The 143,841-nt window shown below is 47.2% G+C and overlaps 1 protein-coding gene and 1 pseudogene across 2 annotated transcripts; one reads left to right on the top strand and one right to left on the bottom strand.

The window, feature by feature from the left end:
- The first annotated feature begins 75,573 nt into the window (after positions 1–75,573).
- LOC123453762 lies at positions 75,574–76,270 on the top strand (annotated as a pseudogene).
- A 1,646-nt stretch (positions 76,271–77,916) lies between these two features.
- On the bottom strand, positions 77,917–129,205 carry Fhdc1 (FH2 domain containing 1). Of its 2 annotated transcripts, none has more exons than XM_045131574.1 (12): positions 129,159–129,205; positions 120,784–121,424; positions 109,257–109,318; positions 108,353–108,455; positions 96,986–97,071; positions 96,791–96,891; positions 94,363–94,433; positions 94,162–94,269; positions 92,273–92,343; positions 89,665–89,782; positions 84,796–84,960; positions 77,917–82,171 (listed from the first exon to the last, which is right to left on the bottom strand). In XM_045131574.1, the coding sequence occupies exons 2-12, from the start codon at positions 121,285–121,287 to the stop codon at positions 80,126–80,128; spliced, it is 3,435 nt and encodes a 1,144-aa protein (XP_044987509.1). In that variant the 5' UTR covers positions 121,288–121,424; positions 129,159–129,205; the 3' UTR covers positions 77,917–80,125. The 2 variants fall into 2 exon arrangements, with proteins under 2 accessions (XP_044987509.1, XP_004655928.2); XM_004655871.2 differs by lacking the exon at positions 129,159–129,205 and adding an exon at positions 127,840–127,946.
- Between the last annotated feature and the right edge of the window lie 14,636 nt (positions 129,206–143,841).

Genomic DNA, 143,841 nt, shown 5'->3' with positions numbered 1-143,841 from the left:
TTGCTAAACGAGATCTCCCAATAGCCAATAGCATATAAAAGTTACTTAACATCACGATGCATCAGGAGATGCAAATTAAAATCACAATGAAATACTATTATACACCCACCTGAATGACTAAAATTAAAAGAGTAATAAGGCAGAGTGTTGACAGAGATATTGAGTAACAGTCCACTCCCACCTCACTGGTGGGAGTATAAATTAGCACAACCATTTGGAAAGCTGTTTGGCAATATCTACAATGGTTAAGCTATGTCTGCTCTGGGATCCATCAATCCTACTTCTGGATATCCAGCCAAGAGAGATAAGCTTGCCCCCAAAAATCATGTCCACGAATGTCCACAAAACTCAATTCCAAACAGCTAAAAAATTATAAGCAACCCAAATGTTACCAATAGTAAAAATGGGGGCTGGAGAAATGATTCAGCAGTAGAAGGTACTTACTTGCAAAGCCTGATGGCCTGAGTTCGAGTCCCCAGCACCCACGTAAAGTCAGATGCACAAAGTGGCACATGCATCTGGAGTTCATTTGCAGTGGCAGGAAGCCCTGGCACGTCCATTCTCTCTGTTTACCTCATTCTCTCTCTCTCAAATAAATTAATTAAAATGTCCAAAAAATAGTAGGGGGCTGGAGAGATGGCTTAGTGCCTGCAAAGCCTAAGGACCCAGGTTCAGAAAGTGGTGCATGCATCAGTAGCTAGAGGTCCTGGCGCACCCATTCTCTCTCTGCCTCTTTCTCTCCTCTTTCTCTGTCTCTCAAATAATTAAAAAATAATAAATAAAATGTTTAAAAATAGTAGGATGGAATGTTCACACAATAGAATTCACACAACAATAAAAACTAACAGAGAACCGTATAGACAAGTACTAAGCCGCATGTAGTGACTAATGAGTACATATTACACGTGTCCATTCTAAGGATTACAAAAAACAGACAAAGCGAACCCATGCCGATAGGGTCTAAGTTCTGTCTAAGGGGACAAAGATATTAACAGAGAAGAAGCATCAAGGAGCTTATGGGATATTGGAAATGTCTTATGTCTTAATCTGGGAGGTAACACATATGTATCTCGTGTGAGTGTGTTATGCAAAAATTCACTGAATTAGGACTGGAGAGATGGCTTAGCAGTTAAGCGCTTACCTGTGAAGCCTAAGGACCCTGGTTCGAGGCTCGATTCCCCAGGACTCACGTTAGCAAGATGCGCAAGGGGGCGCACATGTCTGGAGTTCGTTTGCAGTGGCTGGAGGCCTTGGCATGCCCATTCTTTCTCTGCCTCTCTCTCTGTTGCTCGCAAATAAATAAATTGAAAAAAAAATTTCACTGAATTATACACTTGAAAGCTTTGCTCCTTATTATATACATATGTATACAGAGAAATATATATGACCTCATTAAAACCTTAAAAACTTGACACATGAATCTGTCTCACTCCCATCCATACACAGAGAAAGTATAACTTCGGTCTAGCCAAATGGGAAGGCAATATGGGAAAATTTCCCAGGAAATTGTGATGGACTCAGACAGCACATAAAAGATTTTTTGATGTGTGTGCATTTGTATTGTAGGTACATGTATTGGGGGTACACTCATGTGCGTGTACATGTGGAGGTCAGAGGTCACCACCCAACATCTTCCTCGCTCATTTTCTGTCTTATGTTTTGAGTCCGGATCTCTTATCGAATCCCGAACTCACCAGTTTGGCTAGACCAGCTATCCAATGAGCCCTGGGCGGCTCCCCGCTCCTCCTCCCCAGGACTGAGATTACAATGCATACCACCATGTCCAGCATTTTACATGGGTACCAGCAATCTCAACTTAGGTCCTCCTATTTGTACAGGAAGCACTTATCCCACTAAGCTGTCTTTCCATTCCCAGTCCAGAAAGGTTTGTTTTTGGCTTTATTTGTATAACTTACCTGGGCACAGCTCCAGAACTTGCAGAAAACACCTGTAAGGTACCCCAGGGGTACAAACAGTGACGTTTCAATAGGAATGCTCCAGCTGGTGTGAGTAAATGAACGTGGATGAGTGTGTGAATTGGGGTGGGTTCACGCGGTGTCTCAGGAGAACGTCTACCAGGCTTCCTCCATCCTCTCTAAAATCTGAGATCCACTGCTTGAGCCCAGATGGTGGCTGGAGGCATTCCCAGGCAGAGCTATGCATTTTGTGGCAACTGATGCATTTAAGCAACAGAAATAAGGAAAATAAACATCATAAGAAAAATGCAAGGGCGGGGCTGGAGGGATGGTTTAGCAGTTAAGGTGCTTGCCTGCAAAGTTGGGGGACCCTGGTTCAATTCCCCAGGACACACATTAGCCAGATGGATGCACAAGGGGGCACACATGTCTGGAGTTCATTTGCAATGGATGGAAGCCCTGGCATGCCCATTCTCACTCTCTTTCCCTCTCTCTCTGACTCTAATAAATAAATTAAAAAATATTTTAAATTAAAAAAAGAAAATACAAGGGTGGATACAGTGGTGCACACGCTTTAATTCCAGCACTTGGGAGACAGAGGTAGGAGGATCACTGTGAGTTCGAGGCCAACCTGATCAGCCTGGGGTAGAGTGAGACTGTACCTTAAGAGAAAGAAAAAAGAAGAAGGAAGAGGAGGAGAAAAGAAAACACAAGCAAAGATGTTGAGTTTGCAAATCGCTTGGAGAAAGTGCCTGTCAGCAAGGTTGCCAGAATGTGCTGGAATAAGTGCCAGTATGGGCAGAGATCCCAAGAGCCAAGGCAGGGTTCTCTCCCGCCTTCCAGTTGCTGGCATCCTCAAAATGTCCTGGTGCAGTGTGGCTGTGAGACATCATTGTCCCCAACACCTCCACAGTCATCATTGTTAATAGATAACTGTACTAAATGTTAGATACACATTGCTCACTAAATGTGTAATATTCCTCCACGTGAGACGTTGTACCATTATTATCTCTATTTACATAGGAGGAAACTCAGCCTTAGAGAGGTGAGGCAATTTACTCAAGGTCAATGGATCTAGGCAACACCAGAATAGGTTACTAGTTAAGAGTGTCTGATTTGTCACTGTGACCCATTCACAAGAGTTGGTTCAACATGTTGGAGGTGTGGTTATTGGGTCTTACGCCAGGTCAGGATGCTGGGACTGAGGGAGGAAGATAACGTCTCGGTATCTTGCTATAAGCATTGAGCGAGTCAGCTTTCTGTGACTATAACAAAGTACCTGAGATAATCAACTTAAAAAAGCAAGGTTCACCGTGGCTCCCAGTTCAGAGATGGTCCATGGTCAGTTTGCCTCATTGCTTCAGCCCTAGACTGAGGCAGCAAAATTATAAGCAGAAACACGTGGCAGTATGAGCTGCTCACTTCTTGAAGGCAGAAAGCAGAGAGAAAGACAGGAAGGGTCTAGCATCCTAACACCCCTTGTACGCCCCTTCGATGACCAGCAAAGACTCCTTTCTCCTAACACTTCCACCGTATCCCAGTACTGCCAGAGCCTGGAAAGCAAACCCTTAACATGTGAGCTTTCTGGGGACACTCACCCAAACACTCAGGTGTCTATTGTCTGAACTATGCAAAGTCGCCCTGCTAGTTCGTGGCAGGGTTAGACTAGAACCCATTGCTGGGTCCTGGTCTTTGATAAAAGAGTGAGAACGAGTGGAGATCTAGCACTTAAGGATGGATTTCAAGTAAACTGACCCTTCAGTGACAGCCAGGGGAGGCCCGAGGCAAAGGGCAGGCGGGGACACAGGGGAAGAAAGTTTCAGGGATGGGAAAGTGATTCCATGAGGAGGGGAAGCTTGTCACCGGATGCTACCTCCGTTAGCTGATTACATTTAAAGCATCAAGCAGGCCTGCTCAGAAGGGTCTGCTCTCAGAAGAAAGGAGGAGATGGCTCAGATTCAAATACTGCAGTTCCTGAAGAAAATGCATTGTTGTTTGACAGACAGGTTGGGGAGGGAGGAAGGCCCAGACAGCTTCCTCCTAGGAAATGGACTATGCATTCTCAGACTCCTGAAATTGTTGCCTTTGGACTGGGAAACCGTGGAGCCCTGCTTTTATTTGGGGGGGGGGCACTCTGGAGTAGTGTCCACACACCAGAGAGGCCAGGGAAATGAGGCAAAGACAACCGAAAGTGGATTTACAGTGGCTACCAAGTCAACCCAAACTGTTTTCATAAACTTTACCAGTTACTCTATCAGTCATTCAGATGGCCCCAAGCAGACCTACCTATGCTCTCTGTGATGAGAATAGATTCCAGTGCATAAGTAATTCTTTAAATTAAAATAAATCTTTGTGGGGGAAGGGGAGGAAGGGAATTACCATGGGATATTTTTTATAATCATGGAAAATGCTAATAAAAATTTAAAAAAATCAGCCGGGCATGGTGGCGCACGCCTTTAATCCCAGCACTCGGGAGGCAGAGGTAGGAGGATCGCAGTGAGTTCAAGGCCACCCTGAGACTACAGAGTTAATTCCAGGTCATCTTGGACCAGAGTGAGACCCTACCTCGAAAAACCAAAAAAAAAAAAAAAAAAAAAAAAATTTAAAAAATCTATGGCTGGAGACATGACCTAGCAGTTAAGGCACTTGCTTGTGAAGCCTAAGGCAAAGGTTCGATTCCCCTGGACCTTCATAAGCCAGATGTGCAAGGTGGCACGTGTCTCTGGTGTTCATTTGTGGTGGCTAGAGGCCCTGGTGCTCCCATTCTCTCTCTCTCTCTCTCTCTCTCTCTGCCTCTTTCTCTCTCTCTTTAAAATAAATAAATAAACAAAGTATATTTTTCGAAAATCTATTTTAGTGCTTACAAGATGGATTAGCAGTTAAAGTGCTTGTCTGCAAAGCCTAAGGACCCAGACTCAATTTCCCGGTACCCAGTAAGGCAGATGCACAAGGTGGTGCGTGCCTCTGGAGTTCATTTGCAATGGCTAGAGGCCCTGTCATACCCATTCTCTCTCTCATATACATACATATATAATCTGCCTCTTTCTCTCTCTCAAATAAATAAGTTGCTTTTTTAAGAAGTGTATTTTAGAACAGTTTTAGGTTCACAGCAAAAGTGATCAGAGGGGCTGGAGAGATGGCTTAGCGGTTAAGTGTTTGCTTGTGAAGCCTATGGACCCTGGTTCCAGGCTTGATTCCCCAGGACCCACGTTAACCAGATGCAAAAGGAGGCGCATGCGTCTGTAGTTCGTTTGCAGTGGCCGGAAGCCCTGGTGCGCCCATTCTCTCTCTATTTCTGCCTCTTTCTCTCTCTGTCTGTCGCTCTCAAATACATTAATAAAAATAAACAAAATTCTTTTTTTAATCTGAGCAGAAAGTACAAAGGTTTTCCATTATTTTTCCTACTCCCAGACACAAGCCACCCTTGGGGATCACCATCCCCCTCCACAGAGGTGCCTGATCACAACTGCTGGGTGGATATTGATGTGGAATCACGGCTCGGAAGCCATAGCTCAGCGTGGGGCTCCCTTCTGGTGTTGAGCAGGCTGCGTCACCACTGCCGTGACACGCAGGGCAGGCCCACAGCTCCGTGTTCTCTGTGCTGGGCTGATCTAACCTTCCTTCCTCCCAACCCCTGGTGGCCATTCACCTTGTCACAGCCTGCATGGGTTTGTCTTTTCCAGAATATCTAGTCACTGGATACGTGTTTAAGGTCCTTTCATCTTTTTTTTTTTTTTTAATGGCATGTTAGCTCACATCTTTTTAAGTGCTTTTAAAATGTCTTTAATTTGCAAGCAGAGAGAAAAGAGAGGCAGATACAGAAAATGGGTGGGTCAGGGTTTCCAGCCGCTGCAAATGAACTCCAGATGCCACTTTGTACATCTAGCTTTACAGGGCAGTGGGGATTTGAACCCACATTATTTGGCTTCGCAGGCAAGCACATTAGCAACTGAGCCATCGCTCTGCCCGCCCCTATTTTTATTATTTTTATTTAGTTGACAGCAAGTGAACAGGCAAGAGAGAGAGAGAGAAAGAAAGAGAGAGGTATAGGTGTGCCAAGGTCTCCTTCCACTTCAGTGAACTCCAGGTGCAGATGACACTTGCATCTGGTTTTACAAGAGTACTGCGGGATCGAACCAGACCAGCAAGCTTCTCAACAAGTGCCTTTAACCGCTGCTAGCTCATGTCTTGGTAGCACTATGGGCTAGTCCATTCTCTGGAAGTAGCAGCACTTCTTTATCCATTCACCAGTTGAAGAACCTCCCGGCGGCTTTGGACAATTAGGAATAAAGCTGCTATAAACATCCATGCGCAGGTTTCTGCGTGGACATAACTGTTCATTTCCTCTAGGGTAAAAACCCAGGAATGTGGGCTGGAGAGATGGCTTAGCGGTTAAACGCTTGCCTGTGAAGCCTAAGGACCCCGGTTCGAGGCTCGGTTCCCCAGGTCCCACGTTAGCCAGATGCACAAGGGGGCGCACGCGTCTGGAGTTCGTTTGCAGTGGCTGGAAGCCCTGGTGCGCCCATTCTCTCTCTCCCTCTATCTGTCCTTCTCTCTGTGTCTGTCACTCTCAAATAAAAAAAAAACAGGAATGTGATCCACAGGTGCTATGATTACTTTTGTAGACTCGACCAAACTGTCTTTCAAAGTAGCTGGGCCACGTGGTATTTCTGCTTACCCTGCGGACCCTTTTGCCTCCTTGCTGAGGTCTGAGTACATGTGACAACAGTGTTTAGCCCAGCATGGTGCTACATGCCTGTAGTCACAGCACTTGGATGGTGAAGATGAGGGGACCAGAAGTTCCAGGACGGCTTCAGCCACAAAGCAAGCTTGAGGCCAGCCTGGACTACATGAGACTCTGACCCAGTTCCTCCCCCAACACACACACACACACACACACACACACACACACACACACACTCACACACACATTGCTCCAGGGTTGTTTTAATTTGCATTTCCCCGAGGACACGTGGTATGCATCACCTTCTCACAGGCCTCCTTGCCGTCTCTATATTTTCTTTGGTGACGTGTGGCTTCAAGTCCTCGACACATTTGTTTTTTAATTGGCTTGTTTGCTTTCTTACTGTTGACTTTTAAGTGTTCTTTGTATATTTTGGAGAGCAGTCCGTTGTTGTGTCTTTTACAAATGCTTTCTCTGAGGAACTTTCCGTCCTCTTGAAAATGAGCTTGTTAAGGTGTGAAGCTGACAGCAAGCTTAGTCTTCACCTTATTCTAAGAACATGTGACCATTAGTCATTAACTTGTGTCTTTTTTGTTTGTTTGTTTAAATTACATACAATACATTGGCCAAGGCACTTTATCAACCGTGAAAGCACTCTCATCCAAAGGCTCTACCCCTGGGTTTAGGAGAGTTTGAGACGGAAGTAGACATCCCAAAGGCCTCATTCCCTCCTGTCTCCATGTCTTCCTCCCTGCTGTGGAGTCCTGTCCTCTGCTGGGCACGTTCTACCCTCACCATGCGTGGGAATGAGATGGAGGAGAGGGGTGAACAGAAGGTACCTACTAGCTGTGGGGAGAGGCAGACCATGCTGCGTGGATGTTACTTCAGTTTTTCCAGTGCACTTGGTGACCCAGTGATCATAAAAACACGAAGAAGCAGTCACCACCACCCCACACCTGGGTGGCAATTGAGCTCCAAAACTATCAATATCCTCCTGGAATGTATGGACCCCTAGACATACGCTTACACACTTCTCTGGCCTACAATTCGAAAAGTACCTCTCTGAATCTCATTTCTTTTTCTTTTCTAAAAAATATATTTTATTTATTTATGAGAAAGAGAGAGGGAAAATGGGGCGCCAGGGCCTCCAGCCACTGCAGAGGAACTCTAGATGCATGCGCCCCCTTGTGCATCTGGTTTACGTGGGTCCTGGAGAGTTGAACCAGGGTCCTTTGGCTTTGCAGGCAAATGCCTTAACCACTAAGCCATCTCTCCATCCCTGAATCTCATTTCTTAACTCCCTTTAAGATTAGGGATGGCAGGCTGAAGAGATTTCTCAGTGGTTAGGGTACTTGCGTGCAAAGCCTAATGACCCAGGTTTGATTTTCCAGTACCCATGGGCATGAGTCTGGAGTTCATTTGCAGTGGCTAGAGTCCCTGCCTGGCATGTCTTTCTGTCTGTCTGTGTGTCTCATACCCTTTTTGCCTTTCTTTGCCTTCAAGTAGATAAATAAACTATTAAAGAAAAATTTACAGGAGCTGGAGAGATGGCTCAGCATTTAAGTCACTTGCCTGCAAAGCCTAAGGACCAACGTTTGATTCTCCAGATGTGCAAGGTAGTGCATATGCCTGGAGTTCATTAGCAATTGCTAGATGCCCTGGCATGCCCATTTTCTTGCTCACTCTAGCTGCCTCTTTCCCTCTCTAACTCTCTCATAAATAAATAAATACAAAATTATAAAAAATAAGGAATTGGGCTGGAGAGAAGCCTTAGTGTTTAAGATGCTTCCCTGAAAAGCCTAAGGACCCATATGTGACTCTCTAGATCCCACATCAGCCAGATGCACAAAGGTGAGACAAGAATAAGGTCACACATGCCCACTAGGTGGCACAAGTTTCTGGAGTTCAATTTCAGTGGCTGAGGCCCTGACACACCAGTTCTCTCTCTCTCTTCCTAAAAAAAAGAGGAATTGCAGTAGATGTAAACGGCGTCTCAGGGGACAGTATTTAGACAGAACAGGATGTGGCTGATGGCAAGAGCTGGTGGTGTGGTGTCTTTGGGTCACCCTGTGGTCCTGCTCTACTTGACATCTTGGTGGGCTCAAATGTCTTCCTGCAATGTCACCTCCCGCCACCAACCCTTCCCTTATTCCTGCTTTATGCAATTTGCACCATGCTTGGATTATAACAAAAGTCTTCCATCAAATTTCACATAGGAAGGCTGGAGAGATGGCTAGTGGTTAAGGCACTTGCCTGTGAAGCCTAAGGACCCAGGTTTGATTTCCCAGTACTCATGGGTATGAGTCTGGAGTTCATTTGCAGTGGCTGGATGCTCTGGCATGCCCATTCTAATTCCTTTTCTCTCGTCCTCCCTATCTTTCTGTCTCTTTCTCTCTTTGTCTAAATAAATAAATAAATCTCACACAAGAACTAAAATCAAGCCCAGATATACTTGTTAGAAGAGTCTGAATGGGGCTGGAGAGATGGCTTAGCGGTTAAGCACTTGCCTGTGAAGCCTAAGGACCCAGGTTCGAGGCTCGCTTCCCCAGGTCCCACGTTAGCCAGATGCACAAGGGGGGTGCATGTGTCTGGAGTTCATTTGCAGTGGCTGGAAGCCCTGGTGTGCCCATTCTCTCTCTATCTGCCTCTTTCTCTCTCTGTCACTTTCAAATAAATAAATAAAAATAAACCAAAAAAATTAAAAAAAAGAAAAAAGAGTCTGAGTGGAGCCCAGCCTGTCTCACCTTGAAGCTTGAGCATCTTACCTATGGTACTAAAAGTCGCTACTACACTTGACTGCTATCTGTGAGACCCTGGGTCCTACGCCCAGCACCACATGGTGGGGGTGAAGCCATCTTATGTCCTTCCATATATTGCATTTCTCAACAATGCTGTGCCACGCAAGAAAGAAAAGGAGCAGACATTTCTTCCAGTATTAATGCTGGGGGGTGTCTATGTCCCAGCGCCATATTTAGCATCCAGCTTTAACTGTCTTTTCAGTAGAGGGATCATGGACTCAGAGACCCAGGCTCACCTGCTACGGTAAACAGTGAGTACTTCACCGGCTGGCCTTCCACCGTGGGAGAAGGAAGAAAGTGCGGGAAGAGAGATGTGCGCTGCTCAAAATGCTGATGACCCCGCAAAGGCCTCGGAGCTCTAAAGCCACGGGGATCTGCTCCATCCATGACTATACGACCATTACCGCCCGTGTGTGTGGCCGTGCATGTGTGTACACACGCACTCATGTGGTCATACGTGTGTGGTGGTTGGATTCAGGTGTCCCGCATGAACTTAGGTGTTCTGAATGCTAGGTTCCCAGCTGATGGAGATTTGGGCATTAGCACCTCCTGGAGGCAGTGTATAGTTGAGGGTGGGCTTATGCGTGTTATAGCCAGTGAGTGTTCCCTTGCCAGTGTTTGGCACACTCTCCGGCTGTTGTCCATCTATTGTTGGCCAAGGGGTGATGTCCACCCTCCTTTCATGCCATCATTTTTCCTGCCATCATGGAGCTTCCCCTTGAGCCTGTAAGCCAAAATAAACCTCTTTTTTTTCCACAACAACAAGCTGCTCTTGGTTGGGTGATTTCTACCAGCAATGTGAACCTGACTGCAACAATGTGCACGCACACCCCCCCACCACACACACACACACACACACAAACACACACCCAGAAAAAAGAGAAGCCCTCAGCTTTCTTGTCGCCCTATCTCCTCACCCATCCTGTCTGTGCCCTGCAGAATCTCTGTCCTCAGTACAGTGATCAATCCCAGGGCCATAGAGTAAGGATGTGTCTAGTGGTCATTGCGGTGGGGGGTGCTTGTAGTTGTTATTGAACCTGAGCTTATAAAGACTTTTAGGGATCTATGGCCTATGAAACAGGTCCAGGCATGCCTCTCCCCACAACAAGATGGGTTCTAACAGTAGCAGGTTTCTTCTAGAAAGTCACTTCTCTCCTCTTTACTCATTCCCTCGCATCCTCCTGTCTTTCTCTTTTTTTAATGTATTTTATTTTTCTTTATTCATTTATTTGACAGAGAAAGAGAGAAGAGAATGGGCGTGCCAGGGCCTCCAGCCACTGCAAATGAACTCCTGATGCGTGCATCCCCTTGTACATCTGGCTTACGTGGGTCCTGGGGAATCGAACCTGGGTCCTTTTTGGCTTTGCAGGCAAGTGCCTTAACCACTAAGCCATCTCTCCAGCCCCTTCCTGTCTTTCTTTCATTCCTGTTTTTCATCATGTTTAGCTGTTCTGCCGGATGGGGAGCCCTCTCTCTCTCTTTCTCTCTCCCTCTCTCTCTCTCTCTTTCTCCCCCCCCCCCCCCGCCCCCGACTCCTTGGCCTCCTTGGTTAGAAGTCCTTCACACAAGAGGCTGGCTTGGGCAGAGAGGGTATGTGACCGGAACACAGGGAGGGGCGTCAGAAGCCTCAGAATTTAAATTTGAACTTTTGCTGTGAAAACCCGAGTTGTCTCTTCTCTGGGCCTTGGTTGCCCTACGTTACCCCACGCTGACTATGGTGACCAAACATGTCCAGAGCTTAGCACCTGTCTGACCTATAATGGACTTTGTCTGGTGCAGATGACAAGAGGTGGCCTCGTGACACCCTCGTCCTTGAGCCTGGTCAGTTTCTGGGCTTTGGCCTCATACTAGGTTCATCCAGGCCTTACTCCTGCTCTGGTACATAAGAATCCTTGCTGGGGGGACCAGTCTTCTTGAAGCTCTCCAGGGATCCCAGATTGAAGGCCAAGTGAGGAAGCACTGAAATTTAAGCTGAGGGATTTCACCAACAAGGGCACCTTCTCCATTCGTGAGAGGGGCTCTCCTCCTCCGTCAACCCCCAGGCCCCATCAGAGACTAAATACAGAAGCCATCAGAGGTGCTTCATGCAGCCCAGAGTCAAGATACCCAAACAGCAAGGGACTGGAAGCCAGCCCAATGGAGCATTTCTTTCTGAGGCCCATGTGGCCCATGCAAGGCTCACTGACTCTGGAGACAAACAGAAGTGCTTCTGAACTTGAAAGTTCTGGTCTGCTCTTTGTCAGAGCCACAGTGGTTTGTTTATAGCAGGTAGGGAGCCTGTGAGCCTGGCCTTGGAACAGGTCTCTGAGCTTTCTATTTAAAGATCACCCCGAGGCATCTACTAACACACCAGGGGAAATACTGAGTAGCCATTTGCTGTTTTGCTCAGGAAACAGACAGAAAGGTCAGCAGACCCAATATCCGCTGCTCCCCAAAAGCTAATTGTGCAGATGACATGTTTTAAAAAGGAAAATCAGATCACGCAACGCAGATCAAGGGGGAGTTTTCCAGCGGCTGCGGGTGCTGTCCCCTCCAGCTTCCCTGATCCCCGGCTCTCCCACGTTGGGGAACTTCTGGACTCGGAATTTGAGCGGCACTTTCTCAAGCACTTCAGCAGAAAAGTAACACGGGAAACAAAAGCAGAAAACCTCACGACTTTTTATTAAAAACTTTTCTTTTATTTGGTTTTTCAAGGCAGGGTCTCACTCTATCCCAGGCTGACCTGGAATTCACTATGGAGTCTCAGGCTGGCCTTGAACTCATGGGGATCCTCCTATCTCTGCCTCCCGAGTGCTGGGATTAAAGGTGTGCCCACCACACCTGGTTTAACAATTTCTATGAAATCATTCAACTGGGAAACTAACATACAGAAGATCACGGACAGGCATGAAGTGGCCATTACACTCATGAGTTCACAGACACTGTCAGTCACCTGCACAAGAACTGCGGAATAGGAGGCCCATCACCACTCTGTCGTAGATGATGGAGGTGGGCAAAAAATAAAAAATAAAAATAAAGAAGACATGTTAATAGAAGAAAGACTAGCTGGAGAAAAAAAAGGATTGCAGGGGATGTGAGAGAAGGGAGGTCAAAAGAAGATAATGCGAGGGGATTATGATCAACGTACATTATGTGTATGCACAGAAACTGTCAATAAAAACATTTTTTTTTTTTGAGGCAGGGTCTCACTCTAGCTGTGGCTGACCTATAATTCACTATGCTGTCTCAGGGTGGCTGAGACTCACAGTGATCCTTCAACCTCTGCTTCCCGAGTGCTGGGATTAAAGGCGTGCGCCACCACGCCCGGCAATAAAACATTTTTTAAAGAGGGCAGAAAAGGAGAATGGGGCCTAAAAGGTATATAGAAGTGCATTTGGTCCATTAGGATAAATCTGTGAAAGGCAAAGTGGAAAATTAACTAAAAGGGAGAAATGTGGTAGAATGACAAAGTCAAAATATGAATGAAGGAGACATGCTGAAATGGTAATTTGAAAAATATTTTATTTATTTATCTGAGAGAGACAAATAATGGGCACACCAGGGCCTGTAGCCACTGCAAACAAACTCCATATGCATGTGCCACCTTGTGCGTCTGGCTTTATGTGAGAACTGGGGCATCAAACCCAGGTCCTTAGGCTTTGCAGGCAAGTGCCTTAACCCCTGAACCATCTCTCCAGCCCCTAAACTGGTCTTTTTTTTATTGTAGGATATTAGAACGATAGATAACGATCTTCCAGTTGAACACTTAGTGAATATAGATTTCTTTAGTACAAAAGAAGTCACTTTTGGGCTGGAGAGATGGCTGGGTGGTTAAGCGCTTGCCTGTGAAGCCTAAGAACCCTGGTTCAAGGCTCAATTCTCCAGGACCCACGCTAGCCAGATGCACAAGGGGGAACACGCATCTGGAGTTTGTTTGCAGTGGCTGGAAGCCTTGGTGTGCCCATTCTCTCCCTCTCCCTCTCTCTCTCTCTCTCTCTCTGCCTCTTTCTCTCTCTGTCACTTTCAAATAAATAAATAAAAATGAACAAAAAATAAAATAAAAAAAGAAGTCACTTTTAATTTGCAAAATAATGATGACTTCAGGAAGAATTCTAAATTTTAGAGTTACCAGAAGAATAGTATGATGGAATTGGCAATTTCCATCACAGGTGCAGATAGGCATCCAACATATGGACGAGAATGTCCATGAAGACACTGGTCACTATTACCACTATCATCAGAACCTGGACATGCCTACACGTGACAACTGTGGTTCTCAGAGGACTGAAGCCCAGTGAAATGTGAATTACAGCTGCATGTTTCAATGGATCTGACAAACATAACGCTGCGTGACAACATCAAGCCAGGCTTGGTGGTGCAAGACTTTAGACCCGGCACTTGGGAGGCTGACGGCGGAGGATTCACCGTGAGTTCAAGGCCAGCCTGGGCTACAGAATGAGTTCCACTCATGTGACCCTGACTCGAAAAAAAACAAACAATAACAACTGAACATTTTTTTTTTTTTACAAAAGAAAAATAACACCAGAAGCAAAAAGCAGCATAAAAGGACACAGCCAGCTTCATATCATTTACACAAAGGCTCTGAAAAACACAGAAACAGAACAAAAATCTCCACATGCCAGATGATGGAGGAGGGCAAAAAAAAGGACATCAAAATAGGAGAAAGAAAAGTTAGAAAGAACAAGGGGTCCTGGGGACAAAGGAGGGTGTTGCGAGGGGATTAGGCAAATTTTAAAATTTTCTTAAATGTTTTATTTGTTTGTTTATTTATTTATTTGAGAAAGAGAGAGAATGAGCACTTCAGGGCCTCTAGCCACTATAAACGAACTCCAGACATATGTGCCACTTTGTGCATCTGGCTTATGTGGGTTCTGGAGAATTGAATGGGGGTCATTAGGCTTTGCAGGCAAGTACCTTAACCTCTAAGCCATCTCTCCAGCCCTAAAACAACTTTTTTTGTTGTTTTTTGTTTTGTTGGTTTTGGAGGTAGTGTCTCGCTCTAGCCCAGGCTAAGGTGGACTTGGAATTCACTAATGTAGCCTCAGGGTGGCTTTGAACTCTCAGTGATCCTCCTATCTCTGCCTCCCAAGTGCTGGGATTAAAGGCGTGTGCCACCACGACTGGCCAAAAATAATATTTTTAAAAATAAATATTATTTAGAATATTCTAGTTCTTAAACTGGGTGCAATATGTTTATTTCATTCTTCTTCTTGAAACTATACATATGTTGGTCTAGAGAGATGGGTTAATGGTTAAAGGGGCTTGCTTGCAAAGCCTGCTGACCAGGGGTTTAGTTCTCCAGTACCCATGTAAAGCCAGATGCACAAAGTGGTGCATGCATCTGGAGTTTATTTGCAGTGGCAAGAACCCTTGACATACCCATTCTCTTTCTCTGTCTCTCTCTTGCAAATAAGTAAATAAAAATAGTTTTAAAATAAGCATATGCATAAGTATATGTGATACATTTTGTGGTAAAATAAATTGTTTAAAATGTTTTTATTTATCTGAAAAGAGACAGAGAGAGAGAATGAGTGCTCTGGGGCCTCCAGCCACTGTAAACAAACTCCCGATGCGTGTACCACCCTGAGTCAGGCTGTACATGTGTTCTGAAAACTTGAACCTGGGCTGTTAGGCTTGGCAAGCGAGTGCCTTTAACCATTGAGCCATTTCTCCAGACCCTAATATAAAACTGTAAAAGGGGGCTGGAGAGATGGCTTAGCGGTTAAGCGCTCGCCTGTGAAGCCTATGGACCCCGGTTCGAGGCTCAGTTCCCCAGGTCCCACGTTATCCAGATGCACAAGGGGGCGCACGCGTCTGGAGTTCGTTTGCAGAGGCTGGAAGCCCTGGCGTGCCCATTCTCTCTCTCCCTCTATCTGTCTTTCTCTCTGTGTCTGTCGCTCTCAAATAAATAAATAAAAAATGAACAAAAAATATTTAAAAAAAACTGTAAAAGGGAAAGATGATAAAGTAGCACAGAAAAGCAGGATGAGAAGGAGGGGGATTAAAATGACAAAGGAAATGAAGAGAAGAAAGGATGCCGTGGTACTGGGAAAGCAAGCAGTGCGGTAGAGTGTGGGTTGACTCCAGTAGTGACAGTAGCGCGTGCTTGGATGCATCAGAAGCTGGTGCTCCCTGGGGTTCTGCCTTGGCTCAGTGCTCCTCCCCGGCTGGATGCTCTCTTTGGAAGACAAACCATCCTCATGGGCTAGGCAGCCACTATCCTCTTCATTAAGACCCGAGTTCCTCTGCCTCAGTGATGTTTGGGCATCTCTACTTGGCTCTCCTCCCAGATACCCAAATTCCACAGGCCTGGACGTAAGGACCATCTGCCTTCTACATTGCTTTCTTCTGTGATCCCCTCCCACCATCAGCAGGACAACTACCTACATAGTGACCAAGAATTACAGGTATAATGGGCTGGAGAGATGGTTTAGCAGTTAAGGTGTTTGCCTGCGAAGCCAAAGGACCCAGGTTCAACTCCTCAGGACCCACATAAGCCAGATACATAAGGGGCACATGTGTCTAGAGTTCATTTGCAGTAGCTAGAGGCATGCCCATTCTCTCTCTATCTGTCTCTCTTGTCTCTCTCTGCTTTCTAAAGAAAAAATTTAAAAAAAAAAAGAATCACAGGCCTAATCTTTGTCTCCTTGCTTTGCTCTACTCTCTCGATGCATGTGCTGATAACCCCTGAGCCTGATCAATACTCTTGAATATTTCTTCCCATGGCCACTCTGTCACTTCCTGAGCTCAAGCCTCTTCCTCAAATAATCACAAGAGATTCTCAACTACACTCCTAGCCTGCAGACTGGTGTTCTCAATGTCTCCCCCTCCCTGCCAGCAGAATGATCTGGCTGGAACAGAAATCTGGCCATGTCCAGCCAGGCCAAACGAGTCAACGGGTGCAACACTGGCACGTCTGTCATGGTGGAAACCAACTGCCCTCTAATTAGACTGGAGGCCCGCTCCATGGGAGGGAATGCATCCCTGATACTGAAAACCTACAACAGGGGTAGTCATGAGCCCTAGGGGTGTAACATCTGCTGCTGTCTGGCTAAATGTATATACTATGCTCACCAAACTGCCCAGTAAGCACTTGTCTTAATGTTCATACTCATAAATTGATGTTGATTTCTAAATAATTTCTTATTTATTTGTAAGGAAAGAGAGACAAACACACACAGACAGTGAGAGAGAGAGAGAGAGAATGAGTGCTTCAGGGTTTCTAGTCATTGCAAATGAACTCCAGATGCATGCACCTCTTTGTGCATCTGGCTTTTTTCAAAGATTTATTTATTCAGTTATTAGAGAGAGAGAGAGAAATAGGGAGAGGGAGAGAGAGAATGGGTGCATCAGGGCCTCTGGCCACTGCAAACAAACTCCAGATGCATGTACCACCTGGTGCATCTGGATTTACATAGGCACTGGAGAATCGAACTTGGATCCTTTGGCTTTGCTGGAAAGTGCCTTAACTGCTAAGCTATCTCTCCAGCCTATGCATCTGCCTTTATGTGGGTACTGGGGAATTGAACCTGGATTATTAGGCTTTGTAGGCAAGTACCTTAACCACTGAGCCATCTCTCCAGTCCTATGTTGATTTTTTGAGTCAGGGTCTCATTATGTAGCCCAGGCTGGCCTGAAACTCCCCATCTTCCTGTCTCAGCCTCCCAAGTACTGAGATTCAGGCATGTACCACCACACTTGTCTATACTTATCTTTTTAAGTATCTGTCTTCCTTAAAACACTGTAAACTCCTGGTAGAAACTCGTAAAATACTTACAATATGGAGTTGATAGGAGAGTAAATGATATGATATATGGAAAAGGCAATAAAATAGAGCCTATATAAGGACTATATAAGTGCATGTCTAAAAATTATTTTTCCCAGTGCCACAAAGTCAATAAATAAATAAAAATGGGGAAATGATGGTACCAACACATGATATAGCCATACCAAGTTTCTACTTAATTAAATAAAAGGAAAAAGAGGGATAGAGAGATTGCTTAGTGGTTAAGGCACTTGCTTGCAAAGCCAAGGTTCAATTCCCGGGTAGCCACGTAAAGTCAGATGCACAAGGTGGCACATGAGTCTAGAGATTTCTGCCGCAGCTAGAGGCCCTGGCATGCCCAGTCTCTCTCTAATAAATAAATAAAAGTAAAATATAAAAAGTAGTAAAAGTGATTTTTAGTAACCTAGTATAGTTTATATTTGATAGCAGCTATAATGAGTAACTGGGAAAAATATAAAGAATGACATAAACTTGGGCTAGAAGTCTAGTTATTGTGATTTATATGCCTCTTGGTAACAGCCACAGGCCATGGCCACAGTAAAATCCTCTATTCAGATACTGCTGAGGGATTCCCAGGCACAAATCAAATCTCATTACAGCCAAGCCAAGGACTGTATCATTGCTGTTGTTAAGTAGACCACCAGCTGGGGCTTGGAAATGATTTATTATGTAGAGTCTTTATTGTTGTTCATGCTGCATACTTAGAGCTGTTATAATCTGATTTAACCAAGAGCTTTCTAAAGCCTGTGTGAACTCACAAAACCTATGAGGATGAAGAGAAAACAGAACAACAATCTCATGCCCACATTTTACTGTTGATACAATGTATCAATGTACAATGTATGTGACAATTTCCAAGATATTTCAAGGCAACACCAAGAGATAACATCTGGATTTAAAAGTTGTTCTTAAAGGGGCTGGTGAGATGGCTAAGTGGTAGGTAAGGTGCTTGTCCGCAAAGCCTAACAATGGGGGTTTGATTTTTCAGCATCCATGTAAAGCCGGGTACACAAAGTAGCACAAGTTAATAATGAAGATTGGCCATCACAAGTCCCCAAGCAGTAGACTAGTGTGCCATCGAGTCAGAAATAATAAAGGGACAATTTTTTAAAGTATTTTATTTATTTGTTTGCCAGGAGAGAGAGAATATGGGCTGGCCAGAGCCTCTAGCCTCTACAAATGAACTCCAGACACTTGTGACACTTTGTGTACCTGGTTTATGTGGGTCCTGGGGAATCAAACCTGGGTCGTCTGGCTTTGCAGGCACGTCCCTTAACCACTAAGCCATCTCTCCAACCCTTCTTTCCTTTTTTTTTAATTCTTTTTTTTGGAAGGGGTCAGGAATTGTGTCATAGTGATGAAAAAAGGAACTAATACAGACCTGTTTGAAGTCAAGTTTCAAGGGTATTGTAACACCTGACTTGGGGCTAGAAAGATGGCTTGGTGGTTAAGGCACTTGCCTGTGAAGTCTAGGGACCCAGGTTCAATTCCTCAGTACCCACGTAAGCACATGGTAACACATGCATCTAGACTCTCTCTGTCTCTCTCATAAATAAATAAAAATAAAATAGAACCTGATTTTGATCTCAGAATCCTTTGGCTTGGCAAATTAAACTAACAATAATTTAGGAGTTCTAGAAAAAACAGCATTGTGGGCTACTCTCATGTTTCTCTGGAGAAGTTTCTCTTTTCATATGGCCAATGACTACTGGGAGAGACTCAAAATTCTCCAAAGTGTTGAGGAGAAACGACAAGGGAACATTCAGCTCTAAGTGAGACATATCCATCACACCCTCCAAGGCTCAAGAACCACTGTGGAAGAGGTGGCAGAAAGAATAGAAGAGCCAAAGGAAGGGAGGGATGTTTTGGACGACTGCCTTCCAGACCTTAAGTGGCCACTGCATTCATGACCCGACAGTGGTTGACACAACCTATACAAGACTTTCATAATATGAGGTGGGGGACGGGGGGGGGGGGGGGAGAATTCCATCAGAAATAGAAGAGGAACTAATTGGAAAGAAGAGATTCAGTGCAGGGAGTACAGAAAAGGGAGGGAAAGAGGACAGTGAGAGAGGATTATGTTAAGTGTAGATTGTACATATGAATGGACGTTGTCAATAAAAGGATTTTAAAAGAGCTGGGGAGAGGGCACAGCAGTTGAAGGTACTTACTTGCAAAATAACTCACAGACCCAGGGTCAATTCCCCAGAACCCACGTGAAGCCAGTTGCACAGTTTCACATACATCTGAAATTCATTTGCAGTGACAAGAAGCCCTATTCTCTCCCTCTTTCTCTCTCTCTCCCTCCCTCCCTCTCTCTCTCCCTCTCCCTCTCCCTCTCTCTCCTTGAAAATAAATAAATAAATAAATTTAAAAAGCTGAACTAGGGCTGGAGAGATGGCTTAGCGGTTAAGCACTTGCCTGTGAAGCCTAAGGACCCCGGTTCGAGGCTCGCTTCCCCAGGTCCCACGTTAGCCAGATGCACAAGGGGGCGCACGCGTCTGGAGTTCGTTTGCAGAGGCTGGAAGCCCTGGCGCGCCCATTCTCCCTCTCCCTCTATCTATCTTTCTCTCTGTGTCTGTTGCTCTCAAATAAATAAATAAAAATTTTTTAAAAAAGCTGAACTACATGAGACCCTCTCAAAAAAATTTTTTTAGGGATGGAGAGATGGCTTAGAGGTGAAGGCACTTGCCTGCAAAGCCAAAGGACCCAAGTTCTATTCCCCAGGACCCATGTAAGCCAGATGCACAAGGTGGTGCACATATCCAGAGTTCCTTTGCAGTGGCTAGAAGCCCTGGTGTGCCCATTCTCTCTCTCTCTGTGTCTCTCTCTCTCTCTCTCTCCTTCTTTCTCTCAAACAAAATAATATAATAAAAAATTTAAAGGGATTTTAAAGAAGAAGCATTATGTAGAATTGAATTTTCCCTCTATGGAATCTTATCCATTCTCCAAAGAATTCTAGAATAATCTGAATTGTCAGGCTCTTATCAAACTGCTAAACAATGACCCAACATCTGATTAGCTAAATGGCACTCAGCAAGCAGCCATGCTCTAGTAATTTCATGTAACTTGCTGTGCTAGCCCTGGGGACTCCACAGGGACCAAGGCAAAGTCCGTATCTTCAAGAGGCTCTTTGGGAGGCAAGTCCAGGGGTAAACATATTAACATATCCTGTATCAGCCTCCTTCACGCAAAGTCACACCAATCATCCATAATTGCAGAGAAGCCCATTGGGACCGCCATAGGACTTTTGCATGAATCTTTGCTCAGATTTATCCAGATTATTTCAGAATAAGAAGGAAACTTTTCCTTCAAAAGCGACACATGCTGGGCATGGTGGCTCTTGTGATCCCAGCATTCAGGGGACAAAACAAGAAGACGGTGAGTTTCAGGCCAACCCGAGCTGCACAGGGACATAAGATGTTAAAACAAAAACAACAACAAAAATATGTAATCGTCTCTAGCTGAGATGTCATTTCCGATTTGAGTTAGCGGCCGCTCAACTGCATCAAAGTGGAGGGATTTCCAAGTCCGCCATGGGTTCCCTACTTGAACAAGTGCCTGGTCTTTGGTTTTTCCTGTGGCTTAGTTACTATGATAATACCTTGTGGCAGTGAGCTCTCCTGGGATACTATTCACTGTGAAAGGGAACCCCAGTTTGACTGGTTTCATTGGTTGGATTCGTGAGAAACCATTGAGCCCCTGTCAAGAGAAAAGCTAAGTGGAGGCTAGTTAACAGCAGCTAAAAGGGCCATTCACTGCTCGGTGAGGGACACAGAGAGAGAAAGAAGGTGGGGAGTTCGGGCACCTGCTCCCTATTCTGCTTCCCTCTACAGACATCTCAACCATTCAACGTCTTTGCCTATGAAAAGAGAATAAAGCCTCTTTTCAAGTGCTTGAGCTGTTGCCTAGTGGGTTTCCTCCTTGAAGACACATTTCAGCATCAGAGAACAGAGGGTGATGGACGTGGCCCCCCCGGGGTAGGAGGAATGGGTGGGTACCGTAAACACTAAACATTTGTCACCCTACTTCTAAGGAGGACTTTCTCTATGGTCAGTCATCTCATTTGCCCAGACTCTGGATAATGCTTGAACAAAGAAGGAGTTTGACATGCCATCATCAAATCAAGGCACACTGGGGGAATCTATATCCAGGTCTGAGGCTGAGAATTTGGGGGAAATTCAAGGATTACTCAAAGAGAAAGCTAGAGGCTAGAAAGATGGCTTAGCAGTTAAGGCGCCTCTCTACAAATCCTAATGACCTGGATTCGATTCCTCAGTACTCACATAAGCCAGAGGCACCAAGTGGAGCTATGACTGGAGTTCTTTTGTAGTGGCTGGAGGCCGTGGCCTGCCAATTTTGTCTGCCTCTCTCATCTCCCTATCTCTCTCTCTCTCTCTCTCTGCTTCCAAATAAATAAATAAATTTTTTTAAAATTTTTTTGTTTATTATTTATTTATTTGAGAGTGACAGAGAGAGAAAGGCAGATAGAGAGAGTGTCAGAGAGCGAGAGAGAGAGAGAGAGAGAGAGAGATAATGGGCACGCCAAGGCCTCCAGCCCCTGGAAACAAATGCCAGATGCATGCGCTCCCTTGTGCATCTGGCTTATGTGGGTCCTGGGGAATCAAGCCTCGAACCAGGTCTTCAGGCTTTACAGGCAAGCACTTAACCACTAAGCCATCTCTCCAGCCCTAAAAATATTTTTAAAGGAGTAAAGAAGGGCTGGAGAGATGACTTAGCAATCGAGGCACTTGGCTGCAAAGCCTAAGAATGCATGCTTGAATCTCCAGGTCCCACGTAGCCAGATGCACAGTGACACAAGCGCACAATACCACACATGTGCACGGGGGCGTACAAGCATTTGGAGTTTGTTCATAGCAGGCTGAAGGACCTGACACACCCATTCTCTCCCTCTCTCTCTCTCTCTCTCTCTCTCTCTCACACACACACACACACACACACACAATAAAAAAATAAAAGAGCAAAAAAAAAAAAAACTTAATGGTTTTTTTGTTGTTTGATTTTTGCTTTTTAGGTAAGGTCTCACTCTAGCCCAGGATGACCTGGAATTCACTCTGTGGTCTCAGGCTGGTCTCGAACTCACAGAGATGCTCCTACCTTTGCCTCCCGAGTGCTGGGATTGAAGGTGTGAGGCACCACGCCGAGCTCCTGAAACGTGTTTTGGATAGCATCAAGGCAAGTGGATCCTTACACCCTGAGACAGAACAAAGGAGATCACTTGCTAAACTAGACTAAAATAGAATGCAGCCATCCAGAATGTACCAGAACATTCTCAAAAAAAACTACTAACTTGTCTAACGTCATTTAAGAAACCATTGAGTGTCCATGTCTGGCACAGTGTACTTGGCAACATACTCACATCCGAGTATGTCAGGCCAGGGGCTCTGTCATCAACCACACATGCAATTGTTATATTTTTCCCCAAAGATCATGAGGAGGCGGACATCTTCAAGTCTCAGGTCACCTGGCAGTGTGATATGCCCAATTCATTCCGTAGACCCCATAACAAGTGCTAAGTGGGGGGGGCGAGTTATTGGACACACACCTTTCTGTGCTTGCCCTCCTCAGACCGTCTCTCCACCCACAACAAATGCTGTAGACTTGTACATACCCGTGAAATAACATCCGAATGGCTATACTTACTGCCCTGGTATCCTTGAACATCTAAGGAAAAGATTTTGCTTGACAGTTCTGACTCGTATGCGCTCAGTTCCCGCATAGTTATCTTCAGGTCTATGTATTTTAAAATTACTTGAGGGCTAGAGAGATGAGTTAGTGGTTAAGATATTTGCCTGCAAAGCCTAACGAGTCCCGGTTCGACTCCAGCACCCATCTAAGCCGGATGCACGAGGTGGCGCATACATATGGAGTTTGCAATGGCTAGAGGCCGTGGTGTGCCCATTCTCTCTCTCTCCCTCTCTGCCTCTTTCTCTCAAGTAAATAAATTTTTAAAAAAATTAAATTAAATTAAATGAGAAAAGAACAACTGAAACTCAAGTAAAGGGTTCAGGAGATTGCTCCATGGTTAACAACACTTGCTTGCAAAGCCTTGTGGCTGACCTGTATTCAATTCCCCAGCACCCGTGTAAAGCAAGATACGCAAAGTGGTCCACCTGTCTGGAATTCACACGCGGAGGCCCTAGCATGCTCATTCTTGTTCATTCATATTCTGTCTCTCAAAACAATTAATTCATTAAAAAACTGAAACTCAAGTAAGTAAGCAGGAAGTAGCTCTTCCTGATGACTGAGGATACCTGAGTGGGCCGGTTGCCAGGAGTAACAGCTGTGGCCTATGCCAACCAAGTCCCCCAAGGAGGGTTTTCAGATGCCACCCTGTGAAATGCTGGCAGTCTATAGGAAACGGTCAGCTGCGCAGTGGCTCGGATGGGTGAGGCAATGGCCAGCTGTGAGCAGCAGTGTGCAGAAAGCACCCTGGGCCGGAAACCCCATCTGTGCTCCAGGCACTGGACTCCGCATTGAGAGGTCAGCCCTGAGCCCTGGTCGTTCCCACCCTTCTTTACCACAGGCTATGCTTTGAGGGGAGAAATATCCCCATTCTCCTCGGGATTTACAAATGATCGGTGGGTGGATGTCCACGGACACACTTCGGCTGACAGCTTGCTTCCACACCGTGACAAGGAGGGAAGCCAGAGGAATGGATACAAACAAGGAAGCGCTGGGGAGATGGCTGAGCTGTGAAATGAGCTTGCTTGATGAATGGCCCAGGTTCAAGTCCCCAGGACGCACGTAAAGCCAGATGCGCAAAGTGGCTCATGTGTCTGGCGCTGCTCACGGCAGCAGAAGCCAGAAGCCCGAGTGTGCCCATTTGCCCATTTCCCCTCTCTCTCTCCCTATTTTTCATTCATCAATAAATAAAAATATTTTTACTTATTTATTTACAAACAGAAAGAGAGAGAGAGAGAAGCAAGACAGATAAGGAGAACGGGTGTGCCAGGGCCTCCAGACTCTGCAAATAAACTCTAGATGCATGCGCCACCTTGTGCATCTGGCTTTACGTGGGTCCTGGGGAACTGAACCCAGGTCATTAGGCTTTGTAGGCAAGCACCTTAATTACTGGGCCATCTCTCCAGCCACAATATATTTCTTTTAACAAAAAAAGAAATAACAAGGAAGGAGGGAGGAGGAAGACAAACGGGGAGGGAAAGATGTATAAAGGAGGCCAATCCAGGCCCGCCGACAGCAGCCTGTGGCCTCAATACAGAGGGGCAAGAAAGCAATCTGGGGCTTGAAACGCACTGTCCTTTGATATCACTGGGGTGCAAAAACTATAGGTGGTTGGAGGACGTCACAGGAGACCGGAAAGTCCCCTCAGTCTTTGTGTGGGTCACCTTTCATTGAGCACCTTCCTACACACAGAACTAGAGACCAGGAGGAAGACGAAGGCAGCTCTAAATGAAACCAAGAGTGTAAGAAGAGAATGTAGTGTGCCTGCAAGGGCACAAATGAGGCAGGGGGCAAGGAGCCAGGCCCACCGAGACTCTGTCCATTAAAACTTGTATTGAGGGCTGGAGAGATGGCTTAGCGGTTAAGCGCTTGCCTGTGAAGCCTAAGGACCCCGGTTCGAGGCTCGGTTCCCCAGGTCCCACGTTAGCCAGATGCACAAGGGGGCGCACGCGTCTGGAGTTTGTTTGCAGAGGCTGGAAGCCCTGGTGCGCCCATTCTCTCTCTCTCCCTCTATCTGTCTTTCTCTCTGTGTCTGTCACTCTCAAATAAATAAATAAAAATTAAAAAAAAAACCTTGTATTGAGGTAGACCAAAAAAAAAGTGCGTTTTGTCCAGCTGACATGAGCCTTAAGTGCGAAACTGCCCTCCACCTCCTTGAGTAAACCTAGGAACAGGCAGCAAGCCACAATCTGTTTCTGTCGGTTTAACCTGCAGTCAATTAAATAAAGGCTCTTCTGAGACCCAAACCCCAGGATGGGCATTCAAGGTAGGAGATAGCTGACCAAATTTGTTATCCCAAGTTGACCTTTTAATTCTTGTTAGCACTGGGACAGGAAGGAGCAGTTAATTGTATTTACTCTCCTGTTGGTGCCTTACTCTTTACTTTGTGGCCAGTTTAGGGCCCCCGGTTGCTTTTCTGGTTCATTTTTAACCAAGCAGGGGTGAGAAGTTGGAGGACTGACTGCTTGAAGAGAGGCTAGTGTCGGAAAGCGCGTCCCGGCCTCTTTCCAAGCTGGCTCCTCGCTCAGTTCCCAATGCTTTACTCACCCCAGCAAGAGCATGCATGCTCTGTGACAGCCAATAGTGTGCCCCTAAGGGGGTAGGGATTCACACTCATCCCCAGGGCCTCACCCCCCATTAACCAGCCTGTGGTATCTGTCTCTTTCTCCAACACACACACATAAACACACGCCATTCCTTCCATTTCTTTGGCTGTGAAGCTGGATAGACACTTGGCTAAATTTGGAAGCACACCTCAATGGTTCTGCCCAGCTGATCTGAGCCTCCACCCACTAAGGCCCAGCCCTATGCAAAGGGTGCTGAAAGCCACTGGCTCGGTTCCCCACATCCCATCATCAGGCCTGCGCCTCACCTTCCTGTGCTCAGGACTCCTTTCTCTCTCTGTCTCTTTCCTTTTTCCTGTGCACACTCTTGCTAGGAGAATGTTTTTCATACCTGTCATTGTGGGTGGCTGCAGTGTCTCAAGAAAAACAAGTTAAATCACCAACATGTTTTCCTTCTGCAAACATTTTGTCCCCCAAGGGGCGGACAAGCTCTGAGGACAGTAGTTTCCCCAGAGGTAATTGGTTTTTTAAAAAATTGTGTCTGAGCTGGGCGTGGTGGTGCACGCCTTTAATCCCAGCACTCGGGAGGCAGAGGTAGGAGGATTGCCGTGAGTTCGAGGCCACCCTGAGACTCGATAGTGAATTCCAGGTCAGCCTGGGCTAGAGTGAGACCCTACCTCGAAAAACCAAAAAAAGAAAGAAAGAAATTGTGTCTGGCAGAAATTGGCCTCGATACCCACGACCTCACAGGGCCTAGCAATGCCTTCACAAGATTCTCACCATAGGAAGAAAAGATGATGACATCAGAAATAAAAGAGAGACTAATGGAGATGGGGAGAGGATATGGTGGAGTGTGGAAGTGTGAAGTGGAAAACGGGGGAGGGGAGGGAATTATCATGGTTTATTGTCTGTAAGTATGGAAGTTACCAATAAAAAAATTATATGTTAAAAAGAAGAAACTGGGTTGGAGTGATGGCTTAGCAGTTAAGCACTTGCCTGTGAAGCTTAAGGACCTGGGTTCAAGACTTGATTCCCCAGAACCTATGTAAGCCAGATGCACAAGGTTGCACATGAATCTGGAGTTCGCTTGCAGTGGCTGGAGGCCCTGGTGCGCCCATTCTCTCTCAGTGTCTGTCTCTCTCAAATAAATAAATAAAAATAAACACAAATTTTTAAAAAAGAAGAAACTATGTCTGAGATTGCAATGCCCAGGGGGTTATTTCTTCAAAGCCACACCCAGTACTTAAGTCAGTCACCCCAGATTCAGGAGTCCAGGGGTGTCCCTTTACCTCCCTTCACACTGGCGAGTACTCCAGTGCTCCTAGCATGAGGCATGAGGATGGGTGGGAAAGCTCTCTGGAGTGGGACCTGCCACTCCACCCACCCAGGTGTGGGTGGCTCAGGTGGGGAACAATACCCTCTTTCAGGTAGGCAGGTGTTGCATTGCGACAGAGTGAAGACAGCCAGCCAAACTGCAAGTGGTTGTGTTAGAAGGGAAGGAAATGCATTTCCAGAGGGAAGGAGCCACGGATGGAGGCCTGGGATGTGCGCCGTCCTCACGCTGCCTTGGGGCTGAGAGCCAGCGGACCTGCCGCAACACAGTGAGGCCTCTCATAAAAGACCGAGGCCATTTGCTTGTGAGCCCTCCCACAGTGCCAGCCACCTGGGCATCTTTCAGAGGTCCCTGGAGCTTCCCACAGTTCAGGTACTGAGATATATACAGGGTGCCCCAAGACTTGTTCTTCCTGGAGGGCGGGGCAGCCAGCTCTGACTATTAAATAGCTTTATGCCACCTGCTTCATAAAACCTCCCCATCACCCTCCAAAGAGAAAATAATTGTTCCTCTCCAGATGTCATCTAGCACGTGGCTTACACCTGGGCATGCGTTCATCATGTTCCCAGAGTTATTTCCACGTCACATGTCTACTTATGTGTTGGTCAGTGTGGTGGTTTGATACAGGTGTCCCCCATAAACTTAGGTGTTCTGAACCTAGGTTCCCCAGCTGATGGAGATTTGGGAATTAACGCCTTCTGGAGGCAGTGTATTATTGGGGGTGGAGTTATGGGTATTATAGCCAGTTTCTCCTTGCCAGTGTTTGGCTCACTCTCCTGTTGCTATTGTCCACCTTATATTGGCATGGGGTGATGTCCACCCTATGCTCATGCCATCATGGAGTGTCCCCTCAAGTCTATAAACCAAAATAAACCCTTTTGTCCCCCCAAAGCTGCTCTTGGTTGGGTGATTTCTGCCAGCAATGTGAACCTGACTGCACCAGACTCTCGCCTTCCAGAGAGTGACCTTCTGCAGGGCCCATGGGCCATTCACCCCAGGGCCATCAGCTCCCCACACAGATGAAATGCCACAGAAGGATTTTCAGCTGCGGTGTGAGTGAGAGTTGGCCTGGAGGCAGGGAGACAGAAAGAGAACGAAGCGCCATGGAGATGAGGGTGTGTCTGTGTACGCTGGGCAGGGGCGGGGTAAGCCCAGTTTCCGCATCTCTGCTGATCTGCAAGCAGAGACTGAAGACAGGGTACCTGGAGGGTGGAAGCCAGGTCACCCTGGAACCTGGCTGGAGTGGGCTGTGGCTGCTCCACACATATGGAGGCTACATGTGAGATGTTTTAGCTTGGAAGAAAAGCATGCAGCCATGAAGCAGGAGAGACCTCACAAGGGCCTCTGTATCAACCTTCTGCCATCCATTTGAGTAACAAACACTGGCATCTCTCCAAAGCCTCCTGCATCGGTGGTACTGCCCACAGCGCCGGGAATAAAAAGCAAATGCGGAAGCAGGTGGAACCCGACCCTAGGGGGCTGCCCTGGCTATGCCAAGGCAGAAGTGGGTTGACATGGAGCACGGAGAAGGGTATGCTGGTTGCAGGAACAGCCCCACACCTAGATAACGTGGACTGGGAATCCATTAAATTTGTATTTATGTATTTTCATGGCTGTGTGCATGTATGGGCCCGTCAGTGCTTCTTACCACGTCAAATGCCAGATGCTTGTGCCACTTTGTGGGTCTAGCTTTATGTGGGTGGCTGGGGAATTGAACCTGGGTGTGCAGGCTTTGCAAATAAGTGCCTTTAACCACCAAGCCATCTCCCCAGGCACTGGAGTGCAAATCTTATTCAATGCAGGAGGTACTCTTTCTTATTTTATTTAATTAATTTATTTTTTATTAACAGCATCCATGATTGTAAACAATATCCCATGGTAATGCCCTTCTCTCCACTTACCCCTTTAAACTCCACTCTCCATCATATCCCCTCCCCGTCTCAATCAGTCTTTTTATTTTGATATCATGATCTTTTTCACAGGACATACTGTTTAAGGTAAAGATTACGAAGCCGGGCATTGTGGTGCATGCCTTTAATCCCAGTACTGGGGAGGTAGAGGTAAGAGGATCACCGTGAGTTTGAGGCCACCCCCCGAGAATACACAGTGAATTTCAGGTCAGCCTGGACTAGAGTGAGACCCTACCTCGAAAAATGAAAAAAAAAATGCAACATTACAAATAGGGTGCAGGACCTTCGTCAGATCCCACACACCAAAGAGCCTGGACGTTTCCCTTTATGAGCGCCACCGTGAATGGACTGTGGCGTCACCTGATCGGTGTGACCATTGCCAGGCTGCTGTAACAAAGCGCCCCAACAGAACTGTGTTCTTTGCCTGTCATGATTCCTGTCTGAAGTGTCCCCCACAGGCTCATGCTTAGAAATACTCAGTCTCGGGCTTCTGCGTGAGAATGAAAATACTTAGTAGCAGAGGCCAGTAAGTTAAAAAGGAGACATAAAGGGTAGAGAAAGGAAGAGGGGAGGATACTTAATAGGTTGATATTGTATATATGTAATTACAATGATTGTAATGGGGAGGTAATATGATGGAGAATGGAATTTCAAATGGGAAAGTGTGGGGGTGGGGAGGGAGGGAATTACCATGGGATATATTTTATAATCATGGAAAATGTTAATAAAAATTAAAAAGAAAAAGAAAAAGAAATACTCAGTCTCCGGTTTATGGTGTCATTTTGGAAGCTGGGGTCCCGGCAGAAGGAAGTAGGTCACCAAGGATGGGACTCTGAACGTTATGACCACTTTCTCTGCTTCTTGCCAAGCCTCACCTTGAGTTCTTCCTGCCACGACCTGAGCCGCTACCGCCCTGTCTTCCCAACCATGGCGGACTCAAACCCTCTGAGCCCATGAGCCAAAATCAACCCTTCATCCCTCTCATTGCTTCCACCATTTTTATTTTTACTTTTGTCGCAGCAATGAGAAAAGTAACTGACATACTCAAGTCTGGAGGCCAGAAGTCCTAGGTCACGGTGTTGACGGGGCTGTGCCCCCCTCAAATGTGCAGGGTTCCTATCCTCTGCTGACTGACTGTCGTTGGGGTTCCTCAGCTCGCAATGGCATTACTGCATTCTGTCTTCACCGCTGGGAGAGCTGCCTGTGTGTCTTCACACACCTGTTCCGGGGACACCAGTTGTCTCACATGAGGGACCCCCACTCCAACATGGCCCCATCTTCATTAGTGACACGTACAACTACTTTGTCTCCAATAAGGTCACATGCTGAGATGTTGGGGGAAGGATTTGGACAGATCTGAGGGAGGGGGTCTTCGACTCACAGCAGGCGACAGTGGTGGTGACAAGAGACGTGGCTCAAGCCATTCTTAGGGCCTTAGGTCAGCTGGCTCTTTCCCTGGGCTGTGGGTGAGAATGTGTTCCTTCCCTCCCCTTCCCAGGACCATCTGAAAAAGCCAAACCTCCGCAGACACCACTGGCCACTCCCTTGCTGTTGGAATGTTACCTGGAACATCACATTGTCAGACCCAAAGAACCTGCACAGGCCCACCTGGAACGTGGCCACTTGAACAGGGCTGTGAATGTGGGAGAAGCGTGTACCATGCAATGGGTCTCTCAGGTCCTCCATAGCCAAGGTGTCCCACTTTGGTGAAGCACAATGAATGTAGATGTGCCCACAGACCCATATACAGAGCCCCAGAACTTCAACGTCCACTCCTGGTACTCTCAATGGGCTGAGGGAAAGATGATGCTCCCATAGTTAAAACAGTTTCCTTGGGGCTGGAGAGATGGCTTAGTGGTTAAGGCGCTTGCCTGCAAAGCCAAAGGACCCAGGTTTGATTCTCCAGGACCCACGTAAGTCAGATGCACAAGGTGGTGCATGTGTCTGGAGTTTGTTTGCAATGGCTGGAGGTCCTGGTGTGCCCATTCTCTCTATCATAGGCCCCCCCCCCTCTCTCTCTCTCTTTCTCTAATAAGTAAATAAATAAGTTTTTTTTAAAAAAATCAGTATCCTTGTTGTAGTTCTTTCCTGCCAAGTTCTTCCTACCTAATTGTCTTTTGGTCATCCTTCAGAAAAATTGGCATTTTCTGAGCCTGTGGCCCCACAGGCAGGAGGAGCAGCCCGGGGTGTTCTGTGGATGGGCAAAGCCGTGAGAGCCAGACACACCATCACAAAACAAGCAGCATGAATTAAGGTCAACCTTGGACTCACCTGGTTTCTCCAACGTTCTGAATAACTGAATGCCTGACTCCAGGCCAGTCTCAGAGAGTCGAGCTCCAGTGACGTACACCCTGTAGACTCTTATCCATGCTGATTCAGCTGTGCCCAGGCACATCGCCTTGAGTGTGAGTCACCCATGTGTGGGCTGTTATGCTTTTTGGTACTACGAGGGGCTGCCTACACCTGGATGCCTCTGCTCTGGAGCAGATTCTCATCATATGAGCTTTGTGAGTGAGTGCTGGGCCAAGAAGCAACACAGAATGGAAATTCGGTTGCATATGTGTTTATGGCCACGAGGCATAGCCCACAGCTGACCAGTGTTAAGTGTGGGGCTTGAGGATAAGAAGATTGCTCAGTGGTTGAAAGCATTTGCTTGAAAAGTGCTGGCCTGGATTCATTTCCAAATCTACTGATATGAGCCACACACACACACACACACACACACACACACACACACACACACACAAAGTGGTACAAGTACCTGGCATTTTCTCGCAGTGGCAAGAGGCTGTGGCGTGCCCATCACCCAAGTAAATAAATAAATAAGAATGATTCTGCAAGCTACTGGTGGGCAATGGTCACCAACAGCATGAATGAGCAGAGGATCCACCTCAAGATGCCCAAACCTGTGCAGTAGTGGCACGTGGGCTACAGGGATAACCAACTGCTCTCTGGTTGGGTATGCTGAATATGAGGCCCACTCGGTGGGAAGGAATCCATCCCTGGCACTGAGAATCAAGTCAAAACCCTATAGATAGGAAGATCATAGACTCTAGAGAAAAGCTTCTAGTGTCTTTGGTTAAGAAGAGAGGGTATGCCCATTAAAAAGATTTTGAAAGTACTATGCATTCTCTCTTTGACATGCTACTATCTTGGTGGAGAGTCTACTCTTTCTTTCTTTTTTATTTTTATTTTTTAACAGATGGTAGTAAATACCAGGGAAAACCAAGACCCATCAATATTACAAGAAAAGACAGCCATCTCTAGCACATCTCTTAGAGGAAGTGGTGATTTAAACACTAGCTGCTCTCACTGCTAGCCTGACAACCTCCTCCAGGAAGATGGTGGCAGATACTGAGGAGACTCAAAACTCATCAAAGCAGAAATTCAGAGGACGCAGAAAACCTAACACTAAAAACGACTTATATAACACCCACCGAGGTTCGGGGATTATTGTAGAAAGGGGAGCAATAAAAAAAGATTGTGAGATCCTCAGGGTGGGTAGGTGTATCCTGAGGCATTGTCCCTCCCATTGAAACTGACTGGTGCATTCATAATCCTACAATGAATGTCAACAACCCCACTGAGAAGGGCCCTCAGTGGAACGGGGATGGGCGGGGGGGGGGGGGGCGGGATATAAGAGTATAATCCAATGGAAAGATGGCCAATATGCAATATGTTTCTGCTGTAAAGTGCATGATAATAAAAATAATCATTAACAGAAAAGTGAGTCTGAGCTTTCAGAACAAAGCAGGCACTACGCTGACCTATCCACACCCAGCCATAAACAGGAAGAGACAGATGCCCCACTGTCCCTCAGCTGGTTTATGTGAGGCCATTTGAGGTGTCATCTGGCGTCCCCGCCAGCTCACAGGCTCACAGAAACCGTCTAAGTGTCCATCTCTGTGCCTTGGGATCTCCCAGGGTTCAATGCTGCCTTTGAGGGCTGTGAGAATTCCTTTCCCTGCAGTCCACACCCGTAGCAGCTCTGGGCCCTCAGCCCTGGCACCAGCAAGGTCCACACCAGCAGGCCATATCCCATGGCAAGCCTTTGGCTTCCAGCTGTGACCACGCTGGCTTGAGATGAGTCCTTGCACAGTGGTAGGTGAAAGCTGTTTTGTGTGTCCCATGTCACTTTGGGACTGTCTTGCCACATAACAATCACCAAGCTGTGGACAGTGGAAATGTCCATTCAAAAAATGAATATGTGGCCAGGCGTGGTGGCGCACGCCTTTAATCCCAGCACTCGGGAGGCAGAGGTAGGAGGATTGCCATGAGTTCAAGGCCACCCTGAGATGACAGAGTTAATTCCAGGTCAGCCTGGACCAGAGTGAGACACTACCTTGAAACACCAAAAAAAAAAAAGAATATGTGGGCTGGAGAAATGGCTTAGCAGTTAAGCACTTCCCTGTGAAGCCTAAGGACCCCAGTTTGAGGCTCGATTCCCCAGGACCAACGTGAGCCATATGCACAAGGGGGCGCACACATCTGGAGTTCGTTTGCAGTAGCTGGAGACCCTGGAGGCCCATTCAGTCTCTCTCTCTCTCTCTTTCTTTTTTATTTTTATTTTTTTGGTTTTTTGAGGTAGGGTCTCACTATGGTCCAGGCTGACCTGGAATTAACTCTGTAGTCTCAGGGTGGCCTTGAACTCATGGCGATCCTCCTACTTCTGCCTCCCAAGTGGTGGGATTAAAGGCGTGTGCCACCACGCCCGGCTCTCTCTCTCTTTCTATCTGCCTCTTTCTCTCTCTGTCTGTTGCTGTCAAATAAATAAAAATGAACAAAAAAATTTAAAAAAATGAATATGAGACTCACAGGAGCATTCTGCTCTTGCTGTGCCCCAGTAACTAATACTATATCAATACAGAGGAGGGCCCAGGGCAAAAATGTATGAACTATCAAAATGAAGGTGCAGTCGTAGGAACTGAAAGCCTAGGGCAAGCAGGTAGGCTCTCAGAAGAGGGGAACCCAGGCTGGCAATTGAGACCATGTGGGATTTAACCACAGAATGAGGGGAAGGACCTAAACCATCCACCAGCCAGGGAGAAAATGTGTGTGCTAGGAAAGGTAGATTAGCTACTGACACCATCCGCCATTACCTCCCATGACATACACATGCCCCACACTAACAAATAAATGAAAAAATTCCTTAAAGAAAAAAGAGAGGGCTGGGGAGAGATGGCTTAGCAGTTAAAGCATTTGCCTGCAAAGCCAAAGGATCCAGGTTCAGTTCCTCAGGACCCACATAAGCCAGATGCACAAGGTAGCACATGCATCTGGAGTTTGTTTGCAGCAGCTGGAGACCCTGGCATGCCCATTTTCTCTCTCTCTCTCTCTCTCTCTCTCTCTGTTTTTCCCTCTCTCTCTCTCTCTCTCTCTCTGTTTTTCCCTCTCTCTTTCTCTCTGTCAAATAAATGAATAAATAAAATACTCAAAAGAAAGAAAGAAAAAAAAAAGAGCAGGGCATGGTGGTACATGCCTTTAATCCCAACCCTCAGGAAGCAGAGGTAGGAGGATCCCTGTGAGTTTGAGTCCAGCCTGAGATTACATAATGAATTCCAAGTCAGCCTGGACTAGAGTGAGACCTTACCTCAAAAAAAAGAAAGAGAGGAAGGAAGGAAGGAAGGAAGGAAAAAGAGAAGAGAAAAGAAAAGGAAAGCAAGGAGAAAAGAAGAGAATAAAAGAACAGGGGTGAGGTGAGTTCTCTGTAATTGCATCCAGTGAATTCTCATTTGCACATCTGTAGCTGGCATTGAGTCTCCTGACCACGGTGAATTGTCAGAGGGGAGGAGAAGTACAGTGGTCTAGCTGGGGACTCTGTCGCTAAGGTCAGCTCCGACACCAGACAGCAAAGCAAAAGTCCCAAGAGCCTGGCTTTGAGGGTCTAAACCTGAACTCTGAGTGGATGCACCCCACTCCCCAGAGCCTAACCCTCAACTCTCCATGGCCTTTGCCTTCTTGTGTGAATGTCGTCTGGACATAGACGGTTTTCGTCCCTGAAGAACAAGACCCGAGCTGTGGCCGCAGCTGCTGTTTTTAAGGAACTGTCAGTTGATCTGTGGTGGCATGCAAAAAGATCAAGTCCTTCTTGTCAATGTACCGTATTTGGAAAAAGGTCTTTGCTTATGATAGGATTACGTTAAGGAGTTGGAGGTGAGCCTGGATTACTCAAATAGGCCCTAAAACACGAGTTTTGGGGCCTATTTGGGTTCTAATCACAAGTGCGCTTGTAAGACAAGCAAAATTACTTTTGAGAGACACAAAGAGGTTGTAATGTGACCACAGGCAGAGATTGGAGTGATGTGGCCGGAAGCCAAGGATACCTGGAGCCACAAAGAAGCTGGAACAGGTCATGAGCAAGGGCCCTGCCTGCGCCTTCATTTCAGATGTCTGCCCTTCACGGCTATGAAAGAATATGTTTCTGTTGTTTAAATTACACACTTTTTTCTTTCTACAACGGCCTGGCAATTCAGTTCAAAATTGGACCAGGGACTTGGGAGATGGCTCAGTGGTTAAAGGTAATTGTTTTCAAAAAATTGGATCAGGTTAGGGGCAAACAATGAGCTAGATACGCAGCTTATGTGATGCACTAGTGATTAAAGAACTATCTTGGGGCTGAAGAGGTGGCTCAGCGGTTAAGATGCTTGCTTGCAAAGCCTCAAGTCCCAGGTTCAATTCCCCAGGACCCTTGGAAAGCCAGATGCACTAGGTGGTACATGCATCTGGAGTTTGTTTGCAGCCACTAGAGGCCCTGGTATGCCCATTCTCTTTTTCTCTCCCTCTCCATCTCTCCTCTCTTCCTCTCTTCCTGCTTTAATTTAATTTTTAAATTTCTGCTAACTTTAAAAAAAGCTATCTGGTATGTGTGCCATGCTGGAAATGGACTCTTTACCACTAAGCCACACACACCCACCCCTCGAAGAATTGAATTAAAAAAACTTAAATCATGATTAAAATAGCAGAAACTTGAAAATGTATCAAAATGGAGGCTAAGATACCAGCCAGCTGGAAAATATTACAAAATGTTAAAATGAGGACATAAGAATGCCTCAGTTGATACAAATCTCAAAGGAGCTAAAGTAACAAATTTGGGCATAGGAAGCTGCAAAATTCCTCTAATAAAAATGATGAGCTGTAATGGTTAAGCGCTTGCCTGTGAAGCCTAAAGACACTGGTTCAAGGCTCAAATCCCCAGGATCCATGTTAGCCAGATGCACAAGGGGGCGCACGCATCTGGAGTTCGTTTGCAGGGGCTGGAGGCCCTGGCGCGCCCATTCTCTCTCTCTCCCTCTATCTGTCTTTCTCTCTGTCATTCTCAAATAAATAAAAAAATTTAATAAACAAAATTTAATTAATAAACAAAAATTTAATAAACAAATAAAAAAATTTTAAAAATGATAAGCTGGGCTGGAGAGAGGCTCTGTGGTTAATTACTTGTAAAGCCTGACTGCCTGGGTTCAGTTCCCCAGAACCCACATGAAAGCCAGGTGTACAAAGTAGCACATGCATCTGGAGCTCGTTTGTAGTGGCCAGAGACCCTGGTGTTCATTCTCTCCCTCTGTGTCTCTCTCTGACTCTCTCTCTCTCTTTCTGCTTGCAGATAAATAATAAAGATATTCTTTAAAATAACAACCCTGCCGGGCGTGGTGGCTCATGCCTTTAATCCCAGCACTCAGGAGGCAGAATTAGGAGGAGTGCCATGAGTCTGAGGCCACCCTGAGACTACATAGTTAATTCCACATCAACCTGAGCCACAGTGAGACCCTAGTACCCTACCTCCAAAAAAAAAAAAAAAAAGACAACCTTAAGCTTACATCAAATGACAAAAGACTAAACTAAATGCAAAACTCATTCATATTTGTGAGCAAAGACAACCAATCAGACCTGAACGTATAAGCAGAGAACTTTGTGAACAGTTCTCACAATTCAATTTGATGACAGAGCGAGAAAGTTTTTCTTGATCTAGTTAAGGACTTGGAGATGAGAGCGGTTAAGTGCTTGCCTGTGAAGCCTAAGGAGCTGGGTTCAAGGCTCAATTGCTCAGAACCCACGTTAGCCAGATGCACAAGGGGGCGCACGCATTTGGAGTTTGTTTGCAGTGGCTGGAAGCCCTGGCACACCCATTCCCTCTCTGTCGCTCTCAAATAAATAAATAAAAATAATTTTTAAAATTATTTTTAAAATTATTTTTAAAATTATTATCCAGCACTAAAAATGTGAGAGAAAGTTGCAAGACATACGGTGTTTCATAGTTGTTAATAAGATACATATATGCCCAGAGCCAGGATTACCATGAGTTCGAGGCCAGCCTGAGACTTCATAGTGCATTCCAGGTCAGCCTGGGCTAGAGTGAGATGCTAAGCCTGGGAATATGACTGACTTGTGGGAGTTCCAAGGGTGGATATTCATTGCACTGAGCAACCCTGGCTCCCGTGGGCTCCCCACGGCCGCTGCCTGAGTCACAGGTCTAGTCTTCCTGGCCCAGCAGCTGTCTCTGTGACCAGCTTCATCTGTGGCCCAGTCTGGACCCACAGCCACACGTCCACCGCAACGACAGTAGCTAAGCACAATGAAATGTCACTTGCCCGTTTTAAAGACAAGACTCAGGAAGGTAAGGTTATGTGGGAACGTGGAAAGACTGCTGCACTCCAGAAGTGCCTCGGTGGCGGTGAGGAGAGATTTAATGGCTCATGACAGACCAACACAATGGAACATTGTAGTTGCTCTTTTAAAAAGGACAATCATGAAAACCATGGAGAAGCATGGAAAAATATTAGATGTCATAGTAAGTAAAAATAGCCAGGCATGGGGACACACGCATTTAGTCCCAACACTGGGGAGGTTGAGGTGAGAGGATCGCTGTCAGGTGGTGGCCAGCCTGAGCCTATAGAGTGAGTTACAGGTCCTCCTGGGCTGGAGTGAGCCCCTGCCTCAAAAGCAACACCAAAAAATCTAGCTGAATATAGAATCCCCTATGGGCAGACTATGGAAGATCTTTGCACATCTCTAGTGAAGATTTTTATGTATAAATATGTTGTATATTTTTTTAATATTTTTTGTTCATTTTTTATTTATTTATTTGAGAGCGACAGACACAGAAAGAAAGACAGAGGGAAAGAGAGAGAATGGGAGTGCCAGGGCTTCCAGCCACTGCAAATGAACTCCAGATGCGTGCGCCCCCTGTGCATCTGGCTAACGTGGGTCCTGGGGAACCGAGCCTCAAACCGGGGTCCTTTGGCTTCACAGGCAAGTGCTTAACCGCTAAGCCATCTCTCCAGCCCAATATGCTGTATATTTTATATGCAATGTGATCACGAAGTGCTGATTATAAAACTGGAGCGTATATGAATAACACTGAACAAAATGTCTTGAGTTTCGGTGGTGTAAGTGGTTAAGAATGAAATTTTTCATTGGCATTATTTTAGTGTTTGTTTGTTTAACACTAAAAATACTTGCTGGAAAAAAAAAATCTTTGAAAGCAGGCTGGAGAGATGGCTTAGCGGTTAAGTGCTTGCCTGTGAAGCCTAAGGACCCCGGTTTGAGGCTCGGTTCCCCAGGTCCCACGTTAGCCAGATGCACAAGGGGGCACACGCGTCTGGAGTTCGTTTACAGTGGCTGTAAGCCCTGAGGCGCCCATTCTCTCTCTCTCCCTCTATCTGTCTTTCTTTCTGTGTCTGTCGCTCTCAAATAAATCAATTAATTAATTAATTAATTTAAAAAAATACTTTAAAAAATCTTTGAAAGCTTCAGGGAACTCTTCAAAATCACCAGCAACACCAGCGTTTCTTGATTATCTTCACTGGCCCAGTTTCAGTGTGGTCAGGAGGAGGAGATGAAGGAGCCGGGCACTGGCTGGGCTCTGTCCTAGCCTGCCTTCTTCCTGGGCAGGACCCCTGTGGAGAAGGCTGCTCACAATTCCCCCCACTCTTTTTTCTTCTTTTCTTTTCTTTTCTTTCTTCTTTAATATGTATTTATTTATTTGCAAGCAGAGGAGGATAAAGAGGTGGGAGACAGACAAGAGAGAATGGGTGCGCCAGGGCCTCCAGTTTGCAAGCAAACTCCAGATGCATGTGCCACCCTGGGTGTCTGGCTTTACATGGGTGCTGGGGAATTGAACCCAGATTGTTAGGCTTTGTAGGCAAGCCCCTTAACCACTGAGCCATCTCTCCAGCCCCATCCTCCCATTCTTGGGTCCCCTGAGATATAGACACTGTCTTGCCCCCTTAAACCTGGGCTGGCCATGTATTTGCTTTGGCAACAGCATGTGCTGAAGATGGCAATGACTTCCAAGCCTAATATGACCTCACAAAAGGCAGCTGCCAGGCCACCAAACCTGACCGTCCTGAAAGGCGGGGAGGAAGGGAGGTGCTGGAAGGAACACGGTTCCACTCAGCCAGTCTCCAGCTCCTCCATCCACCCAGCTGAGGCGCCAGGCATGTGATGAGGTGGCCTGGCTCCTCGAACTCCAGCAGAACCACCCGCCAAGATTATGTGGGGCAGAGATAAACCTTCCACACCGCACCCCGATCCACTTGCAGAGTTGTGCAAACAAGTCATGTTGCTGGTTGAAGCCATTACCCTTGCTGGTGTCTCCTTAGGTGGCAATCGCTAACGGAAACTTCTCTGATCATTTTAGCTTCTTCTCTGGTTTTGCCTTCCCCTCCTGCCTCAGAGCCTGACACCTTATGAACAGGGGGAAGGACTTAGGCAAGCGGGATGGATGGCTCAGCTGCATGGAGCCCCCTTTATTTTTTCAGAGAGAGAGAGAGAGAATATGTATGCCAGGGCCTCTAGCCACTGCAAATGAACTCCAGATGCATGTGCCATCATGTGCATCTGGCTTTCATGGGTCCTGGGGAATTGAACCTGGGTCCTGAGCTTTTTCAAGTAAGTACCTTAACTGCTAAGCCAGCTCTCTAGTTCATGGAATACATTCTTAATCCTTTCTGTGCACTGATGCAGTAGATACTGACCATTGAGCGACTGTAGAAACAGTGGCTCAGGGTTAGGTAGGCAACTCAACCCCAGCTGTGTAGTGTTATGAGTTATATGCAGAGCTGGAAAAATGGCTTAGTGGTTAAGGCACTTGCCTGCAAAGCCCAAGGGCCTGAGTCTGATTCCCTAGTATCTGAGTAAAGCCAGATGCATCTGGAGTTTGTTTGCAGCGGCAAGAGGCCCTGGCCCATCTATTCTGTCTCTCTCTTCCTCCCCTTTCCTCACTCGCCCTCTCAAATAAATAAATAAATAAACCTTTTAAAGAGATTCAAACCCTAGCAATCTGAGCCCATGCATGCAACTGTTTTGTTGTGTTAAATAACACGATGAAGATCAAGGAGTCTAAATGCTGGCTCTTAACAGGCCCTTTCCTAAGTATGGAGAGAACCGGGACAGGATAATTAATGGGTGAGGGCCCACAGCTGGGTTTGCTCTTGGCTTGGGAGTCTGTAATGGATTCAATTCACCAAATGGGCTCTGTGTGCACCTGCAGCCTGCAAATCTCTGGGTTTGGGGATTTCTCACAATCTTGGCCCTGTATATGGGAGTGATAGGCAGTGAAGGAACACACACCTCACTCACACGGGCTCCTGTTTTACATAAACACTGTACTGGAGACATGGTGACTTCCTGACAGACCTGAACATCTCACCCAAGGCTGACAAATCACAGCTCAGGGGCTAAAGCTTGCCTACCATCTATTTTTCTGTGCTGTATAGAGTAGGAATTATTTTCAGGATTTTTAATGATTGAAAATAATCTCAAGGGTTGGAGAAATGACTTAGCAGTTAAGGCTGCAAAGCCTAAGGACCCAGGTTCAGTTCCCCAGAACCCACTCATAAGCCAAATGCATACATCTGGAGTTCACTTGCAGTGGCTAGAGGCCCTGGCATGGCCATTCTCATTTCTCTAAATAAATAAATGAATTTTTAAAGAATTTTTTAAAATCTCAAGAACAATGCTATTTTTTAACATGTGAAAATGATTTAAAATTCAAATTTTGATGTCTATATATATATTTTAAGGTAGGGTCTCACACTAGTCCAGGCTGACCTGGAATTCACTTTGTATTCTCAGGGTGGCCTCGAACTCACAGCGATCCTCCTACTTCTGCCTCCCCAGTGCTGGGATTAAAAGCATGTGGCACCACACCCGTCTTGATGTCCATAAATTTTTTAATTGGGATGTTGTCACATCTATTGATCTATTCCATTGGATGCTGTGATAGAACAGAGACCATATGATCCACAAACTCCAAAATATTTACTAGGTGATTAAGGAAAATGCTTACTAGTCTTTGGCTTAGAGGACTATGTGACAGTGACTCACTCTTCATATGGTGACACACTATAAGTAATTCCATATTTGATGGAGTGGACAAGACCCATAGGTGAACAGGCTAAATAACAGAATAGCAGACTTGGTTTTCCAGGTACTACAATGAGAGTCTACCACAGGTTCATAATCTGAGCTTGTCACATGACCCTGGATGGAACACTCAAGCTCTCTCAGCTGTGGTTTCTCCCTTGGTGAGGTGGTCAGGGGCAGGGCTGGTAGACAGCCTCTGGCACACGGAGGGAAGGCAAATGGATTGTTAAAATGGAAACAAGCTGGGCGTGGTGGCACACGCCTTTAATCCTAGCATTCAGGAGGCAGAAGTAGGAGGATCGCCGTGAGCTCAAGGCCTCCCTGAGACTACATAGTGAATTCCAGGGCAGCCTGGGCTAGAGTGAGACCCTACCATGAAAAATAAAAAATAAAATAAAATAAAATAAAATAAAAACATGGAAATGTACCCGGGCTGGGGGATGGCTCGGCTCTCTGGAAAGCATATGTGTAGCATGTGTGAGGCCCTGGGTTCTGTCTCCAGCAAATAGACACACACACACATGCACACATACCTATCCACCCATACACACGTACACTTCTGTAGCTACTGAGGAACAACTGGTGACTACTGCCCAAGCCCCAAGATGTTCCTCAGAAGCTTTGTTCTCACCAGGACCCTCCGTTCATTTTCCCACTAGTACCCCAGACTCCCCCCCCCCAACTTCAGGCTCAAGTCCCGAAGCTGCTGAATTTGGCAGGACCCGTACCCCCACTGTAGCTGTTCAGGCCCAGGCTTTGTGAATGGCACCTTTCAAGGACCCTGTGCAGTATTTAGGAGTAGATGCAACCAATATGGGGGCCACCCAAGCACGAGGGTCTGAGTTCGGGTCCCCGGCACCCACATACAAAGGCTGAGCATGGCAGTGCATCCCTGTAACCCCAGGGTTGCAGGGACGAAGACAAGAGGCTCCCTAGGGTTCACTGGCTAGCCCGTCTATCTGTCTTGATGAGCTCTAGACTCAGTGGGGGACTGTCTCAAAAAATATGGTGGACGGCTGGTGGGATGGCTTAGCAGTTAAGGTGCTTGCCTGCAAAGCCAAAGGACCCAGGTTCGATTCTCCAGGACCCACGTAAGCCAGATGCACAATTTGGCACATGCACCTGGAGTTTGTTTGCAGTGGCTGGAGTTCTCTGGTGTGCCTGTTCCTTCTCTATATCTGCATCTGCCTCTTTCTCTCTCTCAAATAAATAATTAATAAGGTGGACAGCCACTGAGGAAGACGCCTGATGTTGACTGCCACCCTCCATGCTCACACAAATTCACAGACATGCATACCCCTATGCATACACACACACACACACACACACACGCATACATACACATGCAAAAAACAAGAAAGAAAAGCAAACACATACACGGTTAACCTTTCCATTCAGTCCCCTCTTCTAAATGAGTCACCAACGTAATGTTCCGATATTTGTCACACCTCAGTGCCTAGGTAATTAATTAAGACAAACAACTTCCAACTTGAGTTTTAGGAAGACCAGAGGGACCATTCATGGGCTTCTGGCTTGTTGGAATTTTAAAAAATATTTTTATTTATTTTCAAGCAGTGAGAAACAGAGAGATTGAGAGATTGAGAAAGAAGGTGGGCCAGGACCTCCAGCCACTGTAAACAAACTCCAGACACATGCGCCACTTTGTGCATCTGGCTTTACATGGGTCCTGGGTAACTGATCTGGAGTCATTGGGTTTTGCAGGCAAGCGTCTAAACCACTGAGCCATGTCTCCAGCCCTTGTTGGAAGGTTTTTATTTTATTTTGTATTTTATTTTCCATTCTGGGGGTGGGTCCAGGGCCTGGGGCTTGCTGGGCAAACGCGCTACCATTAAACGACTTTCCACTGGGCTTCCTGCCACTGTCCCAGGGCCTCAGAGCAGAGAGGAGTAGCTGGTTGTCTGGTGACAGAGTTGCCGCTGATCAAGCCTTGTCCCCACTGTCTTCTCAGCTGGTCTCTCCAGACACCATCACTTCGAATAACACATCTTCTAGTGGACATTGGCCTCCACGGTGGGGGGCCACTGTGGAAGACCAGTGTGAGCAAAAAGGTATCCTCACCAATAAGGACCCTGGCCAGCAGCTGCCAGAGTTGGGTGCATTCCCACCCAGATCACCCCCTGGGCCGAGGGGAATTGGATAGGCCCTCCTTGTGCAATTCAAACCAACCCTGGGCTAGTGACCTCAGCTGCTCAGGTAGACTTAGTTACCATTTGTTTGCATGCAAATGGTCCCCTCTCTTCTGATGCCATCCCAACAACTCAGTGTTTTCAGCAACTAAGAGGAGCCATTCCCTGTTGTCACCCTCCAGGGTGGGAAAAAAACTCTAATGAGCCGGGAGACCTGGGTTCAAATCCAGCCGAGAACACACCCACCCGCAGAATAGAGTTAAAGCGATCCAAGTCTGATTTGAGGACTAAATGTGATGAACCAGGGGAATGTTCTGGAAACTATTCAGTGTGCCGTTATCTGCCATCCACATCTGTTAGGTGGCTTCTGTTTGTTGTGGTGCTGGAGCTAACCTGGCACATGCCATTCTGCCCCACCCCAGCCTGGGCTGCTCGTCCGGCTTCCTCTGAAGCAGGTGAGAAATGGTTGGATCTTTCACCGGAAGAGAAGACAGGGAGAAGAGCTGACCTACTTCCCACTCCCCTCCAAAGACTCAAACACTGTCACAAAGGCCTAGGGAGGATAGGCCTGAAGGTATCCCTTCCATGGAACAACAGATAATCCTGCTGAATTGTTTTTTGCCAACTTTGATTTACTTTTTAATATTTTATTTATTTCTATGAGAAAGAGGCAGATAGAGGATAGAATGGGCACACCAGAGCCTCTAGTCACTGCAAATGAACGCCAGATGCATGTGCCACCTTCTGCATCTGGCTTTTGATTACCTGGGGAATCGATCCTGGGTTCTTTGGCTTTGCAGGCAAGTGCCTTAACCACTAAGCCATATTTATTTGCTTACTTATTAGTTATTTACTTTTTAAAATATTTATTTGCAGGTGTGTGTGTGTCATGTGTCACTGCAAATGAGCACTAGCTGCCTGTACCACTTTTTGCAACCAGCTTTACTTGGTTGCTAGGGAATTAAACCCAGGCCAGTACACTTTGTAAGCAAATACTTTTCAACCACTGAGTTATCTTTCCAGCCCTGTCAACTCAGTTTTTTTTTAATTCTGCAATGCATCATGCCTTGGGCTAGCCTCTGAGAGCACAGACAAGCCTTGTGTTACAGATATGGAAGCTGAGGCAGGGAGAGGGTTAATGGCTAGGGTACCAGTACCCAGAGCATAGGTCTCAGCCTGCCCTTCTCCCTATGATGAAGCTACCCATTACCCCCAATAAATCAGTCAGGAGGGCCGGAGAGATGGCTTAGTGGTTAAGGTGTTTGCCTGCAAAGCCTAAGGACCCAGGTTTGATTCCCCAGTACTCACATAAGCCACAGGCACAAGGTGGAACATGTGTCTGGAGTTCATTTGCAGTGGCTAGAGGCCCAGGCATGACCATTCTCCCTCTCTCTCTCTTTCTCTCTCTCTCTCTCTCTCTCTCTCCCCTCTCAAATAAATAAATAATTTTTTAGAAAGAGTCAGCATAGTTTCTCCATGTATGTCCCTACAAACATTCCTCTCACCTGATGCACAATGAAGGAAAGGATACAAGTTCGCTATGGTGTTATCATCACCCAAAATAAAATATGGGTGCAGTCCATGATCCAAGCCATCCCGTGATCTCCGGACCTTTGCCAGTCAAAGACCCACCTGCTAAAGAGATCACAGCTCTGATTTCTATTGTGCTAGATTAGTCCCATCTGTTATTAAACTTTAGCTACACATGGTAATACAGTAAGGACCCACTCATGACCAGCCCTGCTCAACATCAAGATTTATGCCTGTCCATAGCCACTTCCTTTTTTATTGTCAAATAACACGGTTCTGTTATGCCGCTCTACCTGGTTTGTTTATCCATTCTCCTGTTGGTGGAGACTCTGAGCTACATTTAGCTTGTAGGCTTGTGAGTAGAGCTGTCATGACCACTCTGAGATAAGTGTCTTTCCTAGAAGTAGCTGGGTGTGGGGTTGAGGTATCTGTGTGGTTGTCAGTTTTCTGTTACTGTAACAAAATGCCTGAGCTAGTCAGCATGGAAAAAGGAAGGTTTACTTTGATTCACTGTGCTGGAGGTATCAGTTGATGATTGATCAGCTTGACACTTTGAGGTCTGTGGTGAAGCAGATCACATCAGGGCAAATGATAGACAAGGCTATTTGCCTGCTGCGGGCACATGTGCCTTTGGGACACATCTCAGATCCAAACTATAGTAATGTTTTAAACTCTCCGAGACACCATGAATGCATTCGCCACTGTGGTTTTACAACCACCTGGAAAAATGGGCTGCTTTCTAGAAGGATCTTGATCAGAGCTCTGAGTCTACACCTTCAGAAGCCGGCAGGAGATGGCTCACCTGCCCCACCGGGGTTGCCTGAGAGCTCCTGCTCTCCCTTCCACCGTAGTCCCACTCCACCCATTCTAGAAGGCACAAGGAGTGAGGAGCAGATAACTTTGCCCTCTGCCTGGCACTTTAGTGGTGACTTAGGCCTCAGAGTCTTGATGCCTTCCTGGGCCTCCACATGCAGTTTCAGCCACTCTCAGTGAAAAAAAAACAGCTCTCGGATATGCCACTCACTTTTGAAGAAACCTCACATTTCCACCATCTGTAGCATGAGAGCTGGAACTCTCCACAGGGTTTTTGTTTGTTTGTTTGTTTGTTTGTTTTTTGAGGTAGGGTCTCACTCTTGCCCAAGATGACCTGGAATTCACTATGGAGTCTCAGGGTGGCCTCGAACTCACAGCGATCCTCCTACCTCTGCCTCCCGAGTGCTGGGATTAAAGGCGTGCGTCACCACGCCCGGCTCCTTCCACAGGTTTTTAATACCCTAACACAGCAACCCTCCCCTGCCTTTCTTGCCTCATTTTTTAATTTTCTTTCCTTCCTTCTTTCCTTCTATTGTTTTCTTGTTTGTTTGTTTGGCACACATCCCTTATAGCCCAGGCTGACCTCCAGCTTGCTCTCTGTGCCCGAGGGTGACCATCCTATAGGATCTTCAGCCATACAGAACATGTGCTCTTTCTTGTACCACCGGGCTGGGCATGGGGTGCCATTTATCTCACCACTGGGTAGGAGCTGCAAATAACTAATTTCAGCCCTTGTGGCCAAGTGCACCCCTGCTTTTAGATTATTCTTTTTTTTTTTTTTTTTTTTTTTTTGGTTTTTCAAGGTAGCCCAGGCGGACCTGGAATTCACTATGGAGTCTCAGGGTAGCCTTGAACTCACAGTGATCCTCCAACCTCTGCCTCCCGAGTGCTGGGATTAAAGGCGTGTGCCACCATGCCTGGCACTAGAATATTCTTTAACATGGATTTCTTTATTTTCAAGCAGAGAAGGAGACAGAGAGAAGTGACACAGAGACAATGCCCAACCACTGCAAATGACCTCCAGACGCATATGCCACTCAGGTTTTATGTGGGTACTGGGGACTCAAACCAGAGTCGTTAGGCTTCATAGGCAAGTGACTTAACCACTGAGCACCCCCACCCTGCTTTTAGAGTCAAGGTCTCTGCAGTGTCCTTCATCTCTGTTTTGTGCCCCCCCGCCCCCTTATCTGCCAGCTCCATCCTGAAGTGGAAATCAGGAAGTGACATCTGGGGCTCTTCACTGTACTTTCAGGCCCAGCAGCCAGCTTCCACACTCACTTCCCTCCCCTTCCTGGCCATCCCATGGGTCTGGGCTTCCTGCCAGCAGCTGTGGACAGTCAGGGCCTGAGACCTGGACTGTGAGTCCATGGAGGGGCCGTGAGCTGGCCCAGTTGGCTCAGAATCTACTCTCTAGGTTTTCCTGGCTTACACGGACCCAGCCCTCCCGGCAGAAAGGGAGGTGGCTCACACTGCAGGTGTTGAGTCAAAGCCACACTGATAAGGACTGCCTGTCCCCACCCGAGGCCCCGGCTGCATGTGTCTGGGGCTTCCTGGAGAAATGAAAGGAGACCCCATTTTCTGTGCATTCCCCACCTTGGTGCCATTCCTGAAAATTGGAGTGAGAGGTGTAGAAACTGAGGCACAGAGCAGTTAAGCGAGTGATATAGATGCCTGGACCCATGACACAAGTCTCAGACTGAATTCTTAATACTCTGCTGGGCAGGTCCTTTACCACTGGGCTACCCCACCCCACAGTCCAATGGGGGGGGGGCAAAATACATCCCAAGATAAATTTGGAGATCATTCTTCACAAGTTTAATTGATACTCAGGGCTCTTAAAAGTTCTAAAGTGAAACCAGGAGTGGTGGTCCACGCCTTTAATCCCAGAACTCACTTGTGAGGCAGAAGTAGGAGGATCGCCATGAGTTCAAGGTCGCCTAAAGGACTACATAGTGAATTCCAGGTCAGCCTGGGCTAGAGGAAGACCCTATTCGAAAAACAAACACACAAAAAAGTGAAACCAGATGTGTGGTGGTGCACGCCTTTAATCCCAGCACTCAGGAGGCAGAGGTAGGAGGATCTCTGGGAGTTTGAGGCCACCCGGAGACTATATAGTGAATTTCAGGTCAACCTGGGCTAGAGGGAGACCCTACCTTGAAAACCAAAACAACAACAAAAGAAGTTCTAAAGTACAGGACATGGCTTGGTCAGGGTGGATTTGTTTGTTAAGGTTGCTGGAACAAAGGACCATGTGTGGTTTAAGCAACAAAAATATCTGGCCAGGGGTGGCTTAGAAGTAGAAGGCCAGCCTGGCATTTGTCCGGCTCTGAGTTCCAGTCCCACAACCCAGTAGTAAGTAGAATGAGGTGAAGTGGTATGCACCCAGAGCCCCAGCTGCTCCGGAGACGAAGATAGAAGGATTGCTTGAGCCCCGGAATGGCAGGCCAGACTGTGTAATCGTAGCCAGAGCCTGGCTCTACCGCTAAAGAACAGAGATGCATTCTTCCTGGTTCTGGAGGCCGGAGGCTGAGAGGCAGGGGCCTCAAGCCTGGCTTCTGCTCAGGCTAGGCAGGGGTGGCCTGCTTCTGGCTAACCCCAGATTCTGGCAGTCTTTGGAAGCCCTTGACTTTCTGCACAGCCGTATCCCCAGCTTCAGAAGGTATTCGTGTATAGATCCATATGGTACTCATGAGTAGGCCTGTGTCCCACTTCCCTTTGCGACACCCACCATATTAGATAAGGGGTTCACTCTATGCAGTACTAACAAAATGTATCTGCAATGTGATTTCTAAGTAAAGTCACTGTGGTGGTTTGAATATATGCCCCCCATAGACTCATGTGTTTTATTAAAGCTTAAAACTTGGAGCTCCAGCCTCCTGGCTGGAGGAGGTGTCACTGGGGGGGGGGGTGCAGATCCTGGGGTCCAGCCCAAACATGTGTTTGGGACTGGATCTGAATTCCAGCCCAAAGTTGTGCAGAGACGTGTGAGCTCTGGGGGTCCTGCTTGCTGTTAGCGTGAGGTTGCTGCTTTTTGGCGTTGAAGACTGGTTTCTCTCTCCCTCTGCTTGGATGTATGAAGGGGAGCCAGCTTCCTCCACCGCTGATGGGACTTCCCTTGGATATCTGTAAGCTAAAAAGACAGCTTGTTCCTCCCATAAACTGTGTTTGGTTGCATGTTTGTCTCAGCATTACGAAACTGTCTACAACAGTCACCTTCTGTGGCACTTGGCTAAGATCTTCAACATATGAATTTGAAAAGATACAAATCCATCTGTAGTGCTAGGATAGCTCACCTTTAAGTTAGATCACTGGGGACCCAGTAGTCCATAGGGACCAAAAGACACATTCCCATTCCAGAAATCCCAACACCTCCCTTTGACCCTTTCCAAAGTCCGATATTGTTGCAGTCAGGTTCACATTGCTGGCACAAAGAACCCGACCAAAATCAGCTTGTGGAAGGAAAGGGTTTGTTTTGACTTACAGACTCAAAGGGAAGCTCCATGATGGCAGGGAAAATGATGGCATGAGCAGAGGGTGGGCATCACCAGCATGATGGCCAGCATCAGGTGGACAATAGCAGCAGGAGAGGGTGCCAAACACTGTCAAGGGGAAGCAGGCTATAGCACCCATAAACCCACCCCCCAAAATATACCTCCTCCCAGAGGCTCCAGTTCCCAAAATGCCACCAGCTGCGAACCTAGCATTCAGAACACATAAATGTATAGGGGACATTTGGATCAAATCTCCACAGATCTCATGGGAGAATCTATCATGCCCTTGAGGTGTCTGTCTAGATATCAGCCAGCAGCCCAAGCTACCACCCAGAGACGAAAAGGGTGCCCCTGCACTTGCTTGCTCTTAGTCCCTTATGCCTTCCAGCTTGAAGGATGGGCATGCCTTTCTCTCTTGAGATTCAGCCCCTCTGGGTCTTCCATCCAGTAATTCGGGGAGCTGGTGGGAATTTGCTTTGTGTCTGAGGCATGAATTTGACATCAAGACCTGGGCAGTTGGGATGCGTAGATGTCACTGAGAAGTGAATGGTCCTAGCTGGGCACCCACCAGCATCAACATCTGCATGCGATCTTCCCTCTTGTAGCCCACACACCCTGGGGGAGTGGTCACGGCTTTCTTGGAAAAGAATGGCCCTGTCGGAGCTCTTTTGTGATTAGCTTAAGGAAATAGAAGGATTTTTATTACAACTCTGTGCCCAGCTGGTCCTCAACAAATCACTGCATCTGACACAAGCATCTTATTAACCAGGGACTCACTCAAATGTCACAGTAGGGGTCTGTCCTGACATATTATTGACACAAAGAGTTACATTGAAGGGGACCAGACGGGTGGCATTTAGATGATCCCAGGCCAGACCAGAAGGGAAACCTCGGGTCTGGAAGATGAATGTTGAGAGAGAATGTTACGTTTGAAATTGTAAAGAAAGAATTCAGTAGCCCAGGGAGTGATGCAGGCTGATGATGAGGTAAATAGTTAAAAGAGTTTAAGTCAATAGATGATGAGAATAAGCTGGATATAAATTCAGCCAAATGAGAGGGTAGCATGGTTCAATATATTCAGTGAGAAATGACCTAAAATTTCATAGGCTGGAATTATCCTAGGTGCCACCAGTAGATGAAAGGATAAAGAAAGGCATATCTACTCCATGGAGTATGATTCAGCCATCGTGGCAAATGAAATCCAGTCATCTGTAGTAAGATGGTTGTATATGGAAGGCACTGTGGTATCTGAAATAAGCCAGACGCCGAAAGATAACAACTGCATCTTTTCTCTTATATATGGAAGCTAAAAACGTTGACTTAGGGCCTGAGGGATGGCTTAGGGGTCAGGGTGTTTGCCTGCAAAGCCAAAGGGCTCTGGTTCGATTCCCCAAGACCCACGTTAGCCAGATGCACAAGGGGGCGCACATGTCTGGAGCTCATTTGCAGTGGCTGGAGGCCCTGGGGTGCCCATTCTCTCTCGCCCCCTTTCTCTGTCAAATAAATAAATAAGAATAATATTAATAATGAAAGTCGACCTAAGTGTAAAATAGGAATTTACTAGAGGTTGGAGATGACACAGGGTAGGAAAAGGGTAGTGTATGCATGTCCTCACTGAATCTACTCATATGCACAATTAATACAAATTTTACGAAACACTTCACAAGCTGGCTTTGAACCTAAGCCCGTTGCTAATCCATATTATTTCACTGCCTAGTCCCAGGCTGGCCTTGAACTCATGGGGATCTTCCTACCTCTGCCTCCCAAATGCTGGAATTAAAGGCGTGTGTCACCATGTCCGGCTTGCAAACATGATGCTAACATTTAAGGGATGTTTTGTCCTCCTCCATGCTGTCGCCTGTTTACCTATATTCTAGTGACCACAGGCAGCAAATTGTAATAGACAGAGAACCATAGGCTACAGCACAGGAAGAATGAGAATTTTAGCACATGGACATACTGCAATTTAGTTGCTTTTGTCTCCCCCAATTACTCTTTCTTGTCACACGTTCCTTGTCTCCATCCCACTGAATGCCCTCCCTTTCTTTCCAAGTAGTCATTTTATTTAGACGCATCATTCTTCTTGTCTCCCCCCATTCTCTGTGTTGATGGGTTCAATATTGTGCAGGCCTTGTAGAGGTAACAATATTCACTGTGAGATTATGTACGTACCGGTGAGCTCAGGACAGACGATAGGGCCACAAAGAACTCTTCCCCTCTTAGCAGCTCTTACGTATTTTTTCATGAACTATTGAACTCATGGGTCTCAGCCTACAGCAGTGCTAATAAGTAGCATAGGAGACAATAAACAGAGTCATTTCTTTTCAAAGTAAAAAAAAAAAAAATTGCTGGTTGGGCTTGTGACAGGCGTGACTTCAGGTGACTCATTGAAGTTCATCCCCTCAGTAAGGATAACTGAATTCAATTGTTTTTGTATTCTTGGCGTGCCAGGGCCTCAGCCACTGAAATTGAACTCCAGATGCTTGCGCCACCTAGTGGGCATGTGTGACCTTGCACTTGCCTCACCTTTGTGTATCTGGCTTATGTGGGATCTGAAGAGTCAAACATGGATCCTTAAGCTTCGCAGGCAAGCGCCTTAACTGCTAAGCCATCTCTCCAGCCCCTGAACTCAATTTTAAGGGATAAATTATAGAAAGCACGTGGCACAAAGTAGATGTCCAATAAATGAAGTTGGCCCCTTCCACCTCGGTTTTCTGGAGTTGCAATGAGCTTTCCCTAAGTGCGAGCAGATGCTGGCCAGATAGAGCAGTAACTCTCATTTCCACTTACGCCTCTGACCTGCTTTACCTAACTGCTCTCCCTGTGATAACAGATCCCTTTAGGAACTGCAGAAGTGCAGGTGGAGGAAATCCCACCTTGAAACTTCCCGCTCTGAAGATGACCTTGGCAATGACCTAAAACTGTACTATTCTTGGTACAAAGAAATTTTTTAAAAGCCTGAAAATTTTCAAAGCTTTTAAGAGAAAGAAATTATTAGTGAATAAAAAGCTTAAGGTTGGGCTGGAGAGATGGCTTAGCAGTTAAGCGCTTGCCTGTGAAGCCTAATGACCCCAGTTCAAGGCTTGATTCCCCAGGACTCACGTTAGCCAGATGCACAAGGGGGTGCACACATGGAATTCGTTTGCAATAGCTGGAAGCCCTGGCACGCCCATTCTCTCTCTCTCTCACTCTTTCTCTCTCTGTCACTCTCAAATAAATAAAAATAAAAATAAATTTTTTTAAAAAAGCTTAAGCTTGGGCTGGAGAGATGGCTTGGTGGTTAAGGCGTTTGCCTGCAAAACCAAAGGATCTCGGTTCGATTCTCCAGGACTCACGTAAGCCAGATGCACAAGGGGGCACATGCGTCTGGAGTTCATTTGCAGTGGCTGGAGGCCCTGGTGTGCCCATTCTCTCTCTCTCTCTCTCTCTCTCTCTCATTTCCCTCTTTCAAATAAGTAAATAAAATATATTTTAAAAAATATTTTAAGAGCTTCAACTTTTTCTCTTCACTTATCATATGACACTCTTGTTCAAAGCTGTTTTCTTTGTTTTTCATTGTTTGCCGTGTGTTTGTGTGTGTACATGAGTGTTCATGCGTATGGTGGGGACAAGCCTGTAGAGGTCAGAGGTGCTGGTCCTCACCTTCCCCATTGCTTGAGGGGCTCTTGTAGTTCACCTAGCTGGCCTGAGCGATTCTGAGGGAAACTCCTGTCTTCGCCTCTCTTCCTGGAACAGACCCACTGGGATCAGAGGCATTTGTTCTACCACGTCCAGCTTTGGGTGGACTCTGGGGATCCCAACACAGGTACTCACGTTTGCGTAGTCAGCAGTGAGGCATCTCCCCAGCCCCTGCATGTATCTCTGAACATTTTTGCATGTTCAAGACCTAAGCACAGTGGGAACAAGAAAGACACAGTCTGCCTCCGTGGGACTTTTAGCCCAGTGGAGAAGGAATGAGGGCTGGAGAGAAGGCTTAGCACTGAAGGTGATTGCCGGCAAAGCCAAAGGACCCAGGTTGGATTCTCCAAGACCCACAGAAAGCCAGATGCACGATGTGGTGCGTGTCTGGAGTTCATTCGCAATGACTGGAGCACCCTGACACACCCATTTTCTATCTGCCTGTGTGTATCTCTTTCAAATACATACATAAATAAACAAATAACATATTTTTTAAAAAAGAAAACGAATGAAAGTTAACATTTCCAAAGTGAAAAGCCTTCTTTCCTTAAACATTTAAGAACTTCTGTGGTGGGGGTAAGGTGGGGAGAGAATGAGGCCTCAGGTGACTGATTCGATCACACTAGCGGAGGGATGGAGGAAGCAGAGAGAGACGTAAATAGGGATGAGGTCCAGCTATTGCTTAGTCCTTGAGTTTGGGGGTGGAAGAGAGACAGAGTGAGAGCAAGGCAGAGAGAGAGCAAACATGAAAATATGGTAAAGAGTGGAAGAATCAACTTCAAAGACAGCAGAGGCTGCTGCAGCAGGAGCTTGGTGCCCAGCCAGAGGCTCACTCCCTTCCACTCCACCAGCGAGCTTCCCATGGGCTGCAGGATGGTGGCAGCTGGTGTTGGAGGTGCAAGAAGTCCAGGGCACCAGGCTGAGCCCTGTCGGCTCCCACACAACACACACGGGGGAGCAGCCCCCCACAGGAAGCCCTCTGTGCCCCCTAATCTGCATCCTGATGGGTGGGTCAAAGAAAATCTACTCTTTCTTTGCATGCAGATACAGTTGTCCAAAGGCATCTACCTCCCTCTAAGCTGGAGATTTTCATGTAAAAAGGAAGGAAGTGAAGGAAAGAAAGAAAGAAAGAAAGAAAGAAAGAAAGAAAGAAAGAAAGAAAGAAAGAAAGAAAGAAAGAAAGCATTTCCCCCACTGTTTTCATGGAGCATCTGTCTCTGCTCACCGGCCTGGTGACAAGAGAATCAAGTTTTCTGTTTCAGTGATTGACTGACTGACTGGCTGACTGATTGATGGATGGATGGGCTGTGACGCTGTGAGTGGAACCCAGGCGGTGATTACTGCTGAGGTCAGCCTTAGCCCCAGGTGGTGCTTCTAAATGCCTCGTGGACAATGTTTCTTTATGCTAGAATAGTGACGCCCCTCACCCAGACTCCCCCAGATTCCGGCAGCAGGAAGAAAGCTGCTAGGGTGCCCAGCTTGTCTGGTTTTCTTGGAACTCTCCAATGCCAGGCACACAGCCCCGGGAGACCGTAGGGCATCCTCTGGGCCATGCCAGCTTGGGAGTTTTCTGAGAGCTCTTTAGGAATTTGTTGGGCTCCTCACCTCCCATAGCGGATACACCTTAGAGGACCTTGACAATGCAGAGGGGATCTGATCGCTCTAGGTCACCCTGGCCTGAGAGCCCTGGTGAAGGAGCAGGGCTGCTGTTTGCTCGGGTTTTGCAAACAGGACACGTGGCTTTATGGGGGCGGTGATATAGGGGAACCAAGCAGAAAGCAGGGGTGGACCCGGGATTCGCATCCCGGGGCTGCCCAATGTCGGAGCCCACTCTGTAGAAACTAGAAAGCAAATGAGGCTTTGAGGGGACTGGAGAGGACAATAAATCATCAGATAAGAGAAGAAGGCCCAAGAATACTGCATTGGCCAGTCAACACAGCATCTCAGTGACTCCTCAAAATAACCACCCAGCACCCTCCACTCCCTGGTGTGTGTGTGTGTGTGTGTGTGTCTGTTCTTGATCAGAGCTGGGGTTGAATCCAGGGCTTTGTATCTGCTAAGCAAGCACTCTGCTCCTGAGCTACACCCTGACCCTAAATATATATGTATGCGTAAATATAAATATGCATATGTAATATATGTATATACGTAATATATATGTTTTAAGCCCTCCAAATGACTGACACATTGTCCACCCCTGCCACCTAGCTAAGGCCCATAGAAGGGCTTAGAACTTCCGAACAGCTTAAATTCTTGTTGCTGTAAAATGTAGAAATCTGGACTGGAGAGACGGCTAAGAAAAGGTGCTTAACTGTGAAGCCTAAAGACCCAGGTTTGAGTCCCCAGTGCCCATGTAAGCCCGATTTACAAGGTGGAGCATGCATCTGGATTTTGTTTGCAGTGGCTAGAGGTCCTGGTGTGCCCATTTTCTCCTTCTCTTCCTCCTCTCTCTCTCTCTCTCTCTCTGTCTCTCTCTGTCTCTCAAATAAATAAAAAAAATTTTTTTAAATATTTTTTTAAATGTAGAAGTCTCTAGTCCCTTATATAATTCCAAAATAAAATAGTTCCTTGGGCTCTAAGGAGGACAAAAAGTGGGCAGTTTCTTGCTGAATTGCCACTGTCTTTAAGACCACCTGTCATGAGCTCCCCACCAACTCTTTTATTTCCCCAGGATTTATTTTTATTTATTTATTAGAGAGAGAGAGAGAGAGAGAGAGAGAGAGTGAGAATGGGCCCGCCAGGGCCTCTAGTTATTGCAAACCAACTCCAGACACATGTGCCACCATGTGCATATGGCTAACGTGGGACCTGGACAATAGAGCCTGGGTCCTCAGGCTTTGCAGGCACGCACCTTAACTGCTAAGCCCTCTCTCCAGCCCTCCCTGCCAACTGGCAATTCCCCTGGGCCCCTGGGTCGACTTTGGCCTGAAGATCCCGGGCCTTTTGCTCTCACTGCTGAACAATAAGCCCCTCGGTACCTTCCCCATGCCAGTGGGCTCTTGAGGTCATGCCATGCTGTGGCTTATTTCACTTGCCATTGGACTCCTCCATCTAGTCACAGTGCCCACCGCATGGCTGGCACTCCATCACAATGTGGCTTATGACCGACCTTAGCATGAGTTTGGCTAACCTTTATCAAAACCCTGAAATGGGTGACTCCCTCCAGATCTCTCTAGGGCTTGCTGTCCAGCTCCCCTGTGAAGTCACAGGCCCCACAGCTGAAGTCCTGGGTGTCACAAGAGCGGGATCTACGAGCTTGTCTGATTGGCTTGCTTTGATATATTACTAATATATTACTCACACTTTCTCAGCCTGCTGTATTATGAATGAGCATGAATCAGATAGGAGCCAAAGGTCCCGGGTGGCCTCCTTTTGCCCCTAAAGTGAAAGCGTGGCAGCCCCTGGCCTCCCAGCTGGGCATCCCTCCTGTGAGGCTGGGGTGTGCACACCACATATAGGTTGAACTTCTCAATCCTCCGCGCGTTGGAGACCGGAAAGCCCATAGTACCAGAGCCCTGGGCACTGCGCCCATTTCCCAAGTGGCATGTGACCCCTATGAATTATAAAAAGAAAAAGAAATCGAATGAGTCACGGCCTGTTCGAGGAGGGAAGGTGGAGGCTCTCCACTCCTTCCTCTCGCCCCAGCTTCTCAACAGCTGAACTGGTCCTTTTGGCTAAGCAGGATTTTCCTGGTGTGGCTGGACTTGGGTCCCCTTTCGGGCTGGTCCCAGAGCAGTCAGCAAACTCGATCTACTCGCCCTGCTGCTGGTGGAGCTGTGCCAAGGGGATTATCTTGGTGAAGTCAGGATGTGACGAGTGACCAAGGAGCCGCTTCAGGTCACAGGAGCTGCAGCTGAGGACATTGGTTCTCGGGGATCCTCAAAGGTCCTGCGGCCTCTGCACAGAGCCTCCTTCTACCAACTTCCTCCCAGGTACCTGGGCTCCACCCTGCCCCGCTGTTCTGTGGCTGGTGATGCCAGTTCTGCTCCTCTCCAGGCTGGGCTTATAGCACAGCGTGCGCGCTGCTGGTTTGAAGGTCGAGTTTGTTCTTGAGAGATTCAATGAATGAAGAATTTCCTTAGTGACCTCCCTTCCCAGAGGCTGCAACCACAGCAGAGGAACTCAGGAAAGACAGCAGCCACAGCCCATGGGGTTCGAAGCCCCTTCCTGCCTGCACTGTTGTTGGGAAGAAAGGGGGTCTCTGGTTCCATGTCACAAAGCTAGCCCTTGGCTGGACTGGAGCTGGCCCCTAAACTGCTGGTTCTCCGTCACTCCTGCAACTAACTGGACTCATTTCTGCAGATTAAAGCACCAATGTGCTCACTCCCTCTCCTCCACCCACACATCCTCCAGCATGGAACCCACCTGGGCACCTCGTTCCACCATATCTCCATGCCTGAGCGGTGTGTGGCACACAGTAGTGATACGGGTTAGGTTAGGAGCAAGGTAGCCTTTATTTTTTTATATAAATTTTTAAAAATGTTTTGTTTATTTTCATTTTATTTGAGAACGACAGACAGAGAGACAACGAGGCAGATAGAGAGGGAGAATGGATGCCAGGGCCTCCAGCCACTGCAAACGAACTCCAGACACGTGCGCCCCCCTGAGCATCTAGGTGACTAACATGGGTTCTGGGGAATCAAGCCTCGAACTGGGGTCCTTAGGCCTCACAGGCAAGTGCTTAACCGCTAAGCCATCTCTCCAGCCCAGGTAGCCTTTTTTTTTTTTTTTTTCCCCCTGATACTTAGTTAGCTAGGGGCTGGCCCACAGAAGCATGGATGCCCCCTTGCCTGTTCTGACAGGACCAGAACCTGCATCTGATCCAGTCTCATCCAAGATGGCTCCAAGCATCAACTCCTATGTCAGCTTCCTGCTTCTTCTTCAACTTTTCCCAGGCTTGCCTCTTGTGGTCTAACTCCTCCTGAGTCAGCCTGTAAACTCACCAACCAATCAGGTCCTTGCCTTACTCACTTGAGTCTGATGATGAGGTTCATCCTAATTGGATGTTTGGGCTCATATAAACGGGCCTGTAACACGTGTGTCAGTCTCTTTAAGCGTTCTGACCCTCTTGGCCCCTTATCATTTTTTTAACTTTGTATTAACAGCTTCCATAATTATAGATAATACACCATGATCGTTCCCTTCCCACTCCCACCGCCCCCTCTCAAATCCCCATTCCATCATATCCCCTCCCCCCCTCAAGTTAGTCTCTCTTTTATTTTGATGTCATCATCTTTTCCTCCTATTATAAAGGCCTTGTGTAGGTAGTGTCAGGCACTGCGAGGTCATGGATATCCGGGCCATTTTGTGTGGGGAAGAGTGCCTTAGCCTTTTATAACTCTCTCAGCTTTCCATGGGAGTGAGATACTCTGGCCTCCCGTTCCTCTTCCTGGCTGGGGGAGGAGAGAGTTCCTCTTGGCTTGGGCTTCCCAAGCTATGAGCCCCTTTCCCTAGAGGCTTTCTTCTGGGACAGAGACCTTTCCCTATGTGAGGGGATCTTCTCGGTTTCCCACTAACCCCTTTCCAGGCAGGACTTTCCCGCCTTGTCTTCCTCCTTAATCATAGTGCTCCCCAAATTAAACCCCATCATGCATTAATTACTCTTCTATGAGTCCACACTTTCAAGTCTCTGATAACTTGGACAAGGACCTGAAGTTGGGGATCATTGGTTGGGGAGGGGTCTCCTGCATCTATCTATCTATCTATCTATCTATCTATCTATCTATCTATCTATCTATCTACATACATATAATTTATTGAGGGAAGTACAGAGCCAAGGAAAGGCACTCATGTGGCTAGAGATCCCACGTAGAAGGCCTGGGAAAAATCATGGAAAGAAAAGAGAAAGGAAAGTTTAAGGAGCTCCTGCCATGTGGGGAGCTGGTGGGAATAAAGGAGCCCATATGGAGATTAAGGGCTGGGGGGGTCTCCCTGCTGGGCCTGGACCTGAGCCTGGACAGAGCCAGCCCAGGCCCAGCTGAGGGAAAAACTCCCCCAGAGCTGGAAGTTCCCAAGTGATCAAAGGGTCTGCCTTCTCCTTGCAAAGGTATTTATGATTTACTTTTTTTAATGTTTTTTTTTTGTTGTTGTTCATTTTTTATTTATTTATTTGAGAGCGACAGACATAGAGAGAAAGACAGATAGAGGGAGAGAGAGAGAATGGGCGCGCCAGGGCTTCCAGCCTCTGCAAACGAACTCCAGACGCGGGCACCCCCTTGTGCATCTGGCTAACGTGGGACCTGGGGAACTGAGCCTTGAACCGGGGTCCTTAGGCTTCACAGCCAAGCGCTTAACCGCTAAGCCATCTCTCCAGCCCGGTATTTATGATTTAAAATATAGTGTTTTATTTATTTACAAACAGAGAGACAGAAGGAAGAGAGACAGAGAGAATGCGTGCAACAGGGCTTCCAGATGCTACGCACTCCAGATGCATGTGCTATTTTGCGTAGCTGCTTTTATGTGGGAACTGGGGAGTAAAACCCAGGTCATTAGGCTTTGCAGGCAAGTGCTTTAACTGCTGAGCCATCTCTCTAGCCTTTCTCCTGCACCTTTACAGAGGTCTGAACTCTCCCAGGACACCAACCCCACATGAGTAAGACCTGATTGAAGGTTTGCTGTTGGTTGACTGATGGGTTCTGTCCATCAGTGACTTTGATCTGCCAAACCTGAGACTCACCTAGGTAAACAGTCCAGCCTTAAAAGCAGACAAACAAGGAAGGCAGTGCCGTGACTCATTCTCTTCCTCACTGCCTTTGGCACACAGGCCGGTTACCTCACCCACCTCCAGGCAGGAAGAACTGCTGCATAACTCACCTGCTTAGAGGGTCTGGGCAGGGCTGTGGGTTCTCTGTGAAAATCCATGAGGCCATGTTGGGACATGGAAAGCAGTGGCCGAGCGACATGAGAAACATGGTCCCACCGTGCAAGATGAGTCACCTCTCCAGTCCTGTTTCTAGTCATTTTCATTTCAAACGTGTTGACTAGAAAACGTTTACACCATACAAAAGTGAGAGTCACCCATCCTGAATACCACACCCCAAAACCAACCTGAAACTCCGAGAGGCACCCACCGTCGTGGCGCACGTGTCTCTCACAGGCTCTTGACTCTGCACGTGACCATAGATCACTTTTTCTAGCAACTCAACTGGTAGAGTTTGTCCAGGAGGCACAAAACACTGGTTCGATCCCCAGTACCCCAAGATGTGGTAGTGCATGCCTGTGATCCCAGCAGGAGGAGTTAGAGGTGGAGGTTAGAAAACCAGAAGCAAAAGGTCATCTTTTGTCACATAACAAGTTCAAAGCCAGCCTGGGCTTCATGAGACCCTGTCTCAAAACAAAATTACTATAAATCTTTTTTTTTTTTTTTAAAGCAAATTTTCCTTGAGAATCCAAAATAACTGCACTGTCTCTACCTCTTTTTGTGACTTCTTCCACAACCTCTTTCTTTCTTCCCATCTTACTTAGGCTATAGGTAGAGCCAGGCATTCGGTATCTGGTTTGACCCACGGTAAAATGGTCGATTGCAAAGATAGAGACAAAGATCGAAGCTTCTGATGTTTCACTGGACCCCTGAGGAATGCGGTCAAAGGTTTCATTACCCAAGGGACCAAATAGCTCTCTGGGTTCCATGGACACAAATTACCCTTCCAACCCCAGACGACCACCTCCTCTTTTACAACCCACTTTCCCAGGCCTTGTGCTTTGGGTGACACAGGCCTGCATTTAGCGTCTGAATAGCTCTGCCCTCCCAGGACAGCAAACAGTGCCCTGACGACCTACGCGGAGGACTCTGGGTGGCTTCGCAATGTCTCTGGGACTCTTTTGCTATGATGAGCGCCCCTCTGCACCCCTCCGGGAGGGGGAGGAAGGAGGGTCTACCCACCTCCCAGATAAGGTAGGAAGTGAAAGAAGAGAGGAGAGGAGAAAGTGAGGTACACACAGGGGCCCCGGGCGAGCTCCTTTTGGAAGAAGCTAACTAGATTTTTATAATAGCTTTATTTAAAAATACAAGCTTGGGCTGGTTCCGTGTTTAAGGTACTTGCCCGCGAAGCCTAAGGACCAAGGTTTGACTCCCCAGGACCCACGTAAAGCCAGATGCACAAGGTGGGGCATGCATCTGGAGTTCATTTGCAGTGGTTTAGAGGCCCTGGTGTGCCCACTCTCTCTCTCTCCCTCTCGCTTTCTCTCAAATAAATAAAATAGTTTTAAAATAAATAAAATGATAATAATAATAGGGCTGGAGAGATGGCTCAGCAGTTAAGACACTTGCCTGCAAAGCTGAGGACCCAGGTTTGAGTCCCCAGGACCCATGTAAAGCCAGCTGCACAGGGAGGTACATGCATTTGGAGTTCATTTACAGAGGCCCTGGTACAGCCATTCTCTCTCTCCCTCTCTCTTAAATAAATAAATAAAATTTAACCATCATCATAATAAAATATTTTTTAAAAACACCCCACAAGCTCTCAGGTGCCACTCTAACCAAGCTAGGCTGAGGATTTCCCCAAATCCCCTCCCCACAGGTGGCTAGCACCCTCAGACCTCGTTCACGAGGGCCCTCCCCCGTCACTGTGCGGGAGGCTGGCTTCAGAGGGAAGCTTGTGTTGGCAGTGCCCAAGGGCCAGTGGAGGATGACTTCTGGCATCATTTCTGAGCGCGGAGAGCTCGCTTCTGTGGGTTTCCCTGTAGGACAGGGTTGTGGGGAGCACGGACTTGAAGGCTCTTTGTTGAAGGAGCCTCGGGGCACTAAGGGAAGGGGGACCGCAGAGGCTTCCGCACAGGTTTGCAACGTGGCCACCTGGCTATCTTCGGGAGACAAAGGAGAGATTCAAAGGAAATGACCCAGCCAAGCTTGTGGGGGAGGAAGGGGACCAGAGATCCCCAGGCACCACAACCCCCTCCACTTTCAAAGAGCAGCGGAGCCAGAAATGCCAGTTTGGTGAATGGGTGAAAAGGAAAGACGAGGGAGAGAGAGAAGGTTGAAGCTAGCAAGAAGATAGCTTCCCGTCCCTGGGTTGAGGAGGCACCCTCAGCACGGGGCTGTCTCATTTCTATCCGTTCCTATAGACTGCGGGTTCAACTTCAGGGGAGGAAAGACAAGTGTCCCGTTGGAGCCTGTAAGAATCAGGACAGAGGGAGTCCCCAGTGACAAGATGGGGGAGGGCTACTTTTGCCTAAGGTTGTGCCTCCGTCTACGTCAGCCATGGCCTCTGCCTTAAGGGGGATGATAATAGGAGAACCAAATGTTCATTTTGGAGTCTAGATGGGATAGACATGTATCCTACATTAAAAAATATATTTTATTTATTTCAGAGAGAGAGAATGCATGAGAGAGAAAGGAGAGAATGAGCACTTCAGGGCCTGTAGCCACTGCAAACAATCTCCAGATGTTTGTGCCACCTTGTACATCTGGCTTATGTGGGCACTGGGGAATTGAACCTGGGTTCTTTGGCTTTGCCAGCAAGTGCCTTAACCACTAAGCCATCTCTCCCACCCCTACTCCATCTTTTTTGGGGGGGTGGGTTTCGAGGTAGGGTCTTGCTCTAGCTCAGGCTGATTTGGAATTCACTATGTAGTCTCAGGATGAACTTGAACTCATGGCCATCTTACCTCTGCCTCCCGAGTGCTGGGATTAAAGACGTTCTCCACCAAGCCCGACTCCCTCCTCCATCTTTTGAGCAAGGCTGAGCATTTTCCCTGGAGTCTTCTCTCATATCCGGGAGATATCACTGGCCACAGTCAGTAGCTTCCAGAGGCCACAGACTCCTCCCTCTATCTTAGCAGGGAGGCATCTCTCAGACTCACAGAGATCTCTCACTCTTGAGACCCTAGCTCCAACCTCTCAGATGCCTTGATACCTGGAACATCCTGGGGCATGCATGTCCACATCCTTCCGTGAGTGTGGACCACAGATATTCAGCCCCCAGGGCACCCTGCCCAGCCACTTCCCTTAACCTTAGCGGCCTCAGGCCAGAGCCATACCTCCCACCACCTCCCACAAGGCACAGATCCCTCTTAGCCTGCTTAGGTCTCTTTGCTCATCACACCTTGGACCATCCTGAAAGAACATGAATGTAGCTGCACATGGTGGCGCACGCCTTTAATCCCAGCACTTGGGAGGCAGAGGTAGGAGGATTGCTGAGAGTTTGAGGCCTCCCTGAGAATACATAGTGAACTCCAGGTCAGCCTGGACCAGAGTGAGACTCTACTTCGCAAACCCTCCCCCACCCAAAAAAAAGAACGAGCTTTTTGCCCTCTGCTGCTCTTCTTTGATGAGTTTGTGCCCTCAGGATATAGTACACGCAATCCCTCTAGCCCTCTCAAACTTCCCTTCCCCTGTCTGGTCCCTATGCAACCTCATTTTCCTGCTTGCAGCCAACCACCTGGTCTCCTGGCCTTGAACTTGACACTCCAGAAACCTTTGTATCTAAACTGCTCAAAACACCTTCCACCCACTGTCTTTCTGGCAGAACTCAACCCTTGTGTTCCACCTTCCTGGTGACCTGCCCCTCACCTCTGCCCTAACGCCTCCCCAGCGATGACTGCTTTTCTTTTTATAACTCTCCTTCTGCAATATGCCTCCTTATCACGTCCCTCTCTTACGGGACAGGGATTCCTGCAAGCTCCCACCACCTGTTGGGAGCCCAGCCTGGGCCCAGCGTCCATGCCAGGGGAAGATGAAGGAAGGTGGCAAAGGGGGTGCTGAAGAGGAAGGTACTAGGCTACGTGCTCTACCTGAGGTCAGAGCTTTTGGTAAAGTCAAAGTCATGGGGGCTGGGGAGCTAGCTAAGCGGTTAAGAGCTTGCCAGTGAGGCCTAAAGACCCTGGTTCGAGGCTCGGTTCCCCAGTACTCACGTAAGCCAGATGTACAAGGTGGTGCATGCAATCTGGAGTTCCCTCTCTCTCTCTCTCTCTCTCTCCCTCTCAAATAAATAAAGAAAAAAAATTTTTTTTTTAATTTTTAAGTCTCTATAAAGTCAAAGTCATACCTTAAGGTCAGGGGTGGGCTTGTGATAAGGTCAGAGAGGCCCGTGTTTTTAGTCTTGCCCTAACCACTTGGCCCCTGAGAGACTCTGCATTCCAGGCCCTGTCGCTCCTGTCCAGGTCCCGGCTAGCCCGTCCTACCTCAAACTCACACCCTGGCACATCGGTTGCACTGACTCAGGGCGTGGTGTAACACAATTGCAGGGGGGAAAATGCACAAACTGCAGAAGCCATGGATTGTTAAAAGACAATTTCAGTGCCAGGGGTGGGATACCTGCCAGCCTGTCGGTCAGGGAGGTCCCTGATGCCCCCAGAACATTACAGGCCATGGCCAAGGCTCTTGGTTTGCCCACCAGAACTAGATGGTGAGATCCTGTTGCTGAAGTGTCCACATGCCGGGGCTGCAGGTCACTGAGGAATCGAGCTGGAGCTGAGCTGGAAGCTTCCTCCCAGCTGACTCGCTGTCAGGATGCTGCAAAGAGCTATGCAGCCTATTGAGGAAGAAAAGTCATCCAGGGTCTTAACCAGCAGGGGACCCTGAAAGCTTTGTGACTAGCCAGCCAGGTCAAATGTATCAACTGGTGCAATAGTGACTGGCGTGTCTGTTATGGGGGAAACAAACTGCTCTCTAACTGGACTTGAGGCCTGCTCCACTACAGAATTCCTGCCTGGTACCTAAAACCTAATCAAAAGTCCTAAAGAAAAAACTCCTACTGTTGTCTGGTTAAATAGATATATTATGTGTGTCCCCCTGCCCCCAACAATGCCCTCTGAATACTTATGTTTATGCCCACATATTAATGGTACTCTCATTTTTGGTTAGAGAAGCTTCTCTTTTCCAATGGTGATGACCCCTGGAAAGACACAAAACTCACCAAAGTGCAAAGAGGAAGTGACAGTGGCGTGTTAAACACTGAGACATCCTTATCACACCCTCCAAGGCTCAGGGACCATTGAAGAAAATGTTGGGGAAAGAATGTAAGAGCCAAAGGAAAGAGAGAACTGCCTACAACACTGTCTCCCCCACACAAAGTCGCCTTGATATTCATGATCTCACAGTGGCTGACGTCACCTATACAAGACCTGAGAAGTAGGCGGGGAAAGAATGATGACATAAAATAGAAGAGAGTCTAATTAGAAAGAAGAAGGGATTCAGTGGAGGGGGCTGTTGGAAAAAAGAGAGGGCTATGGTAGGGGATTAAGATCATGGTATATTGACTATAGGTGCAGAAGTTGTCAATAAAAGGTTGAAAGAAAGGAAAAGAGAAAGAAAGAAGATGAAAATAAAGAAAAAAGTTAGGGGCCAGCCCTTAAAGGACTTGCAATCTAAGAGACAGGACAATCCATGAAACTGCAAGTCAAATCACGTCTAATTACAAACTTTCACATGTGTTCTAAGGGATGCATGGCTCTTGAAATAGGAGCCCATCAGTGAGAGTGTTTGCTTTTCCCAGAGGAGAACCTCGCAGCCAAACAATGGCTCTCGTGTATCAGGTTCTTATACTCTTGCCTCTGTCTCCCAGCTTTACAGCTGTTTCCTCTGTCACCACCTCCCAGCGCTCTCTGGCCATGCTTAGCAACACGGAATACGTGTCTACTTTATGAAGACCTCCCTTAGAGGTCTCTAGGGACGAGTGTAGAAATGTTCACTGCTGTCCTGTGCGTCAGCATGGTGGGTAAGTGACGTGGGCGTCCAGCAATGGCTGGACGTACACGCGGTGACATGAGCTCACCCTCCTTTCTACAAATCTTTTATAGATACATTCGCTATGTAGCCTAAGTTGGCCTTGACCTTGGGATCCTGCTTTTTGCCACCCAAGTGCTGAGGTTATAGCTGTGTGTCACTGTACTTGGCTCACCTATGGAAATTAAAAGCACCCCAAACTGCTAGTATTTTCCAAGCATAGATCTATGTAAAGACGCACACATATGCACGATAATACCCAAGTATACAGACTTATCTAGAAGCATGCATCAAATACGTCACAGCAGGTGCCTGTTGGGGAGAGAATAGCAGTGGAGAGAAGGGATGAAGAGGGAAGATTGCAATCACACCCAGTTTGAAAGGCTTTGTGCAAGCTGATAATAGCAATATGCGCTAAGGAGTATGGTCAGCTTTCTTTCTCTTTTGCTCCTGTGGCCTGGCACAAAATGAGGGGCTACATAAAACCTATCAGCCCACCTGTGAAAGCTCTGGCTTCCAATGAGCATGGGGATTTAATCCCGGCCTTCACCTCTGGCCCTTTTTCAGAGACCTTACGGGTGATTTCAACTGCACCCACCACATTAGCATTAAAGCTCTCGAGGTTCCAAGTTGGTCACGTGAGCTGCCACAGATGCTCTGCCCCTTGGTGTTAGGGGGCATTTCCTGTCCCACTCTGTCCAGTTCCATTTTCCAGTAGCTTAAACCAATGTTGCCTGGGTTCGTTTAAAGTGTCTGGCTGTGCATGCCTTAGCACGTGGGCACCCAGTTTGAAGCAAGGTCCTGGTGTTAACTGGCTTTTCCATGTGGAGAATAAGGTGAAGACCTCCTAGGGAGCTCAGTCCTGCCCTAAGTGTGCTGGTGAGGTTTCTCTCTCTCTTCCTCTCTCTTTCTCTCTCTCTCTCCAAGGCAACCACCTCAAACTCAGATGATCTCATCTGCTTTGGGTAGGTGAGCGCAGAAGCCTGCCAGGCCCTCAGTGGGAGTGAATCCTGGCCGGAGGAAATGATGTCACCGCGGAGCCGAGGGCAGGAATGGGTACTGGAGAGACCATCTTTCCCACAGCCTGCTCAGCGCTAGCTCTGACCACAGCAGCTCCAGAAAACCTGCCCTGTGTGGGCACACCGTGCTGATGTCAACAGTTTCCTGGGACCGCAGGTCCATAAAGCAGAATTGTACAGGTACCAACGTGGGCACTGGGTCAAGGCTGACGACAGGAATTTTCCTGCAGAGGCGGAGGGAACAATAAGCCCTCTTAGGGTAGCAGTGTGCACACTCGGTTTCTAACACTAATGCCCCCCACCAGGCTTCTGTGAGCCAGTCTATCATCACCATCACCACAGAACAGTAAGTATACATGGGTGAAATTGCACACAACATGAGGATGCGTTTTCAGAAACTGCCCATTCTCGAATCACCAGAACAGGCCATTCCCACCCCTTCCCACCTGTCCCTTGCGTGTCAAAGGGTAGACTTCTCACGTTACAGGTGAGCGTTGTAGCCCTGGCTTTCACCCCATCAGCATCCGGGTCAGCAGCCAAGAAAACACACGTCAAAGGGTTCTGCTTCTTATAGATTGGATAGAAAGCTGGCTAACAGAGTTCGAACTGACTTGAAGTGTGAATTCTTCAGAAATCTCTTCCTGGTGTGGATGGACCACATCACATGTTCTGTTTGCTACTAGACTGACTGGCAATTGTGTCGGAAATGTCTGAAGGAGGTCAACCAGCAAAAACGGAAGCAAGTTGGCAGTATTTTTCCCCCACAGGCTATGTTAGTCTTAAGGTGGAATCTACAGCAAAATAATATTCCAGCTAGCTCCTGGAAAGAATATTATATGAGGCTAAAGAATATCACGAGTAGCATGTTCAGTGGTTAAAGGCACTGGCTTGCAAAGCCTGATGGCTCAGGGTCAATTCCCCAGCACCCATGTAAAGCTAGATGCCCAAAACAGTGCATGTATCTGGAGTTCATTTGCAGAAGCAGGAAGCCTTGGTGTGTTCTCTCTCTCTCTCTCCCTTTCAAATAAACTTATTTATTTGAAAGAAAAAGAATATCATGTGGTTAAAAATATTACTCAGGGGCTGGTTAAGGCATGCAAAGCCTAAGGACCCAGGTTTGATTCTCCAGATCCTACATAAGCTAGATGTACGTGATAGTGCTTGCAGCTAGAGTTCATTTGCAGTGGCTAGAGGCCCTGTCATGCCCATTCTCTCTCTCTCTCTCACTCTCTCACTCTCTCTGTCTCTTATAAATAAGTAAACAAAAATTTTAAAAAAATTACTCGGTTCCAATACGTCCCTAGCACTCAAAATTAATGCTCTGGAAATAAGCTTCCCTGACCCTTCTGTATCAAAGTGAGATAGGCAAGGGATCCACAATATTCTCGACCTACCTGGGAGCTGCTGAGACACTAAGAGAGGTAAAGTGACTTATTTAGTCACAAAGCCTTGCAAGAAATCAGCAGAAACCCGGATAATCAGGCAAGAAAGGAGACTGGCTCACTGTTTACTCTGAGCCACCACAAACCCACGAGCATCAGCCAGTTGGTGCAGTGTGTGTGTGTGAATGTGTGTGTGTGTGTGTGTGTGTGTGTGTGTATCGATTGTTTCTCATTTGTGATGAAAGAGTGGCATAAGCTTGTTTAAGTCCCCACCACTTTGCACATGTGTGCCCTCATCAGTGAACCGAGCCCTAGCTCACATTCACAAAACACACAGGACATGTTCAGGTCCCCAGGACAGACCTTGCTGAAAGCCAGGTCACCATTATTCAGTATCTTTCGGCCATCAGAATGTTTTAATAACCACTTTGAAAGCTAGGCATGGTTTTACCCACTTTACACATGAGAAATTGAGACTCTCCAAGGAAATCCAGTTTGCAAATTGCATCGCTAGAATTTGAATCAGGTGTGCATGGTTCCAAAGCCCATGCTTTAAAGAGCGTCATCGCTTAGACCCGTGATGAGGAAAGGAGGGGATGAACAGAGGCTCTCAGAGCAAGACTCGAGTACATGAAGTGGAAAGCAGGCCCAACCTTCCCAATGTTCTTACCAGCACTTCCATTACAATGAATGACCTGGACTGGAGAGATCACTTAGTGGTTAAGGCGCTTGCTTGTGAAGCCTAAGGACCCAGGTTTGATTATCCAGAACCTACAACAGCCAGATACACAAGGTGGCGCATGCCTCTGTAGTTCGTTTGCAGCGACTGGAGGCCCTGGTGTGCCCATTCTCTCTCTGTCTCTTCCCCTTTCTCTCTCCCTCTCAAATAAATAAATAAATAAATAAATAAACAAACAGACAAATGAAAAACCTGCAGCCCCAAGGGACTTGGAGGTCCCTAAGTTCTATTTTTCTTGGATGAATGGGAAGACAGATGTTTAGAGATGATATGCAGCTGACTATGGTCCACTCAGGATAAAATGAGGTGGTGTCACAAATCCCAGGCCTCTGCTTTTTTTGTCCTGCGGCCTCCATTCTGCCATTGGCCCCAAGTCTCCCCGCTCTGTTCGCTTTCTTCATCGTGGGCCAGCAGAGTTGATGCGGGTAGCAGAGTCATTAGAGCAGATGGTCATAGGAGAGCAGATGACCAGAAGGAATCTGGAAGGATGCACAGGGCCCTGAAGGTCCCCTCATTCCTCATGCTTCCTCTTGACCTTGGGAGCCAATGAGCTCTGGGCACAGTTTGTTTCCTTGGCCATTTCTGGCACCAACAGAGTGCCCACTGCCAAGTAGAGGGCACCTGCTGCTTCTTTGTTGGCACTGGGCAAACATTACCCAGGGAAGAGAGCCTCTGTGAGGCCTGGGTGGGAGGGAATCCCTGAAGACTTTGGCCTTTAGGATGAGATCACGGGCTTTGGAAGCAAATGCATTTTATCATTTTATAGATCCAATAAATTAGACACAACCTGGCTATTATGTACTGTCAGGCCCCGTGGAAGCCTGCCTTGACTTCTTCACCAGAGGAGGAAGCAGAAATCGAACGTAGCTCAGGTCAGTGACCTAGCAAGGTCACAAACAGACAGGGATGGTGTCAAGGTGAGGGCCCACGACAGTGAGTCACCAGACAGCTGTGAAACCTGCTGGCCTCCGGGCCTGACACGCTCTCTGGCAAGTCTCTCAAGTCTTCCTCCTGCAGATGCCACCAAAGCCAGCTCAGGGCGCTCAGCTTCCCGGCACTATCTCAGCAGACACACTGCCACATCTTGGTTCTGACCTGGTGCTCATGGCACACAGCAAATCCTGCTTCAACATATTAACGGGGGGCCGTGGGGGGGGGGAGTACTGACAGGTAATGAAGGTGAAGACGGCTGTGCCTCCCGAGCACAGATGGTGAGCTGCTGGCCCAGCTTCTAAATGGCCAAGCTGACAGGAGCTGAGTTTGAAAGAAGAGCCTGTCCAGCCTCTGGAAGGTGACAGGCCCTTTGCAAACTGGGGAAGGGGGTGTAGAGACCATGTTTAGCACTCCAGGGATGGCTTCTGCTCTCGAGGGGTGCTGAGGGGTGTCCAGAACAGGAGCTCGCGGGCCCACAGAGAGGCTGTGCCCATCCTGGAACTGCCTCCCAAGGAGCCCGAAGGTTTGCCGAGGCTGGTGAGGGGACCCAGGTAGAGCACAGACTGGGTGCCCCAGGCTTTCACCACTGGCTTTTTAAAGAATATATGTATACTTTATTTATTTATTTAAATTTTTTGTTTATTCTTATTTATTTATTTGAGAGCAACAAACAGAGAGAAAGAGAGAGAGAGAGAATGGACACGCCAGGGCCTCCAGCCACTGCAAACAAACTCCAGATGCGTGTGCCCCCATGTACATCTGGCTAAAGTGGGTCCTGAGGAACCGAGCCTCAAAATGGGATCCTTAGGCTTCTCAGGCAAGCACTTAACCATTAAGCCATTTCTCCAGCCCTACTTTATTTATTTGAAAAGAAAAAAAAAGGGAGGGAGAGAGAGAATGGGCATGCCAGGGACTCCACCCACTGCAAGCGAACTGCAGACACATGTACCATTTGTGCATCTGGCTTAATTGGGTTCTTGGGAATCCTTAGGCTTTGCAAACAAGGGCCTTAACCACATCTCTTCAGCCCCTGGCTTTTTAAAAATTATCTTATTTGCAAGCAGAGGAAGAGAGAGAGAGAGAGAGAGAGAACTTCAGACACATGCACCACCTTGTGCATCTGGCTTATGTGGGTACTGGGGAACCAACCCAGGGTCATTAGGCTTTGCAGGCATGTGCTCTAACCACTGAGAAGTCTCTCCAGCCCACCACTGGCTTTTATCTTAGCTCTGTCCCTTTCCTGTTTTCCGCCCTCCCTCCTTCCATGAGGCCTTCAGTGGAGCCCTGGCTGCTGCTCCCTCCTTACCTGCTTGGACCAGGCCCAGACAGAGGCAGAGACTTGACAGTGGCAGGCCAGGATCTGGGCACTGGGCCCTTGATCCCACCTTTCCCCAAGACACAGGCAATCCAGAACCTTCCTTCCATCCATCCATGCCCATCCGCCCACAGGCTTCCACTCAAGCCTGGCTCCGCTGGTCCTGGGGGGAGGGGGTCGACCTCCAGTGCAGACCCTGGGGAGGCCAGAGTCCAGCCAAACTAATGGACAAGGCAAATGGAAAAAAAACAATACATGAGCTAACTCCATGTACCCCCAAGAGTTTGAGGGGAGTAATTCCAAAGCTTGGGGTAGAAGATTTGGTGGAAGGAAAAAGCTGGGCTTATGGGATGGCTTGGAGTCTATGGAGCAGTGGACAAGTCAGCGTGTTGTGTTTTAGAATTCTGGAAAGTCTCAGAGCTTCCCAGAGACCCCGGAACTTTCATAATGTTCACTGGATTCTGTTGGAAGGTGACCACCCTAATGCCCCACAGAGGAGTAGAGACATGGCCCAGTGGTCCTCTACCAGGAGCACTATGGTCCCATGAGGATGCAGTGCTGGCCATGAAAGCCAGGCACATCTTCTCATGATACACAGATGTGCAGCGGGCCTTCCCAAGGTGTGTTCTCTTCATGGGAAACGTGGTCTTCAGGTACCACTTGAGCAAATTAGCTACTGAGTGCAGGGAAGTCCTTTCACAGGGTTGTAAACTTCCAATGAAAGGGACACAGAAAGTCACGTGTGGTGGCGCACGCCTTTAGTCCCAGCACTTGGGAGGCTGAGGTAGGAAGGTTGCCTTGAGTTCAAGGCCACATTGAGACTGCATAGTGAATCCCAGGTCAGCCTGGACTAGAGCGAGACCCTAACCTCAGAAAAAGAAGGGGGGACACTGAGGCCACCCAGGGAGGGGGACTTGCAGGTTGGGTGTCAACTTATTCAGCACCTGAAGCGTCATCTCCCTGTGCCTTGGAATGACACAGAACAAGGTCACCCCCACCACCCAGTTCTCCTAACATCCCTCAGCTTAAGCAGCCTGGGTAGCCACTCTTAGCTGAGCCTCCTTAAAGCTGGTGGCCAGGGCCATTCTCTGTCAAACCCCATGGCATCAAGACCTTTACTGGGAGGTGGATCACCAGGCTGAAGACAGTGTCCGCTGGCAGACTGATCAGCTGGCCTCATTCTGGTACGATGACTCCATGGAGGTGGGCAACGGGGATGCTTTTGGTGGCCATGGAGACCACTGTCTTGCACGTTCCCATCACCTCTCTCAGAAGGAATTCCGCCATCGTTAAGTGGAGCGACGCTTCGCCTCATACATGGCGCAAACATTGTGAGTGTGTGTCTGCAATGTCATAAGCTCCTTGCGAGACAAGTGGCAGCCAGAGTCAGACCCCTTACGAGCTGGTTGTGAAAAGCAGAGGTTTGGGATGTCCTGTTGAGCGGACTCTGATCTTGAACACTGGAACAGGAGGTCCCCGTAGGGGTGGGGAAGCAGTTCCACTGCCTGCCTCTCAGCTGGGGGAAGAGGCTTGCCCTGCAGGCAGCCCCCCTCTTTCCTCTCCTCCTTTGGGGGTGAACCAGCTTCCAGGGAGCGCCTGGGCCTTGGGAAGGAAGGAGATGCTGCCGCTGACCCTGGGCTGCAGCTGAACGGACGCACCGTTCTGCTTGCTGGAGCGCCTTCCAAAGCTGAGCCACACTGGTCATCCCGAGAGCTCAAGCTGGTCTCCTGCACTTGCCCAGCCAGACTGGCACAGCGGTTGGCTCTGATACTAGCAAAACTGTTCAGATGGGGTAGGCAGTGGGGAGCCACCATCAGCAGGAAAAGGCAAAACTCCTGTGCCAAACAGCCTGAGTAGAAGCAGAACCAGGTTTCAGGAAGGGGACGCATCCTGGCGCCTGCTCACATACTGACCATTTGCGGTGAGCACGCACCATGCAACTCAGCTCTGTACTGTGGAGTCAGCCCCCTGGAGGGAGCTGCACCCACCAGCCTCTTGGGTGCTGAGGCTGCCTGGCCCAGGGACACAGCAAGAGGGAAGATACCTTAGCCACCAGCCCAAGTTCCCAAGAGTGCAGTTAAAGTTCAAAAGCCACATGGAGGCTGTGGAATGTTACTGAGCCCCAGAGAGCAGCTTTGTGGACACAGTATTGCTTTGGACTCTCAGGTGACCATGAACCCGAACTGGGCATAGTTTAGCATGTGTTAGTAAATTGCTCCCTCACACAAAGTCATGGTCATTCAGAAAGACTGACATTGAGTGCTGGAGTGAAGTGTCACTTCTGATGATTCCCTGGAGCCAGCCTTATGGAAATGCTAACATTGGGTTACCCAAAGTTCTAGACTCAAAGGCATGTAGCTACTTCTGTCTGTCTGTCTGTCTGTGTGTTTGTTTATAAGAGAGACAGAGACAGAGAGAATGGGCACACCAGGGCCTCTAGCCACTGCAAACGAATTCCAGATGCCACCTTGTGCATCTGGCTTATGTGGGTCCTGGGACTCTAACCTAGATCCTTCAGCTTTGCAGGCAAAGCCATCCTTCCAGCCTCTGTGTTTTTAAAAAAATATACTTATATATTTGCAATGACAGTGAGAGAGACAGAGAGAGAGAGAAAAAAAGAAAGAATGAATGGGTGCACTGGGCCTTCAGACAGTGCAAACAGACTCTAGATGCATGAGCCACCATGCATTTGGCTTACATGTGTACAGGGGAATCAAACCCAGGTCATTAGGCTTTGCAGGCAAGCACCTTAACTGCTGAGCCATCTCTCCAGCCTAAGGGCTCCCTTTTATAAGCACATGAATTCTATTCACAAGGGCTCCATCCTCACAATCCCTTCCCAAAGGCTCCAGCTCCTAATTCCATCATCTTGGGGTGAGACTCCAACAGATGGGTTTTGGGAGGACAACCATTCAGATCAGAGCCAAAGGTCTGTTCTCAGAACCCACCTCCTACCTACCATTACTGAGGAAGAGTGCATTCTACCTCTTCAAATCTAATCCAAGCTAACCTGGGGACACTATCTCCTTGCAAGTTAAGCATTGCTGGCGTAATTCAGCCCTTAAGTGTCCTCGGGGAGGCCAGGGTCAAAGCTCAAGACCTGATTCCAAATGGTCCACGTGAACAGCAGGAAACCTTGCTGAAAGGCTTAGCACCTCCCCTCCACTGCCTGGGAAGCAGGGTGAGTCAGGCTCCTGGAGGCCCCAGCAAAGCATCCATGCATGAGCAGACTCTCTACCAAGGCCATGACTCTCTTCCAAGGCCACCCCATTATCCTACCAAGCAAGAAGACAAAAGCCCCATTGCAAAGCTCTGGTTTAGAAGACAAAAAAAAAAAAAAGTCACTTTCTTTAACTACCATGTTTGTGTGGCTGTTTGAATGTGAAACGTCTTCCATGGCCTAATGAGTTTATAATTAAGCCTCAGACTCAAGCCCCAGCCGGTGCAGCCTGAGGGGGCGAAGCCTTGTTGGAGGAGGTGTGTCACTGGGGGATGGACCTTGAGGCGAATGAGCCCAGCTCCAAGCCCAGTTCTTAGACACCCACTACCCAGATATGTGACAAGACGTGAGCCATCTTCTTGCTCATGCTATGCTTTTCTGCCATGATGAAACTTCCCCTCTAAACCGTCAGCCTGATGTGAATGAACCCTTTTCACCCATCACGTGGTTGTTACTCTTGCCCCCATTGGTGTGATCCAGTGAGGCACAGCACGTTTTAACTGGAAAATGCTTGCAGATGACAATGGAGAGGCTGCTCTGGGTTATGTGCTCAGCCCTGTCACAAATCCTGTTCGAGCTCTACATTTTATCCCCTGGATGCTGAGAAGGGTGACTGCAGAGTCACTGTCTCATGGCCTGATCTTATTATTTTTTAAATATTATTTATTGGAGAGAGTCCTGGGGAATTGAACCAGGGTCTTTAGGCTTCACAGGCAAATGCCTTAATAGCTAAGCCATTTTCCCAGCCTGGCTTATATTATTTTAAGAAGCGCTTACTAAGTGACCAGATACAATGGCCCTTATCCCAATGTGAGTTACATATTTGACGCTTGTAGTTGTTTGGGGACACATACCAAAAGAAAAAAATTAGGGCTAGAGAGGTGGCCTAGTGGTTAAGTGCTTGCCTGTGAAGCTTAAGGACTGGGGTTCGAGGCTCAATTCCCCAGGACCCATATTAACCAGATGCACAAGGGAGCGCACACATCTGGAGTTTGTTTGCGGTGGCTGGAGGTCCTGGAGCGCCCATTCTCTCTGTCTCTATCTGCCTCTTTCTCTTTCTGCCTGTCACTTTCAAATAAATAAAAAATATATTTTATTTACTTATTTATTTGAGAAAAAGAGATAGATAAGAAGAGAATGAGTACCCAGGGCCTCCAGCTACTGCAAACTCCAGACACCACCTTGCACATCAGGTTTACATGGGTACTGGGTCCGTAAACTTTGCAGGCAAGTGCCTTTTAACTGAGCCGTCTCTCCCCTTCCATACACATACACCAACTTTTCTGAAACAGGGCTGGAACATGAGGAAAAGGAAAATGGAAAACTAAGAATGAAGTTTCAAACCAGACTTGTTGGCACATGCATTTAATTCTAGCACTCTGAAGGCTGAGTTAAGAGTATTGCTGTGAAGCCAGGCATGGTGGTGCACACCTTTAATCCCAGCACCCTGGAGACAGAGGTAGGAGGATCACCATGAGTTCAAGGCCACCCTGAGACTCCATAGTTAATTCCAGGTCAGCCTGAGCCAGAGTGAGACCCTGCTTCAAAAAAAAAGGGGGGGGGCGTAGGCGACGGGTCTGGAGGAAAGATGGAAGACTACCAGGAAGCGGAGGAGACTTCTTTTGTTGTTGATGAAGTAAGCAACATTGTAAAGGAGGCTATCGAAAGTGCCATCAGCGGCAAAGCTTACCAGCACAGCAAAGTCAACCAGTGGACCACAAATGTCATAGAACAGACTTTGAGCCAACTCATCAAGCTGGGGAAGCCATTCAAGTACATTGTGAGCTTGTGTAATTATGCAGAAGAATGGGGCTGGATTACACACTGCAAGTTCCTGCTTCTGGGACAGCCCTACCGATGGGAGCTACACTGCGCGGTGGGAAAACAAGACCGTGTACTGTATCGTCAGCGCCTTCGGGCTGTCCATCTGACCTCCTCGCCAGCCCATGACGCCTCTCGTCTCAGCATTTCTATTCCACCTTCCTAACCACAGGTTGTGAATTCGGTGAACACGTTTGTCCTCTAAGTGTGTGTGTTGTGGCACTCAAAACGTAGAGAAATAAAACCAAATGACCACACCATTACATGAACTGCACACTGTTAGTCATATGTCCTCTGGCAGTCTGAGGATGCATTGCCACTTGTCTTAATTCAGTTTCTTTTCAAAGGTGCTAAAAACTGAAATCTGCTAGTGGGAAAACTATCGACTCTGAAATGATTCAAATACACTAATTTTCCATACTTTATACTTTTGTTAGAATGATAAATTATTCAAATTTTTTTAAAAAAAAAGGATTGCTGTGAGTTCAAGGTCAGTCTGGACTATTTTAAGACCCAGTCTCAAAGAAACCAAAACAAAATGATACAGTTGAAAAGATAAATTTTAAGAGCCTGGCATGGTGGCACATGCCTTTAATCCCAGCACTGGGGAGGTAGGAGGATCACCGTGGGTTCAAGGCCAGCCTGAGACTACACAGTGAATTCCAGGTCAGCCTGGGCTATAGCAAGACTCTCCCTCAAAAACAAACAAACAAACAGAAAGAGAATGACATTTCAGTGGATGACTCAATAAGCATTCAGAATGGCACCATTGTCAGGAAGGAGGTTGAAGGAAGGATGCCACACATTAGGAAGCAGATGTTCACAAATCTGTTCACCATGGAAGGTTCACTAATAGTTTTACTGGAGTATTCCAGGGCCTCTTACCAACACATATGGATGTACAGAATCGTGTGTGGACAATCAGGAAACTGATCCTCTTTAATCCAATGGATATTTGTGGGAAGACTAGAACTTGGAATCCTTGAAAAAGCCAATGAAAGGGTAAAACAGAGGCTGGAGAGATGGCTTAGCGGTTAAGGTGTTTGTATGCAAAGCCAAAGGACCTCAGTTTGATTCCCCAGGACCCATGTAAGCCAGATGCACAAGGGGGAACACGTATCTGGAGTTTGTTTGCAGTGGCTGGAGGCCCTAGCGCACCCATTCTCTCTCTCCCTCTTTCTGCCTCTTTCTCTCAAATAAATAAATAAAGTTTTTTTTTTTTTTTTTTTTAAGGGCAAAACAGGGGTTGGGGATTTAGCTCAGTGGATGAGCACTAGCCTAACAAGCACGAGGCCCTGGGTTTGGTCCTCAGCACCTGGAAATAAAAAAGGAGGTAAAACAAAACTTGAGACCCACCAGGAAAACAATGAGTTTTGGTGGGTGATTGTGTTTATGTTGACAACCCCTGGCATAGAATGGCCAAGGGGCAGGGTACAAGAAGTCTGGCATCTCCAAAGGTTTATAATCCAGGCAACACCAGGTTTAAATGTCCAGAGATCAGGCCATAACTTACAACAAGAACTTCCCCTATTCTTTCTTTGACTGATGTCTGGGCCAGACACCTTCCTCTAGCCTGCTTTCAGACAGAGCGGCTAGAACTCAAGTGTGGTATAAGCCCTGAGGTATTAGGAGCAGCCTGCCCACAATGCTCCTTTCTTCTCAAATTTGTACCAACATGGCATGCCAACTGCGATGCCTCCCTTCCTCTGCTCACTCCTGACCTAGCAGGTGAGTTGAGATTTCCCAATGAGTTCCCAAGACCGACTGCAAGAAGACACATGAGCCCAGAGCCAGGCTTGCTGGGCCCCTGGAGATCACACGGAGCCTGGCCCTGCATGGACTGAGAGGGGCAGGGCGTACCCCGCGGGTCTGCGGCAGAGCCTGTCCCTCAAGTCGTCAATTACACACAGATTCCCTGCAGTTGATGCCAAGGAAACACTCTCTTAAAGGTCTCATTTTCAATCTTAACGGAGGACGAGACTGCCACGTGCCAGCCCTCCCTTGCTTCCTGCACCTCGTCTTCTCTCTGGACAGGACATGAAACATCCACAGGGCAGGACTGGGCAAACATATGTGTAGAAAGAAAACAAAGGGGAAACGCAAGTCCTGTGATCAGGAACTTTATTAACCTACCTGTTCCATCAAAGCACATATAAATGGACCTTTAAATACATTCAGCTCATCTTCAACAAATTTATGTAGAAACATATATTTACATTTCTCCATTGCATACATTATTTTTTCCAAACTTACTACCAATAAAAGGTAATAGCAGAGTGACCACCTGCTCACACAGATGCGCGGGGCTGGGGACGCCACCCCTTTTCAGGTCACCCAGCCAAGTCGATCTGACAGCACCAAAATTTCTCCTGAGCAGCCTTTTAAGCTTTGGCCCCTGCTGTGGGGAGGGACTGAGAAGATGATCCAGGGGAGATGGACCCGGACCCTTAGAGACCATCATAGAGACTACGTCCCTGCTGTGGACTGGAAGACAGATGCTTACAGGCAGGCAATGACTTAGCAAGGCCACGGAGCATGGGAACACAGAAAGAACTGGGCCCCCCGGGGACTCCCCAAGGGCCTCTGCTCTTCCCTTACCCATGAGTTCAAGACCTCTTTCATCCAGTTCCCATGGGCCCTGAGTTTGGGATGGTTTCATTTACCGTCTTTTGGAGATGGTGAAAAACTGCACAGGACACACCTTGAGCAGCCCAGGCACACACCTGCTCAAGGTGTTTTCACAAGAGGTCAGGGCTGTAACTTCTTCCATCCTCCCGTTTCCCTACCGAAGCTGACTTTCTCAGGGCTTGTGGCTAAAGAACACAAGGCAGCAACTCTGCAGCAGGGAGCTGTAACATGATCCACCACCGATGCATCCTATACGCATCTGCCGAGGTCTGCTCAGCCTAAAGTACAGCTTCACTAACAAGGGAGCCAAAGTGAGCCGAGGGCCTTTAAAAAAAAAAAAAAGATTTTCAGAATTCCTCCATTTCCCTGGTCCCAGAGAGAAGCAGTCAAATGAGCATTGGGTAACAACTAGTCTTTTGAATGAAATCTGATGTTTCTCTCAAATTTTTCTGATAATTTTTTTTTCCCTGAAATCAGGTTTTTTTTTTTTAGTTTGTCATCTGCTTAAAACAAAGCAACTGACCTTGATTTTTTTTTTTTTTAATTAAAAAGCACTGTGCCAAGGAAGAGAAGTAAACGTTTAGAAGTCTGACGGAAGCTGGGTGTGGTGGCACTCACCTGTCATCCCAGCACTCAAGAGGCTGAGGCAGGAGGACCACAGATAGAGGTCAACCTGGAATACATAGAGAGTCAAAAACAAATGGCACTCAGCTCCAGGTGACATCTGAAAAGGAGGGCTACAGTGGACAGCCAGAGGGGAGGAAGCCTGGGAGATCGAAGTCTGGTTTTCCCTTTCGACCACAGAGAACACATGTAGGAGTGGCCGTGTGTCTTGCCTTTATAACAGGCACACAACTGGGAAAGGAGAGCTGACTGCTTGGCTGACATGTGCCCTCTAAAATACAGTGCCCCCTAAAATACAGCGCCCTCACTGGGACAGCAAGCCTTGCCAGGGAATCAACCTACCCGACTGACGTCCTTTCGGGGGCCTCAAGAACACAGAAACAGCTGAATTCTGTCCACCTTACTCTGACATCCCTCCTGTTCACTTGAAGCCCTGACCCAGAGTCACATGAGGAATGAGCAGAGCCCAAAAGTCCTCAGCAGACAGTTGCAATCTGCAGCACCCAAGGGCTTGTGAGCAGCCAGTGGGTGGCTTGGGATGTTGTATGGGCCAGCAAAACCTTGAAGCTAAGGAACACAGGAAGGTACAGATGTCTTCATATTAAAGATATATATATATATATATATATTTTTTTCTCCCTGGGATGCATTTCACTCTACAAAAAGAACCACCTAAAATATTTTATTTTTATATTAAAAAATATGTCTTTGATCTATATAAAAACTGGCCAGAAAAAAAAGTTGTTTTTTTTTTTTTTCACTTGTTACCTAAGAATGGCATGTTAATGTCCAATTTATCACAGGACCTTTGTCTCAGGGGGCAGGAGCCAGGGTTAGGGTCCCTGGTGGCGGCACAAGTGTGAATAGAAGCTTCCAGATTCATCTTGCAGCAGGAGTTCACACAAAGAGCTGCAGGCCCCAGGCCTCCAGCTTGTACCTTTAGTGACGCTACGATTTGCAATGGATTGCTTGATGTGTAACAAGACCCTGAGGTTGACCTCTTGCATCCTCACCCAGTCCGTCCTCCCCATGTGAGTCCCAGAAGGCAGAAATGGGCTTCATCACTTCCTCAATGGATGGAGGATTCTCCCCAGTGTGGCCCGTCCCGAGTCCTTCAGTCGGAGGGAGGCCCTTTCTGCTGACCCTCTGCCCTTCGCCAAAGTCTCTACGTTGGCACTGGGACCCTCTGCCGATTCTGGACCCTTCTTGGGGGACCGGGCACTACTGGCCCGCTTCAGGGTACCACCGTCCTTGGAGGCAACATCCTCAGGACCACCCTTGACCCTCAGTTGTCGCTGGGAGACTGTCCTCGTGATGCCAGGGGCTTTAGTGACCTGAGGAGAATCCGTTCGCAGGCACCGAGATGAAGAGGCCACCGTGTTCCGGGCAAAGCTCGGGATCGGGGGCGGGACCCGAGGGACGCTGGGGGCTGCTGGGGCCTTGAGCTCTTCCGGCAGGCTCTCGGGGTCCTGGGGGTCCGGGTGGCAGGCCTTGATCTCCTCGGCCTTCTGTCTGGGCATGTTCCGCAGGGGCTTGGCACTGGGCTTCTTGAGCGAGACCCTGTGGCCCGGCGTGGGCTCCCTCCCCAGCTTCGCGCCGCCCCTGGGCACCCTTGGTTCCTCGGCCACCGGCCCGGCTCCCAAGGGCTGCCTCTTGGGCGACGTGTCCGAGGTGCCCCGCACGGAGCTCCTGCGTGCCAGTAGCGGGTCTGGGCCACCGGGGGCTTCCCGGGGCGCCCCTCTAACGGATGGCTCCGGCCGCTTCCAGCCCCCCGCGCCCCTGCTGGCCTTGGAGATGGGCACCACCTTGCGCATGCTCTCGTTTTCCGAGGAGGTCAAGGTGCGGACGGGCTTGGATGCTGGGCCCTGGCTGCGGCGAGCGCTCCCGGGCTTCGCGGACCCCGGAGAGGACTCTTTGAGGGAGTTTCTCTTGGGCCCCGGGGCATCTCTCCCTTTGCTGGGTCTGTCTCTGGGTAGTGCGCCCTCGCAGCAGCCGGGGTCACCCTTCCCGGAGACGGAGTGAGGCGCCTCCCCAGGGGGACTGGGCGCAGGGTTGGAGGACACCTCGCTGCTGCCCGTGTCTCCAGCTCCGGGGGACACGGAGCCGTCCCCCGGGCTCTCTTCCTCAGGCTGCGCGCCCCCAGTCCTGGAGTCGGTGTCCTCCGAGCAGTCCAGGGTCAGGGAGCAGTCGGTAGCGTCCGACACATTCAGCGTAGGCCCATGATCGCTATCCTCGGGGTCGCTGCCACCCGCAGACACCAGCGCCCCGCCGCTGGGCTCCTCGGGGGCGACGCTGTCATCCTCCAACGCTGCGCTTACTGGTGCCTCCTGGGAGGCTGTGGGCGTCCGGCTGTCACTTGCTACACCGAGGGACAGCGTGTCCCCATCACCTGGAGACTCTAGCTCCTTGCGGCTGAGGTCACTTAGGGCCACGTGGGATGTCTCTGGAGGGCACTTGGAACTCTGAAGGTCAAACTGGGCCAGCCCTGACACCAGTTCGTGCTCCTTAATGCCCAAGGCCAGCGGGGACAGTGGACGGGTCCAGGAGGGACCCAAGCCAACAGGTTCACTGTTCCTCTTGCGGAGGACCCTCACTCCGTCACGCCTGGTCCGGGGGGAAACTGACACGGGTTCTTCCTGCTGGGGCACCGGAAGCTGGTTCTGGCCAGCAGGGTGGGGCGCTGCCACCTGGCTCTCCAAAGCCTGAGGTGCGTGCGCAAAGTTAGGGTCATGGCTGCGATGTTCTCTGGGCGCCACCCAGGCGATGGTGTGCCTGGCCTGCCGGGGCAAGCTGTTGAACTTTTCGGGGTCCTCGGGGCTGCCAGTGGCGCTCTCCAGGAAAGTCAGCAGCTCTCGGTCGGCAGACATGCCCAGGGAGAGGCGTGAGCGACGGGTGTTGGGGGGCCGGTTGGAGGGGCTGATGGGCCTGGGGTGCAAAAAAGATGGCAGCTCCTCGGTGCCCTTCTGAGAGAGCAGCTCCACGTCATTCTCACTGCTGCTCCTGCCAAAGGCCCCAAGCTCCCCCGCCGCCCAGGAACGCCTCTTCTGTTCCAACTCCTTCAGCCTCTGCAGCTGCCTCAGCTCCTGCACCTGCCGGTCCTGGTTGTCCTAATGGAGGGTGGAGAGAAGCCAGCGTGAGACACGGCGGGGCCCACGTGCAATGCTAGGGCCACCTAATGTGCAGGCTAATGACAGATGCCTCTGCGGACAGCCCAGGGCCCTATTCCACACAGACAAGACTGTGTATGCCTCTGCACATCTGCATGTGTGTAGGGTGAGGAGGGCTCCCAAAGCAACTCGGGGACCTGACCAAGAGGCCCACGAGGCTTGGCTCCAACAATCTGTCTGTGGTTCCCATCTGTTTCCCCCTCCGTCCAATTTCCAGCTTCCAGGGTGGGCTATGATTCCACATTTACAAGCAATGTCAACTCCAAAGAAAGCTACATGAGCCGTGGCACAGAGGTAACATCTACAGATGCCAAGAGTGCCCAAACCGTACCTCTGTGTTGCATAGGCATATCCATACACACCTGTACAAGTTCCTACACACACTCCTATGCAGCACAGACTAGCTAATAATAATTTGGGGACATTAATGTATGTCCAAGCTATTAAATAAGAGGTGTCTTTAGTTGCGTTCTCTGACTGCTTCCTGGTCAAAAGTAAACACGGCTGGAGAGATGGCTTCGCGGTTAAGGCGCCTGCCTGTAAAGCCAAGGGACCCAGGTTCGATTCCGCAGGACCCATGTAAGCCAGATGCACAAGGTGGTGCACGCATCTGGAGTTCTATCTGCCTCTTGCTTCCCTCCCTCCTTCCCTCCCCGTCTCAAATAAATAAATACAAATTAAATATTAAAAAATAAACATCACAAATGTCCTGGTGGCCCGGCCAGCTTCACCCTGTAGCACAGGAGAAGGCTTCCTGCTCTGGCCCATTGGGACAGCCAGAGAAGGAGAGCAATTGTACTTTACAATCCTCACCCTTCTACTGCTGCCATCACTTAGCCCTACCCAGTACAGAACCCCAAAGATCACCAACACCCTCAGGATATGCAGGGGTTTGTTTCTGGTCCCACACACCACCTCCCCCGCCTTGGACTGTAAAAATTTGAGGATGCTCAAGTTCCTTATATAAAATGCCACAGTATTTGCATAATAGCCTATGCATATCCTTGCCTTACGTAATCCTTATATTACTTACACAATAATGGAATGCAATGTGTAAATGCTAGGTATGTACTGTTTAGGAAATAATGACAAGGAAAAATAGTCTATGTTCAGCACAAGTATGATTTTATCCCCTTGCATTCATTGGATTATCAAAGATCTGTATTTCATCTCTCAGTTGACCACTGCATGGCTAAATCTTTTGAGTCCTAACCTGATACCTTGAATATCCCCATTCCGTGATTTGTTTTAAAAAAAAAAAAAAAAAAAAAAAAAACTACTTTCAACTTGTGGTTGACTAAATCTTCAGATGTAGAACTGCGCATATGAAAGGATCACTTCATTTTTGTCATAATTCATGGGTCTCTTTTTGGTCGTGAGACCTGTGTAATCATGTAGTTACATGGACCTCACAAATCTGTTATTGTTAGCAGCTTTTATTTGAAAATCCATTTCCTCCGCCAGTGGACTTTCCTTTCCAAGTTTCTGACAGGCTCTGGCTGGGGCCTCTTGGCTCCTCATACAGCTCTGGCTGGAGGCTTCCAGGGGTCTTCAAGCCCCTTAGGCTTTGTCCTTTTAAGACTACCCATGGTGGGGGTAGTCTGGATCCTGGCTGTCATGACAACTGGGCTGAGAGGTGGCCTCACAGGCCTATAGCATCCAGGTGGACAGTGACAGCCTCAGAAAGAGCCAGTGTGGTCTCTGCCACCCTCTCCCCCCACAGCCTCCCCTAGCTGAGCTCACAATATGAACAAAGATGTATCCATGTCACAACAGGCTCCGCCTCCTTCTCTTAGCTGGATAGAGAAATGTAAGGAAGACAAATTTTGGGCTTGGGAGAAATGTGACTAGAATTCCTCCAAGAAATACATCTATGGATAAATCTGTAAGAATTCAAGGATCCGGGCTCAATACCACGCCAACTAAAATAGTAAACACTAAAATAAAATATTATAGGGCAAGAAATGACTCAAGAGACTCTGGTTTCCCATCACCCCCTGAAATGAAGGGATGGATGTGAGCTGCTGTTTTGTCTTCCAATGACAGACAAAGGTTTTTTGGCTTCTTAATTCAATTCAGAGATCACCACAAAGGGCAAAAGGCATGGCTGCTGTGCTGGGTACAGTAGCAGGCTCCCTCTCTCTATGTGGGAGAAGTTCAAAGCCAAGCTGGCCAAGGGCAAGAGTCCCCAGGGTGCTGACACCATGGTGATGGGAAAGGATGAAGGGGAAGACCTTTCTTCTAGGGACACCTGGAAGCAGACACTCCCTGCCGGGAAGGCTCTGAGTAAAACACTTCAAATTAGTAAATTTCTAATTACTATGATTCCGCCATAACCCAAGTCTAGCAAAATGCTTTTCGGTGAAGGCCAGTGGCTTCCAAGTGTCACACTCCCATTGGATAAGAGAAGCTACTTCCTGGTCATCCCCACCAAGGGCCTGGCGTATCACATGGCCAGATGCTCCTGAATCCATGGAGCCACTAGCCCATCCTTCTGTCATGGGCAAAGAGAAAAATTAAAACTCCCAATAAGCCTAGGAGCAGGGTAATGCCACCAGCCATACCTTGACTGCTTTGTTGAACCTGATGCAGAAGTCCCTGAAGATTTGGAAGCATTCATCTAATTTCATAGTCTCTTTGTCTTCGCAGAAAAAATCTATAAGGGCGTGGGCCTCACCCTGGAGCTCCCGCTCCCAGACCTCCAGTTCCATCAGCTTTTCCATGGCAAACTGTGGAAGAACAAACAGGGACATATCTGGTGAATCAGGTCAGCCGAGGAGGCACAGCATCCCGCCTGGAGCCCGGGGAAGATGGCACTAGCTGCCACAGTTCGATTTCAGGTCTCTGGGAAAGGCAGGTTTACTGCAAGACTGTTGTACTCAGAGCCAAAATGAAAACGAGCCAGTCCAAAGTAAACCCCAGGAAAGCCTGGGTGACGGAGTCGCAGAAAAGCCACCAAGCAAGCTGGTGGCACACACCTGTAATCCCAGCCCTTAGGAAATAAAAGCGCAAGGGTTCAATGTACAAAGCCATCCTGAGCTACATATCAAAACTCTGCCTCTTAATGACCTGGGTTCAACTCCCCAGCACCCACATAAAGCCAGATGCACAAAGTGGCACATATGTCTGGAGTTCTCTTGCAGTGGCTGGAGGCCCTGGTACCATTTTCCTCCTCTCTCTCCTTGCAAATAAATAAATAAAATATTTTTTAAAAACTGTAAATAATAAATAAAGAGCTTTACCCTATAGGGTGACACTAATGAAACCACCTCTAGAAAAGTCATCAGGTACACAGTTGGTCTCCTCAAGAAAATCTCCTGGGCTGGAGAGGTGGCCCAGTGGTTAAAGGCCCTTGTTTGCTAAGCCTCTCGGCCCAGGTTCAATTCCCCAGTACCTACATCAAACCAGATGCACCAAGTGGTGCATGTGTCTGGAGTTAGTTTTCAATGGCAAGAAAGAGCCCCTGGCATGCCCATTTTTTCTTTCTCTTTACCTAACAAATAAATAAAAATGTTTGTTTAAAATAAATAAAATCTCCCAGTGTATTTCTTTTGCATATCTTAAAGCAGTCTACTGGCCAAAGGTTTACCATAGGATCCCTGAAGCTAGCTTGTCCTGACCAGCTGCATGTGTTGCTCTGTAGAGAGGGAATCTACATTTAATCCTAAATCCTGCAGGGTCACTATCACCCTGCAGGGTGAAGCCTGGGATGCTGGGAAGCTATGTCAACATTCCATCTTTGTACCTCACATGCAGTCAGTAGGTTTGAGGTGTATCAGAACACCCCAGGAAACTCGGATGGGTCTCATTCCAATTCCCACTGTATCGCAGGATCTGCCCTAGTTCCTCTGGGAAACACGACTTTCCAAATACTAGAGATGGAGAAGCTTTCCTGTCCTAAGTTCCCAAGGGATCTCGGATTGAAACTATGGCACCTAAAGATCTCAGGAAATCCTTTTTATTTTAAAAAGTATTTAGCTATTTATTTATTTGACAGAGAGAGGAAGACAGATATAAAGTCAGAGAGAGAGAGTGTGGGCTTGCTGAGGTGTCTTGCCACTATGAACAAACTCCAGACGTATGTGCCACTTTGTGCATCTGGCTTACGTGGGTACTGCGGAATCAAACCGGTGCCATTGCAAACAACTGCCTTTAACCATGGAGCTATCCCTCCAGCATAGGAGGAGATTTTTTTTCAATTCAGTATTTATCTATTTATTAGAAAGGGAGGCAGATAGAGAGAATGGGCATGCCATGTCCTCTAGCCACTGCAAGCTGCAGAAGCATGCATCACTTTGTGCATCTGGCTTTATGTGGGCGCTGGGGAATGGAATCTGGATCCTTTGGCTTTATAGGCTAAGCCTTCTCTCCATCCCCGGAAAAGCTTTTTGATGCAGGGCAGTGACCTCTGTGGTCTGAAATGAGAAGGCAACATGGTGAGAAGGAGGATGGGCTCCCATTAGCCTCCCGGGAGACTCAATATGTCCTGTGGTATTTACTGGAGGAAAAGGGCTTATCTAAAGAAGGACCCTAGGAAGCAATGCTACTTCATGAAATCGCATGTATGTGCACTGAGTCAGACTTACAGGGGTCAGGGATATACTTTAGTTCGTACAGGGTTTGCCTAGCATTCCCAGCACCACATAAGCCGGGTGTGGTGGAACATAGCTGTGATCCCAGAAGTTGGGAGGTAGAAGTGGGAGGACCAGAAGCTCAAGGTCATCCTCAACTAAGTCCATATCAAGTTTGAGGCCAGCCTGGCTATAGGACACCCAGAGGCTTACGTATGAACGAGTTCTTTTGGAGTGTGGGGGCTGGGTTTACAGTGTAGGAACGTTACAGGTTGCCCACCTTCGAGAAGGGGAATTGCAGCCTGTGCATGCTTAGCCAGCTGTAGGACCTAAAGAGAAATTCCTTTCTGACTCTCCAGTTCCCACCCAGTCCAACCACTTTGCCGCATAAAGGGCCTTTGCTTAAGCCAAATGCATTCTAGAGGTAGTAAGAAACCAAAACCATTCAGGAAAGTGAATACCAGAGAGAGTTACCCTCTGAGTCAGTAGCCCAAGGCAGAGAGAGTCTTCCAGCTGCATTTTTCTTTATGGAGAAAAGGGTATTCGCAGAGAGATACATCTTTGCCTGTCATTTCATCTGCAGGGCAAAAGATGGATCCCAGCCAAGAACAGGTCAACTGTGGAGAAACGGGCCCCTGACAAGGATCTGCATGGCAGCGCTGGGCCACCTTCAAGGCCTGCCCTGCAGACTCGATTGGCATGGAAGGAAGTACCAGGAAGGAAACGTCTAACTGAGCCAAGGCTGCCCTTACCACCGCGGACAATGAAACACTCTGAATGCGGGCCTGAAAAACAACCGCGGTCAAGTTCCACGCAGGAGCTCCACGGCACAGACAGAACAACGGCTCCCTGGCAAAGAACGACGAGATTAGCTGTCACAGTATCAACCTCGAATTTCATCACTACCGTGCCTGTTGGAGGCCCAAGCCCCACTGCGTCTCGCCCAAATGGTTCAAGTGCTGAAACAGAGCTATTAAAAAAGAGAGAGGACAAAAAAAGTGTTCCTGATGACTTTCTGTTCAGAAATGTTGATTTAGGGACAGGACTGCAGCTCAGTAGAAACACTTATCCAGCACATGGAGAACCTGGATTCCAGTCCCAGTACAGAAACAAATAAGAAAATAAACAAATAAGCAAAAAACTCAACCAACCCAACAAAAAAGTCCAGTGAGCCTTAAAAAGCTGTGTGCTAAGGGGGCGCACACGTCTGGAGTTTGTTTGCAGTGGCTGGAGGCCTTGGGGTGCCCATTCTCTCTCTCTCTCTCTCTCTCTCTCTGTCACTCTCAAATAAATAAATAAAAATAAACAAACAACAACAAAAAGCTGTGTGCTTACTGTATTTTCAGACTAGTGCCCAGAAGCCTGTGGCCTGATCTTAACTCACTTTCAGGAACTTCGGCCCAGTATTTAAGAAGTTGAATTTCAGAATGAAAACTGCCTAGCTGTGAGGCACGTTTTATTGGGATAGGAAGGGCTCCCAGGAGCTTAGATCTTAGTGGCCCAGCACTGCCATCCTGGGTTCCCTCCCCGGAACTGCCAGCATAAAAAACAAACCCAACCAAGAAAAACATTTAAAAAGCTAAAACAAACAAACAAAAACAAAACAGGTTGCCTGTGAAAAGCAGTCTCGAGGGGAGGCGGCGGCAGAGTCGCTCTTCACCCTAAGCCATCTGTATTAAGAACGAGTATAGGGTGGCAGCTGCAGGCATTATGCTTATCACGCACAGCCCTAGGCTCGCTCCCCAGCATTCCATCCACCACCAAAATTTAGCATAAGGTATTAATACTTAAAAAGAAGAACTTGGGAGCCAGCATCTCAGCCCTGACATGTGACAGTTCCAGTTGGATTTCTGAATGTGTGTTGTATACCTGACTGCTCACTACCACTTGGTGTTTCTGTGGCAAGGGTGATGAACATAGCATTCATATGGTTATACGCTGAGGGGGACTGCATATTGCAGCTCACACGCAGAGCACTCACTCGCTTAGCGTGTACAAAGCCAGGAGTTCCATTCCCCCTCCCCAGTAAAGAGTACACTTGAAAGGTAAAAAGTTAAGTGTTTGGATATACCTGAAAGCAAATACGATATACGTGTTAAACAATGAAATGAAGATCAAATCCAAGGGTTTACCAGTGGGAGCTGAGGTTCAGACTATTTTCAGGTAACCCAACTAATGAGCAAGAGGCCTTGGTGGGCCCAGTCTTAGGATCAACCCTCCTTGCCCAGTGCCATGGGCAGCCTTGCTACACAAGGCTGTAGATAGATCCACAGGGCTCTCACCGACAGCAACTCACAGAAGAACAGAAGCAGAAGACTTATGTTTTTAAATAAGGAAGAGAAGTATGTCAGACTGTGTGATTAGTGAGTCACAGCGAGCTGTCACAAACACGTCCACTCTACTGGTTTTTTTTTTTTTTGTTGTTGTTGTTGATGTTATTTGGAGCAGCTCCTGACACACCCTGTGGACAGAGCTGCATTCATGTGTTAATGGGCACCTGGACCATGTGTGCTCTGCTGCCCTGGGTAGACATCATGCCCAGACTCAGCCAGTATTTTCCCCCAGAACCAAGTGTAGGAGGCTTAGCTCTGATTGTGCAGAGCTCTCTTCTGTTGTCCAAAAGTGTGATGGCTGCAGAGTTGCCAGGCAGAGCCTGGGGAACCATGTCCCGAGCTGCTGCAGAAGGGTATGATCATGCCAAGGCAGCAGTGGTGAATGGAAGCCCTGCCCCTCACTCAGTCCCTTGGGTAAACTGTATTTGCCACACTCTACCCTGAAAGGGCAGCAGAACACCTGCCTGTACCACACCCTTGCCCTGGTTGGCAGACAGGCCTGCCGAGGCTGCGGACGAGAAGGACTGACCTGAAGGAAGTCTTCCATCTGCTGAGACAGCTCTCCGTCCCGCTGGATGCTCTCCTGCAGCGACCTCGTCCTGACCACCAGCGAGTGTAGCTCCGCGTCGGTGTTATCCAGAGACAATCTGCAGAAGGACGGGGAGAGTGGGCAGCTGACACCAGGATGCCGTGTGTTATGTGGACATGCCAAACAAAACCCAGTTTTGGCCAACTCCAGAACAGAGGGGTGAGCCACTGCGATTACATGTGCCTTGCCTTGAATAGCATAAGTTCTCACATGCTTGCTTTCTTTTTAAAAATATTTTTAATTTATTTATTATTCGAGAGGGAAAGAATGGGTGCACACCAGAGCCTCTAGCATACACCTTTAATCCCAGCACTCGGAAGGCAGAAGTAGAAGGATTGCCATGAGTTTGAGGCCACGAGTTTGAGGCCACCCTGAGAGTACATAGTGAATTCCAGGTCAGCCTGGAATAGAGTGAAACCCTACCTCGAAAAACAAAAAAGAAACAAACAAACAAACAAAAGAGACAATAATATTCAGCCAAACATATCCAATGCTGACCAGAAATCCAGAAATGCCAGCACAAAGATGTAATGGCATAGGCTGGAGAGATGGCTTAGCGGTTAAGGCACTCGTCTACGAGGCTAAGGTCCCAGGTTCAACTCCTAGAACCCACATAAGACAGATGCACAAAGTGGCACATGTGTCTGAAGTTCATTTGTAGTAGATAAAGGCCCTGGCATGCCATCTCTCTCTCTCTCCCTCTTTCTCAAATAAATAAAAATTCAAAAAATGTGATGGCAGTTTTTTTTTCCCTTATATAGATCTTAGTAATATTTCTAGCAGTCTGAGTACAAATATTTCCACACAAATTTCTTTTCATAATTCAAAACAAAAATTTGGCTGGAGAGATGGCTTAGTGGTTAAGGAGTTTGCCTGCAAAGCCAAAGGATCCTGGTTCAACTCTCCAGGCCCCACATAAGCAAGATGCCCAAGGGGAGGGGGCGCATACATCTGGAGTTCATTGGCAGTGGCCAGAGGCCCTGGTGTGCCCATTCTCTCCCTCTCCCTTTCTCTCTCTCTCTCTCCCTGCCTCTTTCTCTCTCTCAAATAAATAAATAACATATATATTTTTATATGTTTGTTTTCCTATGGGATGTTCATTTTTCTTGGGGGATTATCTGGTGATCTGTCAACAGAAATTATGAAGTGTTTACACCTCTACACTGATAGTCATCTTTTCAGAAAGACATATAATCTGTGGTGAGATGTCAACAACAGACACTGGCCAATGACAGGGCTCTGAGCTGTGGTTCACTTGTTTACGAGAAGATGGCTTGTAGTTGTCATAACTAGCTGAAGCCATCCATTCACATAATCAGGACAGGATATAGCCGGCCACATTGGCACATATCTGGATCCCTGGCTACTTGGGAGGATGAGGCAGGAAGAGTATGTTAGCCTCAGGGTTCCAGAGCAGCCTGGACAACGTTATGAAACCCCCCCATCTCAAAAAAAAAAAAAAAAGGCTCATCTTCTGAGCTAGTTGGTACATGCCACAGTGCCCGTGCCAATGCTGGGAAGTGATTACAGTGTCCCTCTACCCGCTGTGCAGCCCGTGACATAACTCCATGCCAGCAGTGGGAAGCAGCCCAGGGCAGAAGTGTTTATGGCATGGGAATCAGCCGAGTGGACAATTTAAGACTTTCTCTTTTTTGTTTGTTCTTGAAGAACTGCCTCTTTGAAATATTTATCACGGGGCAAGTTATACATTATAAAAATAGAATCAAAATAGTCTGTGCCATTCAGAGTATAGTCACATTAAAGCATGCACCTACATTAGGATTAGAAGCAAATTAGAGTGGTGTAATTAGAGCTTTAAGCCTGGTAGATGCTTTCTCAGTAAAGCTGAGTGACTAATTTAAATTAAATCAAATCCTTTCAGAGCTCTTGGTACGGTGCCAAGCCCTTTTAACGCAATAGAAAATAAATGTACCATGTTAGATTCCACAAGGAAACAGTGATGTATGACCCTGAAAGTCTGACTGACAGAAAGCAACTCCCAAGGTAATAAGCTGTGTTGTTTCGATCCTTTGGGCGTGGAACAGACTTGAAACCAAGAATCTTTAATTTTTTTTATATGGATGGTATTCATTCAAATGTACTAAAATAGGTTTTGTTATTTAAGAATTGGGATTAGGGCTGGAGAGATGGCTTAGCAGTTAAGGCACTTGCCTGTGAAGCCTAAGGACCCAGGTTCGCTTCTCCAGGTCCCACATAAGCCACATGCACAAGGTGGCACGTGCATATGGAGTTCGTTTGCAGTGGCTGGAGGCCCTGGCACACCCATTCCCTCTCTCTCTCTCTCTCTCTCTCTCTCTCTCTCTTTCTCTGTCTCTAATAAATAAATGTTAAACAAATTAAGATTAATTTTCCCCAAACCCCCTACACACATCCCTGTCAGGCAAAGGAATAGGAGGCCTGAAAGTTCAATAAAACTTTTTAAAAGTTCCACCTCCAATTCAAGAGTTTTCACCATCCTGCCATCTTCATAGGATGGCAGTCCAAGAAGCCTAAGTCTCCCGCTGCCCATCGGGTCCACGCCACTCACCTCGCAGCCTCCTGCACGTGATGCAACTTTTCAGAAAAGTTCAGGAGGACAGCGTCATGCTTCTGGGCTTCCTGTAACAAAAACAGAATTTCCTCTCACTGGGTAAGTATGGAAGCTGGAAGGAAATTATTTCCTTAGGGCTTAAAGGAGCCTTCACATCACTGCTCCATTCTTTTAAATATTTTTTTTGTTCATTTTTTATTTATTTATTTGAGAGCAACAGACACAGAGAGAAAGAGAGATAGAGGGAGAGAGAGAGAATGGGCGCGCCAGGGCCTCCAGCCTCTGCAAACGAACTCCAGACACGTGCGCCCCCTTGTGCATCTGGCTAACGTGGGACCTGGGGAACCGAGCCTTGAACTGGGGTCCTTAGGCTTCACAGGCAAGCGCTTAACCGCTAAGCCATCTCTCCAGCCCTGCTCCATTCTTTTAGCTGGCTACATTCAGAGCAATTCCTTGAGCCATGAAGTCTCATACTCTTATACAGACTTCCCAAAACTCCCCTTGGCCCAGACATATATAAACTCCCCAGGCAAATGATCGCAACATGTAATTTCAACTTATGTGCATCGAAACTCAATGGAATGAGATAGAAGCCTGGTGGGCCCATTGTTCCCAAGAGAGTGCAACATCTCTTGCCTAAATCCCACCCATGTCTGCAAGTTTGCGCTTAGATGAGCGAGATGCCCTCAGCTGTTAAACCAGTTTGCGGGCTGACCTGAATCAGAGGCTCACACACCAAGGAGGTGTCTGGATTCTTCAGCAATCTGGAGGCTGAAGGGGAGGCAGGAGTGAGAGGCAGCTTCCCTCCTGCACGGGCAGGGACCAGGGCACTCGGAGCCAAAGGACACATGCGTCAGAAAGAGCTCCACCAGAAAGTGTTTGGGGCTGGATGACAATCACAGTTTATTTGAATGCCTCGAACCTTGACTTTTCAACCAGTTACTGAGGGTTGGTGGTGTAGCTCAGTGACAGAATGTCTGTGTAGCCCTAGGTCCCATTCTCAGATCCCAAAGAAAAGATGGCATGCATGGAGTCAGTCTCTACACCCTACAAGAGCAGAACGCAGCCTGACGAACAGTTCCCAAAAGGAGATGGCTTAGTGGTTAAGGCACGTGCCTGCAAAGCCAAAGGACCTAGGTTCGATTCCCCAGGACCCACGTAAGCCAGATGCACCAGGTGGCACATGCCTGTGGAGTTTGTTTGCAGTAGCTGGAGGCCCTGGCGCACCCATTCTCTTTCTCTCTGCCTGCTTCTCTCTCTCTCTCTCAGTCTCTCAAATAAATAAATAAATAAAATATTTTTTAAGGAGAAAACAACGACGATGATTTCTCTCACTGGTCACAAATCTGGCCCCTCCTACATCAGAAGATTGAATACTCTCTATTCCTATAGCCAGTAACTACTGCCTCCAGCTCTCAGGAAACAATTAGAGATAGGTGCCCAGAGGTGCCCTGCCCCAGTCCCTCACTCCTGCCCCTGATGTTCCCACAACCAAAACCACCGGTGATACCATTACACTCTGCAAACTTCCTGTCGGTTCCCCCCACGGCTAAAGCATGAAACCTAAGTCCACACCTCTGATATTTGAATCCTTTTTGTCCAGACAGGACTTCCCAGCCTCTCTGCCTCTCTTCTCCAGTTGCTCAAACCAGAAATTTTCACTACAGCATCTGCAAACAGAACCCACCTTGCCCTTTCCTGACTCAGAAGCCATCTCATGCCTGCAGACAACTGTGCTGCCTCTAAGTGGAGATTCTCTGATCCTCTCTCTCTCTCTCTCTCTCTCTCTTTCTCTCTCTCTCTCTCTCTCTCCCTCTCTCTCTCTCACATGCACACACACAGAAACACAAACACACACACTGTCTCTCTCAACCATTTCCACCTACCTGTGCAACAAAATGCAAAAGATTCATGCCAGGTTTGTTTGCTTTGGTGTCTGCCAATTTGAGCAAAGAAGATAATTTAAATCCGACCGCATTGCCAGCATACCCTCCCTAAGGAAGACAAAGCAAGAGAAAGAAATGTGTAAAGCCTTGAGTGAGACAATAAGACAAAACAACTTGCTAGTTTTGGGGGGTTTTACTTACGGCATTCATAATGTTCCCGGCCTGGAGCACCAAGTGTAATATTGAGTGCAGCTCTTCACAGGACATCAGCTCTGTCAAAAGGAACACACGGCAGTGCCTTAGGGACGCCTTCCCCACACGTACACCCAAAATAGCTACCACATGCAAGTTCAAGTGTGTCAGAAGCAAGCGGTGACCCTAAACCGTCGAAATAGATGGAAGACACAAAGCCATTCTATGTATACCAAACACTACATCCACTACTAGCTTATCAGCTGGTTTCAAACAGGCAGGGCAGTTCACCATCACAAAATAGCTCACTAAGCAAAACTGCCCAAGTAGTAGAAAACATAAGAGCCTAAAGAAAAGGGTCACAAATGTTCATTTTCTTCTCCTCAGTAGTTACCTCTTTAATTTTTTTTTCTCGCTAGCCTTTAGGACTGGATTTATGAACTACAAAAACCAACAGCAAGCAACACTTTGCTCATCCAATGAATTATGAAAAGATTAAAAATACAGGCTGGAATGACATACAAATGACGTAAAATAAATAAGCACCCATCCTTGGGTCCAGGACCCAAAGCACCTTTCCATTTTATTCAAAGCACTGCATTTGATTTGGATGGGCTGAAGGCTATAAAAATGAATGTACTATAATAATAAATTGTAAACTAGTTCCTTATTAGCAACAAGTCTCTCATACATTTATGTAAAGAAGTGTGATGATAATTTTTAATTTATTTGGAAAGCTAAAAATTAAAACTTCATTAAAAGATCATAAAATGCCACCTATGATGTTAATATAGGTTAGTATTCTCCAGTAAGTCTGGTATGACTTTCAAAACATTACGTTTGGATCAGTGCCTATATTTTGTTATCTAAGAAGGCCAGTTTGGGAAGGTTACTCAGATAAGAAAAGTTTTTTCCATGCCCACAAATTATTGCTCAATATGAAAACAAGTTCTCCCATCGGTATTTGAACAGGAAGAACATCCCTTCCAAAGTTGCTGAAATAGCTTTGGGATGAAAAGCATTCTAAGAGGCCCCCATCACAGGAGAAGGAAAATTCTTTTTCCATCTTAGTGTCCTCTCTCCCATGAAGAGAATGTGGTGGTCTGAAGGGAAACTCCTATCTCACCACAGGCCAGAGCAGCTGAGCAGGAAAGTCTACTATGAACAGGCAGTTTCACAACAGCAACTAGAATGTGACTGGAGAAGAGCGGAGAGAGAGAGGGCAGAGGCACAACCAGCCGGTGCCTGGTAGGCGAGCCAAGGCCCAATGGGATGCGCAGGCCTGCCTTCTCAGGACAAAGACTCAAAGCCTGCCAAGGGAGCCTTGCGTGCAATTGTGAGGGTGCTGGGAAGGCAGGAACTTAAGACTTGTTTCAACAGGTGAAAATGACCAGCTGCACTCCACACCACGCAAACTCAAGTGAACCCCCATGCGGGAGGCTAGAGGAGAGAAATGGCAGAACAGAAACCCCAGGCAGGACAGTCACACTTTTGAGACTGGAAAGGGGTTATGTTTCTGGAAAGTTGGACCCAGTGACCAACAGAGAACAGAGAAGGGAGGGGACACCACTGGTCCATGGGACAGGCGTTGTGGATACCACACATACGTGCACACGCCATCTATCACATACATGTAAACACTTTATACCATCTACACTATGCACACGCTCACCACATACCACACATCAAAGCTGCTACACATTGCACACTGCATACCACACACTACCAAACCACACCTACCACACATACAATATACCATACATATCACACCCAGCTATAGGCAGTACATACCACACACCATATATTACATACTACACATACTGCAAACCCCACACCATGCACACTGTATGCCACACATACACACAGCACATATTACATACCATACATGCCATGTACTACATATATCATACACACTCCATACCATACATCCCCTCCCCAGACACACACACGACACACTGAAAGCTAGCCAAGGTGAGGAGTAATGAGCAAGCTGCCACTAGCAAGGTTTCTGCTGAAGCCTGAGATGAAAGAAATTTTCCTTCAGGGAACAATAACATGCAAATTAATATTCATCAGCGGGGATGGGGAGAAAAAGCAAGTGGGGGAGAAAAAAACCTTAAATGCATTCCTACCAGCTTCTCATTTCCCTTTTTAGGTTATCTAAAGTGTGACTTTCTGTTTCTAAATTTCAACTGAATTAAAAAACAAGTAAATAATAGCCGGGCATGGTGGTGCACACATCTATAATCCCAGCACTGGGGAGGCAAACGTAGGAGGTTTGCTGTGAGTTCGAGGCCAGCCTAAGACTGCATGGTGAATTCCAGGCCATCCTGGGCTACAGCAAGACCCTACCTCAAAAAACCAAATAATAATCATAATAAGCTGCTGCTGAAAATTAGTAAGAACAAATCAGGTGGAAGATCATGTGTCCATGTACCTTTTGTCGCAGTTCTTAAAATTGTTATGTCTGTGTACAGCGAAGAGCATGAAGACAAAAATTCCTTCTTTAGTAGCATGGCTTCGATCCGAAGTGAATAGCTAAACAGAGAAATGAGAAGTGAAACTTCAGCCATCAACGGCGGCTTACAAACCCGACCCCACCGACGACAGCCTTCAGCGACTGGGCCCTTACTTTGGAACCTGGATTAAGCTGTGCAGAAAGGAGTCAGCCAGTGACAGCTTGGACACATCACCACTAAATGTTTTTAACTTCTTCACCTGAAGGACAGAAGGGAAAGGGAACAGAGGAACAATGACCGATTAGAATCTAAGATAACTTTACATTTCATCTGAGAATCCTCCTAAGAAAATAATAGCATTTTAGTGGTAAATTCATATGAACACAAGTGTACTTCTCCAAAAAGAAAGCCAGAAAAAGGAAATCCAGGGCTAGAGAGATGGCTTAGAAGCCTAAGGACCCAGGTTTGATTCCCCAGGCCATACATAAGCCAGATGCACAAGGTGGCATATGTGTCTGGATTTCATTAGCAGTAGCCTAAGGCCCTGGAATGCCCCCCCCCCCAAATAAATAAATAAATATAGAATATTTTTTGGATTCTGGTGTTTTCTCTCTGTGTGTAGAATTGTGAAAGTGGGCCAGCCTCTTCTTCAATTATGGAACTTCCCCTGGATCTGTAAGCTTCAAATAAATCTCTCCCTCCCCCCCATAAAAAATATATTTAAAAAAGGAAAGCCACACTGCTTTGTAGTTTTAAAAAAAATATAATATTTATTTGTTTGAGTGTGTATGTGCATGTGTGTGGTTATGTGTGTGTGCGTGTGTGTGTGTGTGTGTGTATGGGTGTGCCATGACAAATGCCAGATGCTTGGTCCACTTTTTGCATCTGGCTTTGTGTAAGTGATGGAGAATTGAACCTGAGCAGACAGGCTCTGCAAGCAAGCACCTTTAACTGCTGACCCATCTCCAGCCCCCACAGTTGTTTGGTGTATGCTGGGGATGAACACAGGACCCCGAGTGTTCTAGACAAGTGCTCTGCCACAGACTGCAGTCCAGGCTCTACTGCTGCGTAAGACACTGTAACCCTGATCCCATGCTGAGCGAGATGAAGAGGCAGCCCTGGCCAGACGAGCACATGCCAAGCCAGATGCAAAAGCAGTGCATGTACCTCGCACTCATTTGAAGTGGCAAGAGATGCTGGTGTGTGTGTGTGTGTGTACACAAATAAATGAAAATAAAATAGTTGGGACAGGGGAAAGGCTTAGTGGTTACGGCATTTGCCTGAAAATCCTAAGGACCAGGGTTTGATTCCCCAGCACCCACGTAAGCCAGATGCACAGGGGGACACATGTTATGGAGTTCATATGCAGCAGCTGGAGGCCCTGGTGTGTCCATTCTCTAGCTCTCTTTCTCTCTCTCTCTGATAAATAAATCAAATATTTAAAAAATAAAATAGTTATAAATGATTTCCTCTATGAAAAGACAAGGTAGTAAAGAGCCTCTACAGAAGGATTGTATTTCCCTAAATCAATAAAGGAAAGCGTCTGCAACCCCAAGCCTACCATGCGCACACCTACAAACACAGGAGAGGACTCCCGGACCTCTCGCCCTGAGCCGCAGGGTCCCTGGTGACTGTTGGTGGCACCTGCTGCTCATTTAGATCGTTTCTCAGCATCCACAATGAACACACACGGCTCTTGGGAAACAGAACACTAGATGGAGTTTCCAAGCACGTAAGGTCAGAAACGGTTTCCAGCGTGGTCAAGAGCCCTGACCCAGCTCTAAACCAGTGAGCGCGTGGAGGCGGAAGAGGACAAGCCACGCCTCCTCCACTCGGAAACTGGCCGAGTCAAGATTAAAACCACTGCCAAGGCCACTTTAATGGTGAGTCTCCCAGCAAAGGTCTTTATGGCAAGAGGTACCTGGGCGCTGTCAGTGAACCGCCCAGCCCGGCCTTGCAGCTAACTGTTGCCAGGAAGAACACGCCGCTTTCTTTTTTTTTTTTTTAAATTAATTAATTTATTTATTTGAGAGCGACAGACACAGAGAGAAAGACAGATAGAGGGAGAGAGAGAGAGAATGGGCGCGCCAGGGCTTCCAGCCTCTGCAAACGAACTCCAGACGCGTGCGCCCCCTTGTGCATCTGGCTAACGTGGGACCTGGGGAACCGAGACTCGAACTGGGGTCCTTAGGCTTCACAGGCAAGTGCTTAACGGCTAAGCCATCTCTCCAGCACGAACACACCGCTTTCTAATGACTCCTTCTAGTTCCCCTTTTTAGTGCTGGGATTGAACAAGGTCTGCCACTAAGCCCCGCCCCTACCCCATCCTTCTCACTTTAAATTTATTTTAGTTTAGTTTTACAAATATTTCACTTATTTATTTATATTTATGAGAGAGAGAGAGAATGGGCACACCAGGCCTTTTAGCCATTGCAAATGAACTCCAGAAGCATGTGCCCATCTTGCACATCTGGCTTTAGGTGGGTACTGGGGAATTGAACGTGGGTCCTTTGGCTTTACAGGCAAGTGCCTTAACTGCTAAGCCATCTCTCCAGCCATTTATTTTATTTAAAAAAATATTTTTATTTATTTAGTGGAGGTAAAGTGTGTATGAGAGTTGGAGAGGGGGAAGAGACAGAGTGGACTAGGGCCTCTTGCCTCTGCAAATGAACTCCAGATGCATAAACTGCTTTGTGTATTTGGCAGGCACTGGGGAATTGATCCCGGACAGTCAGGCTTTGCAAGCAAGAACCTTTAACAACTGAACCATCTCTCCAACCCCACTATGATTCTTTATATAGTTCACTCTCTTTCTCTCCCTGAATTATGACTAATGGCATGATTTTTAAGTCCTTTGAAAATAGGAAATTGTAGCTAGGCCTAGAGGTATCCACTCTAATCCCCCAGCACCTGGAAGACTGAGGAAGAAGGATCTTGGGTTCAAGGCCAACTTGGGCTACATAGCATGACCCTATCCCCAACTCACAAAGAAGAGAGAGAAAGAGAGGAAGAAAGAAGCTGAAGAAAGAAGAAAAATCGTACATTGTAATTTCTAATACAAAAGCACAAAGGAATGATTTTCAATGTTGTACAGATTAGTAGATAAAAAAATACAAACCCCAATAATGTGAACGTACTCTAGTATTAAGTTAGATTCTCAAGACCACTTATTTTACTTTATTTTTGGTAGTGCTAGGAAGGGACCTTAAGCAGTACACTCAAGTTTATTTCCCAGACTCCAGTAAGATATAATTCAGGGATAAACAGTTAACTGACATTAGAACGTTTATTCTATAATTTATCATAATGATAGCTCTAAGGATAAAAAGAACATCCTGGAAAGGCATTTTATCAGTTACTTCCTTATTTCCATGACCAGACACCTAACAACTATCAGTTGAAGAGAAGGGTCTATTTGGACTTAAAGTTCAAGGTTGCTGTCCGTCACGGTGAGGAAGGAATAGCAGCGGCAGCATGTGAACCCAGTGGTCACATGGCATCTCGCTGTCAGGAAGCAGGGAGCCAAGAATGCTCTACTTTTGTTCAAAAACAGTTTGCATTTGTTTATTTATTTATTTGAGAGAGAAAGGGAGAAAGAAGCAGGGAGACAAAGAGAGAGAATGGACACACCAGGGCCTCCTCCAGGCACTGCAAACAAACTCCAGATGCATGCACCAACTTGTGCATCTTGCTTCACATGGGTACTGGGGAACTGAACCCAGATTCTTAGGCTTTGCAAGCAAGTGCCTTAACCACCAACCCATCTCTCCAGCCCTCTACTTTTTCAATATTTAACTTTTTATTTATTTGAGAGAGAGAGAGAGAGAAAGAGGCAGAGAGAAAGAATGGGTGCTCCGGGGCCACCAGCTGCTGCAAAAGAAAACCTCCAAATGCATGTGCCCCCTTGTGCATCTGGCTTATGTGGGTCCTAGGGAATCAAACCTGAGTTCTTTGGCTTTATAGAAAAATGCTTTAACCACTAAGCCATCTCTCCAGCCCCACTTTTTTTTAAGGGCAAAAGGCAGTTGCTTGTAAAATTGCATTCGCCCTACCTGCAGAGCCACAAAATGACTTATGAATCGACCATTTTTAGCCTCGCTAAATGGAAGAACTCGTGGCACTTCTGGTTTAGCTAAACTCAAGCCAGCACCTGGTTTATGAGCTGAGAAATCCCAGGGATGAAGGCTGATCCCTTCAGAAGCAGAGCTGAACAGCTCACTATATATGGGCAGGGGCAGAAAGAGGCTGTGCCCGTTGAAAGACCCTACACATTGCATGTGCAGCAAGGCTTGTGAAAATAATCGCCCAGATTTCAGCCTCCCACACACAAGGGGGTCATACTAGGTAAACTTGAACTATTTCTGTTGCATGTGCTAAAGAGTGATTGAGCAATGATGAGCCTCCTTCACTTAGGAGAAGGCTAAAACTGTTTATAGACCTCAAGAGAACGGCCATGGAAAGACAGCCTTTCATTTAAACACCATGTATACAGTTCTTCATTCTACTTCAAAAATAAGACTTATCCTCATTAAGAGGGATTACCGTACCTGCCCAGTAGTGGGGAAGTAGAAATGAGAGGTGAACCAACTCTATAATTATTATTCATTCCCATGGTCATTATCAAAAAAGCTCACATTAAACACTGTTAGGCATAATTTTACTGACTGAGCCAAGAGCCTCTCATTATTATCTTTGCTGTGCCCAGTTTCTGTTAGAACAGCCGCGGCATGCTTCGAAGACTCACAGTCCCCAAGGGCAGGCCTCCTTGAACCTACCCAGTCCCACGTGCACGGCATGATTCCCCACACACATGCCACAGAAGACCCAGTGGCAGAAAAACAAGGAAGGCGCAGAGGAGTCGTAAAGATGTCCAGTGGGGGTTGGAGAGATGGCTTAGTGGTTAAACGCTTGCCTGTGAAGCCTAAGGACCTCGGTTCAAGGCTCAACTCCCCAAGACCCACGTTAGCCAGATGCACAAGGGGGTGCACGCATCTGGAGTTCATTTGCAGTGGCTGGAGGCCCTGGCGCGCCCATTCTCTCTCTCTCTCTCTCTCTCTCCCTCTTTCTCTGTCACTTTCAAATAAATAAATAAATAAACAAAAAAATTTAAAAAAAAAAAGACCGGCCAGGGGGCCCTGGCTCCTTGTCAACCTCTCTTCGGACATGGGAATCACTGGGGACCATAAGATCACACGTAGGGCTTTCATTTGGGAACTGCCTCTTCCTCTGCAAGGGTTAACCACACACACACACAAGGAAGTGATGAACAAACATGCCAGATCAACGATTTGAAGTGTGGCTGGAGTACAGCTGAATGGCAGAGCACTTGCCTTGTATAAGTGAGACACAGGTTCAAATCCCATCTCCACCCAAAAAAAAAAAAAAAAATATGGAGAAGCGCGATTCCTGACAATGCATTAACCTCGGCTTTGGTTGGCCCGTGAGGCAGGAGTGAAAAGGGCTGTTTCCGCTCGTATTTTCAGCATGCTGATAAGGTTACAGCGTTACTCAAGTGACAGTCACGGCGGTGCTTTGTGAGAGCAGAGGTGATGGGAAGGCTGGAAGGCCATGCCATGGGAGGCTCGCTGTTGTTTGAACAACCTCTGCCCTTCCTTCCTCCAAGGGAGGTGGCAGAGGGCAGCAGAAAGAAATGGCCAGAGTCAGAGACACCAAGGTTCAGGCCTGCCCCCTCCTCTGCCACCCAGCAATCATGAGATACTGCCTAACCCTTGCGAGCCGACACTTGCCATCTGCCCTGGTATAATGTCACTGTAAGTAAATGAAAAAGAAAACATACAAAGTAACCACCATGACTGCCGGACTTCCTCTGCGCCAGGCGCTAAGGTAAGTTAAGCACGGTAAAGTCATTATCATTTCATTTCGGCGTGGCAGATGCCCAGTGCCCGGGACAGGAGGTCTTCAGCAAATATTTAGTCCTTGTTGTGCTGAAAATGAGCACAGCGTGTTACACTCTGGGCTTTAGCAACAGGCGGTTACACACGCACATTTATGCTTTCATTAGCATATTTCTGACACATTCTAAAACTTTGTCCGCTTGGCCTCACCCTCGTCCTCCAACTCCACCAGAGACTATCAGACACCAAGAGGCTTCAAGGTCACCCTGTGTCTGGGTGGGTACCACAGGCCACAAAGCATTCACAAGCCACCTGTCTTGCAGTGTCCTCATTCCTGGGGTGTCTTATGCTTCCTCCAGCACTCCCCCCCCCAGCATAGATGGCCAGATGGAGTCTTCCAAAAGAGACAGCCTGGGGACCAGCGGGGTGTTTCTGCTGAAGGGAGCTGCCAGTTAGTTGAGCATGGGTGTGGTGATCTGCAGCCAAGAGCCAGTAATGTAAACAAGAAGTGTGAGCATTGTGTCAGACTTTGAGACTGCAGTTGGCACTGTGCTGGAGGGTGAGGGGTGATGCTCTGGCCTCCTGTGAGGGCTGTGAGGGAATCTTGGGGTGTCCCACCCAGGCTTTGCCTCAGTTAGCTCACTGACTGGGGGTGAGGGCCTAGGCAACTCCTTATACAGCTTTAATAGTCTCCCTTTGGGATCCCGTCCCACACACAAGACAACATAAAATGTTCTTTAAACCATGAGGGCTCTGACAGCCGCCTGCTTCTTTGGAAAAACTCCTTTGCATTTTCTAGTCGCTTTTGGATGGGAAATGAGACGTGAAGGCGTGGAGAGCTTGGTACTCCCTCACCCGCCTCTTCAAGGCATGAAGGTGGCAGCCTCCTTCACAGCTATCCTTCACTGTGGTCTTGGAGCTCACTGAGTACTTTTTTAAAAATTATTTTCTTTTTCATTTCTATTTATTTATTTGACAGCGACAGACAGAGAAAGAGGCAGATAGAGAGAAGGAGAGAGAATGGGTGCGCCAGGGCCTCCAGCTACTGCAAACAAACCCCAGACGCGCACGCTCCCTTGTGCATCTGGCTAACGTGGGTCCTGGGGAATCGAGCCTCGAACCGGTGTCCTTAGGCTTCACAGGCAAGCGCTTAACCACTAAGCCATCTCTCCAGCCCCCATCTAAGTACTTTCACACACATACTGTCAAGTCTGATTCTCACCTTCAAAAGAATTATGACTCGCTCAATTAGCAGTGAGTTCACAGAGAAGTCCTGAGGAGGAGTCAGGAAAGAGCTCAAGCAGGAATCTGATTTCCAAAACAAATCAATCTGTGGTGTGTGTGTGTTTTCTTTTAGCAGTGTTGGAGGCCTCTCACATGCTAGGCAAATGCTCTGCCCCCGAGCTACATCCCTAATTGAAAGCAAATAAATCTCTTTAAAACTCAGATTAATTAAAACCTACCCCCATCAAGTAAATTATGATTGAATGCACTTTTCCTTTGAGACCCTTCACTAACATTAATAACTGCCAGTAATATTAGTCTGGACTTATGGAAATTATACTTAATTTGCAAACAGAAAACCTAAAGTGGGAGCTCCTTGGATTACTACATGTGCCTAAATATAACTAGAATCTTCGGTTACCAACTAATTTCCTATACTTGATGCTGTGAATTTCACATTGAACAGCATCAGAGTAAAGATACAAATATAGCTCTCTCTCTTTTTTTTTTTTTTTTTTCCGAGGTAGGGTCTCACCCTAGCCCCAGGCTGACCTGGAATTCACTATGTAGTCTCAGGGTGGCCTCGAGCTCACAGCGATCCTCCTACCTCTGCCTCCCTAGTGCTGGGATTAAAGGTGTGCACCACCACGCCTGGCTTTATCTCTCCTTATTAATGGCACTAAACTTCAAGTTTCATAAATAATGTTTGGGGAAAAGAGTGGAATGAGGGAGAGAGGAATCAACAGTGTTTGTAAAAAGAATGATTTACATAAAATTATCTTTAGGGGATGGAGAGATGACTCAGCTGTTAAGGCACTTGCCTGCAAAGTCTAACAACCTGGGTTTGATTCTCCAGTACCCAGTTTAGCCAGATGCACAAGGTGGCACATGCGTCTGGAGTTTGTTTGCAATAGCTACAGGCCATTGTGCATCTATACACTCTCTCTCTCTCTCTCTCTCTCTTTGTGTGTGTGTGGGTGTGTGTCTGTATCTCTCTGCTTACAAATCAATATATAATTTTTTAAAGTTATCTTTACCTTTTTCTGTTTGTTTTACAGTGCATGCCCTCACCCATGCTAGGTAAATGCTCTACCACTGAGCCATCCAGCCCATCCTTACCTTTTACTTATAAACACTTTTCTTTAATTCTATTTAAACAACAAAATATTTATAAGATTCTATACTGGGCTGGAGAGATGGCTTAGTGGTTAAGCGCTTGCCTGTGAAGCCTAAGGACCCCGGTTCGAGGCTCAGTTCCCCAGGTCCCACGTTAGCCAGATGCACAAGGGGGCACACACGTCTGGAGTTCATTTGCAGTGGCTGGAGGCCCTGGCGCACCCATTCTCTCTCTCTCCCTCTATCTGTCTTTCTCCCTGTTTCTGTCACTCTCAAATAAATAAATAAATAATGAACAAAAAATATTTTTTTAAAAAAAGATTCTATACTGTTTTATTTCAATGTTAGTAAGCACATATATATTTGTATAATTTCTGATAGAACCTTTCTGCACAAATAAAGGAAGATACCACAATTTCGAAAGATTTCATCAAATTGTTCTTTTCTTTTTTTTTTTTTTTGTTTATTTATTTATTTGAGAGTGACAGACAGAAAGAGGCAGAGAGAGAGAGAATGGGCGCGCCAGGGCCTCCAGCTACTGCAGACAAACTCCAGATGCGTGCGCCCCCTTGTGTATCTGGCTAACGTGGGTCCTGGGGAATTGAGCCTCGAACCGAGGTACTGAGGCTTCACAGGCAAGCGCTTAACCGCTAAGCCATCTCTCCAGCCCTATTGTTTTCTTTTATGAAGCTTCTAACCACTCAATAATTCAGTAAATTTTAAATAAAAATTTAAAAAAATGGGGGGGGGAGTCAGATGTGGTGGCACACACCTTTAATCCCAGCACTCATGAGGCAGAGGTAGGTGGATCACCATGAGTTCGAGACCACCCTGAGACTACATAGTGAATTCCAGATCAACCTAGGTAGAACAAAACCCTACTTTAACCCCCCCCAAAAAGGGGTGAGCTGGAGAAATGGCTTACTGGTTAAGGTGTTTGCCTACAAAGCCAAAGGACCTCTATTCAATGCACCAGGATCCACCTAAGCCAGATGCTCAGGGTGGCACATGCGTCTGGAGTTTGTGTGCAGTGGCTGGAGGTCCTGGCGAGCCCATTCTCTCTCCCTCCCTCTCTCCTTTTCTCTCTGCCTCTTTCTTTCTCTCCCAAATAAATAAATAAAAATATTTTTAAAACAATTCAGTAAATTTGATCCAAACAAAATAAATACCTTCATATTATGATAATTTTTTAACACTTCATTTATTTATTTGACAGAGAGAGGCAGAGATTGGGCACACCAGGGCCTCTAGTCACACCAAAGAACTCTAGACACGTGTGCCACCGTGTTCATCTGGCTTACGTGGGTACTGGGGAATCGAACCTGGGCCCTCAGGCTTCACAGGCAAGCACCTGAACCACTAAGCCATCTCTCCAGCCTTTATGATACTTCTTTGTTACCACAGCAATTTCTACCATTTGATCAGTTATACAAATACCGTGCATAAACAGTTCCAGCTCTCCTGAGTTTAGACTATCTTTAACCAAAATGAATTTCCTTTTTCTGTGTGTGTGTGTGTGTGTAGAGGCACATGCAGAGGCTAGAGGGGAACATCTCATGTCCTCCAGTATCCTGTTGCATTGAGACAGTCTCTCACTGAATCCAGAGAGGCGATTTTCAGTCACACTGGCTGACCAGGGAACCCGGGCGATTCCTCTGTTTCCAGTCCCACAAGACTGGGGTTACAAGTGTGTAGCCACACCCAGCTGTCTACACGGGCACTGGGGAATCAAACTCAGGGTGAATCGAATCAGGCCCTCTCAGGCCTTCGTGCTCCTGTGGCAAGTGTCTTAATCACTGAGCCATCTTCCCACCCCTCTCTTCCAATAAAAAAAAAAAAAAAAAAAAAAAGTCTAAGTAGATACTTGTGGTGGCTCATATCCTTAAATTGTTTGTTTATTTATATAAAAGAGCCAGAGAGAAGCAGATAGAGAAATCGGGCATGCCAGGGCCTCTAGCCGCTGCAAATGAACTCCAGCTGCATGTGCCACCTTGTGCATCTGGCTTTATGTGGGTACTGAGGGATCGACCTGGGTCCAAGCGCCTTAACCACTCAGCAATCTCTCTAGCCCGTGGCTCACATCTGTAATCCCAGCACTCAGGAGACGTGAGTTCGAGGCTACTTTAGATGACAGACTGAGTTCCAGGTCAGCCTGGGCTAGAGTAAGACTTTGCAGCAAAACAAAACACCAGTGTAAGTATATAAAATAATGTGGGATCACCCCAGGCAAAAGTCAAAGGTCAGGGATGGAAAAGCAAACTTAAATGGATTGAGTTGCCAGGTGCCAGGCACCGTGATGGACATATAACCAGGGCTTAGTCATCTTGACAGCCTCGTTTTACATTTTATGTGTTCACAGGAGCTCAGAACCTTGCCCGAGTTTCCCTGGCTAAGTTATAGCTTGATCTGAACCAAAACTCCTTGACTCTGTCACCCTGATTCCCTGTGGTCACCTCTTACTTTTATTTATTTATTTATTTTTATTTTATTTAGGGCTGGAGAGATGGCTTAGCGGTTAAGCGCTTGCCTGTGAAGCCTAAGGACCCCAGTTCGAGGCTCGGTTCCCCAGGTCCCACGTTAGCCAGATGCACAAGGGGGTGCACGCTTCTGGAGTTCGTTTGCAGAGGCTGTAAGCCCTGGCGCGCCCATTCTCTCTCTCCCTCTATCTGTCTTTCTCTCTGTGTCTGTCGCTCTCAAATAAATAAATAAAAAATGAACAAAAAAATTTTAAAAAAATTATTTTATTTATTTATTTTGGTTTTTCGAGGTGGGGGAGCCCAGGCTGACGTGGAATTCATTCTGTATTCTCAGGGTGGCCTCGAACTCACAGCGATCCTCTGACCTCTGCCTCCCGACTGCTGGGATTAAAGGGGTGTGCCGCCACGTTCAGCTTACATTTTTTAATTTTTGAACTCGTGTGTGTGTGTGTGTTTGTGTACACGTGTATACACTGTGCCTGTGGGAGTGTGGGCACATGGAAACCTTGGGTGTCAAACCTTGCCTTCCCCCTTGTTCGACGTGGGGTCTCCCGTTGTTCGACATTGCATATACCAGACAAGCTTCCGGGGGTCTCTCCTCTCTCCCCTGCCCATCTCGCCATTACGTGTGCCCACTGCTACATATGGCTTTACGTGGCTTCTGGAGATATGAACTCAGGCCGTTAGGATTACAAAGCAAACACCGAGCCATCTCCCCAGACCGCCTTTTACTTCGTGTGAGAAAATCTGGGTTGTGGCAAGGAGGGTAACGTGTCCATGGGGATTCCGACACTTTTAAGAACTTGAACCTTCTCGAATAACTCAAACATCCAAAACTCATGTGCCAGGCTCCTTACCAGCTCCTTACCTCTTCCGCCTCTGGTAAAAGCTTCAGGATTTCCCGCAACGTCTCTGATCCATAATGCTCACTCTTCCCTTGGTGAATGTCTTCCACAATGGACCGAGGAGACCTTGAAAAGATAATGAATCACGTTTGCTGGAATGCCAACAGGGCCATAAGCTGGAGGATATTAAGACACACCTCCTCTACCCTCCTTTCCATCTTCATTCCACCCGGCCTGGCAGCCCCCCAACGACCCTGCTTCCAGAAACAGTTCTAAGGCCCCTTCCTCCAGAAAAGCCATCCTCCTGATTCCCAGGAAGGCTGGCAATAGCAACAACCACTGGGAAAAGCTATGCCCTTTGGTCTCACTGGATTCCCGCAGAGCCCTCTCCTGATTGAGAATTCATCAGTCCCACTTCCGCAGAAGGGCCAACACCAAAGATGAATCAAGGGCTGGAGAGATGGCTTAGCGGTGAAGGCACGTGCCTGTGAAGCCTAAGGACCCAGGTTCGATTCTCCAGGTCCCACACAAGCCAGATGCACATGGTGGTACATGCATCTTGAATTTGTTTGCAGGGCCTAGAGGCCCTGGTGTGCCCATTCTTTCTCTCTCTGTCTCTCTCTCCCTCCATCCCTCCCTGTGTCTCTAATAAATAAATACATATAAAATTTTAAAAAAAGAGGAATGAAAACCTTTCCTGACACTCTGGGGGTGAATGTACAAGATAGCCCAGAACAATCCTTCTTGAGTTCAAGCCACTGGAGGGGATGAACTCAAAGCAAGGCAGCCTTATGGAGCTGTGTGTCTAGGAAGGGTCCCCAAGTATGATGAATGCCCTTGGCTCATCTTAGAATCGGAACTTCAGCTCGCTCAGGCCTACGGAGCACAGATTATGACTGAAGCTTTGGATGTGTGTACAAATCTTACTTTTTAAACTGCTTAAGAAATATCCCAATGTTCATGCCTCGCTTTGCATCCAAGACAGTAATCTGGAAAAAAAAAATAACAAAACAGACACATAAGATTATCTAAGTACAAGTCAATGGAGCTAGAAGAAAGAAAAGAATTAAAACCTGTCAAAAGACAGTGTTGATTTATAAAGGAACACTTCCTGATACGTGAATCTGGTGATTAACAGATAGACCTAATGTGGTTTTATGAATGTTAAGATAGTATCATCATGATAAACTTTCTGTCACGATATATTTCCTTAAAAACAACCCTGGGTGTGGTGGCCAGCACTTGGGAAATAGAGTCAGGAGAATTAGGAGTTCAAGACCAGCCTTAGCTACCTAGTGAATGAAAGACCAGCCTGGGCTGTATGAGACCCTGTCTCAACCTCTCACCCTTCAAAATAACTGTTTTGGGCTGGAGAAATGGCTCAGCGTTAAAGGCACTTGCTTGCAAAGCCTGACAGACCTGGTTCAATTCCCCAGTACCCACATAAAGCCAGATACACAAAGTGGCACATGCATCTAGAGTTCGTTTGCAGTGGCAAGAGGCCCTGGCATGCCTGTTCCTTCTCTTTGTCATTCACTATCTCCTTCTCTCTCTTTCTCTTTCTTTGTTTGTTTGCAAATAAATAAATTTTTTTTTAAATGCCATTTTGGGGCTGAGAAGGAAGTTCAATGGCAGAGCACTTGCCTAGTACATGCAAGGCCCTAGGTTCTAATCCCAGCATTACACACACAAGAAAACATAGCTATTTTAATATTGTGTAATTTTAAATAGATAATATTTATTTAAGAATGTGCTTTTAGAGTAATACAACCAACACTTAAAAGATTCAATAAATGGGCTGGAGGGATGGCTTGGCAGTTAAGGCATTTGCCTGCAAAGCCAAAATGGCCCAGGCTCTATTCCCCAGGAACCACGTTAGTCAGATGCACAAGGGGGGCACATGCATCTGGAGGTCATTTGTAGTGGCTGGAGGCCCTAGCATGTCCATTTTCTCTTTCTTTCCTTCTTTGTCTTTCCTTCTTTCTTTCCTTCTTTCTTTCTCTCCCTCTCTCTCTCTCTCTCTCTCTCTCTCTCTCTCCCCTCTATCCCTCCCCCCTCTGTCTTTCCTTCTTTCTCTGTCAATAAATAAATAAAAATAAAATATTTTTTAAAAGATTCAATGAACGTGTTAGCATAAGGAGTGTTATAAGAGAGTTAAACTGACTCTGAAGAGTTTATCTTAAGTCTTGGCTCTGATTTACAGGAGTGAAAGGACCAATTGTTATTTCCAGAAACATGAAAAAAATTCTAAATTTTTTAAATGTTTTCATATTTTGTTTATTTGAGGAGACAGAGAGAGGCAGATGAGAGAGAGAGAGAGAGAGAGAGAGAGAGAGAGAGAGAGAGAGAATATAGGTGTGTCAGGGCCTCCAGCCACTACAGACTCCAGACATATGTGCCACCTTGTGCATCTGGCTTACGTGGATCCTGGGGAATTGAACCTGGGTCCTTTGGCTTTGTAGGCAACTGCCTTAACCACTAAACTATCTCTCCAGCCCTTTAAAACTTTTCCCCAAAAGAAAAATTTCATTTTATTGAAAAAGTCCTTATATATCCAGTAGCCCTTTTGGGAGGAGGTCAGGACGTCTCCTAATCATGAGTGGGCCACTCCTGTGATCGGAGCACTTGGGAGGCAGAGACAGGAGAACAGCCACAAATTCAGTGCTAGTCAGGGGTACATAGTGAGATCCTGTCCAGAAAAAAAAAAAAAAAAACCACAAAAGTCCTATATTTTACTCACTCAGACTTCAAAAAGAAAATTCTTGTGCCATATGATTTTTGCTAAAAAGCCTCAGACATACAAATTCGTTCCACCTTTTACTTCTCTCTGGACTAAGGATGTGCCTTACAAATACATGGCATCTTTTGATTTAATAAAACATAACAGAACTAATCTATGGTACCATCAAACTCAGCTTTAGACTGTAATAGGTTTCAATTGCTCCCCAAATTAATAATATGAGAAGGTGCTGTAAGTCTGTAAACTCGATCTCTGGATCCTTTCAGTCCTTTGGTTGGGGGGAGGGACCCAATCCATGATGAATATAGGAAAGCTAACTTAAAACTACTGTCATTTTTCCATCTGTTTTGGGGAAAAGAATGCTGGCTAAAATTGGATTTGTGTGTGCGTTTGTGTGTTTGAGGTAGGATCTCACTGTGGCTCAGGCTGAACTGGAAATTCACTATATAGTCTCAGGGTGGCCTTGAACTCAGTGATCCTCCTACCTCTGCCTCCCGAGTGCTGGGATTAAAGGCGTGCGCCACCACGACCGGCTAAAATGAAATGCTTTAATGTTCTTCCTTTCCAAATGCATGTGACTCATTGTGAACAAAGGAGAATGGGGTTTCGCACTCAATTCCTCATCTCTGTTTCTGCCTAGAGTCAGTAAGCAGCAGCAAGACTGTTAACCACCGTTCGTGTCACTTCCGGACTATAAGGTTAAAGTTTTACAAGACGATGGTTGCCTTCTTTTGAAGGCTAATCTTAAACAGTCTCAATTATTTACTAACCTATGGGCTTATTTCATGTTAACACAATCACCTGCCAGCCATAAAATAAACTTCCAAGCTGAAAGAGAAGCCTCCTCATTAGAATCCTATTCAGGGGCTGTAGTTCAAGTTCAGTGTAAAGGCTGAAGGAGAGGGCTGGAGGGATGGCTTAGCGGTTAAGGCATTTGCCTGCAAAGCCAAAGGACCCTGGCTCGATTCCCCAGGACCCACGTTAGCCAGATGCACAAGGGGGCGCATGCGTCTGGAGTTCGTTTGCAGTGGCTGGAAGCCCTGGCGCGCCCATTCTCCTCTCTCTCTCTCTCTCCTTCTCCCTCTTTCTCTGTTAAATAAAAAAAATAAAATATTTTTAAAAAGAAAGTATGGGAATCAAAACTGAAATGTAACACCCTTTAAGGAGGAACCCGCCTATCAAAATGAAGAATCTCAAGTTATTAAGATAGAAGTGTTCAATATAATTCACAAATTAAAAGGCCACAAGTACAAACACGTATATTAATGAAGCCGGATTCACTTTTACTTACAGTAGAAAGAGACCTGTGTCATAACTCTCACTACATTGCCACTTCCTGTCGTGTTTAGCCCTGGAATAGCAGCATCTTTTCTCCCCCACATGCTCCCAGCCCCCCCTTATTTGGCTCACCCCTCCAGCCCCTGAGTGTCTATATACACCTGGCCCAGGTTCAGAGCACGGATGCTGGAAAAGCAAAAGACAAAATTACTCTTATTCTCCCTGTTTGACAGCATCCGGAGCCTCAGAGATGCGCCTGGCCCATAGCAGTATTGGAACAGAAGTGACAGCTTGCCTCTCGTGGTTTCCCTCCCTCCGGTTCCTGTGAGCTTAGAACTGGTGGGGTTCCTAGGGAGACAGAGTAAGAGTCCCCACATCAGAAAAGCAGCCTGGCTAAGTCCCTGGGCGCCCCCCAGATGTATGTGGAGGAGTGCCAGGTGGAGATCATGTTCTCCTGAGGCAGGGCAGCCCACCGCACCCCAGTCAGGGGCTTGCCCAGCCACCGCTCAAGCAGTTTTCAAAAGGGGTCACAGCTACACGTCCCTTCGGGAAAGTTCTGGGCTGGTCATAACTTACCACCTTACCAAGAAAAACAAAAGCCAGCGCTTCACCCAGACAGGGAACACGAGACCAATGACAACATTGAAGCGACAGTGATCCCGCTCTCTGGCACCCTCAGATTGGCCTAATACCTTCTTTCTCCTGTCTTATCAAATGGGTTCCTCAGAGCACTTTTATAAAGGTGTTTGTTAAAGTCCTTCAAAGAGGGTTATCAGCACTCCTGTAAGTGAGCTTATCTCAAGTCCCAAACCACGGGACCGTCTCCAAGCCAGTCATTCAACACTGAGTAAGTTCAGGACTGGCCAGAGCTCTGGAATCTCTCACACACTGGAGTTTGCACAGGGATCGCGGTGAGGCAGGAGGGCTACAGGCTATGGAAGCGAAGGCAGAGGAGACAAACTGCCAAGCCAGCCTGGAAGGCACCGTGTCAGGGCACACCCCCCCGCCAGCTCCATTCCACTACAATCTACTGAATTTTTTTTTTTCATTTATCTACGTGTGTGTGCACACACACGTGCATGTGTTAGGGTCTCTTGCTACTGCAAACAAATACCAGATACTAGGGCTACTTTCTGTGTCTGGCCTTATGTGGGAACAGGGGGTGCTGAACCCTAGCCAATAGGCTTTGCAACTAAATGCCTTTAACCACAGAGCCATCTCCCCAGCCCTGTAATCTACTTTTCTTGACAAACAAGATCTCTCTGTCTCCACCTTCTCTCAGTTTCCCTCCTTCACTGCTTTCCTTCCTCCCTCCTTCCCCCTCTCCATCTTTTCCTCTGCTGGGGATGAAATCCAGTGTCTAGCACAAGACACTTAGCTCTGTCGCTAAACCCCACGCCCAGCCCCAGACTTATTCCAAGTTCACTAGCGTCAATCCTTTACAAGGTCTGCCTCCTGTATTCTTTGCAGGGAAAAGCACTGTGTTTCAGTTGCGGGACACTATAAATAACATTTAGCATCGTGACCATTTCTCAGTATGTGATACAGTGCTCTTGTGCATCCACATTGTTTCAGTGACACCATACATTTCCAGAACTTTCTCATCTTGCAAAACGAAAGCTCTGAACCCATTCAACACTACCTCACTCTACAATTCCCGCCACCTTGTGCATCTGCCTTATGTGGCTACTGGGGAATTGAATCTGGGTCCTTAGGCTTCACAGGCAAGTTCCTTAACTGCTGAGCCATCTCTCCAGCCCAAGAAGCATTTTTTAAATTTTTTTTTAATTTATTTATTTGAGAGCGACAGACACAGAGAGAAAGACAGATAGAGGGAGAGAGAGAGAATGGGCGCGCCAGGGCTTCCAGCCTCTGCAAACGAACTCCAGATGTGTGCGCCCCCCCTGTGCATCAGGCTAATGTGGGACCTGGGGAACTGAGCCTCGAACTGGGGTCCTTAGGCTTCACAGGCAAGCGTTTAACCGCTAAGCCATCTCTCCAGCTCAAGAAGCATGTTTTAAACTTCCTCTTTTAATATAGGCTTACTTAGGTCTTTGATGATGTCTCATGGTTTTATTTTTGGTTGGCTATGATTTAGAAATTGTTCCTCTTATTTTATGAAAATAAGAAGAAGAAAGTTAAAGCATATTTTTTAAATTTACATATCCTATCTGATTCTACAATTCTGGATTGGGAGCAAGTCCAAGGATTTTTAAGCACCCTGGAGTCATAATAACAGTTGCAAAAGAATGGTTGATCCACAGGCTAAAGAGACGGTTCAGTGGTCAAAGGCACTTGCTTGCAAAGCCTGAAATGCCCCAGGTTCAATTCCTCAGTATCCACATAAAGCCAGATGCACAAGGTGGCACATACGTCTGGAATACATGTGCAGCAAGCACTACCATGCACTCATTCTGCTAATAAATAATAATAATAAATTATTTTTAAATGGCCGATCCTGAATTACAGTGTGGGAGAACAAAATTGTAGTTCTCACAAATTTCAAAACACCAAAGGCCCTTGTGTTCTTTCTCTTTCCATTCCCCATGCTTTCTCCAGCTCTCTCAAAGCCACTGCAGTGCATGTCTGGTGTCACACTACAGACTGCCGTTGGTTCAATCTTGGTGCTTGCCTGCAAATCCCAACATCCATCAGTCACTCAGCAGACACTCTCCTTTGCTTCCTTGCTTCAGTTCTGCTCAATTCAGTCTTTCATTTTCCTTCAGAGGACACCACAGGGCTAGGATATATGGCTGTCCTTAAGAGCTGCTCAAATCGTAGAGTCAGACAGGGACCCAGCTACCACCAGTGCAGGAGACTGGGGACCTCCATTACAGATGGGCAAGAGCTCGTAGCTCCTCAGTGAACTCTAGAATGAGGGTAAGTCTGAGCTGAGTCCTTTTATAACAACTCCAGTATCTGTCAATGTTATCTCCAATTGCTTTATTGCAGTTTAATTACTGTGGCCCCATCACATGAATGATCTTCTCAAGTTAATTTTGAGGTAACAAAGATACCAGGATAGCAGTATTTCATAACCTCCTTCCCTCCACTAAAGGCTCTAATTTACTACTCTAAGTGCTGTTCTGTCTATGTCCTGCCATTCTCAAACCCACATCTTCCTTACCCTCCAGCACATTCTTCCCCTGAAGCCCAGTGGAACTTTCTGGTAATGCTCTGTAAGTGAGCCCTTTAAAGTGAAAGCCAATCACATAATGGCAGGCCATTTCAGTATGAGGTTGTTATATGAGGTTATTACATGACAAGGGATCCAAACCTGCTGCTCTGCACGTCTGGTGTCCCATGCCTGGGCTTGGGAGTGGGTCCTGTGTGGAACACTCTCATCAGCATGTTCTCTGAACACCTGAACAGAGGGTGAGGACTATTGCTTTTGACCCTGGACTCCACTGACTCCAAGGGTGAGCTGGAAGATTTTATGGCTGATCTTTGTCAGCATGGAACTCTGCTGACGTAGAGCTTCTGCAGGAGAACATCTAGTGAGGAAAGAAAACGGCACACACTCTCTCCATGAGAAAAGTAGACCTAATAATCCTGGGGGGCTGGTGAAGGTGCCTGCTTGCAAAGCCTGCCAGCCCAAGAGTTTGGTTCCCCAATACCACGTAAAGCCAAAATGCACAATGTGACATATGCTTCTGGAGTTCAATTATAGCAAGAGACCCTGGAGCACCCATACACCCTCTCTCTCTTTCAAATAAGTACATATTAAAAAATAAAATACAGGGGCTGGAGAGATGGCTTAGCGGTTAAGTGCTTGCCTGTGATGCCTAAGGACCCCAGTTCAAGGCTCGATTCTCCAGGACCCACGTTAGCCAGATGCACAAGGTGGTGCATGCACCTGGAGTTCATATACAGTGGCTGGAGGCCCTGGTGCATCCATTCTCTCTCTGTCTCTCTGTCTCTCTCTCTCTGCCTCTTTCTCTATCTGTCTGTCAAATAAATAAATAAAAATAAACAAAAATTTTAAAAAATAATAAGTAAATAAAATACAGAGAACAATCCTTATAACCTCTGCTAGGTGATGTCACCTAATATGAGTTTAAACAGGACAATATAAATGCCTCAGGCCTGCATACAGAAGAGCTGAAGGGACAGAACAGCTCTCAGTACTCAGGTGTTCTGAGTTAGCTTTGATTTCTAATATGCTGTCCTTTAGACAAAGTGTCAAAGGTAAGAATCTCTGGACTGGAGAGATGGCTTAGCCATTAAGGCACTTGCATAGGAAACCTAAGGACCAGGTTTGATTCCCCAGTACCCACACATGCATCTGGACGCAAAATGATGCTGCATGCATCTGGAGGTTGCAGTGGCTAGATGCCCTGACACACCCATTCATCCTCATTCTCTCTCTCTCTCATTAATTAATCAATTAATTAAAAAGTAAGCATCCTTGCACACCCATGTTCACAGCAATAGAAGTGATGCAACTACCCATGGCTGGGTGAATTGGTAACAAAATGTGGCACAGACATTCAGCGGGACATTATCAGGACGTGATTCTGACCAACACCACAACATGGGTGAACCCTGAGGCCTGAGAGAAATAAGCGGGGCACAAAACGACAAATCGCGTACAATTCCGCTGATGGAAGGCCATGGAGTCCTCAAACCCATACAGACAGAAAAGAACAGAGTTGCCAAGGCTTAGAGGGAGGGAAGCTGGGAAGGCACTGCGTAATGGATACAGAGCTCAGTTTTGCAACATGAAAAGCATTCTGGAGAAGAATACTAGTGATGGCTACACAAAAGTGTGGACATGCTTAATGCCACTGAGCTAAAAATTGTCCAGGAAAGGCCAGGGAGGCGATTCAGCAGTTCAAGGTGCTTACTCTACAAGCCTGCTGACCCAGGTTCAATCTCCATCCGCCATCCACATAGAGGAGACCGGCACAGGCATCTGGCTTTGCCGTGTGCCCATGAGCATGGGAGGCGAAGCCAGCAGAATCCCAGCTAGCCTGGCCGTCTCAGAGCAAATCATGTCTCAAACTAAGGTGGAAGGAGAGAGCCAATACCCTGACATTGTCCTATGATCTCCATATACTTGTGCATACGTGCACAAAATAGTCAAGGGGAGGAAGAGATGGCTTAGCAGGTAAGACACTTGCCTGCAAAGCCTAAGGACCTAGGTTCAATTCCCCAGTACCCACGTAAAACCAGATGCACATGGTGGCATATCTGTCTGGAGTTAATTTGCAGTGGCTACAAGCCCTGGTGCATCCATTCTCTCTCTCTCTTTCTGCCTCTCTCTCTCAACTAACTAACTAAATAAATAAATAACAAAATAAATAAATATAAAATATGTTTTAAAAAGTAATAAAAGGAACAGCTGGGTGTGGTGGCACACACCTTTAATCGCAGCATTCAGGAGGCAGAGGTAGGAGTATCACCATGAGTTTCAAGCCATCCTGAGACTACATAGTGAATTCCAGGTCAGCCTGGACTACAGTGAAACAACAATAACAACAAAATAATAAAAAGTCTGGAAAGATGGCTCAGTAGTTAAGGTGCTTGCCTGCAAACCCAAAGAACCTAGGTTCGATTCCCCAGAACCCAGATAAGCCAGATGCACAAGGTGGCACCTGTATTTGGAATTTGTTTGCAGTGTCAAAAGGCTCCTAGCACACCCACTCCTTCTCGTTCATGCTTTCTCACTCTCTGCTTGCAAATAAATAAATAAAAATAGTAGTGCATGCCTTTAATCCCAGCACTTAGGAGGCAGAGGTAGGAGTTCAAGGCCACTCAGAGACTACATAGTGAATTCCAGGTCAGCCTGGGCTAGAGCAAGACCCTACCTCCAAAAAAGGGGGGAGGGGCTGGAGAGATGGCTTAGCAGTTAAGACACTTGCCTGTGAAGTCTAAGGACTGTATTGATTCTCCAGAACTCATGTAAGCCAGATGCACATGGTAGTACACACATCTGGAAGCCTAAAGACCCAGGTTGGATTCCCTAGTACCCGTGTACGCCAGATGCACAAGATGGTGCATGCGTCTGGAGTTCGTTTGCAACGGCTGGAGGCCATGGCATGCCCATCCTCTCTCTTTCTCTTTCTCTCTCTCCCTCTTTCTCCCACTCTCAAGTAAATAAATAATTTTTAAGAAAAAAAGGAAATTCAGGAAAAACAATTTAAAAAATCTATCTAGGCTGTGGGGGTGGAAGAAAGCAGGCAGAAAGAGACATTTTTTGCTGCACTTTGGATCTGGCCTGGAAATGGACATTTCTGCTTTACCAGGTTGGGAAAGATCCAACCACACACAGGTCTTTCTTCTCTCCCTCAGTGAGTATTTTCTTTTCTTTTTTCTTTTTTTCTGAGGTAGCCCAGGCTGACCTGAAATTCACTATGGAGTCTCAGGCTGGCCTCAAACTCACGGCAACCCTCCTACCTCTGCCTCCCGAGTGCTGGGATTAAAGGTGTGAGCCACCACGCCCAGCTCAGTGACTCTTTAAAAAAAAAAATTAAGAACTTTTATTTATTTGTCAGCAGAGAGAGAATGGGCATGCCAGGGCCTCTAAGCCTTTGCAAATAAACTCCAGGTGCATGAACCACTTTGTCCATCCAACTTTATGTTTGCATTGGGGAATCGAGCCTGGAAGATTTCAGGCAAGTGCCTGAACCACCGAACCATCTTCCCAGAACTCTCAGTGACTCTTAAGTGTTCTTTGACCTACAGGTGTCAAGTAACAAGTTTCCTGTAGTAGCACTTTCAAATTTTCCCCATTCCCAGAGGAAGGTCACTTCTCATCAGTGGAGGGCTGCTTCTCCAGGGACACACTGAATGGACCTCCCTCCCCCCACCCCGGTCTGTTTCAGATGCTTCTTTGGGTCACCCACCCATGCCCACAAGCACCCGGCTGGTCACCTCAGCAGGGAGACCTAGGAGGCAAGGCTGAGAAGTGACCTGCTTCACAATAAGGCACCTCTGTTGGGAGCTGGGCCAAAGGTCAGGGCATTAAGGAAATGACTTCTTGCTCCTTCCATAGGGAGAGAAGTACAGGAGCTCAGCCTAACAGCAGGAGACAGGAGGGCCTGTGTTCACCACCAAAGGCACCACGGCTCTTCCTGATAACTAATTTCTCCAACTCACTCCACATTGGATTTTATACTGCAACAATCACTTCCTAAGAAATACGTTCCTGGTGATTTCAATGGGGGAATCATGCAACTAGCTTTAAGTGCCCAAGAGAACTAGTGAAAGAGTTAGCACAGGAGAAGAGGTCAATACTATTGACCCAGGAATTCAATAATGCGTGGGGTGAATACTTCACCCATTCTCTTATCTGGGCAGCTTCATTGCTGACCTCATTTCTCTGCTCCTTTACAACAGATTAAAAAAAAAAAAAAAACCTATGCTTGGCCTGGAGGGATGGCTTCGTGGCTAAAGCACTTGCCTGGGAAATCAAGGAGCCAGATTTGATTCCCCGGGACCCATGTAAACCAGATGCACAAGGTGGCGCATGTGTCTGGAGATTGTTTGCAGTGGCTAGAGGCCCTGGCACACCCATTCTCTCCCTCTCGCCTATATAAAAAATAAATAAAATTATATATATATATTTTTTTAAACTAGGCTTAACCCCAAGTCTGTATGTGTGTGCCTCTTCCCTCTCTCTCTTCCTCTTTCTGTCTCTCCATTTCCCCCTCCCCCGCTTCTCAGTATTCTTTCCTTTATAATCCTTGACTTCCTAATTATCTCTCCTACTGGGCAAAGGTTTCCTAACTTACTGTCATATTTCTAAGCTGAAAAACCTTAGAATGGCTGATGGCTCCTTCCCTATAGTGCATGACAATCTGCCGCTCTGGGGTCATGGTTTCAGTTAATTTATGGTCGTTCAACAGCATTTTTTTTTCTCCTCGAAGTAACACATTTAGTGCTAGCTGGAAATATGTTTCTTATAAAATCTATCTGAAAATAGCTTTATGTTTTGGCTCTAAAAATTTCTTTCCACAGAAGACATTATGAGGGCCATCTCAAAACACATGCGGAGGGCACAGAGGAGGAGAAATGAACCAAAACAACATTTGATCCTGGGCATCTCGAGAGCTCTAGCTATTCCCACACAGCTGGGTTCAGGAGCTCAGTCTTCTGTCTAACCCAGGCCTCCGGCAGAACTTCTCCCGCAAGGAAACCACAGCAGATGGTCCTGCGAGGTCAGGGCAGTGCTGAAAGGCCAGAGACCAGCAGCCCCAAGCAGCGTGCTCTCTGCATGAGGTCATAATCCACAGGGACTCCAGGGAGGATCCACCTAGCCCACTCCTTACACTTTCCCTTGCTCAGCTCCCAATCGCCACGTGAGCCCTTCCTCTCGCTTTCAGAAGCACACCACGTGCATCCATTCTCCCGTTGGCAATTGTCAGAAACACACACAGCCCCCAACAGACAACAGCATGGATGCGGGTTGTCTGCGCCGCGGCGCATCCTCACCTCGTCCCGAGCATCCCTGAAGGACGAACTGAAAGACCCTCCTCGCCTGGGGAAGGAAGCCTTGGCGGGGTCTTCTTGCTGCCCGAAAAGCTCCTCGATGCTCTTCGTGTCGATGCGGTAGTGACGCTGCTGCCTGGCCGCCAGGGTCCAGATGTTGGTCTTGCCCCGCACTTGCTCCTCTGGGATGGTTTTCCAGAAAAAACTGCGCATCCGTTTCTTCTTACCCAGGGTGCTGTAGCCATTGGTGTGAGAAGCTGGGGGCAGTCCGGGAGGGGGCGGGGGGGCAGGAGCTCCTCCGGGAAGTGGGGGTGGCAGGGGAGGCGACGGGGAGGGGGAGGGAGGGAAGCCCTCCCCTGAATGGGGACATGGCAGAGGCGGAGGGGGCGGAGGAGGAGGTGGAGGAGATGCTGGGGGTGACGTCTGCCCAGTCATGAACGCAGCCGCTGTGGCAAGAGTTCCATTTTCCTTATCGCTGGCCAGGGAGACACAATTCATAACATGCATAGTCCTGTTGCCTTCTAAGGAGATGATTCCTTGACCTTGGGGAAGCAGACACAAACATCAAACTTGTGTCATACTTCTTGGCCCACGAGTCGGCTGCCAGCAAAGAAGGGAATTGTGCCGCGTGTCATCTTCCAGACCTGCCAAGATGGAATAGGTTTGAAGTCAGTCCAGGCAACCGTTTCCATCCTAGCCTTTTCCCCTTCAGGGGTCAGGGTCAGCCTGTCCACGCTGGGTGGACATTCAGATCAAGGGGATATCCAAAAGCGCATTCAAAAGAACAAATGCTTTCCTCAATGCAAACCCACGTCTTGCTATTGGGAAGTACTTGGAAGGCAGCAGCCTTCCATCCCATTGGGAAACCTCCCATGAATCCACGAAGCACGTGCCTGCCTATTCAGCACCCTCGATTGGTTCCCCAAGTACTGCTTGATTCATGAATAAACTACTTGTTCACAACTGGTTCCTTCTCTTCTGGGCGATGGGTAGCCAGGCCCTGGGGAAAGTGCCCAAATTGCTGAAGCATTAGACACTCGGTGACCCTACCTTTTTCCAGCCTGGACATGTCTCCTACCAATCACTGGGTCAAAAGGCATCTTGCACCTTGTACGGAATAGGCGAGGCACGTACAGAAGACAGAATAATAGCTTAGCTCATTTCCCTGGAGCCAGGGTCACCATGTTCCTGCTCCACAGGGTGCTATGGCTTCCCCCAAACACAGGAAAAGGGTGCCACGGGTGTGGATTACAGGTGTCAATCCAGACATGCTTCCCTGCTTACACAAGTCACATCACCTCTCTACACTTCAGTTTTCTCACCCATAAAATTAGGGGGCTGTGTTAAGTGACCCCACCATCCTTTCTGGTAGGGTCAGCTTGGAGTCTAGAAAAATCTATTCTTAGGAGTCTTTAACTTGTCCCCTACCTCTTCTGCTTCTATGACAGTTATTAGCCAAGAACAGACACAAAGGCAGGGCTGGAGAGATGGTTTAGCAGTTTAGGTGGTTGCCTGCAAAGCCAAAGGACCCAGGTTCGATTCCCCAGTACCCACAGAAGCCAGGTGCACAAGGTGGCACATGTATCTGGAATTCATTTGCAATGGCAGGAGGCCCTGATGTGCTCATTCTCTGTCTCTGTCTCTCTCTCTCCTTCATTCTCTCTCTCTCAAATAAATACATTTAAATTTAATTTAAAAAGAAAATACTCAAGACCATCATAATAGTAGGAAAAGATCATGACATCAAAATAAAAGAGAGACTGATTGAGAGGGGGAGGGGATATGATGGAGAGTGGAGTTTCAAAGGGGAAAGTGGGGGAAGGGAGGGCATTACCATGGGATATTGTTTACAATCATGGAAGTTATTAATAAAAATAAATAAATCAATGAATCAAAAAGAAAGAAAGAAAATACTGTTAAAAACAACAACAACAAAACAAAGGCATGCTGCCCCTATCACATGGAACACATGTCTAGCCTTTATCCACACAAGTCACTTATCTTGGTGACTTGCATTTTTATGGAACTTTAGATGTTTGCTTTTGGCTTTATAATGGTTGTTACTGACCTGATGTGAAGCAGGGTCAACATATCTGCATTTCTTCTGATACAAGGAGTAGAGGAGTGAATGTGGGGGACCCATGTAGGGTAATAAGATGGCACCCCAAGGAGGTGGGAGAGTGGAAAGAGAACTGCTTCTCCCAGATCACATACGGGCTTTTGTCTTAGCTCTTCTGGCTGTCATTGCCCTTTTACGACATTATTGTCAGAGGCCAGATTTATAAACACAAGGTGATCAAACAACACCGGGCCACACCGAAATAAACTGAGATCACTAATTCAAATATTATAAACCATTTTACGTACAACCACACATAAAACAGGACTACCTGGGGACTAAGAGCAGAGAGGCCTGACGTACTAGTTTTCCTTAGAGCCAAGCTCTGCGACTTCCTACACATGTAACCTGAGCAGAGGTAGGTTACTTAACCTACATTTCAGCATTTTTCATCAACAGCATTAGAATATACCTGTTCCACTGGCTTATGTAAGAATGAATGAGCTAATACAGGGACGGTCCTCACTGGATTGTTCATATGTAGTCAGTTTTTTTCTAATAATAATGACTGCTCTGTGAACATAGTTTCTCTTTATTTTCCCTGATATTTCATTTGTTTTAAAATATGCCTTGGGCTTATAAACAAAATGTCAAGTTACCCCTGGCTACTAAAAATATACTTTTAATATTTCTACTTTCTGCTATTAAGGTTTGTGACTTGTGAGATCTATCCATTTCAGTGGCTACATATTTATTTGTGCATATCTTGCAAAAGAAAAACAAATCTTTTATGGCATATTGAACTGTTTCAGGTAAATTTATTTGCTTACCTATTTTATTTTTATTTGTAGTGCTGGGGATTGTACCCAGGAACTCATGCATACAAGGCAAGTCCTCTGCCAGGTGAGCTATATGTTTAGTCTTTATTAATTTTGGTGCTGGACATTCAATTCAGTGCCTCACACACTTAAGTTAAGCATGTACTTTGCCACTGAGCTACACGTCCATCTTTGAAAACTGTACATGCATAAGAGTAGAAAACGATATTTCTAATCATTAATTTGAAATTTTAAAAAACATTTTATTTTTATTTATTGATTGATTAGACAGAGAGAGAGAATGGGAAAAATAGGGCCTCTAGCCACTGCAAATGAACTCAAGACATTTACGCCAACATACACATCTGGCTTACATGGATTCTGGGGAATCAAAACTGGGTCTTCAGGCTTCGTAGGAAAGCACCTGAATGGCAAGCCATCTCTCCAGGCCTTAATTTGAAATTTTAAGAATTCTTGTAGTCATTTTATGTGTAAACTTTAGTGGTATTAAGTATCTTCACAATGTAGGGCAGATCTCACCACTGAATAATTTCTAAGTAAGTAAACCTAAAAGTATGCATCCCAGCTGACTTACAGTCGAGATGCAACTGGCTTTTAGAGAGAGTTTTCATAATTATCATTAGGGGCATAGCTGGGCTGCTTTCATAGTTGGCACCCCTAAAACAAATGACTCATTGTCAATTACAGTTTATAGTTATATTTGAACTCTCTTTTTTCAAGACCGTACAAGTCATTTTGGCAGTTTGTTATCACATATTTCAAAAACACTTCTGTATACAAAATAGCTCATGCATAAAAAGTTGCTAATTTTTTCAATTCCTTTCCAATTCCAAACATACAGATAGTTACACACATATATACATTCATACATACATACATCTTACTCCTCTTTCCCTCCCCCATGCTGAGCATTGAACCTAAGAGCCTTATGCAGATGAGGCAAGTACTCTCTACCTCAAGGCCCTGGCTCAGATCCTAAGCACTGGAGAAAAATAAGTGATAAACTAAAAATATCTGATATAGAATGCAATAATTCCTTCAGTGCTGCCTAAGGTGTGCCATCAAGCCCCTCAGTGCAAAAGCAGAAATACTGGGCTGAAGACATGGCTTAGTGGTTAAGGCACTTGCCTGCAAAGCTTAAGAACCAAGGTTCAATTCCCTAGTATTCACATAAGCTAAATGTATAAGGTGGTAAATGTGTTCAGAGGTCATTTGCAGTGGCTAGAGGCCCTGGCCCATCCATTCTCTCTATCTGTCTCTCTCTCTCTCCCCCACCCCCTCTCTCTCAAATAAATAAATAAATAAATTTTTAAGTAGAAAGACTAACACTGAGAAGGCTACAGACATCATCAAGTACTGTCTTCTAACACCCATACCCAAAAGGATGCAAGCTTCTTTGAGTGTTGTGCTGTGCACAGAGAAAGTGCCAGACTTTAAAAGGGGGTGGGGGCTGGAGAGATGGCTTAGCAGTTAAGACGCTTGCCTACAAAGCCAAAGGACCCAGGTTCCATTCCTCAGGTCTCACTCAAGCCAGATGCACAAGGTGGCACATGAGCCTGGAGTTTCGTTTGCAGTGGCTGGAGGCTCTGGTGCATCCATTCTCTCTATATGGCTTCCTCCTTCCCTCTACCTCTCTCAAAAATAAAATAAAGTTAAAAAAAATTTTAAGTCTGCCAAAGTGAAAAGTGACCCACATGAATTTCATGATTGTAGCCACTGTCCGCGTTTAGAGAATGTCATTTTACAAAGTTAAAGGAAAACGTGTCACACTATCCCTGGTCAGGTGTCTTGTTAATTTCTGCCCCCCTCCCCCGCAACACAAAAGCAGCAGATGAATCAGCCCATGACAATCATGGGCTATGATGCTAATGCTTTCGCTGCCTTTACCTCAGTGGGGCTTCTCTTTGGGGCAGATTTCCAATGTCAAAGGGACGGCAGGAAGAGCAGATGGCAGTCCAGCTCTTTCCGCAGTCACATTCAATATTAAAACAGATGACATACAGAGAACACTGGATTTGCCACTTACTGTCCTTGGGAGAGAAACAGCCCACACTGTCAGGGGCACTTAGGAATTGTAGGTGAGGCGCAGCCCTGGCTAAGAGGACACCCACCCTCTCCGCCTGGTTCTCACAGCTGGCAGCTGGCAACAGGGACAATGGATTAGCCCTGGTTCTGACAGGAATTGTCAAGCCTCCCAGCAGTCTCCGCAGGACAAACAGAGGCAGGCTTGAGCTGCACGGAGGAGGCTGTTACAATGCAGAGCTGTCCCAAGTAGGCTCTGAAGACAGAACCTGGCTTCAGGGCCTCTGAGTGCTAACCACGGCCCACCAGAAAGGAGAAGATAGGGTTGAGCACCGGACCCTCTGGGGAGAGAGACGGTTGCTAAAGGGAGCACCTTTTAACCTGGTGAAATTTTGGTAAGGGGATGCTGTGATCATGGACTTAACCTTTACTACATAATCAGGCCAGCTTAGATTATGAATGTTCCTGCTGGGCTGGAGAAATGGCTTAGCAGTTAAGGTGCTTGCCTGCAAAGCCAAAGGACCTTCGTTTGATTCCCCAAGACCCACATAAGCCAGATGCACAAGGTGGCACATGCATCTGGAGTTTGTTTGCAGTGGCTGCAAGCCCTGGCGTGCCCATTCTCTTCCTCCCTCTCTCTCCCTCTCCCAAATAAATAAATAATTTTTTAAAAAAAGAATGTTCCTATGGGTTCTGGGAGAAGCTGTCTGGCTCCATCCTCATTCCTGGAGTCTAAGAGCGGGCACTGCTTTTACTTGGTGCTGCAAACATCCTGAAGTCCCGTTCTCTTGCAGGCAGTGAGCGGGAGAGAAGAGTGCATATGCAGACTGCATCCTACAGTGTACTTAAAAATGACCCCTTCGGGGCTGGAGAGATGGCTCAGCAGTTAAGGAGCTTGCATGCAAAGCCCAAGGATCCAGGTTCTATTCCCCAGTACCCAGGTAAAGCCAGATGCACAAAATCTGGAGTTCGTTTGCAGTCTCTCTCTCTCTCTCTCTCTCTCTCTCTCTCTCTCTCTCTCTCAGTGTCGACCTCTTTCACCCACTCTCTCAAATAAGTAAAATTAAAACAGAACGAAAATAAAAAGACTAGTTCCTGAAGGTGGCCTACAGCTCAGGACTTCCCTGAGATCATGCCTGGGTGACAATGTTCAACAGTAATCAAAAGTAACACCAGGCCGGATGTGGTGGCGCCCGCCTTTAATCCCAGCACTTGGGAGGCAGAAGTAGGAGGATCGTCTTGAGTTCAAGGCCACCCTGAGACTACATAGTTTATTCTAGGTCAGCCTGGGATAGAGTGAGACCCTACCTCGAAAACAAAAGCAACAACAAAAATCACCAACCCCATAGCAACTTTCCTCTTTCTCCTGACATGCGTCCCACACGAGGTGGGAGCAGGAAGAGCCCACACAACCGGGAAGACGACACAGTCCTATCTTACAGTGGAGGGGGGAGGGGTGGCTAGGAAAAGTTCCAGTAACTCTGACATTCCAGGCTTTTGCCCACACTCCACTAACTCTTTAAGGAATGTCGCCCTCCACCACGACCATCTTCCCGACCTTTTCTTGATGACTGAAACAGTTTGCAACCACACAGTCTAAGGCGCGCAGCAACGTGTGACTTGGCACTTCAAGGCGGGCAGAGAGATCCCAAGACGGCGAGTTGCATCTGTCGCATCACGTAAACATTCACGGCTGCCGAAGAGCAACGCCCCCCCCCCGCACCCCGCCCCGTCCCCCAGAGCAAAGGGAGACCTCCTGGTTTTGAATGTACATTTTCAGTTGCTTCTCTCCCTGAGCCAAAGCCAAGGAAAAAATAAAAAGGCACTGCAGGGCCGAAGGATGCTCTTGAAGGAGGGAAAGGAAGCGCTGGCTGCTCACTCCAGGACATCGGCGGGCGGAGGGGCGGGGGGGGGGGACGACGACACAGAGGCCCCGAGCTCAAGGAGGAGCTCTGTGCAAACACCTTTGAACACTAGTCCCTAAGCCTTAAACACAATCAGCGGGGGAGAGGGGCAGCGGCATCTAGGACGAGATTTTCTTGCAAGTCAGGATGGACGCTGGGTCTTTGGGGAGTGGCCCACCACCGACTGCTTCCACAGCCAACCCCATATGCCCGCGCTCTATGCGACCTCACTCACCAAAATGCCACCGGCCCGGCCGCTTCCCGCCACTCCTAACCGGAGACATCCCCTCCTCCCCGGCGGGCAGGCAGCGGCCACCGGCCCAGCTCGCCAGGATCGCGGAGGACAGCGGGAGGGAGGGACGCGAGTGGGCGGTCCCGGGGCCGCGCGAGCCCAGAGGCGTCCTTATCTGGGCTGGGCCCGAGCGCGTCGTGGCGGGGGAAGACAGGGAGAGACGCCCACATGCGCCGCGCAGGCTCTGCGGCCACCCGGGCTGGGGCGAGCGGGACGCGCGGGGACAGTGGGAAGAGTGGGCCGGGAACCGGCTGGACTCCCCCCTTCCCGGCACCCAGCATGTCTTAGTACCCCCCCTACACACACACATACCCCTGAAGAAGCCACTGGATCGCCAGCTTGGCGACCCCCGGCCCCCTCCCCCCACAATCGCTCAGGTCCACGGGGCACCGGAGGGGTCCCTCAGCCTGTCCCCGCGCCCTTCGCCGAGGTCGGGCGCCCTTTCCTCCGCGGGGCCGCGGCGCAAAGTTCCCAGAAGGAAGAGACGCTCCTAGGGGGAGGCGTCTGTGTGTTTCGGGGACCCTGGCGACTGTCACCTGCTATGCCCCCTCCGCGGACCTCCGCGGCGACATCCAGGGCGCGGGCTCGAGGAGATAGGCTTACAGCCGCAGTGCGACTCGGCCCGAGGGGAGTTCGGAACAGCCCGCGACCAAAAATAAGTCCTAGGGAGACTCCTGGCGTTGGAAACGGGGGCCATAGGAGGAGCTGGGGAGCCCCGCAGCGTACCTGGGCACACCTCGGGGTCTGGGCGGTGACCCCGCCGGCCCATCGCTTTCTTCTTCCACTCCTGTGAGCACGGATGCCACCCCCGGACGTGAACTTCCAGGGCACTTGTGCAAGAGCGGGAAGCGCGTGGTCCCCGGTCCCCACCAATCCCGCACCCACGGCCGCACGGACGAGTCTCGTTGGTCGTTGGAGAGCTAGCCAAGGGCGCAACGTCCCCAGCTCCGGCCCTTCTCCGCTGGCCCAAGTCACAGGGAGGTGAACTCAGCCCATCGGGTCCACCCAGCCTCAGGCCGGGCTCGGGATGCGGGTCCAGCCTCTGCCGACTGTGCGCCCCCCGGGGCCAAGTACCCGCCAGCGTCCCGGGGGTGGTGTGGGGCTGCGGGAGCTGGCCCCTGCTCCCCGCCTTCCGCGCCAGATCACCGGAGGACCCCCCCCTCTCCACCGATGCACCGCCGGTATCCCCCAGCAGACAGACGCCCCTCCCCAAGGTCTCCCGGCTCCACGAGAGCCCCCCCGCCACGCGGCCCCCCACTCACCGCGCCCCCCGCGCAGCCTGCGCCCTCCCGATCGCTGGCTCGCTGGCTCGCCGGGCGCCGCGGTCTCTCCGCCGCGGTCTCTGCGGGCACCGCGAGGGGGCGGCGCGGCGCGGCGGGGCGGGGCCGCGGCTTCAGGTAACAGAGCTGCGAGGCCAGCTGCGGCTCCCCGCGCTGGCCGCCGAGGGCAGCGCGCCGGCCTCCTCGCCCCGCGGGCACCCGCGCCGCCGTCACCTGCTCGCGGGCACCTGGCGACAGGCGCGGGGCCCCCCGGGAGGTCGGGCGGCCGCTCCTGGGGGCCTTAGGGGCCGAGGGAGATGAGATGGATCGAGGTGAGCTGGAGGCGAGAAGGGGCCCGGCGTCGGTGCCGGTGGGACGGCGAGCGGAGGCGCCACGCTGCCTTCGGAGCCCGGCTAGCGCCTTCCACTGAGCCCCGGGCCCCCTCCCCCACCCCGCGCACACGCGCTCACACCCCGCACACCCGCGCACACGCGCTCACACCCCGCACACCCGGGCACGCGCGCTCGCGCTCACGCACCGCCGCGGGCCAGCTCGCTCTGCTCCGCACTGGCTTCTCCCGGGAGCTTGGGGAGCTAGTCCCGGCCCCCGAGTCGGCTCCTGGAGGGTCCGAGCATCCTCGAGGTCCTCCCGGAGACTTGCCAATTCCTCCCTCCCTTCTTTCTTTCTTTTTCCTTCCTTCCTTCCCTCCCTTTCTTTCTTTCTTCTTTCTTTATTTCTCTTTCTCTTTCTTGTCTCAATGATGTTAGTAACAGGAACTTTTCAGTTTTATTGAAGAAAGAAAGAAAAAGGAAGCCGGGCGTGGTGGCGCGCACCTTTAATCCCAGCACTCGGGAGGCGGAGAGAGGAGGATCGCCGTGAGTTCGAGGCCAGCCTGAGACGACATAGTGAATTCCAGGTCATTCTGGACTAGAGTGAGACGCCACCTCAAAAACAAAAACAAAAAAACAAACAAAAAAAGAAAGAAAGAAAGAAAGAAAGAAAGAAAGAAAGAAAGAAAGAAAGAAAGAAAGAAAGAGGAAAAGGAAGAGGAAGAGGAAGAGGAAGAGGAAGGAAGGGAGGGAAAGAGGAGGGAAAGGAAAAAAGGTCTATGACGAGACTGGGTGAATGAAGGAACTCTGTGTGGGAAGCGCTCCGCCCACTCATTGAAGGAAACCCGGAAGTCAATCTAATCTCTTCTTTTCTCAAAGCGATTTGTGACGCCAGGCCGGGCGAAGTGAGTAGAGAAAACCTCCCCCGGACTAACCGGCTGCTGGGCCCTGAGCCACCCGGGCGGGAAGCGCTCTCTGTGGGAATGAAGTCATCTGCACTTTTGTGGGTGAGCCCAGATAACCAGAGCAGTGCTTTCCCAGCCTCTGGGGACTAAGGACTTCCTCGAACTCCACCCTGGTCCTCAAGCCCTGGAAGTCCTGGGGGTTAGGGGGGGAGTAGTAGACTCCCGGGCGAGGCGACAGCATTTCTCACCTCCAGTGTGAGCCTCAGATGGGAGAAGAGAAATTGTTAGTGTAAACCGGCCTGCCAGTGAAGGTCTCAAAATTGTGCCCGCCCATTTCGCGAGGGGGGGGGCAGTTTTTTTGGCACTAAAGGACTTACAGTTTTTACTTTCCTTCGCCCCCTCACACACACTAAAAAGAGAGAAAATGATACAATTGCATACAATGGAAAACGTTTAAAAGACAAGGGGTCTGGGAGATGGCTCAGCACTTAAGAGCCCTTGCTTGCAAAGCCTAACTGCTAGGTTCCCTTGCCCAGGACCCACGTAAAGCCAGTTGCACAAAGTGGTGCATGCATCTGGAGTTCATTTGCAGTGGCAGGAGGTCCTGGAGTGCCCATTCATTCTCTCTCCTTACAAATAAATACACACACAAAAAAATTTTTTTTTCTTAAAAGACCAGGGTGGGGAGCTTATTTAGTCCAAATGAATGAATGTATTGTTTCATAGGCACAAGTTACTCAGCCCAAGTCTTAAACGTGAGGTGAAGTTTGGGATGGCACCCTTTCCTCTTCTGTACAGTCATCCTTGTCAGAAGGGGAGTGCGCTCTGGCCTTCGCCCTCTAACCCCCCCCCCCCCAAGAGCCAGCTATCCCAGTGTCCCCTGTGCCTTAAGGGAGCTTGTGCCTTAAGATCAATCTCCTTCCAGTGGCGCAGGTAAGCCTTGCCCGTAAGCAAACTACTCCTAGAGGCTGAAGCGGGAGCATCACTTAGCCCCAGAAATTTGAGGCCAGGCTGAGCAATATGGCCAGTTTTTGAAGAAGAAATAGGGCGGAAAAAAGTCACTTTTTCAGGGGTCAAGTCCAGGGGCCCGTCCTCTCTCCTCCTCCCTTTGATCTCCAGCTGCACCGTCCAGCCCTCGGGCCTTCCCTCTGCCTCTCTGGCCCTTCCTAACAACCCTTTTCTTCTGAGGACAGACATAAGGCTTCCGACCCTTGATCTCCAATTGTCCATTATATTCCCATGGAGATGGCTTCTGACTCCCATCTAGAAGCCCCTTCGAGGAGAAACAATAAAAATGAATAAACACAGACTTGCGCAATGGCTTACTGGTTAAGGCATTTGCCTGCTAAGCCTAAGGACCGGGGTTCCATTCCCCAGGACTCATGTAAGCCAGATATACAAGGGGACACGTGGATTTCATATGCAGTGGTTAGAAGCCCTGGTGTGCCCATTCTCTCTTTCCATCTGTCTCTTGCTCTCTCATAAATAAAAAAATAGGGCTGGAGAGATGGCTTAGTGGTTGAGGCGCGTGCCTGCAAAGCCTAAGGACCCGGGTTTGCTTCTCCAGGACCCATGTTAGCCAGATGTACATGGTGGCGCATGTGTCTGGAGTTTGTTTGCAGTGGCTGGAGGCCCCGGTGCACCCATTTCTCTCTCTCACTCCCCCCCTTTCTCTGTTTCAAATAAATAAATAAATAAATAAAAATCTTTAAAAAAATTAATAAAATATTTTTTCAAAAAAAAAATGAATGAACACAGGTCTAGGTATCCATCCTTGGGAGGGGCCAGGAAAAATGAGAGCAAGTCCATACCTGGGTTCGCCCTTAAGTTGGGGACTCTGGAAGCCACAATCTTGAGTAACACAAGCCCAAATCCAGTGCCTGGAAGTCAGCTCATGCAGATGACAACTTAGAACTAGCACCTTTCCTCCTCCCTTCATTAAAGAGCTCAGTTTGTCAATTGAAACTCGAGCTTGTCTTGTGTTTGGGAGTGTTTTAAATTTTTATTTTAATAATTTTTATTCAGGAGAGAGAGAAACAGCAGTGTGCATGCGCCAGGGCTTCTTGCTGCTGCTGCAAACTAATTCCAGACACATGGGCTACTTTGTGCATTTGGCTGTATGTGGGTATTGGGGAGCTGGGCTGGCATGCTTTGTAAGCAAGCCCCTTTGACCACTGAGCTACCTCTACAGCCGGTGTCTTTCTTTGTCTCTCTGTCTCTCTCTCTCTTGGGTATTTGTCAAATGTGCTTTCATTTTCTCGTCATACCCCGTTCTCAGGTACTCCGGGTCCACTGTTGACGCACGGCTGTCTCTATCTAGAGCAAGCAGAACTCTTGCGCATACCTGTTCCCACTCATGTCAAGCACTCTGGGATTTACCGCCACTCACGGATCATCCATTCTGTGTTTTCCAGCCCAAATAAGTTCAACTTGGACACCTGTATTCTCAGGATTCTTTCCCTTTTTCAACCCAAATCCACCCAGAAACTACTGCCAGGTTAAACAAACAAACATACAAAAGATAATAATAACTGCTCTTTCATAGGTTCATGTCATTGCCTTACCTACAGATTCCAAACCATCTGTAGGGTCATTTGTGTGCACATGCAGTTCTTCAGTTTTGACAAGTGGCCAAACTCCTGCCTCATCTCCCACCAGGTGCTGTCTCCTATTTCCCTCAAGCAGTGAGGTAGGGTCCTTAAATGTATCATGCTTACTTTGTTATTAAAATATTTTATTTATGTATTTGCAAGCAGAAAGAGAGAGAGAACAGAAGAGAATATGAATGCTGGGCACACCAGGACCTCCAGCAACTGCAAACAGACTCCAGATGCATGTGTCACTTCATGCATCTGGCTTTACACTGGGGTTGGGGAATTGAACCCAGGTCATTAAGGCTTTGCAGGCAAGCGCTTTAACAACCCTGAGGCATCTCTCCAACCCACATCATGCTTATTTTGGTGCCTTTTCATAGTGTACATAGTAGATGGTCAGAACGCACGTGAAGGAAGCAAAGCTTAGTTAGTTGTCAAATCTCGACAAATTTACTCTACTGATACGCAGATCGCCAACCACACTCCCGTCTCCCCTAAGTCTGATGTTAACAGGAAAGAGCATCTGTCTATCCATAGCTGAAAAATGTGCCAACCAGCCTTCAGAAAGGTTGGAGCAACTCCTAAGGCCTAGGCTTCCGGAAGTCAGCCCAGCCTCCAGGTTCCTAGCCTGGAGGCAGCTGTGGCTGCTGTCGCTGGGGCTGGAGCCGAGGGCAGGCAGCTGCCCTTCCAGTGTTAGTTACTGCTGCGAAGGCCCCCGCCTCCCCAGAGCAGCTCCACACCCAGGGAAGCCCCTGCCTTCCCTATGACCCTGCAACTTGCTCTTCTCTCTCCTGGAATGGCCTTTCCAGAATGCTCCATTCCCTCCACTCGGTGCATCTTCATTCTCTGGCTTCTGCCTCTTCAGTCATGAAAAGCTCTCATTTTCTTCCACACAAAATATTTTCTATTTAACCTGTCATGTGGCTGAGGACAGCTATGAATGCTATCCTCATAAAACATTATGATTTCTTCCTTCCTTCCTTCCCTCCTTCCTTCCTTTTCATCTCTCTCTCCCTCCCTGTCTTTCTTTCTTTTGGAATGACAGACAAAGAGGCAGAGAAAGAGAAAGAGGGAGCAAGAGAACAGGCGCATCAGAGACTCCAGCTGCTGCAAACGAACTCCAGATGCATGTGCCACCTTGTGCATCTGGCTTACGTGGGTACTGGGGAATCCAGCCTCGAACTGGGGTCCTCAGGCTTCACAGGCAAGCACTTAACCACTAAGCTATCTCTCTAGCCCCTCTTTTTATTTCTTTTTTTTGTAACTTGATTGCAAAATTCTCTAGAGTGATCAAGAGTGAATTTTGTAGATAACAATGTTCTGTCGCAATGTCAAGATGTTGGACATACCCAACGACGAGGGTCCTTTCGGGGGAGGGGGCAGGGATGAGGGTACGGATGGTACCAACATGTACTGTTTACACACTGAGTATGTACATAACTAATAAAAAAATGTTGGACATGGGCTGGAGAGATGGTTTAGCGGTTTAGTGGTTTAGGACCCACGTTAGCCAGATGCACAAGGGGCACACGGCATCTGGAGTTCATTTGCAGTGGCTGGAGGCCCTGGCACACCCATTCTCTCTCTCTCTCTCTCTCTCTCTCTCTCTCTCTCTCTCTCTCTCTCTCTTTCTCTCTATCTATCTATCTGCCTCTTTGTCTGTTGCTCTAAAATAAATAAATAAATAAAAATGAACAAAAAAAGTGTTGGACATAACCTCCAAGCCTTCAAATCAAAATAATTCAAATTTCAGTGTCCATTCTACAGAATACCTCACAATTTTAAAACTCTTACTGAAGGAATAGAGCACATCTGTAAGCAGACTTCATGGGCCCCTGGTCACTCTGAAATCAGTCCCTAGAAGCACAGGATAGAAGCCACAAGCAGATTTTCCACCTCTTCCTCCCTGCCTCCCTCTCTCCCCCTCCCTCCTTCTCTTGCTCCTTCTCCCACTTTTTATGATTCAGATTGAGGTTTTCTTTGCTTAATCTTTTAATCTTTATTCTTCTCGAAAGGCATATCTGATTAGATCATTTATTCACTGTTTAGATCCTAAGTTGTATCCTTGGCTCTTAACATTGAAAACTGCAATAAGAAACAAATGGCTGGGCTAGAGAGATCACTTAGCAGTTAAGCACTTGCCTGGGAAGCCTAAGGACCCCAGTTCAAGCTCAATTCCCCAGGACCCACGTTAGCCGGATGTGTACAAAGTGGCGCACGCGTCTGGAATTCGTTTGCAGTGGCTGGAAGCCCTGGCGCGCCCATTCTTTCTCTCTTTCTCTCTATGCCTCTTTCTCTCTCTGCCTGTAGCTCTCAAATAAATAAATAAAATAAACAACAACAACAAAAAAGAAACAAATGGCCAACTCTATAGTGAAAGAGACAATGCAAGGACACTCCAACTAACCTTCTAGTAAGTCATGTTAGATGATTACCGTCACCATGAATGCAACTTTGCCTTAAATACCTTCTGAAAATGCAAATGTTATCTTTCTCAGCTTTTCCAAACTGAAAAAAAAAATAACATGCAGTTTATTTTTATGAGCTAAGACATTTAACTTATAAGTTTCCTTTAAATACAGTAAATACTGGCTGGTCTCTGATTATTTAGAGTGTAAAATGTTTCTGTGTGATGCTAAGTAGTGTTTTCCAAAAGTGTTGAAATAGAAACGGTTTTCTCCCGTGAAACTGATATCCATAACAGGGGTACCAACAGCATCTCCCTTGCCCAATGTCAGCACAGGTACTTGTCAATAACAGTGCTGGTTTGTTTGAGACAAGAGTCAGGAGATTAAAAACAACTCTTGCCCAACACATCGGAATGAGGTAATAAGATACATAAGTACTCTTGTTCCTGCCTGTATCAATTCAAAGCAAGTCCATTCTTTCCCTTTAACGATGTGTGTGTGTGTGCATGTGCGTGTGTGTGTGACAAAGGGGAGAGATAATATGAAATAAAATCGAATTTTCATGCAGAAAACCTAACAGCTACACCTGCTCATTTAGTTTAGCACCATTCAGTGTACATAAAATTGGCGGCATCAGTTATATATGTGACAGCGCACAGTAATATGTGTGACAACGCAATGCTTGTTTCCTTTAGCTATCCCCCAAACCAGGGTGAGCCTGAGCAATCGTGATGTTAGAGGAGGTCAGATGCCGGGTTCTTTTGCTACTGGCTTTATTTGTTTCCAAGTTGTTTACTCTTGCAAGAAGCTGGAAGAGCACGCAGAAATCTGAAACCACAACTCACACAAGATAAGCAGACACCAAACAAACCCAGACAATCAACTAAGCTGTGTGTGTGTGTGTGCACATGTGTGCATGCACTTGTGTGTTTCTCTGGGGAAATACTTCTATGCACATCCTATGCAAGACTTTGTAAAGCATACAAAGGTCATAGAAAGACTCCAGTCGTGACTTAGCAACTTGGAAAAGGAAGAGAGAAAGAAAGAAAAGAAGGAAGGAAGGAGACTTTTGTGCCCTTGAAAATAGTGTGTGCATATATGTTGATGGAATGACTATGAAGGACAATTCTTTTGCAGTCTCTGTTTTTATTTTTTATTTATTTTTGGCATTCTGAGATAGGGTCTCACTCTAGCCCAGGCTGACCTGGAATTCACTATGTAGTCTCAGGGTGGGCTTGAACTCATGGCGATCCTCCTACCTCTGCCTCCCAAGTGCTGGGATTAAACGCGTGTGCCACCACACCTGGTTTGCGGTCTCTGTTTTTAATGAGCCGGTAAATACTTAGAGTGTGATAGCAAATAATAAGACCAGCCCATGATAATCAGATTCTTTCCTTTCTTTCTTTCCTCCTCTCCCCCCACCCCCCCACCCCGTACTGGAAGTGGAACCTGTGGCTTTGGGCAGGGTGGGCAATAACAAAAGTCATTTTCAAGCAGACAGCATTAACTGCAATGGGCCTTTTTTTTTCTTGGAGCAAGTGAAAGGGGTAAGTGTTTTGCTCATACTATTGGGCAAGTTTTCTCCAGTCTGGCATCCAAAGAGAATTCCTATCCAATGCTCAGTATTAGAAGCAGCTCCTGGCTTGTCTAGTTCTGTGGACCTGGCCGGACTAAAGCTGAAGGTGAGGAGGGGGTTCCTGTGTGGCTAAACCCTGGACTTCTTTTATCTTCACTCCCAAATTTGCTGACCTACTTAAGAAAACAGGGGCCTGGGCTGAAGAGATGGCTTAGTGGTTAAGGCATTTGCCTGTGAAGCCAAAGGACCCAAGTTCAATTCCCCAGTACCCACGTAAGCCAGATGCACAGGGTGGCGCACGCATCTGGAGTTAGTTTGCAATGGCTGGAGGCCCTGGTGTGTCCATTCTCTCTCTCTCTCTCTCTCTCTCTCTGACTCTTCTCTTTCTCTCTCAAATTAAAAAAAAATTAATAAAAAGGGTCCTACATTTAATATGAAAGAAGTTGCATTAAATACTTGATCACTAGTATATAGACAAAAATAGTTCCTTACATTTCTAAATCCCTTTGATCTTCTGTTTTGTACATATAATCGATGTTTTGTGCATTAGTTTTGAGATTGTGCATTAGATTATTGACTAAAATGTACCTCTGTAAAAGGTTCCCCTTTTTTGGTTTTCCAAAAGTCTATGAAGATTTTATCATTTTGGGAGCTAGAGAGATGGCTTGTCAACTAAGGCACTTACCTGGATAGCCTAAAGACTTAGGTTCAATTCCCTAGTACCCATGTAAAGCCAGATGCACAAGATGGCATATAATTCTGGAGTTCATTTGCAGTGCCTAGAGGCCCTGGTACATCCATTTGACTCTCTCTATATATCTGCCTTTTTTCTTTCAAATAAGTAAATAAATAATAAAATGGTTTTTAAAAGATTTTATCTTCTTATTCTGAAGACTTTATCTTTTACATACTGAAGAATCTAGTTGTACACCCTGGATCTTCAAGTATTATATTGTGGAGCACACATTGTCTGAGTAACATATGTTTTTGAACTGTAAGTTTACACATTTGTCACATACTGAATTAATTTTCCTCCCTCCGCACTGATCTCACATCAAGAATATAGGCTGAAAGAAAAAAAAATAATATAGGTTGAGATACTTGGCTGGTAAAATTCCAGATACACTGAAATAATAAATAATGCACAATTTTTTTTCCTGAAATTTGGTTACATTTTTTAGCAAAAAGAAAACAAAACAAAGCAAAATTGGGGAGACTAGGACATATGTCACTTACATAGCTCTGTTTCATAGGTGACAGGAAAAACTGTTTACCTTAAACTTCTGGACAACATATGGTAATTTATATAAATTACATTTCATTTGAAAATATAGCCTCCTATAACAGTAGTGATGTGCTTGGAGTGAAGATAATTTTATCTGGGAACAAAACAGAAATATCATTATAATGATTATGACAGCAAACCTTCATTGGCCTGTGTCAGGCACTGTAGAGATCATTCTATCCTGATTGCCTTGTGGATCCCCACATTGTCCCTTGGAAGGAGATTATATTTTCCTTTTGTGATACCAGTCAGATTTTTTTGTTTGTTTGTTTTTCAAGGTAGGGTCTCACTTTAGTCCAGGATGACCTAGAATTCACCATGTAGTATCAGGCTGGCCTCAAACTCTCGGCGATCCTCCTACCTCTGCCTCCCCAGTGCTGGTATTAAAGGCGTGTGCCACCATGCCCACCTTATGTTACATGTTTATTCTGAGACAGATTGAGACTTTTTGGCCTCAAACACTTGGACTTAAACAATCTTCCTGCCTTAGCTATCCAAGTAGCTGCACTGCAGGTAGCAGCATTGCAAAACATGCTTTTAAATGTATTTTATTTATTTATTTATTTAAGAGAGAGAGGGGGGCAGGGAGGGGGAGAATGGGCACACCAGGGCCTCCAGCCACTGCAAAGGAACTCCAGACGCATGCACCCCCTTGTGCATCTGGCTTACGTGGGTCTTGGGGAATCCAGCTGGGCTTCTTTGGCTTTGCAGGCAAACCCCTTAACTATTCAGCCATCTCTCCAGCCCCCACCCCAAACATTCTTTATAAAGGATTCTATTGGTGGTGCCTTCTTAGGACTGGTTTAGAGAAAAGAGCAAACAAAATTACCTTTATTTGTTGTGGCACACGCCTTTAATCCCAGCACTCAGGAGGCAGAGGTAGGAGGATCACTGTGAGTTCAAGGCCAGCCTGGGACAACATAGTGAATTCCAGGTCAGCCTGGGCTACAGTGACACCCTACCTCGAAAATATTGAAATGCTGCTTGAATTTCTAAGCAATCAAGGCTTCTTACATATTCCAACTTTTGTTTAAAGACACAGGTGAATTTCTGAATTTGGGGTTTTGAATATCCATGCTTCCTATAGGTTAATTGATGGGCAGTGCCCCTCTTGTTATCTATTTTACACAAACAGGGGGATGGGCAGGACATTTGACACTGTAAAATGGAATTATTTTTATGTTGGAAATAGAACCTGGCCAACCCCCCCCCCCCCCATGCACACATGGACAATGCAATGTGTCTTTCCAGGAAAACTGAAAATCTCACTGTGGAGGTTTAGCTCAAATTTGGGATCACCAAGATGCACTACATTTGAATTTTAAAAGGAATACAAAGGCTGGGAGTGGTAGCGCACACACCTTTAATCCCAGCACTTGGAAGCAGAGATTGGAGGATCACTGTGAGTTCATGGGCACCCTGAGACTACATAGTGAATTCCAGGTCAGCCTGGACTAGAGTGAAACTGTACCTCAAAAAAAAAAAAAAAACCAACCCTGAGTATTCACACATCTTCTCCCTGTCTCCATGCTCCACAACAGGAAGATTTACCCATTTTCTAACTTTCTGCTAATAAGCCTCACAGTTTATCTCCATAAAAAGGCCAGTTTCTGGGGCTCCGGAGATGGCTCAGCAGTTTCAGAGCTTGCTTGCAAATAGGGACCCAGGTTCTCTCCCCCAGTACTCTCTTACAGCTGATGCACAAGGTGTGTTCTCATGTCCTGTAATTCAACTTCCCAGTTTCTTAGCTCATCTTCTTTCTGAATTCTTTCTCTAAAGGTGACAGGAACCTGGGGACATTGGGAAGACATCCTGGGCTTTTCTGTCTCTAGCTCCTCCCAGCCTTAACTTGCTAAATAATGTCACTAGGTAAAAAGAGTCAAGTGTATGATCATTCTGTGTTGGGTTGACTGCTGTGTGTGTGGTGTGTTCAGCCTACAAAGCAGTAGTATTGCGCTCCAAGACTTGATTGACATCGGGTTTAGTTGGGTGGAATGGACGGGAACATGTTCTCTGGGCTGTAGCATAAATACACCCTCTCCCGTCGACACTCACCGGTACAGAATCAGGACTTCGTACTCGGAGCCCAAGATGGGCTGTTTCCATATTAAATCACAAATTGTGTGCGCTCCCTACAAGTATGCTCTCCTCCGTTCTGCACGCCGCTAACTCCAATGACGTGTATAGACTTCCTCCCTAGTAAAGCAGGAAGTGTAGGAGCCAGATCAGTTTACAGGCTGGAGAGATGGCTCAGAGGTTCAGGGTGCTTGCTTGTAAAGCATGCCTGTCCAGGTTCAGTTTCCCACAGCCAGATGCACAAAGTAATGCCTGCATCTGGAGTTTGTTTGCAGCGGGTAAGAGGCCCTGGGACACCCATTCTCTCTCTCTGCTTACAAATAAATGAATCAAAATAATTTAAAAAATTATTACAGAGAGAGTGAGCTAGAGAGAGAGAGAGAGAGAGAGAGAGAGAGAGAGAGAGAGAGAGAGAGAGAGAATGGGCGCACCAGGCCCTCTAGGTACTGCAAATGAATTCCAGACACATGCACCACCTTGTGCATCTGGCTTAAGTGGATACTGGGGAATCGAACCTAGGTTCTTTTGCCTCAGACGCAAGCGCCTTAACTGCTAAGCCATCTCTCCAGTTCTAAAAATAAGTTTTTAGAAAATATTTCATTTGCTTATTTGCAAGCAGGGAGAGAGAAAGAGGCGAGACAGACAGAGAGAATAGGCACATGTCAGGGCCTCCAGCCTCCAGCTTTAAACATGATTCTTGTGCACCTGGTTTTATGGGTACTGGGGTATTGAACTCAGGTGGTAAGGCTCTGCAGGGAAGCACCTTAACTGCTGAGCCTTCTCTCTAGCCCTAAACATATTTTTTTTTTAAAAAAAGCTGATTTACAACTCATCATTTCAGCAGGACTTACTCCCATGACTCTGGTGGTATCTGGGCATCAATCTGTCTGCCCTTCTAAACCTGCAATCCTTCTTACCAGCCAAGGAGACCAAGAGGCCTTCAGTCATTCCAGGTCAGAGACATCAGCAATGTGAACCTTCATCATTGCCATGTGGAAACCACAGAGAGCCACAAAATGTTCAAACCAGTTCTTGCCTTCCACAGGCTTCTATGGTCCACAAGAGGCAAGCTCTTTGAAGTAGGATATAAAAACATGAAGACGACATTTTACGGCGGACTGTAGAAATGCAGGCTTGCACAGGCTGGTTAACAGTTTGGCAGACAAGCTGACACTTGACCCCAAGCCACACGGCAGCCAGGGCACACTAGCTGACAGGGTTTGGGAAGAAGGGTGATGGAGACAGGGTTTTCACCTGAAACTTGAGACAGTGATGGGCAAAGAGGATTGAGACTCAAAACATTTAGCTTGGGGGCTGGAGGAATGGATGAGCGGTTAAGGTGTTTGCCTGCAAAGCCAAAGGATCCTGGTTCAATTCCCCAGGACCCACGTTAGCCAGATGCACAAGGGGGCACACATGTCTGGAGTTCGTTTGCAGTGGCTGGAGGCCCTGGCGCGACCATTCTCTCTCTCTCCCTCCCTCTCTCTTTGTATGTCAAATTAAAATAAAAATAAAAAGATTTAGCTTGGGTCCTCCACTTTATTTATGGTGACACCAGAGAGACAGGGGTTGCTTCCTATTTTCAAGAGAAGAGAACCTAAGTATGTTAGACACTCGTCCTTGTCTCTGTCACTGCTTGGGGATCAACCTTTTCCACGACCCAAGTGCGCAAGGTTCCAAAGAAGCCAATGTAGGAGGGAAATGTTATAATAATGAAAAGTCAGCAGATTCAAAATTAAATACCATGAATTATTTCCTGAATTGAGGGAACCCAGTTCACCACTACGGAGCAGGGATTCACATAAAAATGAGCTAACAAGAACTAAAGAGGCAGAGTTCTTCCTAGAATAACCAAGGTCATTGTTGAGGTCACTGGAAAGGAAGTCTGGAGTGGCTGGACTGAAGCGACTTGTTTTATGGGGAAAAAAGACTTGTTTTCATTGCTATGCTCAGGGGCACAAATCGTGGCTCCAACAGCCCGAAGCCGAGCTCAGCACAATAACCTCTTATTATGTTATTGTGATTCTTTTTTTCTTTTTTAGGACAAAGAGACCAGTTAGGACCAGAGCTTGATGTGGAGTGATAATGCATCACTTTCTCTCCCCTTGTGAGTGAAGGCAGAATCTCAGTGCACTAAGATATATTATGTATTAAATATATATATTAAATATATATATATATTTCTTTTTTTGTCAAAGTAGGAGCTGTTCATTTGCAATTTCTAACTAATTTCTCTTATTTTATGGTTGGCTAACTGGAGGAAATACTAAGTAAAGGTTGTGAGGAAAATGACTACTTATTTTTTTTTTAGAGAAGGCACTTTGAAAAATACATTTTGATGGTGATGATTCAGTTGGGGAGGGATCAAACATTACTGCTCAGCCCTAGCCCCTTGAGTTATTTTTAAAACACCACAGGAAACCTAAATGATGAACTAAAAGTCTGTCAGGTGGCCAACCCCAGTGCAAGGAGAACTTGGTGCCCACTTCAGGAATGATCTAGACGTTTTCAGGGTGTTAGTGGAACCAAGCGATGAAAATCAACATAACCAAGCTGACCAGTCACTGAGCAAATAACTCATGACCGTTTAAACATACCCTCTTCAAAACATACCTCCTGTGATAAGCAGTGATTATATAGTAACCATCGCCATGGTTAGGACTCCATTCTCAAAACACTGCCTGCATTTCTGCTGCTTTTATTATGGATATAAGCTTGTCAGGACACTTGAATCCATAGTACTGTTCCTTGTTTTTATGTGAGATGGGGCTGGGGGAGGAGGAATAAGAATGTGAGAACAATAAATAACGCAAAAATCCATGGTTTATTAAAAGAGTTAGGCTACTTTATTAAGAAGTGTGACTTCCAGAAAACTTGGCTACCTCATAGTTTCTTTTTAGATTAAAAATTAGTTTTCAGAAGTTACCAGTATATAAATAATTTAAGCAGTCAAATTTATTATAGTAGGGCTGGAGAGATAGCTTAGCAGTTAAGGCACTTGCCTGGGAAGCAAGCCTAGGGACCCAGGTTCAGTTCCCCAGAACCCACTTAAGCCAGATGCACAGGGTGGTGCATGTATCTGGAATTCGCCTGCAGTGGCTGGAGGCCCTGATGTGCCCATTCTCCCTTTCTCTTTCACACTAATAAGTAAAAATTAAAAAATATTTTTAAAAATTATCATAGCCAGGCATGGTGGGCACACCTTTAATCCCAGCACTCAGGAGGTAGGAGGATCACTGTGAGTTTAAGGCCAGCCTGAGACTACATAGTGAATTCTGGGTCAGTCTGAGCTAGAGCAAGACCCTACCTCGAACCCTCACCTCCTTCCCCCCAAAATTATTATAGTACCTTAAGTTCATAAGGAGTTCAATCTTAAGATCTCTAGAGTCTAGTAAGTGTGTGTGTCTCTGGTTTAGAAAGTTTTTAGCATTTCTTTCTTCTTTCCTACCCCCCTCCTTTTCTTTCTTTGTTTCTGTTTTCTGTCTTTTCCTTCTTTCAGAAAGAGGAAGATAG

Source organism: Jaculus jaculus, chromosome 12 (assembly GCF_020740685.1).
Source record: "Jaculus jaculus isolate mJacJac1 chromosome 12, mJacJac1.mat.Y.cur, whole genome shotgun sequence".
NCBI lineage: Eukaryota > Metazoa > Chordata > Mammalia > Rodentia > Dipodidae > Jaculus > Jaculus jaculus.
This window is presented reverse-complemented; position numbering and strand designations above follow the sequence as displayed.

Excerpts from the sequence above, each read along its gene's own strand:
- Fhdc1 (XM_045131574.1), bottom strand. The coding sequence starts at position 121,287 with ATGCATGTTATGAATTGTGTCTCCCTGGCCAGCGATAAGGAAAATGGA. Across the intron at positions 96,892-96,985 it reads AGCTTAATCCAGGTTCCAAA|CTATTCACTTCGGATCGAAG; the intron begins GTAAGGGCCCAG and ends TTCTCTGTTTAG. Across the intron at positions 94,434-96,790 it reads TTTAAGAACTGCGACAAAAG|AGCTGATGTCCTGTGAAGAG; the intron begins GTACATGGACAC and ends TCCTTTTGACAG.